The sequence below is a fragment of the Rattus norvegicus genome, chromosome 2 (assembly GCF_036323735.1).
Source record: "Rattus norvegicus strain BN/NHsdMcwi chromosome 2, GRCr8, whole genome shotgun sequence".
Taxonomy (NCBI): Eukaryota; Metazoa; Chordata; class Mammalia; order Rodentia; family Muridae; genus Rattus; species Rattus norvegicus.
In genome coordinates this window covers 65,984,958-66,125,002 of record NC_086020.1, presented here as the reverse complement: position 1 = coordinate 66,125,002, position 140,045 = coordinate 65,984,958, and the positions used below count along the sequence as shown (strand labels likewise).

Below are 140,045 nucleotides of genomic sequence, written 5' to 3'. Positions count from 1 at the left end.
TTTTTTGTGGTGTGTTTGGTGGTGGTGTGGTTACTGTTAGTTTCTTGTTGTGTGTTTGTTTGTTGTTTAATTTTTTCATTTTAAGGGGGTTTGTTTTCAATTTTGTTTTGTTTGTTTTGTTTGTTTGTTTGTCTGTGTAACCTTGCGCTTTCTGGAACTTGGACTATAAACCAGGCCTGCTGAGAACTGAGGACTCAGATTTAGCCTTTCTGTGCCCCCCAAGTACTAAGATTAACTACAACCTGGTTTAATATTGACTCTCTATTTATGATATTGTGAACATTTACAATATCGAAGGTTTCTTATTTTTTTAAATATTTTATTTCATTCAGAAAATAAGAGATATAAAATGAAATATAAGATGTGTCAAAGTCAAGAAGGTTGTGATTTTTTTAAATACTTTCAGTTTTGGTATAACTTAAGAATTCATTTGCTCTATAAACAATTATTTGAGTATTTACCACTCTATAACACAAACATACTGCATGTTCATCCAAGAACATAGGTCTAATTTTCCATTTTTCAATGTCAGTATATACTGTCTGAAAATAGAAATCTCCTATTTACATTCTGTGCAGTATGGTGATTGTCGGACATATGACTACTCTTGAAATACATCTTAGGAGAATAAAGCAATGAACTACAACATTGTAAATAAACATTACATGTGACAGGTTATGTGCAGTTTATGACTACATATCATTCAAGGCCTCAAATCAAAAATGTAATTAACAACAGCAGTCTCAACTAACCTGGAGCCCAGAGATTGGTCAGACACTGAGCCACCAACAAGGCAGCATTCACCATCTGATATGAGGCCCCAACTCATAGACAGTGAGGACTACAGGATCTTGACTCTGTGAGAGAAGATGCACCTAACCCTCAAGAGACCTGAGGCCCCAGGTAGTGGGAGGTCTAGTGGAGTGGGCGTGAGGGTCTGGGGGTTCGGGACATCCTCTTGGAGACATATGAGAAGGTATGGGATGGGGAGTAGTCTGGACTGTAAAAATAGATTAAAGAATAAAAAACCCCAGTAAACTATGAACCAAATTACTATTGAAAATGTGTTCAATGTTTTGATATGGAAAATTTTTGAACTATAAAACAAAAGTTCATTTAACAGTCATAAGTTCTGCTTTTATTAATTTACTATTTGATTATATTAGCAAACATTTCATGCCAAAGAATTACTTAATGCAGAACTATGTACTGAATTATAGTGGGTTTTATTTTTATGTATTGTGCTTAGAAGTTCTAGTGGGGTTTGAAATTATAGTAAAACAGTATACCTTTGTCAATGAACACAACTGTGCTACCTAATTGAAGATATTAAAATATCGAACTACATTACTGAGATAATTAAAAGGCTAATATTAAGTTATGCAACATGTCATGGTATTCTTAGGAAAAGTAGATGAATAATCTAATTTTATATTGAATACTTTAGAATATGAACACACATATAATGGTTATTGCTACGGATTAAAGTGAGTAAGCAAATTTCATGTCAATTTATGTTTAGAAAATACTTCTTTTTTTTATTAACTTGAGTATTTCTTATATACATTCCGAGTGTTATTCCCTTTCCCGGTTTCCGGGCAAACATCCCCCTCCCCCCTCACCTTTTGTGTGGGTGTTCCCCTCCCCATCCTCCCCCCTTGTTGCCCTCCCCCCAACAATCTAGTTAACTGGGGGTTCAGTCTTAGCAGGACCCAGGGCTTCCCCTTCCACTGGTGCTCTTACTAGGATATTCATTGCTACCTATGAGGTCAGAGTCCAGGGTCAGTCCATGTATAGACTTTAGGTAGTGGCTTAGTCCCTGGAAACTCTGGTTGCTTGGCATTGTTGTACATATGGGGTCTCGAGCCCCTTCAAGCTCTAACAGTTCTTTCTCTGATTCCTTCAACGGGGGTCCTATTCTCAACTCAGTGGTTTGCTGCTGGCATACGCCTCTGTGTTTGCTGTATTCTGGCTGTGTCTCTCAGGAGAGATCTACATCCGGCTCCTGTCAGTCTGCACTTCTTTGCTTCATCCATCTGGTCTAATTGGGCGGCTGAATATGCATGGGCCACATGTGGGGCAGGGTCTGAATGGGTGTTCCTTCTGTGTCTGTTTTAATCTTTGGCTCTCTATTCCTTGCCAAGGGAATTCTTGTTCCCCTTTTAAAGAAGGAGTGAAGCATTCACATTTTGATCATCCGTCTTGAGTTTCATTTGTTCTAGGCATCTAGGGTAATTCAAGCATTTGGGCTAATAGCCACTTATCAATGAGTGCATACCATGTGTGTTTTTCTGTGATTGGGTTACCTCACTCAGTATGATATTTTCCAGTTCCGACCATTTGCCTATGAATTTCATGAAGTCATTGTTTTTGATAGCTGAGTAATATTCCATTGTGTAGATGTACCACATTTTCTGTATCCATTCCTCTGTTGAAGGGTATCTGGATTCTTTCTGGATTATGGCTATTATAAATAAGGCTGTGATGAACGTAGTGGAGCACGTGACGTTTTTATATGTTGGAGCATCTTTTGGGTATATGCCCAAGAGTGGTATAGCTGGATCCTCAGGCAGTTCAATGTCCAATTTTCTGATGAACCTCCAGACTGATTTCCAGAATGGTTGTACCAGTCTGCAATCCCACCAACAATGGAGGAGTGTTCCTCTTTCTCCGCATCCTCGCCATCATCTGCTGTCACCTGAGTTTTTGATCTTAGCCATTCTCACTGGTGTGAGGTGAAATCTCAGGGTTGTTTTGATTTGCATTTCCCTTATGACTAAAGATGTTGAACATTTCTTTAGGTGTCTCTCAGCCATTTGGCATTCCACAGCTGTGAATTCTATGTTTAGCTCTGAACCCCATTTTTTAATAGGGTTATTTGTCTCCCTGCGGTCTAACTTATTGAGTTCTTTGTATATTTTGGATATAAGGCCTCTATCTGTTGTAGGATTGGTAAAGATCTTTTCCCAATCAGTGGTTGCCGTTTTGTCCTAACCACAGTGTCCATTGCGTTACAGAAGCTTTGCAGTTTCATGTGATCCCATTTGTCGATTCTTGATCTTAGAGCATAAGCCATTGGTGTTTTGTTCAGGAAATTTTTTCCAGTGCCCATGTGTTCCAGATGCTTCCCTAGTTTTTCTTCTATTAGTTTGAGTGTATCTGGTTTGATGTGGAGGTCCTTGATCCACTTGGACTTAAGCTTTGTACAGGGTGATAAGCATGGATCGATCTGCATTCTTCTACATGTTGACCTCCAGTTGAACCAGCACCATTTGCTGAAAATGCTATCTTTTTTCCATTTGATGGTTTTGGCTCCTTTGTCAAAAATCTAGGGCCCATAGGTGTGTGGGTTCATTTCTGGGTCTTCAATTCTGTTCCATTGGTCTATCTGTCTGTCTCTGTACCAATACCATGCAGTTTTTATCACTATTGCTCTGTAATACTGCTTGAGTTCAGGGATAGTGATTCCCCCTGAAGTCCTTTTATTGTTGAGGATAATTTTAGCTATCCTGGGTTTTTTGTTATTCCAGATGAATTTGCAAATTGTTCTGTCTCACTCTTTGAAGAATTGGATTGGTATTTTGATGGGGATTGCATTGAATCTGTAGATCGCTTTTGGTAAAATGGCCATTTTTACTATATTAATCCTGCCAATCCATGAGCATGGGAGATCTTTCCATCTTCTGAGGACTTCTTCAATTTCTTTCTTCAGAGTCTTGAAGTTCTTATTGTACAAATCTTTTACTTGCTTGGTTAAAGTCACACCGAGGTACTTTATATTATTTGGGTCTATTATGAAGGGTGTCGTTTCCCTAATTTCTTTCTTGGCTTGTTTCTCTTTTGTGTAGAGGAAGGCTACTGATTTATTTGAGTTAATTTTATACCCAGCCACTTTGCTGAAGTTGTTTATCAGCTTTAGTAGTTCTCTGGTGGAACTTTTGGGATCACTTAAATAAACTATCATATCATCTGCAAATAGTGATATTTTGACTTCTTCTTTTCCAATCTGTATCCCCTTGACCTCCTTTTGTTGTCTGATTGCTCTGGCTAGAACTTCAAGAACTATATTGAATATGTATGGAGAGTGTGGGCAGCCTTGTCTACTCCATGATTTTAGTGGGATTGCTTCAAGTTTCTCTCCATTTAGTTTAATGTTAGCAACTGGTTTGCTGTATAGGGCTTTTACTATATTTAGGTATGGGCCTTGAATTCCTATTCTTTCCAGGACTTTTATCATGAAGGGGTGTTGAATTTTGTCAAATGCTTTCTCAGCATCTAATGAAAAGATCATGTGGTTTTGTTTTTTCAGTTTGTTTATATAATGGATCACGTTCATGGTTTTCCATATATTAAACCATCCCTGCATGCCTGGAATGAAGCCTACTTGATCATGGTGGATGATTGTTTTGATTTGCTCTTGGATTCTGTTTGCCAGAATTTTATTGAGTATTTTTGCCTCGATATTTATAAGGGAAATTGGTCTGAAGTTCTCTTTCTTTGTTGGGTCTTTGTGTGGTTTAGGTATAAGAGTAATTGTGGCTTCATAGAAGGAATTCGGTAGTGCTCCATCTGTTTCAATTTTGTGGAATACTTTGGATAATATTGGTATGAGGTCTTCTATGAAGGTTTGATAGAATTCTTCACTAAACCTGTCTGGACCTGGGCTCTTTTTTGTTGGGAGACCTTTAATGACTGCTTCTATTTCCTTAGGAGTTATGGGGTTGTTTAACTAGTTTATCCATTCCTGATTTCACTTCGGTACCTGGTATCTGTCTAGGAAATTATCCATTTCCTGCAGATTTTCAAGTTTTGTTGAATATAGGCTTTTATAGGAAGATCTGGTGGTTTTTTTGAATTTCCTCTGAATCTGTAGTCATGTCTCCCTTTCCATTTCTGATTTTGTTAATTTGGACGCATTCTCTGTGTCCTCTCGTTAGTCTGGCTAAGGGTTTATCTATCTTGTTGATTTTCTCAAAGAACCAACTTTTGGTTCTGTTGATTCTTTCTTTGGTCCTTTTTGTTTCTACTTGGTTGATTTCAGCTCTGAGTTTGATTATTTCCTGCCTTCTACTCCTCCTGGGTTTATTTGCTTCTTTTTGTTCTAGAGCTTTTAGGTGTGCTGTCAAGCTGCTGACATATGCTCTTTCCTGTTTCTTTCTGCAGGCGCTCAGCGCTATGAGATTTCCTCTTAGCACAGCTTTCATTGTGTCCCATAAGTTTGGGTATGTTGTACCTTCATTTTCATTAAATTCTAAAAGTCTTTAATTTCTTTCTTTATTTCCTCTTTGACCAGGTTATCATTGAGTAGAGCATTGTTCCATTTCCACGTATATGTGAGCATTATTCCCTTATTGTTATTGAAGACCAGTTTTAGCCCGTGGTGGTCCTATAGCACGCATGGGATTATTTCTATCTTTCTGTACCTGTTGAGGCCCGTTTTTTGACCAATTATATGGTCAATTTTGGAGAAAGTACCATGAGGAGCTGAGAAGAATGTATATCCTTTTGCTTTAGGATAGAATGTTCTATAAATATCTGTTAAGTCCATTTGGCTCATGACTTCTCTTAGTCTGTGTACGTCTTTGTTTAATATCTGTTTCCATGATCTGTCCATTGAGGAGAGTGGGGTGTTGAAGTCTCCTACTATTATTGTGTGAAGTGCAATGTGTGTTTTGAGCTTTAGTAAGGTTTCTTTTACGTATGTAGGTGCCCTTGTATTTGGGCCATAGATATTTAGGATTGAGAGTTCATCTTGGTGGATTTTTCCTTTGATGAATATGAAGTGTCCTTCCTTATCTTTTTTGATGACTTTTAGTTGAAAATTGATTTTATTTGATATTAGAATGGCTACTCCAGGTTGCTTCTTCCGACCATTCCCTGGAAAGTTGTTTTCCAGCCTTTCACTCTGAGGTAGTGTCTGTACACTCTGAGGTGTATTTCCTGTAGGCAGCAGAATGCAGGGTCCTCGTTGCGTATCCAGTTTGTTAATCTATGTCTTTTTATTGGGGAGTTGAGGCCATTGATGTTGAGAGATATTAAGGAATAGTGATTATTGCTTCCTGTTATATTCATATTTGGATGTGAGGTTATGTTTGTGTGCTTTTCTTCTCTTTGTTTTGTTGCCAAGACGATTAGTTTCTTGTTTCTTCTAGGATATAGCTTGCCTCCTTATGTTGGGCTTTACCATTTATTATCCTTTGTACTGCTGGATTTGTAGAAAGATATTTTGTAAATTTTGTTTTGTCATGGAATATCTTGGTTTCTCCATCTATGTTAATTGAGAGTTTTGCAGGATACAGTAACCTGGGCTGGCATTTGTGTTCTCTTAGGGTCTGTATTACATCTGTCCAGGATCCTCTGGCTTTCATCGTTTCTGGCGAAAAATCTGGTATAATTCTGATAGGTCTTCCTTTATATGTTACTTGACCTTTTTCCCTTACTGCTTTTAATATTCTTTCTTTATTTTGTGCGTTTGGTGTTTTGACTATTATGTGACGGGAGGTGTTTCTTTTCTGGTCCAATCTATTTGGAGTTCTGTAGGCTTCTTGTATGCCTATGGGTATCTCTTTTTTTAGGTTAGGGAAGTTTTCTTCTATGATTTTGTTGAAGATATTTACTGGTCCTTTGAGCTGGGAGTCTTCACTCTCTTCTATACCTATTATCCTTAGGTTTGATCTTCTCATTGAGTCCTGGATTTCCTGTATGTTTTGGACCAGTAGCTTTTTCCACTTTACATTATCTTTGACAGTTGAGTCAATGATTTCTATGGAATCTTCTGCTCCTGAGATTCTCTCTTCCCTCTCTTGTATTCTGTTGGTGAAGCTCATATCTACAGCTCCTTGTCTCTTCTTTTGGTTTTCTATATCCAGGGTTGTTTCCATGTGTTCTTTCTTGATTGCTTCTACTTCCATTTTTAATTCCTTCAACTATTTGATTGTGTTTTCCTGGAATTCTTTCAGGGATTTTTGCGATTCCTCTCTGTAGGCTTCTACTTGTTTATTAATGTTTTCCTGTTTTTCTCTAAGGGAGTTCTTCATGTCTTTCGTGAAGTCCTCCAGCATCATGATCAAATATGATTTTGAAACTAGATCTTGCTTTTCTGGTGTGTTTGGATATTCCGTGTTTGCTTTGGTGGGAGATTTGGGCTCAAATGATGCCATGTAGTCTTGGTTTCTGTTGCTTGGGTTCCTGCACTTGCCTCTCGCCATCAGATTATCTCTAGTGTTATTTCTGACAGTGGCTAGACTGTCCTATAAGCCTGTGTGTCAGGAGTACTGTAGACCTGTTTTCCTGTTTTCTTTCAGCCAGTTATGGGGACAGAGTGTTCTGCTTTCGCGCGTGTAGTTTTTCCTCTCTACAGGTCTTCAGCTGTTCCTGTGGGCCTATTTCTGGAGTTCACCAGGCAGCTCACTTGCAGCAGAAAAATTGGTCTTACCTGTGGTCCCGAGACTCAAGTTTGCTCTTGGGGTGTTTTCCTCTGGCATCAGAGATGTGTGCAGAGTGAACTCTTTCTGGTTTCCCAGGCGTGTCTGCCTCTCTGTAGGTTCAGCTCTCCCTCCCAGGGGATTTGGGTGCAGAGAACTGTTTATCTGGTCTGTCCTTTCAGGTTCCTGCCGTGTCTCAGGCACAGGGGTCCTGCCACTCCTGGGCCCTCCCCCATGGGAACCCAGAGGCCGTATACAGTTTCCTCTTGGGCCAGGGATGTGGGCAGGGGTGGGCAGTGTTGGTGGTCTCTCCCTGCAAAATACTTCTTAATATTTCAATTTGAACAGTGTTTATAAAATAGTTACAATATGGAGAAATACAAAGTATTTACATGTATTATACCATGAAAACTTTATAACTTCATATCTATATATTTCATAATATATAGAGTCCATATTTCATACTAAATATGTTTAAATATAATTATACATTATGTGTCTTTTTATACGTTATGAAGGAAAAATAAATTGAATTTATGGGTACAGTATTATTCTAAAGCATACAATTAAAAGAATAATATACTTGAAAATTTTTACTAAGTTTCTACTATTTCATAATTTGTAGATAAAATTTTAGGAAATTGACAGAAATAAAAGAAACTACATTTCTTACAAATAAGGCATTTAGGATTTTATCATTAGTATTAAAATTTCTGTGTATTATTATATATGGTTTACACTTATTATAGTAGATACAACATTAAGTAAAATATGTGTTGTGTTTGGCTGAAGAGATCATTCAGCCATTAAAGGCTAGGCTCACAACCAAAATGTCAAAAACATGGGTAATTGAAAAACCCTAAGGAATGTGATGGAATGATTTTGTTTTGACACTTATGTAATGTTTGAGTAAATTGATGATATTTATTAAACAATACATTCCTTTGAAAATCCAGTAAAAGCAAAATCAATAGTAATGGGCATTTCATAGAATTTTAGTTTTGTGTGTTTTACAGGTGCTCTTTGTAAATAGCATGAAAATATTTTTGATGTCTGACCGTTAATATTTAATCTCTTTCCTGTGTTCCTATCCTGATCCATGTGTGGAAAATCTGAACCATCTGGCTCTGCCATCCTGTAGCTCTAATGGACAATTTTCAGGAAAATAAACATAGTCTCATGGAGTCCCAAGGAATCCCATCACCCTAGTGATACATTTCAAACCAATATTCTTTGACCATATCTACAGTTATTTTTGTCTGCTTGTGAACCACCTTGCTCTCTCCAGACAGCTAGTTATACAGAGTTTTCATATCCATGTGATATTGGTTTGCTATTGTGCAATGCCATATCTATAAATTTGAGTGGTTTGTTTTGTCTTATCTGTCAGCTGCTACAAAATGACCACAATAACTCAGGTGTGCAGATGATGACCACCATCTCTTCACTCCATTTTAACTATGTGTTTTGATTAGTTTGTGGTTTCTATCTTGCTTTGTTAACTTTACAGCCTTATAAAGCTGATTTGCCTAGCTTTTATTATAGAATTAAACTCCTCATAGATTTAACAGATCATAAGATTATTAACAGGATTTGAGGAGAAGAGAGTACTGAGCCCTTCCTTACTGGCATTTTGATAGTCAGGCCTCTTCATTTGGTCTTAACTCATAGTTTAGAAATAATATTTTGTCTTGGTGACATTGTGATCCTGAGTGATGATAGTTGTGTGACAATTGATCCTGTGTTTGAGTTGAAATAGCAATATTCTTTACAGACCCATGTTGAAAATGCAATACTGTATATAACCTGCTTACTAGAAGGAAAATACTGTAGAATAAAGTGTTTTGTTATCAGTTTCTACTAGCAATGTTTTTTTTTTGTAATTTTAGGTCAGTTTCGATAAGGGTTCTTATAAGTTATGCTGTTTTTTCACATGCAAAAATGAATTTCTTATATTTCTACTATGAAAGCAAGATGTCCCCTATCATCATGTATTCTTCTATATCATAACATAAACAGCTTGTGACACCTTTAAAAATAAGACAGTATTCTAATGAATACTAATGAATACTAATCTTCTGATGAATTTGGCTGTATTATCAGTCAAATAGTGTGGATAAATTTGTTCTAAATTAGAATAGAAAGCACAAACATATAAACAAACAAAAATCGTATTTCCAGTTTTCTTATAACTTATAAGTCTGAAATGACATGTATCTTTAGATTTTAGTGTTGTCACCAGTAACATGATGCTGACAAAGAACCCAGAAATCAAGAGTAGGCTCATCCAAGAGGCATAGCCATATGGTATGCATTTATCATTTCTCCCTTCTATACTGTCTGACTATATGGAATTGTGTTTCTCCCAGAAAATTGAATATTTCTCTAGGGAATTCTTTTATCTAATAATTTGTTATACATAATACAAATTGAGTCCTAAGAAAAAATAGGACACTATACACATAATCCATTAATTTTCAGTTGTTTTCTTCCTAGAGGTCATTTTTGTCTATTCATTTTGTGCTTCTATGGCAGGTCCCCTGCCATCACATTCATTGTGTTTGCTGGGTGGCTTACAGTTTAGATCTATAATTAAGAACACTTACATGGAGGCTAATGTGTTGGAAGGGAAGCAGCAAAACTTGCTTGTTTATGTTTATGTTGCTTGATCATATCAGCAAAAAGAATTGCACATAGAGTTGGCCTCAGTAAATCACTTATTTATCTTTCTGATCCACTATAAACAGTTGGAATGAACTCACACAGACAGCATCCCCATTTGGCAGGCATTCATACCCTATGGTTTGCATTCTAGTGAAGAGTAGAACTTAACCAATTACAAGAGAAAAATGCAATAAGAAAGAGACATTAGAACTGAAGAGCCAGAAATGAACTCACACACCTATAGGCACTTGCCCTCTGACAAAGAAACTAAAACCATTCAGTGGAAAAAAGACATTTTCAGCTTATGGTCCACATGTAAAAGAATGTGAATCAATCCATTCTTATCTCCATGTACAGAGGTCAAGTCCAAGTGGATCAAGGACCTCCACACAAAGCCAGATACACTGAAACTAATAGAAGAGAAATTGGGGAAGAACCTTGAATATATTGGTACAGGGGAAATTTTTCCTGAACAGAATAGCAAAGGCTTATGTTGGACTCATGGACTTGCTAAGCTTCTGTAAGGCAAAGGACAATGTCAATAGGATAAAACGGCAACCAACATATTGAGAAAAGATTTTTACCAATCTTACATACAATAGCGAGCTACTATCCAATATATACAAGGAGTCAAGGAGTTAGAATCCAGAGAATCAAATAACCCTATTAAAATGGGATACAGAGCTAAACAAAGAGTTTTCAACTTGGAATGGCCAAGAAGCACCTAAAGAAATGTTAAACATCCTTAGTCATCAGAGAAATGAAAATCAAAACAACCCTGAGATTCCATGTCACACCAGTCAGAATGGCTAAGATCAAAAACCTTAGGTTACAGCAGATACTGGTGAGGATGTGGAGAATGAGGAACACTACTCCATTTTTTGTGGGATTGAAAACTTGTACAACCACTCTGGAAATCAGTCTGGAGATTCCTCAGAAAATTGGGCTTAACACCATTCCTGGGCATATACCCAAAAGATGCCCCAACATGTAACAAGGACAAATGGTCCACTGTACTCATAGCAGCCTTATTTCTAATAGCCAGTAGCTGGAAAGAACTCAGATGCCCTTCAACAGAGCAATGGATACAGAAAATGTGGTACCTTCACACAATAGAGTACTATTCAGCTATTAAAAACAATAACTTCATGAAATTATTAGGCAAATGAACTAGAAAATATCATCCGGAGTGAGGTAACCCAGTCAAAAAAAGGGCACACTTGGTATGTACTCACCAATATGTGGATATTAGCCCAAAAGTTCGGAATGCCCAAGATACAATTCAAAGACAACATGAAGTTAAAGAACAGTAAGACTAGCCTGCGGAAACGTCAGTCCTTCTTAGAAAGAGGAACAAAATCCCCATGGGAGGAAATGCAGAGAAAAAGTGTGGAGCAGAAACTGAAGGAAAGGCCATCTAGAGCCTGCCCCACCTGGGTATCCATTCCATATACAGACACCAATCCCAGACACTACTGCTGATGCCAAGAAGTGCTTGCTTACAGGAGCCAGATATGAATGTCTCCTGCGAAGCTCTGCCAGCACTTTACCCATACAGATGTGGATGCTTATAGCCAACAATCTGACTGAGAGCAGACAAATCAATGGAGGAGTTAGGAGAAGGACTGAAGGAGGTGAAGGGGTTTGTAACCCCATAGGAAGAACAACAATATCAGCCAACCAGACCCACCCAGAGATCTCAGGGACTAAACCACCAATCAAAGAGTACACATGGAAGAACCCATGGCTACTACATATGTAATAGAGGATGGTCTTGTCAGACACTAATGGGAGGAGAGGCCCTTGGTCCTGTGAAGTCTTGATGCTGCAGTGTATGGAAAAGTCAAGCAAGGGATGAGGGATTGGTTAGGGGTGGCAGAGAAACATAATAGAAGCAGGGAGTGGGAGGGATGGGATAAAGGCTATTCCCAGGGGAACCTAAGAAGGGGCATAACATTTGAAATGTAAACAAATAAAACATCCTATTTAACAAGAAAACAAAAGAGAGAGAGAGAAAGAAAAAAGCCATCTGGAATCACATGGTGTCAGGGAATATGAATGTGCTCCTGTATTGATTGACTTTAGTGTAACCAATCTTTACTCATGTAGATGTTCTATACTTAGTTCATTCTGTTATGAACACTGTAAGATACAGGGCCACTGCAATATGTAAAAACAATGTTACATTAAATGTCAAGAAGAATGACTGTGCAACATAAAATACTCTTGAGGATATAGCTAATATTTGACTCCATTCTCAGCACTTTCTTACACTTTAAGATAGTTTTGCCATATGGTTTGCTTGTGCCATAGTAAGTACAGATTTCTGACAATTTTGATAAGTTAGCCAACTAAGTTTGTCAGGCTCTGGCCAGTGTAGTTGTGTCTTGGTTATGGTGAATTTATAAATGAGTAGAACGTCAAAAGAAATTCAAAAGAATCAGCACATTACTGAACCAGCATAACCCCAACTACATTCTAAAAATTATGCTTGTACTAAAAATAAGTGCAGTTATCACTTTATTCAAGGAAGTCTCGCTTTTCATCTGATAAAGATGATGCAGAAAACCACAGTCTATTAAAATACAGAGGTGCTGATCCATGGATACAACACCTGCATGGAAGGCCCAGCTGTTATTGCAGAAGAGTGGAGAAAGATATGTGAGCCAGAGGACCAATGATTGTTCTGTGAGATTGTGTCCCCTAGATATTCTAGAAGGTACTCATGAGGTCTTAACAACATGGGTATCTAAATATGACCTAAAAATAATGACACCTGTAGACATGATAAGAAGAAGGATCTCACAAGTCCATAACCATAGACAAAGACATAGAGGCAATGAAAAGAGATGTAACCTTCCTTGACAAAGTCGAACACATGAATCTCTTTTTCTAATACGAAATTGTAAGTCCTGAAAATGCGTTCTTTGAAGTAACATTTTACAGATTGAGTAGGGAGTAAATGCTCTCATTTGAGTTTGAAAGGAAGAAAGGGAGGGTGAGACGGTGTGGATAATTTACAATATGTATTAAACAAAGAAGACTCTATATACTCAATTTTGAATTTTGTGAAATCTCTGAGCCTATTTTTCTATTTTTGTATGCTATTGTTTTTCTATCTATATATACTTCTAGGACATCCTGCAGTGCTAGAACATTAACTCATCAATAGGTTGTTCTCCAATTTCCCAATTGTTCTATGATCATTAGTAGCCATGAAATATTTTATGACCTACTTATATACAGGTCCTAGAAATGATATACTTTTATAGTCCTATATAATATACATTGATGATTGCATATATGTTATTGTTGATATTGTACACATATATGATATATATTCTATAATTATTAATATCATATATAATCTCTGATACTAATGTGGCCTTCTTTTTTAATTCTTTTTTTATTCTACAGTCTTATATATGTTAAATGATTTTAGGTGAATCTATATTTAAAAAAACAGGTGAAGTCTTTTATTTATTTTATTCATCACTGACTAATTTGAAAGTGTGAGGCAAAGAATGCTTTTAATCTCAATACGTGTAGTATCCTGGAGGTACAGAATTGGTAGAAAAAATTGTGAAGAATAAAATAACATCGTAAGCCGTTTATGTTGCTGTTACTGTATGTTAACTTTTAGTTTAATTAAGTTCAAGAGTTTTCCTGAGACATGAGAACACAGCGGCTTAACAAATATTGTCATTAGAAGACATGCCAAAACAGAGCAGAAATAGGGATATATAAAATCTATGTGATATACACTACAGTTTAAAAGGAGATGAAATAACAACTACCACTGTCATCATTAGAATAAATTATGTACATTTATATTTTGTCAAGCATTGTTCCCAGTTTCTAGATTGTCATTTTATGGCAAAACCAAAAATACCACAGATTTTGATGACTAAGAGACTTTCTAACAGATTAAAATCTCTCCATCCCTTAAATCTATAACATTCATATTAAGGAAAAACAAACTTCGGATAGTCATTTAAATATTTTACCTATTGATATTACCTATTAATATTGTGTTAGTATAACATATAGTTTAAACCTCATTTGTATTAACACCATATATATATGGTGTGTGTGTATGTGTGCACATATGTATGTAATTGTGCATGTGCACTTTAAGTTACACGGTATTCAGTTCATGTAGCAGTTTAGAAAATGAAATTTGTCTTAGAAACCTTAAAACATATTTGGTTAAGTCTTAAGTGCTAGGCTTTTATTTGTGATATTTAGTTTTGTAAACATATATAAGTACTCTCCATTAGTATTTTTTAATTCGTAAAGGTGAAAGCAAGAGTTTCCCAGAACCCCAAAGGGATTAGATTAGCTGAAATGTCCAACAAAGGGGATGGAGAACCTTTAGAAACCATATCCAGATGTTAGGCAAGGGCCACAGTTGAGGGATGGGGCACTCACTCATTTCCAAATTTTTAACCCAGAATTGCGACTGTCTAAAAGAATATACAGAGACAAAGTGTGGAGGAAAGAAGATCCATTGCATTTATAGACAGCATTCCCAGACACTATTGCTGATGCCAAGAAGTGCTTATTGACAGGAGCCTAATATAACTGTCTCCTAAGATGCTCTGCGAGAGTCTGACAAATACAAAGGTGAATGCTTGCAGCCAACCATTGGAAGAGCACAGGGTCCCCAATGGAGGAGTTAGAGAAAGGACTAAAGGAGCTAAATGGGTTTGCAACCCCATAGGAAGAACAACAATAGCAAACAATCAGACATCCTAGACATCCCAGGGACTAAACCACCAACCAAAGAGCACACATGGAGGGACCCATGGTTCCAGTATCATATGTAGCAGAGGAAGGCCCTTGTCAAACATTAATGGGAGGAGACGCCCTTGGTCTTGTGAAGGCTGGATGCCCCAGTGTAGGGGAATGCCAGGGCAGGGAGTCAGGAGAGGATGTGTGTGTGGTGGATTACTCTAGTAGAAGCAGGGGGAGATGGATTGGGATAGGGGGTTTCCAGAAAGGGGATAACATTTGAAACGTAAATGAATAAAATATCCAATTAAGAAAAGAAAAGAATTTTCAATTATATCAAAACAGTGAGAAATGGATACAGGTTTCCTTAAAAGAATTGATCACCTCTGTATGTACTTCTCTTGGTGAAACTATTACACTTTGAGCTATTACTCTAAAAATTCCATGGTACTATTTATTTATTTTTTGAAAAACTTTATAGTAGGTAGGCAAATGAGAATTCTCAACACAAGAGATATAGAAGACACAATATACATTATTTGTGGCAGGAAAAATAATTGTGAAACCAAAACTACCTGAAATATCTATTGTAATTAAAATATCCTGTGATTGACATTTGATGCAGATATCAATGTGAAAAGCTAAAAATAAATTTGAAGCAAAATGCTCATCTAAGAAATTATCCTATCAATGGTATGTATTTATAAAATGGCTTTCCAAATTATGTCAAATACAAAGTGTAAAAAACATCATTCCAAATATTATATGGTCTTTTAACTATGAAAATGTATAGCCTTCTCAGGATATGTATGTATGCATGCATGGATCTATCTATCAAACTTCTACCTGTCTATAAATATTACTATATGTTTCTTCCATATTCTATGGAAATTATGAATTCATTTTAAAATATTAAAATTTCCATAAGAAATAAATTTCGAGTATTTTCTAGGATATATTCACAAGTTAATTAATTATATATTTTAATTATTTTATTTATTTACATTTCAAATATTATCCAACTTCCCAGCCCCTCTCCACAAATCCTCCAACCTATTCCCTTCCCCTTTGCTCTAAGAGGTACTCCCAGACACAGGCATCTACCCCCATCTCACTGCTCAACCATCATCCTTCTCTGGGGGATCAAGCCTCCAAAGGATCAAGTACAGTAGTCTTCTGCTTGATATGTAGCAGGGGCCACTGAGCAGCCCATGTATGGTGCTTGGTTCATGGTTTAATCCCTTGATGCTCTGAGTTGATAGTGTTCATTCTATACGGTTACAGTCACCTTCAGCATCTTCAGTCCTTTCCTTAACTCTTCCAAAGAAGACTTGGGCTCAGTCCAATGGTTGGCTGTTTACTGAAGGGAATAATTCTGACTCAAAAAAATTGAGATATATGGGTAGCCCCATCCATCAACTGGAGCCATTTTAGCTAATGTTATCACCAATGCAATGGGTCCTGAGAGCTTATCACATCCAGTTGTCTGGGACTTTCTAGAGGTTTCTTCTCACTTCTCACTCCAACACTGCTGCATATTTCTATTCATTCTTCCAGAGCACTAGGCTACTCTCCTGTATCCTCCCATACCTAAAATTGACACATTTTCCTTCCCCCACCCCTCTCTCACTGAGTTCCCTTACTGCTTCTACCTCAAATGATTATTTTGCTCCCTATACTAAATGTGATTGGTCATTGTGAAATGTGAAGCGACAAAGCTTGGGACTTCCTTCCTGTTAATCATCATTTGATCTATTAGTCATATCATGAGTAATTCTGAACATTTGTCTAATATCCACTTACAGTGAGTAGATACCATTTATATCGTTTTCCCTCTGGATTTCCTAGCTCAGGATGATATTTTCTAGTTCCATCCATTTGTCTGTAAAATTTGTGATGTCTTCCTTTTTAAAAGCTGTGTAGTATTCCATTAGGTAATTCCATCTTCTGGTACATCTTCTGTATCCATTTCTCTGTTGATGGAATCTGGGTTGTTTCCAGCTTCTGATTATTTTAAATAAGGTTGTTATCAACGTAGTGGAGCATATGCTTTTGTTGTATGTTGGAATATCTTTTGGGTATATGCCCAGGAATGGTATAGCTGGGTCCGCAGGTAGTACTATGTCCAATTTTTTTGAGGAACCTCCAGTCTGATTTCAAGAGTGGTTGTACCAGCTTGCAATCCCACCAGCAATGGAGGAGTGTTCCTCTTTCTCCACATCCTTACCAGCATCTGCTGTCACTTGAGTTTTTGATCTTAGCCATTCTGATTTGCAAAAGGTAGAATCTTAGAGTCATTTTGATTTCCATTTCCCTGATGACTAAGGATGTTGAACATTTGTTTTGGTGCTTCACATCCTTTAGAGATTCCTCTGTTGAGAATTCTCTGTTTAGCTCTGCAGCTCATTTGTTAACTGGGTTATTTAGTGTTCTGGAGTGTAATTTCTTAAATTCTTTGTATATTTTGAATATAACCCGTCTATTGTATGTAGAGTTAGTAAAGACTTTTCCCCAATCAGTAGGTTGACATTTTATCATATTAAATCCATTTAAGAAGGAAGACCAAAATGTGGATGCTTCATTCCTTCTTAGAAGGGTATCTTAGTCAGGGTTTCTCTTTCTGCACAACACATCATGAACAAGAAGTAAGTTGGGGAGGAAAGGATTTATTCAGCTTACACATTCACACTGCTGTTTATCCCCAAAGGAACTCAGGACTGTAACTCACAAAGGCTAGGAAGCAGGAGCTAACTCAGAGGCCATGGAGAAATATTACTTACTGGCTTGCTTCCCCTGGCTTGCTCAGCTTGCTCTCTTATAGAATCGAAGACTATCAGCCAAGGGATTGCACCATCCACAAGGGGCTGGGTCCTCCCTCCTTGATCCCAAGTTGAGAAAGGGCTTTACAGCTGGGTCACATGAACGCATTTCCTCAACTGAGGCTCCTTTTTCTGTTGATAACTCCAGCTTGTTTCAAGTTGACACACAAAAACCTGCCAGTACAAAGGGAGAACAAATTGCTAACTGAAGGAAATAGAGGCACAAAGAGTGGAGCAGGGACTGAAGATAAGGTCATCTAGAGACAGCCCCACTTGGTGATTCATCCCATATGCAGCCACCCAAACCCAGTCACTATTGCTGATGCCAAGAAGTGCTTGCTGACAGGCTCGGCCAGAGACCGACTGACACAGATGAGGATGGTTGCAGCTAACCATTAGACTGAACAAGGGCATCTCAATGGAGGAGTTAGAGAAAAGACTGAAGGAGAGGAAGCAGTTTTTAACACCTTTGAAGAACAGCAATATCAGCCATCCATACCCGACCTTAGCTTCCAGGGACTGAACCAGTAACAAATAAATACACTTGGAGGGACCCATGACTCCAGTCATATGTGTAGCAGCCATATATGTCCAGCAGCAATGGGAAGAATTGGTCCTGTGAATGCTTATTTCCCCAATGTAGAGTAATGCCAGTGGGTTGAGGTTGGAATGGTTGGGTGGGAATGGAAGCATGCTCATAGAAGCAGGGGGAGGGGCAATGGGGTACGGGAGAGGTCGGAAATGGGATAACATTTGAAATGTAAAAACATAAAATATCCAAGAAAAAGAAAATTATTTAAAAAAAATAGAAGACCAGCAGTCTCAACTAACCTGGACCATGGAGATATCTCAGACACTGGCCCACCAGTAGGCAGCAAATATCAGCTGATATGAGGCCCCCAAACATATACAGCAGTGGACTACTGAAATTGAACTCAGTCAGAGAAGATGTATCTATCCCTCAAGAGACTAGATGCCTCAGGGAGTGGGGTGGTCTGGGTGCGAGTGGGCACATCCTCATGGAGACAAGTGTGCAGGGAAGAGGTATGGGATGGTGGACCCCTGGAGGGGGATAAATCTGGAGTTAAAAAATTAAATGATTTTTTTAAAAGACAAGGAAAATTAATGTTACTGATTGCATGAATTGTCAGATAGTAGATTATATGCAGATTGAACACAGATTTTTTTTGATTAATCTCTACAAAAGCAAGTATCCTCCCTCTGAAACATAATAGGCAGATTTAAAGTTTGCTTCAGATGGAAGTGAGATTAATGTTTTTGCAGCCATTGTATACGTGCCTCGGATTTACATCTCTCTCAGAAATGATGATTTCAATTTAACAAATATACTTAAAAAATAAATTTAAAAATTAATACCAGCTACTTGAGGGCATATTTAATTTTTTAGGTACACTCTAAATTGGTGATCAATGTGAACTTACTTGAACTCTAGTACCTAATTTTTCTTCAAATAAGTATAGTTCACATAAAAAGAAAGGGTGTGAAAGTGCTTATTAAGCTTTTAATGAGTTATATATTTAGAGTAAAGTAGAAAAACAAAAAAGTCTCTAAAGTTCTATTTTGTATCTTATCATCTTTTAAAAAGCTATAATTATCTCAACTCTAATGAGAGCATATAATTAAGTTTAGTGGAAATGTTGATACTTTTAAATGGAAGAAATACATTCAGAGTATTAATGTCAATGATCACTTTCCTCTTATCCCCTACAATGATAAATCAGTTTAATTACTGCATAAACACATATAGCTGTTCCTCACCAAAAGTCACTTTTATTTCGCAATGTGGGATCATAAGTACAGGCATAATAGAGAAACAGTTCTTTCATTTCTTTGATTCAAATATTTGTGAATAAAATTACTAAATACATTGAAAAGAATATCAATATATGTGAAACTGTACTTATCTAATTTTTATATTCATGAGAGATACTAAAATGTACAGACTCTCTAAGCTTGTACAAACTATTATTTTTGCTTTTTAAGATATTTCTCATGGTTTTACATTTTACATTGAGTACATATTTCATTGTTTCCTATTAGCATATGGTTTATAGGCCTCTCATTCATGCAGAAAGGCTGGGAAACAAGTGCCTTGACCCTTTATATTAGGCCATGTTCTAAAGCTGTGAAGAGACACCAGGACAAAAAAAAAAATCCAACACCCCTAAACAATAAGAACAAGAACAAAAACAACAACAACAACAAAATCTTTTATAAAAGACAGCATATAGTTGTCTTGATTTTAGTTTCAGAGAGTTGGAACATTATTGTTATTGCAGGGAGCATGAATGACATTTCAGGGAGGGTGTCAAAAAGGCAGCTGAGGGTTAAATCTTGACCTGGATCCAGGAAGGGAAGAGAGTGGACAGAAGAGGAAGATAAAAACACTGGGCTTGGGCTTTTGAAACTTCATCCCATTCCTGTTGACACATCTCCTCCAATGAACCCACAGCTACTCCAACAACGTCGTATGTCCTAATTTTTTCCTAAAAAAATCTTCCAATTGGACACCATACATTGAAATGTATGAGCCTGTGAGGATCATATGTTTCAAATTACCACATCAACTGGACCTTCCCCATGGTGCTTTATTATAGTTTTTGGGAAGTCAATAGCATATGGTCTTAATATCAGCAGTTGTTCATTTTTGAAACTCAATTTTTTCTGAGACACACTATCAAGATAGAAGAAAAACATCCCACCTCACCATACCCACAAAAATATCCACACACAAATGTCTTTGTTCAACATTTTTTGGAAAACAAAACTGACTAAAATTATTATGAATTTTCAGAACAGTTTACAGCACTCACCATGGAAAGTAGTATGTTTTCAAACAAATTACTCTTTTTAATGCAAAAAAGGATAGAGTATAATAGAGTTTACATTGCCTAAGCAGCTTGTCTTGACATTCATCCTCATAATGTGGTAATTCACAGGTGGTGAGAGTGATGGTCTACTCTTCATCCTTTGTAAAACTTTATAATTTTTTTTCTGTTATTGTGCTTTCTAGTCACTTCTAAACACATTTATTTGATTTTAAATTGTGTATATGTGTTAGATTTTGCATGTCATAGTGGATGCCCTAGAAAACAAGCATTAAATATCTTGAAGATGAAGTTACATAAAATTGTGAGGTGCTCTATTGAGTTCAGGGTATCAATCTTGTGTGTTTAGCAAGAACAAGTGATTCTTTGCCCACAAAGAAACCAACTCTATTCCCCAGTGAAATACTTTTCTACATATGGTCTCATGCTATGGCATTTGCTAACCTGGAAATTGCTATATAGACCAGGCTAACATTGAACTCAGATGTTTTCCAAACATATACCCTGCTGCTAGGATTAAAGACATGTCACCACATCTATATTTCCTATTTTATACAAATATTTGGAGTTATAGTATTCATTGATTATTAAAACATATAATGATTCAATTAACATATTCTTAGAAAAAGACTGAAGAATAAAATCTAATAATTAAAATGTAAAATAGGGCTGTGATTTGAGCTCACTAGAATTATTTTCCATCTTGTATTAGGTTTTATATTTAATTACTTCCTGCACGCAGAGAAAAATAAAAATCAACTATGACACAGCCCTTGATCTTACAAAGATAGAAAATCTGAAAGAAACATTATTTATACTTCAGGTAACAAGGTGATAATATGTGTAGTTTTCATAATGGAATATGAAGTAGATGTAGTTGATACTTTCATAAGTCCGTTGCAGAATATTCTAGAAAAGAAATTCCAGTTACGTTTCCAATCTATGCAAATCTTTTCTTCTAGACTTTGTAAAGAGAAAACTAAGTCAAGCAAGAGTGTGGTATTTCCGAATGCCCTGTAATCATCTGTACTTCCCTCACACATGGTAGATATAAACTCAGTGCCCCTTGTGAGAGGATTCTACAATGTTGTCATACTCTGCTCACAGTCACAAGTTCAGAATAGGAAATAAGCTATCAAACCCCATTTTGTTTACCCCATAACAAACATGTTTCTGACAATGAAGGTATACAATCCTCACTCTGGTTTTTCCACAGTAGCAGAGTGGTAATGTTAGTTAATATGGCTAATACTCTGTATACACTTTTAAGTTATAAACATCACTTTAAGTTACACACAATGGTAAGTGTTGAGATGTCTACTGTTGGCCAGATATAATGCTTATATGAATCAGAATTTTCATAGTCCACTGTTTCTGTACAGGAATAAGTGTGCTAGAGTGACCACTGACAAAATACCACTGTGATATTTTGTGATATTTGTTTGCCCTATCAAACATCAAATTATGTTCCCCTTGCTCTGGATGGCTTGTTTATAGTTACTTCTTGCTTTGTGAAAAACATATATGTAACATAAACTTTCCTGATTTATCTGCACCTAGTATTTACTGCTTTCTGTAGAAGACTAGCATTTCTGTTTGAGCAGAGATCCACTGTTAAATTATATTTATTATAAATCAGACTTAAAATGCCTTTTCAGAGTAAATTAGTATTGTCAATTATATTTTTAGATATGTAAATTGGTGAAAACTTGTATTTCAATCTATAGTGGCATATTAATATGGTGTGTACCTGGATATATTATATATTTTTAAATAACTTATTATCTAAAAAGATCACCCATGGTCAGAGAACAGCAGAATTGACATAATAAAAATGGCCATTTTACCAAAAGAGAACTACAGATTCAATGCAATTCCCATCAAAATTTCAACTCAATTCTTCAAAGAGATAGAAAGAGCAATGCTCAAATTCATCTGAAATAACAAAAACCCAGTATAGTGAAAATAATTCTCAACAATAAGAGAACTTCTGGGAGAATCACCGTCCCTAACCTCAAGCTGTACTATAGAGCAATAGTGATAAAACAAAAAGAAAAATAATTATATTGGTAGATAAATGGAATATAATTGAAGACCCAGAAATAAACTCACATATCTATTGTCACCTGATATTTGACAAAGCAGCCAAAACTATCCAGTGATAAAAAAAGGCCATCATATGCAACAAATGGTGCTGGTTCAAGTGGCAGTTGTCATGTAGATAATGTTAGTTGATCCATTATTATCTCCTCGTACAAAGTTCAAGTCCAAGTGCATCAAGGAAGTCTACATAAAACAAGATACACTAAATATAATAGAAGAGAAAGTGGGATAGAACCTCAAACACATGGGAACAGGGAAATTTTTCCTGAAGAGAACACCAATGACTCATGCTTTAAGATCAATAATTGAAAAATGGTACCTCATAAAATTGAAAACCTCCTGTAAGGCAAAGGACACTGAGGATACTATCAATAGGACAAAATGGCAACCAACAGATTGGGAAAATACCTTTACTAATCCTACATCCAATAGAGGACTAATATTCAATATATACAAATAACTCATGGAGTTAGTTTCCAGAGAACCAAATAACCCTATTTAAAAAAGGGGTACAGAGCTAAACAAAGAATTCTCAATTCAGGAATATCAAATGGCCAAGAAGCACCTCAAGAAATGTTTAACCTCCTTAGTCATCAGGGAAATGCAAATCAAAACAACCCTGAGATTCCACCTCATACCAGTCAGAATCACTAAGATAAAACACTCACATGACAACTGATGCTGGTGAGGATGTGGAAAAAGAGGAACACTCTTCCATTGTTGGTGGGATTGCAAGATACTACAACCACTCTAGAAAAGAATATGGTGCTTCCTCAGAAATTTGGAAATAGTTCTACCTGAGAGCCCAGCTATACCACTCTTGAGTATATACTTAAAAGATGCTCCAATATACAACAAGAACACATGCTTCATTATGTTCATAGCAGCCTTATTTATAATAGCCAGAGCTGGAAACAACCCAGATGTTCCTCAGTGGAGGAATGGATACAGAAAATGTGGTATATTTGCACAATGGGGTACTATTCAGCTATTAAAAACAATGACTTTATGAAATTTGCAGGCAAATGGATGGAACTAGAAAATATCATCTTGAATGAGGCAAGCCAGGCACAAAAGTATACACATGGTATGCATTCACTAATAAGTGAATATTTGTCCAAATACCCATGATACAACTCACAGACCATATAAAGCTCAAGAAGATGGAAAACCAAAGCATGGATGTTTCAGTCCTACTTAGATGAAGTATCAAAATAATCACAGGAGGTAGAGGCATTGACCTGGGAGGGATAAAGGAGAGGGAGAGAAAAAGGGGGGAGGATCAGTTATTGTAAAGGACAGAAGATACTTAGAGCCTACCATTGGACTGAAGTCAATGACCCCTATGAAAAGTTAGGGAACGACTAAAAGAGCAGAAGGTGATTGCGATACCATATGAAGAACAACAATACCAAGCAACCAGGACCCCTCAGAACTCCTAAAGACTTAGCCAACAACGATAGAACATACATGGGGTTGGGGATTTAGCTCAGTGGTAGAGCACTTGCCTAGCAAGCGCAAGGCCCTGAGTTCGGTCTCCAGCTCCGAAAAAAAAAAAAAAAAAAAAAAAAAAAAGGAAAGAACATACATGGACTGGCCTGTGACAACTATACATATGTGTCAAGAACTGCCCTGTCTGGTCTCAGTGGGAGAGGATGTGCCTAATACTATAGAGACTTGATGTCCCAGGGAAGGGGATGTAGGGAGCTGAAATGTGGGTGGGGTGACGGAGTACCCTTTCAGAGGCAAAGCAGAGGGGGCAATGTGGTATATAACTGCAATGAGGACAGGAAGGGAACAACATTTGGAAAGTAAATAAAAAATAATTTAATTAAGAAGAATTTTTCTGCTCCTTCTATTGCTAATATATTGCTAAAGTTCTTTTTCTGCATATTAAACAGACATCATCACCATAGCAGAATAAAACTTCCTGATTGGGATGAATTTTTTTCTTATTATTGTTTTTAAATTTAATTTTTGCTTTTGAGAGGAAAAAAGAGAAGGAAGAGGAAGAAGAGAAGGAGGAAGGGGAGAGAGAGAGGGGAGAGAGAGAGAGAGAATAATTTTACTTTTATTTTTTGTGTTAAAAAATGTGTAAGTTTGTAGGAATGTCTGAAAACCAAGGGAAAACCTTGGGTGTCATTTTCAGAAACATTGTAAATCTCATGACAGGTTCCTCATTGTTTTGGAGTTCACAATTCACAATTAAGCTCAAGTTTCTGTTCATTGAACCAGAAGGAAAGTTTTGTGGTCTCCTCTCCAGCTCTGAGTGTGCAGGCTCAGTCTCTTAGCCAGCATCTGTATTGTGTTTTGGGTGTCAAACTCAGATCCTCTTCTTGTACATCCTCTTTCCTGACTGAGAATGCTCTCATGCCTCTTCCTGATTTTTAACAACTCTTATTTTTCTCTTAGTTACATGTTTTATATTATCTATATATTTATTATGAACTTACATTGATAATTGAAAGAATCCTTTAAAAAGGCTACCTTTAAGTGTGAAAGTTTGTTCATTTAAATGTTATGTCATTTTGCATTTGAATTTTGTACATGACTTATGCTTGTAGTTCTTAGCTGATGATCACAATTTTATATACTTTCACAAAATACAGGTAATTTTATTGTTTTCTCATTATTTTTACAACTTTCAAAATGGTGAGATACAAAATTACCTGAAAAGAAGTAGGCTTAAGTAATCTACTTCTATGTTATTATGATGTTGATAACTCAGGATGATAAATACAAGATAATATCTCCATTATACTGTCGAGCAATATTAGTATTTGAAAAATTATTGAATGCAGCAAAACAGAATTTTCTTATATAAATTTTAATTAAGAAATCACATGCTGGAGAAAAGATTCTGCTATTTGAATAAAAGCTGAAAGGAGAGCCAAGTTTTCAATACTTTCAAATACTTTTTAGTTTTTGAGGAAATGAATTTGGTATTGATAATGTAGTGACCTACAGAGAGCTTTTTGGAAACTGACTTGTGGAATAGGAGTCTATGACTGCTGGCCTGCAATTACTTTATAGTTTACTCACATCTGTAGAGCCTGAAGGAGACTGTGTAAAGAAGATAAAATAAAAGCTTGGATGCCACACAGATTAGTGTGGCGGTTCAGATAAGAGCATTTAATCAATGGTGAGCTAGCTTCATGCAGCAGATCAGATCACAGAGACTGGAGGGGATGGTACAAAGCTCCCAAATAATTGCTGTTTACCCTTTGAGAACAATGACTGGCATATTTTGCATTTTGATAGCTACTTTGATCAAAAGTTCCCAGACTCTTAGCATATTTTAAGATATTAAACCTTCTAAGATAGACATGACTTCAATCAGAATTTTATAAAGAAAAGGATGTTTGAGTTTCTGTTGGAAAGAATGCAGGATGAATGGAGATTAGAGATACTTTTGAAAACATCTGAGAGCTCAGCCCTTGTGGAGTACTGGCTAATATCTTATGTAAGAGGGAATAAAGTTTCAAGACAATTAGGATCATTACTACATATAATTCCTTTCACACAAACAAAAATAGTAAAGTGTATTGTAAGTGGAAAGTATTAATCACAAAAAATAAATCTATCACAAGGCTTAGGAAGCAGATAAACAGTAGTTAAATGAAACACAAGTCATCATAACAACGAAAATGCACCATCCTCTGTACAAAGAGCCATTTATGAATATGTCATGAAGACTGGGTCTTTTGTGGAAATACAGTACTGAGAGAAAAACTCTGTTTTAGGAGTTGTTATCATAGCAACACATGCTAGTATAATAGTAAATACACATTAATGTTTTAAAATATTTATTTATACATTAAAATCTCTCTTTTTAAGCACATTATATACACTGACACACAAAGAATTTATGAGATAAAAATTATTATTGGTGAGACTGTTTAAGAAAGCAAGAGGAATAGTGACTAAATGGAAGAAATTTTTCTTTACTTAATAATTTGCTAACAAAGAATATTGATTGTTAATAAACGATAGCCTACTATATTATTGTAGTCCAAGAAAAGTAAAAAAGCAGTTACAAATGAGAAGTTATGCATTTTTCATACAATATTTTCAAAGGATCTCTATAAATCTTCAGAGAAATGCTGCAGTAAAAGTTTATAGGCTAGCATTCTACACACTGAAGATATTTTACACACTCTTTCCCATCCTTCCTTTTCCTTTAATATCTGACCTTTAAGTTCTGTTTTGTGGTGACATATAATAGAAGGATGTCCAGAATGTGAATAATTACTCTTGATCTATGAAAACTAACAAAACTGGAAAAAAGTCAAGTTCATATGCATGAAAAATGAATGCTAACAAAATATATTATGTTAATGATTAGCTTATTTATTGCTCAGTATACTTAGTTTCACTGTAGTATTTTCAGGCCTCCATATTACAAGTTGTAATTGTATTTCATACTGTATTTTCCTCTCCTGAGGCAGTACTCCCTTACAGTTTTCCATATGACTGAGAGGCCCAGTTTCACATTTAGTGTTGATGCTTACTCATCCTCAAAATACTTTCATCAGAAAGAAGATTAGAAGAGTTGCCTGACACTGGCTTATTTTAATGAATATGATTATCCTCCCTTTTTTCTACTTTCCAGCAAATAGCACAGTTGATTTCTAGCTTTTATTTTAAACTTGTACAGATATTAAAAGGACTATGTTTTTTAAGTATGTCTGTGAAAGCGTACAAATAGCGTAAAACTTCAGGGATTTTGGACTTCCCAACAAGCCTTCTCCAGAAAGACAGACTATATACTACAGAATGAACCCAAACAACCCTTCTATTGATGTTGCACTACCAGTCAATTCACCGCAGATAGAAAAATAAAACAAACAAACAAACAATAACAAAATAAATCATGTACAGAATAAGGGCTGATGCTGAGAATCTTAAGAGTTTTTCTCAAAAGAAATTTACGACCCCCAAACTTGTGTGAGAGGAAAAAACAATGCAGTGTTCATTGAGCATTTCAGTGGCATTTTAGAAGACTAAAATGTCAATAGCAATTAACACAGTAAAGAATGTGGTACTGTGGTTTCACAAAACCAGTTGAAAATGAAACTCAAGGTCACTCAAGGGACCTTTGTCCAAACATCCTTGTATTATGGTTTATGATACATAAGATCTATGTCCTGATAGTCCAATTGACAGTTAATGCAACTATAATCTGTAGAAATTTTTCAAAATACCATGATATTTAGAATATTTTACTGATATCCATCATTGTATTTGTTGAGGTATACAAAAATTGAGGACAGGAAGTTTTTAAAAATATACACTTTTGCCAGAGAAGCATTATGAGGGTTAAAGTTGTTGGTAGTTCGGAGTATTTTCAGAGAAGAGAGCTATATGTGTTTTTTATTGGTTATTTTATTTATTTCCATCTCAAATGTTATCCCTTTTCCCATTTTTCCCTCCACAAACTCCCTATCCCCTCCTCTCACTCCCTGCCTCAATGAGGGTGCTCTCCTGCCAGCCCACCCACTCCCACCTCAGGGCCCAAGCATTTCCCTATGCTGGGCCATTGAGCCTCAATAGGACCAAGGATCTCCTCTCCTCTTGGGAATTGATGCTATATTCCTTAAGATTGGTGATATTAATTGGAAACATATTGTTGCAATGAGACCAAAATAAAGATATCCTGAAGTAAAGGTACCATACATTGTGAGTTCCATGCAGTGTTTGAATTAGAATGGCCCCAACATGTTCATCTATTTTAATGCTTAGACCACAGTTGGTGGAACTGTTTGGAAAGAATTGGAAGGTGTGTCTTTATTGAAGGTGGTGCTACTGGAATGGGCTCAAAAATCCATGCTCTTTCCCATTAGCTCTCTCTGCCTAATATTGTGGATCAGATGTAAGTTTTCAGCTCCCAACAAGCATCATGCCTGCCTTCTTATTGGTTTACTCCCTACCATGATGGTCACACACTAAGTTTCTGTAACCAGAAGTCCAAATTAAATACTTTATTTTATAAATCGACTTTGTTATGTTTTAGTTTAATAGTGCTGTGGTTGAATGAACATTTGTCAAAAGTTTGACCAGTGATTGTTACTATTATATATTCTGGTTGAGTAGATTACAAGCTCAAGTGAATAGTGAGATGTATCTCTGAGTACATTTAAGGGAGTATTTTCAGAGAGGATTAAAGGATAGAGTAAGATATGCTGTGGACTAATGGCTTAGGATAACAAGGTTTGAACAGGAAAAAAAAGGAAGAAGACATGTGTTGATTGCCAGAATTATTGTCCATTCCTTCTTAATACAAATAGTAATATATGTATATATATATGATTGTGAAAAGTACAGTAATAAACATTTATGCATGAATAAACATGGATGAATTTTCATACACACATACACAAACAAATATATATATATATGTATATATATATACACACACACTGCTATATGCTATAGTGGCTTAACTAATTTGTACTCTCACTCTATTATTTCTTTTCTTATTGATATAAAAATGACTAATTTAAATATCTTAATTAATTTTTTCCTTTGTTTCTGATGGTACTTGCAAGGTTGTGTTAGCTCAAAACTCAGAGGTACGTAGTTTTTAGTAAGAAATGCCTTGTAGGTAGGGTAAATACTGTAGATTGCAGCAGGACTATTTTGTAGAGTTCCTGAGAAGACCACAATAACTGCAGTGGTAGTGGAAGTATATGGTAAAGTTTTCTTTTTTTTTTTTTTTTTTTTTTTTTTGGAGCTGGGGACCGAACCCAGGGCCTTGCGCTTCCTAGGTAAGCGCTCTACCACTGAGCTAAATCCCCAGCCCCAAGTTTTCTTTTTTTGAGTCTTGTCCGAGAAGAAGGCATAGGAACATAAGGAGATGAAAGTCTTTAGGTTTGTTTCCAAGCAACTATCTTCTCCTAGCTAGGCCAGGAGTTTATAGAATGTCCCAAAGTAATACTGACAGCTTAGAAGCATGTATTCAAAATGTCAATTTGTAGGCTACATTTGGATTCTCACAAGAGAGCAAACTACCTTAACATCTGTGGGCTGATGTTTATATTAAGATTCAGAAGGCATTTGTCATAACTTCAAGAGTCCCTGAATCCTTAACAGTTCTAAAATTATAAGGTTTCATTGATTTCTGAAACATTACAACAGAATATATTCTCTCTCTCTCTCTCTCTCTCTCTCTCTCTCTCTCTCTCTCTCTCTATCTCTGTGTGTGTGTGTGTGTGGGGGTGTATGTTGGAGTAAAGTATTACCCTAACACATTGCCTATCTTGTTATTCTATGCTAGTTATTGAAGTGAGTTTGAATGATGCCACAAATATCAATATATATGGCCAGTTTACCTGGGTATTTATGATTATTTGTAAAAGAGAATATGGACATTTTTACTATTCTTATCATAATAATCAAGCATAAAGTGTTATGTTCAACATAGATCATAAACTCTCCTTATCAAAATGAGGACACAGCTAAGTTGAAAAAGCACCAGTTGAATTCCTGAAAGAATCAGTCGATTTCTGGGATTTACTTGGCAAAGTGTACTGCCAATTATACTATGATCCCTTCCCACAATAAATAAATTTTTAATCATTGATAAAAATCACAATATAGATAAGATTTATTTAACATGCTAATAATAATAAAAATACAATTTGTAAGCACTTGTAAATTTATGGTTTTAAATTTTAAGTGATCAAATTCATTACATATCCCTATATATATATATATATATATATATGTATCTTTGTGTATGTGTTTCAATTAAATATTTGTTTAACAATATGCTACATTATTAAGAATAGGAATAGAGCAACTATATTACTGATTCTATGTTTTTGGTTCATTTCTTTTCTAATTTCTTCGGTAAAATTTCACACTACTGTTTTGGAAAAAGAAAAGAATTCCAACAGAATCACCGTGGAGTTGCCATTACATTTCAAGCTTCAAAGTCTAAATTGGTAGAGTTAAGTAACACAGCGACAAAGTATTGGACTCTTCTACTTACACATTTTGGTTCCGGACACCAATAGAATTACATGAGTGAATAAGAAGTAAGCCAAAGATATGAAAATACTATTCAATCTATACCAAAGGTCTTCTTCATTTACACGTATAAAATATTAAATTTTATTCAGACATGTATGTAACTTCAGAGCATATAAGAAATCATTGAGGTTGGCAGTGAAAAGATATTCTGGAAAAATCACATTATCTTACTTTTAAAAGTATCACATCAAACTGTAGTGGCTAAAAGCAACACGACCCTCAAAGAAAACAGGAACTCTGCTCAACATAGTAGAATGGAAACCCCAAGGGAAAAAAATGCTCTCAGAGGCACTGGTATTCATGATGATAAGAAAAGTGTCAGTGGCCTGAACTCTGATCCCAGCCTACAGCTCCCTGTACCCAATTCCCATGGGAGAGAGAGCTGAACACCCAGAAGTGCAGGCAATCCTGAGACTGCTAGGCAGGACACTTCTACCCACCTTTCCCCACATCCCTGGCCGAAGAGGAAACTGCAGAGTGCCTCTGGACACACGAATATAGGAGCTGCAGGAGCTCCACAGTCAAGATCTGCACTCAGATGTGAACTGAACCAGTCGAAAAGCTCCCTGCACCCAAATTCCATGGGGGTCGGGTGGAAGAGCTAGAACCTCAGAGGTGCGGACAGTCCTGTGAAACCAGAGGAGACCACTCTCTGCCCAAACTTACGACTCAAGAGGAAAAGGTCTCCTGCCATCTGTGTGTGCTGCACACAGGGGCCTAGGGGCAGTAGTGGAATGACTCTTCCAGTTGTTGCCCTCAAGCAAAACTGAAAGCTAGCCACCAGGAGTGACTACAAGCCTGAGATCAGAACGCTGTTCTCATAACAAGCTGAAAGAATACAGGAAACTGGTCTATAGGAATGCTGACACACACGTCCAGAGGAAGTAAAGACACAATCAGAAACAGCAAGGCAAGCTAACACCAGAGACAACTTGTTGATGAGAGGCAAGAACAGGAACCAAACAACAGAAACCAAGACTATGTGGCATCATCAGAGCCGGGTTCTCCCACCAAAGTAAACACTGGATATCCAAACACACCAGAGAACCAAGATCTAGATTTAAAATCACATTTTATTATGATGATAGAGGACTTTAAGAAAGACACAAAGAACTCCTTTAAAGAAATGCAGGAAAACACAAGTAAACAGAAGCCCTTAAAGAAGAAACACAAAAATCCCTTAAAGAACTACTAGAAGAAGCAAACAAATCAGAGAAGGAAATGAATAAAACCATCCAATAGTTAAAAGTGGAAAGAGAAACAATAAAGAAAGTACAAAGGGAGACAAACCTAGAGATAGAAAACCTAGGGAAGGGATCAGAGGTGATAGATTTGAGTATCACCAACCGAATACAAGAGATAGAAGAGAGAATCTCAGGAGCAGAAGATACCATAGAAAACATCAAAACAATTGTCAATGATAATGGAAAACAGAAAAAGCTCCTAGCCCAAAACATACATGAAATTCAGGACACAAACATTAGGATATTGGGTATGGAAGAGAGTGAAGAATCCCTACTTAAAGGACCAATAAATATCTTCAACGAAATTATAGAATAAAACTTGCATAGCCTAAAGAGATGCCCATAAACATATAAGAAGCCTACAGAACTCCAAATAGATTGGACCAGAAGAGTAATTCCTTCCATCACATAATAGTTAAAACACTAAAAGCAAAAAACAAAAAAAATATTAAAAGCAGTAAGGGAAAAGGGTCAAGTAACATATAAAGGCAGACCGATTAGAATTATATGAGACTTCTCACTAGAGACTATTAAAACCAGAAGATCCTGGACAGATGTCAAATAGACCCTAAGAGAACACAAAGATCAGCCCAGGATACAATATCCAGCAAATCTCTCAATTAACATTGAGTGAGAAACCAAGATATTCAGTGACAAAACCAAATTTACACAATATCTTTCTATAAATCCAGCCCTAGAAAGCATAATAACCAGTAAAGCCCAACAGAAGGAGGTAACATACACCCTAGAAAAGTAAGAAAGTAATCTTTTGGCAACAAAACCGATAAAAGAGTAACACACAAGCAAAATACCACCTCCAAATACGAAAATGACATGAAGCAAAAATTACTATTTCTTAATATCTCTCAAAATCAATGAATTCAATTCCCCAATAAAAAGACACAGATTAACAGACTTGATGCATAAAGAGGACCCAGAAGGTTGCTGCCTAGAGGAAGCACACATCAGACACAAAGACAGACACTACCTCAGAGTAAAAGGCTGGAAAACAATTTTCCAAACAAATGGTCTGAAGAAACAAGCTGGAGTAGCCATTTTAATATAGAATAAAATTTAATTTCAACCAAAAGTCATCAAAAAAGATAAGGAAAAACCCCAAAATTCAACAAGGAAAAAAATCCTCCAAGATGAACTCTCAATCCTAAATATCTATGCTCCAAAGACAAGGGCACCTACATACATAAAAGAAACCTTACTATAGCTCAAAACACATATTGTATCTCACACAATAATAGTAGGAGATTTCAACACCCCACTTTCATCAATGGACAGATCATGGAAACAGAAATAAAACAGATACATAGAAAGAGTAACAGAAGTTATGAACCAAATGGACTTAACAGATATTTATAGAACATTCCATCCGAAAACAAAAAGATATACCTTCTTCTGACCACCTCATAGTACCTTCTTCAAAACTGACCATATAATCGGTCACAAAACAGGCCTCTACAGATGCAGAAAGATAGAAATAGTCCCACGCATCCAATCAGACCACCACAGACTAAGGCTGGTCTCCAATAACAACAATGAAGAAAGAACGCCCACATATACATGGAAGTTGAACAATGCTCTACTCAATGATAACCTGGTCAAGGAAGAAATAAAGAAAGAAATGAAAGACTTCTTAGAATTTAATGAAAATGAAGTTACAACACACCCATAATTATGGGACACAATGAAAACTGTGATAAAAGGAAAACTCACAGCTCTGAGTGCCTGCAGAAAGAAACAGGAAAGAGCATATATCAGCAGCTTGACACCATACCTAAAAGCTCTAGAACAAAACAAGGCAAATATACACAATAGGAGTATAAGGCAAGAAATAATCAAACTCAGGGCTGAAATCAAAAAAGTAGAAACAAAAAGAACTATACAAAGAATCAACAGAACCAAAAGTTGGTTCTTTAAGAAAATCATCAAAATAGATAAACCCTTGGCCAGACTAACCAGAGGGCAAAGAGAGTGTGTCCAAATTAACAAAATCAGAAATGAAAAGGGAGATATAACAATGAAATCAGAGGAAATTTAAAAAATCATCAGATCCTACTACAAAAGCCTATATTCAATAAAACTTGAAAATCTGGAGAAAATGGACAATTTTCTAGACAGATACCAGGTACCAAAGTTAAATCATGGACAGATAAAACATTTAAACAGCCCCATAACTCCTAAAGAAATAGAAGCAGTCATTAAATGTCTCCCAACAAAAAGAGACCAGGACGAGATGGGTTTAGTGCAGAATTCTATCAGACCTTCATAGAAGACCTCATACCAATATTATCCAAATTATTCCACAAAATAGAAACAGAGGGAGCACTACCAAATTCCTTCTATGAAGCCACTCTTATACCCAAACCACACAAAGACCCATCAAAGAAGGAGAACTTCATAATTATTTTCCCTAATGATTATCGACACAAAAATACTCAATAAAATTCTTGCAAACCGAATCCAGGAACACATCACAATGATCTTCCATCATGATCAAGTAGGCTTCATCCCAGGCATGCAGGGATGGTTTAATATACGGAAAACCATCAACGTAATACACTATATAAACAAACTCAAGGGTAAAAACACATGATCATTTCACTAGATGCTGAGAAAGCATTTGACAAAATTCAACAACCCTTCATGATTAAAGTCCTGGAAATAAGAGGAATTCAAGGCCCATACTGAAACAGAGTAAAAGCCATATACAGCAAACCAGTAGCTAACCTTAAACTAAATGGTGAGAAACTTGAAGCAATCCCATTAAAATCAGGGACTAGAGAGGGCCCCCCACTCTCTCCCTACTTATTCAGTATAGTTCTGCAAATCCTAGCCAGAGCAATCAGACAACAAAAGGATGTCAAAGGGATACAAATTGTAAAAGAAGGAATCAAAATATCAGTATTTGCAGATGATATGATAGTATACTTAAGTAACCCCAAAATTCCACCAGAGAACTTCTAAGCCTGATAAAAAACTTCAGCAAAGTGGCTGGGTATAAACTTGGCTCAATCAAATCAGTAGCCTTCCTCTACCCTAAAGATAAAAAGGCTGAGAAAGAAATTAAGGAATCAGGGTTGGGGATTTAGCTCACTGGTAGAGCACTTGCCTAGAAAGCTCAAGGCCCTGGGTTCGGCCCTCAGCTCCGAAAAAAAGAGAAAAAAAGAAATTAAGGAATCAACACCATTCATAATAGTCTCAAGTAATATAAAATACCTTAGTGTGACTTTAACGAAGTATCTGAAGAAAGAAATTGAAGAATATCTCAGAAGATGGAGAGATCTCCCATTCTCATGGATTGGCAAGATTAATATATTAAAAATGGCCATTTTATCAAAAGCAATCTAAAGATTTACTGCAATCCTCATCAAAATTCCAATCCAACTCTTCATAGAGTTAGAAAGAACAATTTTCAAATTCATCTGGAACAACAACAAAAAAAAAAAAAAAACCCAGGATAGCTAAAACTATCCTCAACAATAAAAGGACTTCAGGGGGAATCACTACCCCTGAACTCAAGCAGTATTACAGAGCAATAGTGATAAAAAAAACTGCATGGTATTGGTACAGAGACAGACAGATAGGCCAGTGGAATAGAATTGAAGACCCAGAAATGAACCTACACATCTATGGTTACTTGATTTTTGACAAAGGTGCCATAAGCATCCAATGGAAAAAGATAGCATTTTCAACAAAGGATGTTGGTTCAACTGGAAAGCAGCATATAGGAGTATGCAATTCAATCCATTCTTACTGCCCAATACAAAGCTCAAGTCCAACTAGATCAAGGACTACCACATCAAATCAGATACACTCAAACTAAAAGAAGAAAAGTGGGGAAGAGTCTTGAGCACATGGGCACTATTGAAAATTTCCTGAACTGAATACCAATTGCTTATGCTCTAAGATCAAGAATCGACAAATGGGATCTCAAAACACTGCAAAGCTACTGTAAGGCAAAGTCATTAGGACAAAATGGCAACCAACAGATTGGGAAAAGATTTTTACTAATCCTACAACTGATATAGTTCTTATATCCAAAATATACAAAGTTAGACTCCAGAGAGCCATATATTCCTATTAAAAATGGGTTACAGAGCTAAACAAAGAATTCACAGCTGAGTAATATCAAATGGCTAAGAAGCACCTAAACAAATGTTCAACATCCTTAGTCATCAGGGAAATGCAAATCAAAACAACCTGAAATTACAACTCACACCAAGCAGAATGGATAAAATAAAAAAAAAAAAAAAAAAAAAAAAAAAACCTCAGGTGACAGCAGATGCTGGGGCGAGGATGTAGAGAAAGAGGAACACTCCTCCTTCATTGTTGGTGGGATTGAAAACTGGTACAACCTCTGGGAAATCAGTCTGGAGGTTCCTCAAATATTGGACATAGTATTAACTGAGGACCCAGCTACACCACTCCTGGGCATATACCCAAAAAGTGCTCCAACTTACAACAAAAACACATGCTCCACTATGTTCATAGCAGCCTTACTTATAATAGCCAGAGGGTGGAAAGAACCCAGTTGCCCTTTAACAAAGGAATTTATACAGAAAATGTGGTACATCTACACAATGGAATATTACTCAGCTATCAAAAACAATGATTTCATGAAATACATAGGCAAATGGATGGAACTAGAATATATCATCCTGAATGAGGTAACTCAATCTCAGAAAAACACATATGGTATGCATTCATTAATATGTGGATATTAGTCCAAACGCTCGATTTACCCAAGATACAAACACGGACCACATAAAACTCAAGAAGGATGACCAAAATGTGGGTGTTTTACTCCTTTTTAAAAGAGGAACAAAAATATCCCTAGAAGGGTATAGGAAGGCAACACTTAGAGCAGAGACTGAAGCAACAGCCATTCAGAGCCTGCCCCACACGTGGCCCATATATACACAGCCACCAAAACTAGATAAGATGGTTTAGGCTAAGAAGTGCATGTTGACAGGAACCGGATATAGATCTCTTCTGAGAGACAGAGACAGAATGTGTCAAATACAGAGGCGAATACTACCAGCAGACCACTGAACTGAGAAGGGGACCCCTGTTGGAGGAATTAGAGAAAGGACTGAAAGAGCTGAAGGGGCTTGGGATCCCATAAGAACAACAATGCCAACCAACCAGAGCTTCCAGGGACTAAGCCACTACGCAAAGACTATACATGGACTGACCCTGGGCTCCAACTGCACAGGTAGCAATGAATAGCCTAGTAAGAGCACTAGTGGAAGGAGAAGCCCTTGGTCCTGCCAAGGTTGGACCCCCAGTGTAGCAGATTGCTGGGTTCAGTAATGGGGGCTGATGAGGAGGCAAACACCCATGTAGAAGAAGAAGGGGATGGGTTAGGGGGCTAATGGACATTTGAAATGTAAATAAGAAATACCCAATTTAATAAAAATGGGATAAAAACGAAAAGTGTCATTTTAATAAACAGTTCTATGCAAACTAGAGGCCCATTTTCATAAGAGTAAAAATTAATCTTGCTCACTCTCAAAAGTTCAACTCAGAAAAGACTAAATATCATGTGTGGTTTTTGACTGTGGAAATATAATATTGCACGGTTTATGACATTATGCCAGGTGACAATTTTGAGGTTACACCTAAAAGCACAGACAACAAAAACAAAATATATACAAAGGATAATACTGTTGTACAATAAGAGTTAAATATGGTCAGCAGGGAACATATGGAATTGGGTGAAATAGCTCTATGGATATTTATTAAAAATATAAATACAAAAAATAACTATTAAATGATTATCATATAGGAACAAGTGATGTTCAACTTACCTGCATCATTTGTTATATTAATAATTATCTTTCAGGTTTTGTATGTCTTTTTATAATTTGTATTCAAGCTGCTAGGTGGACCAGAGGTATGTATGTATGCATTTACTTATTAATGCAGATGAGTAAACATAATATCAGAGCAAATCAACTCTGGAAAAACCACTCCTGACATATGATTACTGAAAACCTAAAACTGATTGATTACAGTATGGGTTTCTTTATAAGCTTAAAATTTATTGTACTAATAATATAAAAATGATGCCATGTATATTAAAATATGATTATTTCACATTTCTAGAGTGTTATGATATTAAGATGAACATTAAGTGAATTAATTACCTTGTATCCTACACAGACAATCTAGTCAGGGCATACTTTATGTAGACTTAATGTTTAACATTTATTATAATCTGAATTTGAATTCTAGAGATAAAGGAATACAGTATAAGTCAGCTATGTTTCCCAAGCTACTTTCAAATCTAAGGCAAGAATATCCAAGGCTACATAGGACAAGGATGGATGACTGTGTTTCAAAAATTTATTTTTTATAAAATGCTAATCTGGATGGGTGTGTAGGTTGGTAGTAAAGAGCTCCAAGTCCTTGGTTTCCATTAATCATCCATGTGTATAACAGCATTAGTAGGTATAAATATAATTTACAAAATGAAAGAAATAGCCAAATAACAAAATAAGATTTTAAAGAATATGTGTTTAGTATTGAATTCTAATCCATTTCCCTGAAACTTTCTCCTGCATATTAGGATTGGGTCTAAAACAGCTCTCCCAGTGTCATTCTTCATTTGTTCTATCAATAGATTTAGAACACTGAGACAGTATTTCTAGTCTGTCTTTGAAAAGTTCTGTTCATGCATATTCAATATTCTAAGGTTGATTTAATTGCTCTTTTATCCCTGTTGTCTGTCAGAAGAGATTATCTGTGCCTAGTGTGTAATTGATTAAAATTACCAATAGCAACAAGCCCAGGACATGTCAGGAAATAGCCTGTTGATCTAATCAGAAAAGAATTTTTGAAGACATTCATTAGGGAATGCAATGCATTTGTGTCAACTTTCTTCTAATCAAATGTAAGAAATTGAAGATGCAATTTATTTCTTATTTTTGAAGATACAATTTAGATAAATTTATCCAGATGCTAGATATTAGTGACAAAGGAAGAATGTATGACCATTTTTAAAATCTTTTAAAAAATGACTGTAAGTGCCATAGAAAAGAGATCGTAAGTATAAAAGTCTTTTAAAAATGATACTTTTGACTGCTAGTGATTCTTTTAGGATTCTGTTTCTCTGTCAAGCAAATAATTACCCCACAAAAAGTCACAGTGGACAGCACCAAACCAAAATTGCCTGAAAGAAAGAAGCAGATAGTCATTGGTTCCCTAAATGGTGGCTTCCTACTGGGAAGGAGTGTTTACACCTGGAACACCCATTCTCATTCCCACCATTCTCATTCCTGAGTCAGAGATCAAAGATGTTTGAGCATGTATACCTCATGGTAGCATATAGAACTTTACAAAGGTCTTTTCTCTTTCTTTAGTTGAACCAGGTAGGGGGCACTTTGTAGATTTGGTCCCTTTAAGTCACATCAGCAAGTTAATTGAATGGCAAAAGAATGAAGATCTTTGAAATCTCCATGTAAGAAAAACAAATGAACAAACAAAGACAAAACAAAAATCCAATATCAGGAGTAGGTCTGTGGAAATGAATTCTTTTGGACAAGAATAAGCAATCTCTGATCAAAGTGAATTTAATCAAATTCATCCAGACACAGTCTAGGGTCTTCATCCCTATCTATTTAATTATTTAAGACCGAACTATTTTCCGTCAGTCACAATAGTAATTAATTGTACTATATTTTATGACAGAAAAAGGAATTGCTTCAATATGAAACAGTTTCAATAACAGATTTATAATCATATATTTTAATACATCTCAAAATGTTAATTTAGAAGCAAATTCTAGAAAAAGGATGTATGAGAGATCACATTAATTGTGTTCTGTGATTTTTTTTAAATCTCAGTTTGCTTCGGTGATCAAGGTAGAGGCCTTCCTGGATGGATATGCTCACCAAAGTATTATTTTCCTGAAAGTATCCTAGCCGCAATGTAGACATCTTGGACAAACATCTTTATTCTGCCTCTTCTTTGGGGTAGAATTCTAGAAAACATTGTCTTGAGAACTACTACACTACTTTTTAGAACAGTACATTATTTCTTTGAGCAACACAACACCAATTTATATTCCTATTATTGTGGAGCTATATATAATACTGTAAGCTTTGAATTCCCATGATTTCTTGTAATACATGTTCTTGTGTACACAAGCATATTATGGTTTAATGTTTCAAACTCCGTTTAGCCATAGCTTGCTTATAATGTTAACAAACGTCTTCAAAATGTCTATCTATTAGGAATCATAGAACTAAATAACGTAAGTACACTTACACATTTTTGCATTTTGAGTATTTCAGAACTATTATCATCTCTTGAATTTTCCTTTTTAAGTTTAAGCATCCAGCTGTTATCTTAATTAAGTTTGCCACAGGCAAGGATCTGGTTTTCAACACCTGTAGAGAAGATTGTCTTGGCATTTTAATGACTTATTCCAGCTTGAGGAAATGGATTCTTGTGTGAATGTTAGCAATGATTAGTTCAAATTAATGCCAACACTGTCAATTACCTAGGAGGAGAAGTGTTGGTTCCTCAACAATGAACTTTCACAAATTGGGTATTTTGCAGTGTTAAATCATTTGCTTCCACTGGACAGAAGTAGCTCAAATGGTTCCTGTTAATATGTTCTAAGATCACATGTTAGTAGGTTTAGAAACAGCTGGATATTATAGCTAAGAAAATTAATTATTTCCAGCATTGAGAATGAGTAGAGATATAATTATTTTTGCAGTGTGGCCAATTTATGATTTAAGTGAGTATTGCAGATTTCAGAGCATGTATTTTGTAGTTGTAAGCATCAACTGTTCTATTTGATAGAGGATTATGTGGTGGTTTATGTCACTAGATAAAACAATGAACACTGGGAACAGCATTGTTAAATGGTAATAGATCTTAAGCACTGGAAACACAAGATAAAAAAATTCATCTCTGAATAAAGCCTCAAATAATATATTATTTTCCATCCAAATATTAAATAATGCAAAAAATAATTGACGAGGAAAACAATCAGATTACTCTATTAAAATAAAATGTTTAAATTAATAATATTAACTATTAAGGCACAAGAATACTCTGATATATTTAATATTATTCAATGTACTTTTCAAAGTACATAGTTCAAAAAGTTTTGAAGAAATAAAATGAAGAAAATCTATATCTAGGTATAAATCTGTATAAGTAACAAATATCTAATTATTGTAATTACATAGTAAAATTAACAATTCCTATTATTTTTACAAAGTAAGCTTCAGTGAGTTAACAAATGGTAAATATATATTATGTTTGCCTTTGTCACCTTAATTTCTTGTTTTATAAATGAATGTCTAAGAAAATCTTAAAAATTGAAATGAGATAATAGTCATGAGTCATGTTTATTTAGGCACTGTTAGAAAAACAATGTGTTCTTTTGCTCTATATATACAGGGTTTCACTGGAAAATGTCATATTCTTGCCCTACTGGTCATAACATTTGGAATTCATTGTACTCAGTGGATCCTTAATAAGATTAATGTTAATGACGATATTCAATCTATTTAGCTTCAAATATATAACTTGACTTCAGCCAAAGAAGTCATTTTAACTGTGATGTTCTCAGACATAGGAAGAAAGAATCCATAACATGGACAGAAAAAAAAGATGAAGAACATGATGGCAAACAATATATCAAGGACAAAAAGACATACATAATTTATTTGTTGTAAATACTAAGGAAATAAGAAGAAACAAAAAAGTTATAGTGATATGAAAGTGGAATTATTCCTTGTTCTTTGATGTACTCTGATTTCATGTAACATATTCTTTACTTATATCTTGACATATGACTCAGAGGATGCATCTATGCCAGAAAAGGTGATATCATAAACATGTATGTGAGGTTTTTTTTTTTTTTTTTTTTTTTAGCATGATGTCTTTTGGTTACCAAGTTGGTATTAGAAAGTTGACATGGAACATGGCATTGTGATCTCTGAAGGCGATATTTTACTTTTTTTTTTTAATTTACTTGCTTTCTATTGGGTATTCTTTTATTTACATTTCAAATGTTATCCCCTTTCCCAGTTTCCCATCCATAAACCTCCATCCCATTCCCCCCTTCTTCTATGAGGGTGTTTCCCCTCCCCAACCACTCACACTTTGCTCCCTCCCCACTCTGATGTTCGCCTAAAATGGGGATTAGAGCCTTGGCAGGACCAAGAGATTCTCCTCCCATCGGTGCCCAACAAGGCCGTCCTCTGCTAAATATGCAGCTGGAGTCATTGGTCTGTCTATGTGTACTCTTTGGGTAGTGGTCTAGTCCCTGGGACTCTGGTTGGTGGGTGTTGTTGTTTTTATGGGGTTACAGGCCCTTCAGCTCCTTCAATTCTTTCTCTATTTCCTCCCATGGGGACCCCATTTTCAGTTCAATGGTTGGCTGCCAACATTCACCTCTGTATTTGTCATTCTCTGACTGAGCCTCTCAGGAGACAGCTATATCAGGCTCCTATCAGCATGCACTTCTTGGCACAGGCAATATTGTCTGGGGTTAGTGGCTCTAAGTATATGGGCTGTATCCCCATGTGGGCAGGCTCTGAATGTCCATTCCTTCAGTCTCTGCTCCAAACTTTGTTTCCATATATCCTTCTATGAATATTTTTTGTTCCCCTTTTTAAAAGAACTGAAGCATCCACTCTTTTTCTTCTTCTTTAGCTTCATGTGGTCTGTGGATTGTACCTTGGGTAATTCGAGCTTTTGGGCTAATATCCATTTATCAGTGAGTGCATACTATTTGTGTTTTTTTCTTTTTCTTTTTCTTATTTTTTTTGTCATTTGGTTACCTCACTCAGGATGATATTTTCTAGCTCTATCCATTTGCCTATGAATTTCATGAAGTCATTGTTTTGGATAGCTGAGTAGTACTTACTTATGTCGATGTACTATATTTTCTGTATCCATTCCTCTGTTTAAGAACATCTTGGTTCTTTCCAGCCTCTGGTTATTATAAAGAAGGCAGCTATGAACATAAGGTAGCATGAGTCTTTGTTGTATGTTGGAGCATCATTGTCAATTCACATTCCTTGTGAAATGGGGCTGTATTTCAGGAAAGATCTTTACAATGTGCAGACCCTTTATATCAGTGATGCTCAGCCTGTGGTTATAACCACTTTAGGGTCTTATATTTGATATCCTGCATTTCAGATATTTAAATAACAATTATAAAAAGTATCAGGATTGCAGTTATGAAGTAGCTATAAATGAATTTTATGTTAGTGGTCACCACAACCTAAAGAACTATATTAAATGGTTGTTACATTAGGAAGGTGGAAAACCATTGCTCTAGAGTGAGTTACCACTGATCTTCCCTACTCGATTTACGGGTAAAAACAGTACCATTTTCAAGTTGTGACAAACTTGCCTGACATAAGAAATGGTACCTGTGAGATATTAGGAACAGTGAATGACAGGAACAGATCGTGATGTTTACAAAGGGTGAGAAAAAGAGCTACTATTCATCATTTGTAAATGGAAAATGATGATCACAGTGCTCCAATTCACTGTGATTCAATGATACAATTTTAATTGTTGTTAAAGTATACACTAGTATGCATGAAGAAGTGCATGCTGACAGGAGTCTGATATAGCTGTCTCCTGAGAGACTCTGCGAGAGCCTGTCAAATACAGAGGCAGATGCTCACAACCAACCATTGGATTGAGCATAGGGTCCCCAATGGAGGAGATAGAGAAAGCACAGAGGTAGCTGAGGGGGTTTTCAACACATGGGAATAACAAAATATCGACCAACCAGATCCCCCAGAGCTCCCAGGGACTAAACCCCAAACCAAAGATTACACATGCAGCAACCCATGGCTCCAGCCGCATATGTAGCAGAGGATGGCCTTGTCAGGCTTCAGTGAGAGGAGAGGCCCTTGGTACTGTGAAGGCTAGATGCTCCAGCCTAGGGGAATGCCAGGGCAGGGAGGCAGGAGGAAGTGGGTGAGTGTGTGGAGGAACACCCTCATAGAAGCAGGGGGAGGGTGATGGGATAGGGTGTTTTCAGAGAGTAAATCAGGAAAGGGGATAACATTTGAAATGCAAACAAAGAAAATATTCAATAAAAAAGACTGAAATCTGAAATTTAGTTTCAGCACTCATATCTGACATTTCACACCTTCTTGTAACTAGCTCTCAGAGTTCTTAGACCTCTTACCATCAAATGCACTGCACTTGCTTGCATTTCCATACATACTGAAGTGTGCATACATGTAGTTAAAATTAATAAAATTACATATTTCAAACAATAAAGGAAAATAGACCTCATGAGGTAGAAAGTATTAATAAAGTTATATATATATATATATAACGTAAAACTAAGTGAAAATAAAAACATTGATGTAGCTTCTTTATTGTTTTGAAAATTGGATGAAACAGAAATCAATAGTCTATGCTTTAAGAATATGGACAGTTGGCAAAACTCTGTAACTGCATTGTGGACAGACTTTTAGAGGTAACAAAAAGAACGTCAAAGCCAAATTTCTAATTCCTCAGAATATAAATCCAACCTACAGCATGCTATTTACATCCTTGCTCAAAAACATTGATAATAAATTATGACAAAATAGCAAGAAGTTAAAAACCTCAGGTCTCTCAGAAGTGCAGACAATCCTGAGAGCTCAAAGCAGAAAATTACTTCTGCCCAGGTTCCTGACTCTAGACAAACCCACCTTGTGCCCTCTGTGCCCTCTGGGCACAGGAACCTAAGAGCAGTGAGGGGCAGGACCCTTCCGGTTTCTGCCTGCATGCCAAGAGCTGAAAGCCATTCACCAGGAGCACCAACACACCTGAGAGCAAAGGTAAGAAAAATCTTCTGCTCCAAGTGACCCAACTGGTGTCCTCAGGACACACAAAGTTAGAAGTTCTCTGGGACAGGATACTTCTGGTTTCTGGCTATGCCCAGAGCTGAACTGTACCTGTCCCACAGTTCTCTGTACCCAAATCCCTTGGGAAGAGAGCTGGTCTCAGAGAAGTGCAGACAACCCTGAGAGGTCAGAGGAGACAACTACTCCTGCCCACATTCCCGAACCAAGAGGAAACTTTCTAGTGCTCTCATTACCTTCTGTGCATGGAAACCTAAGAACAGAGAGGGTCAGGACCCTTCTGGTTTCTGCCTGAGCACAGAGCTAAAAGCCAAGCTCCTGGAGCTCTGACACACCTGAGAGCAGAGGTAAGAGTAAATCTTCTGCTGGAAGTGACCCCCTGGAGGATTCAGGAAACACAAACTCAGGAGCAGCTCACTGTTCCCAGATCCAGCTGCAAGAAAACAGGTCTACAGGAGGGAGTTCTGATACAAAGTCTTACAAGAGGGTCAAGCCACTGTCAGAGATAGCCAAGCAAGCTAACACCAGAAACAACCTGATGGCAAGAGTCAAGCACAGTAACATAAGCAACAGAAATGGAACTGGAAAATATCATCCTGAGTGAGGTAACCCAATCACAGAAAGACATACATGGTATGCACTCATTGATAAGTAGCTATTAGCCCAAATGCTTGAATTACCCTAGATGCCTAGAACAAATGAAACTCAAGACGGATGATCAAATGTGAATGCTTTACTCCTTCTTTAAAAGGGGAACAAGAATACCCTTGGCAGGGAATAGAGAGGCAAAGATTAAAGCAGAAAGTGAAGGAACACCCATTCAGAGCCTGCCCCACATGTGGCCCATACATATACAGCCACCCAATTAGACAAGATGGATGAAGCAAAGAAGTGCAGACCGACAAGAGCTGGATGTAGATCGCTCCTGAGAGACACAGCCAGAATACAGCAAATACAGAGGCGAATGCCAGCAGCAAACCACTGAACTGAGAATAGGACCCCCGTTGAAGGAATCAGAGAAAGAACTGGAAGAGCTTGAAGGGGCTCGAGACCCCATATGTACAACAATGCCAAGCAACCAGAGCTTCCAGGGACTAAGCCACTACCTAAAGACTATACATGGACTGAACCTAACTCTGACCTCATAGGTAGCAATGAATATCCTAGTAAGAGCACCAGTGGAAGGGGAAGCCCTGGGTCCTGCTAAGACTGAACCCCCAGTGAACTAGACTGTTGGGGGGAGGGCAGCAATGGGGAGAGGGTTGGGAGGGGAACACCCATAAGGAAGGGGAGGGGGGAGGGGGATGTTTTCCCGGAAACCGGGAAAGGGAATAACACTCGAAATGTATATAAGAAATACTCAAGTTAATAAAAAAAGATTAAAAAAAAACAAAAAAACAAACAAACAAAAAAAAAAAACTACTTGGGATCATCAGAGCCCAGTACTACCACCAAAGCAAATATTGGGTAGTCCAAGACACCTGAAAAGCAATTTGGACTTAAAATCACATCTCATGATGATAATACAGAACTTTAAGAATGACATAAATAACTCCCTTAAAGAAATAAAAGAAAAACACAGGTAAACAGGTAGAAGCCATTAAAGAGGAAACACAAAAATCCCTCAAAAAATTGCAGGAAAACACAACCAAATAAGTGAAGGAATTGAACAAAACCATCCAGCATTTAAAAATGAAAATACAAACAATAAAATTTTCACAAGCGGAGACAACACTTGAGATAGAAAACCTAGGAAAAAGATCAGGAGTCATAGATGCAAGCATCATCAATACAATACAAAAGATACAAGACAGAAGATACAATGGAAAACATTAACATAACCTCCAAAGAAAGCGAAAAAGCAGAAAACATTCAGGATATTTAGGAGACAATGAGAAGATAGAATCTAAGGATAATAGGTATAGAAGAGAGCCAGGTTAAAGGGCTAAGAAATATATTCAACAATATTATATAAGAAAAATTCCCTAGCCTAAAGAAAGGAATGTCAATAAACATGTAAGAAGCCTAGAGAACTCCAAATAGATTCGACCAGAAAAGAAACTCCTCCTGTCACATAATAGTCAAAACACCAAATGCACAAAGCAAAGAAAGAATATTAAAAGCACTGAGGGAAAAAGGTCAAGTAACATACAAAGGCAGACCTATCAGAATTACAGCAGAGTTCTCCCAGAGACAATGAAAGCCAGAAGATCCTGGGAAGATGTCATACAGACCCTAAGAGAACACAAATGTCAAACCAGGCTACTATATCTAGCAAAGTTCTCAATTAACATAGGTGGAGAAACCAGGATGTTCCATGACAAAACAGAATTTACACAAAATTCTTCTACAAATCCAGCCCTACAAAGTGTAATACATGGAGAACTCTAACACAAGCAAGAAAACTACACCCTAGAAAAAAAAAAAGAAGGAAGAAATATCCTTGCAAAAAAAACCAAAAGGAGAGAGACACACAAACATAATTCCACCTCTAATAACAAAAATAGCAGGAAATAACAATCACTATTCCTTAGAATCTCTTAATATCAAAGGACTGAATTCCCCAATAAAAAGACGCATTATTGGACTGGATACATAAAGTGGACCCAGCATTTTGCTGCATACAGGAAACATACTTCAGAGACAAAGACAGACAATACCTCAGAGAAAAAGGCTGTAAAGCAACTTTCCAAGCAAATGGTCTGATCAGAAGGAACAAGCTGGAGTAGCCATTCTAATATCAAATAAAACCAACTTTCAGCCAAAAGTTATCGAAAGAGATAAGGAAGGATACTACATATTCTTCAAAGAAAAAATCCACCAGGATGAGTTCTCAATCTAAATATCTATGGTCTAAATGCAAGGGCACCTGTATTCATAAAATTACCCTTACTAAAACTCAATGTGCATATTGCACCTCACACAGTAATAGTAGGTGATTACAATATGCCACTCTTATCTGTGGACACGTCATGGAAACAGAAACTAAACAGAGACATAGAGAAACTAACAAAAGTTATGAACAAAATGGATTTAACAGATATTTATAGAACATTTCATACTAAAATAAAAGAATATCCCTTTTTTCTCAGCACCCCGTTAGAACAACAATACCAACCAAACAGAGCTTCCAGGGAGTAAAACACCATTCAAAGACTACTTATGAGCAGACCCATGGCTCCTGCTCTATATGTAGCAGAGAATGACCTTGTCAGGCACCAATGGGAGGAAAAGCCTTTGGTCCTGCCAAGGCTGGAACCCCCAGTATAGGGGAATATCAGGCTGGAAGTTTTGTGATTGGGGAAGGGGAACACCCTTATAGAAGAAGGGGAGGGGAATGGGATCTGGGGATTATGACCAGAAAAGTAGGAAAGGCAATAACATTTGAAATGTAAATAAAAAATATCCAATAAAAAATTAAAAACAACAACAAAAAACTTACAACCTCCTTAAACTGTGCTATTATGTTAAATATTTTGCATCTGTTTATGAATTCTGACAATAACATGTATTTAAAGTCTATTTTTATTGAACACTATGTGTAGAGGAACATCTATAAGCCCCCTATGACATCTCCCCTTTCCCTTCTTCTATAAGGGTGTTCCCCCTCACCAACCACCACTCTTTCCTGTCTCCCTGCCCTGACATTCCCATCACTGGGGGTCCAGTCCAGTCTCCTCCCATTGGTGCCCAACAAGACCACCCTCTACTACCTATGCAGCTGGAGTCAGTCTGTCCATGTGTACTCTTTGGGTAGTGGTTTAGTCCCTGGGAGCACTGTTTGGTTGGTTTTGTTGTTCTTATGGGGTTGAAAGCCCCTTCAGCTCCTTCAGTTCTTTCCCTAACTCCTCCAATGGGGACCCCATTCTCAGTTCAATGTTTTGCTGCTAGCATTTGCCTCTGTTTTTATCATGCTCGACTGAGCCTCTTAGGAGTCAGCTACATCAGGCTCCTGTCAGCATGCACTTCTTGGCTTCAGCATTATTGCCTAGGTTTAGTGGCTGAATGTATGTGGGCTGGATCCCCAGGTGGGGCAGGCTCTGAATGGCCATTCCTTAAGTCTCTGCTCCAAAACTAAAATATGATAGGATAGTATGCACACAACGCTCACAAGTACAGCACAGGAAAGAGAAGGAGGGTATTTGTGTCAGTTAGGTCTATTTAGTCAGTTAAGTCCAGTCATATGAAGCATTTGAGCTTAGTTAGATGAGTTTGTGCTGGGAAGGTGAGTTCATGCAGTTCAGTGCCTGTCAGCAGAAGTAGTTGGAGTCAAAGCATAAGGAGGAGCCAGAAGATAAGAACAAATTGCCAGAGTTAGCTTGAAGCCACCTAGAGTAACTCAGGAGAAGAGAGAAGCCAATGTGAATCAGTCCGCATGGAAAGGAGTTTGAGCCAGAACAGCTGAGTGGAGACAGTTAGGAAGAGATCAGAAAGAACAAGAAGCAGTGAGCTTACTCATCAGTAAGCCTCCAAGATAACAATTAGATCAGGCAAGAAAAGTTACTTTTACAACTGTTTGTCATGATTCTTGTATTATAAATCATACGTGTATTCCGAGGTGGAAGAGGTGGCTGTTGGTTAAGAAGACATTCTGAGCTTTCACCACACAGCAGTGAGAACAGCTAAGATCAAAAGCTCAAGTGACAGCAGATGCTGCCGAGGATCTGGAGAAAGAAGATCACTCCTCCATTGTTGGTGGGATTGCAGACTGGTACAACCACTATGGAAATCAGTCTGGAGGTTCCACAGAAAATTGGACATTGAACAACCTGAGGATCCAGCTATACCTCTCTTGGGCATATACCCAAAAGATGCCCCAACATATAACAAAGACACGTGCTCCACTATGTTCATAGCAGCCTTATTTATAATAGCCAGAAGCTGGAAAGAACCCAGATACCCTTCAACAGAGGAATGGATACAGAAAATGTAGTACATCTACACAATGGAATATTAATCCGCTATTAAAAACAATGTATTTATGAAATTCATTAGGCAAATGGATGGAACTGGAAAATATCATCCTGAGTGGGGTAACCCAATCACAGAAAAACACACATGCTATGCACTTATTGATAAGTGGATATTAGCCCAAATGCTCGAATTACTCTAGATGCACAGAACACATGAAACTCAAGAAGGATGACCAAAATGCGAATGCTTCACTCCTTCTTTAAAAGGGGAACAAGAATACCCTTGGCAGGGAATAGGGAGGCAAAGTTTAGAACAGAGGCAGAAGGAACACCCATTCAGAGCCTGCCCCATATATGGCCCATACATATACAGCCACCCAATTTAGATAAGCTGGATGAAGCAAAGAAGTGCAGGCTGACAAGAATCGGATGTAGATCTGTCCTGAGAGACACAGCCAGAATACAGCAAATACATAGGCGAATGCCATCATTAAACCACTGAACTGAGAACAGGACTCCTGTTGAGGGAATCAGAGAAGGACTGAAAGAGCTTGAAGGGGCTCGAGACCCCATATGAACACCAATGCCAACCAACCAGAGCTTCCAGGGACTAAGCCACTACCCAAAGACTATACATGGACTGACCCTGGGCTCCAACCTCATATGTAGCAATGAATAGCCTAGTAACAGCACCAGAGGAAGGGGAAGCCCTTGGTCCTGCCAAGACTGAACCCCCAGCGAACGTGATTGTTGGGGGTAGGGTGGGAATGGGGAGGGGAACACCCATAGAGAAGGGGAAGAGGAAGGGTTAGGAGGATGTTGACCCGGAAATCAGGAAAGGGAATAACAATCGAAATGTAACTAAGAAATACCCAAGTTAATAAAAATGAAAAAAAAAAAAAAAAAAAAGAACAAGTTCTCTGCAATCACTTGGTACAATAGTTTAGATCAAGCATCTAAATATCAAATAATCATCAAACAAACCTTTGAATGGCTTAGATTCAGGAAGATTTTCCGGGCTCACTATGTTGGGGTTTACTATGGTGAAAGAGGAGAGTTGTAAAAATGAAAGAGGAGAAGAAAAGCAATACGATGATGTAAACCTATTTTAATTTAAATGTAAAAAGTTAAAAACACAAATGAGAAAAATTATTTTCGTGATATTAATCCAAAAATAGCATCAATAAAAGTATTATGATTTTATCCTTATGCTATTTTTGTCTTCTTTTTTGAACACAATTTTTAGCGTTGTGTGATGCTAAATTAGGTGTAACATTTTTATTCTATTGAACTTTCAGTAGTTTTCATATATTTGTATGTTTGGCCCTATGAGTACAGCGTGTTACAATTCAGAAAATAATGTAAGATCTCCTTAAGCTACAGTTACTAGAATCCACGAACATCTTGATTTGTAGAACACGTGCTATCTACAGGTAATTACACACTCAACCGCTGAACAATTTTTCAAGGTCCCTAAGTTTAATTTTTAAACCACCGTTGGTTTTCTTCTAACCAAAGTTGGTTGTGAATGAATCAGGAGGATAATGAACATCATTACCATGTACTTTGCTACAGGAAAGCACATATTCCAAGCTCCTATTTCATATAATAGCAAAAATTTTGTAATGGCAATATGAAAGACTTATTCTGGTAACCATAGAAATATGTAAACTTTTGTAGGTTTGGAAGTGGTCATTGAAACTTTTCTGGGGTGACAACTGGGGTGACTCATCACTTATCCAGCCTCATTCTTGTAGTGGTTTTGGACATGAGGACATAGTCTCTGATAGTTCCATTTAGGAAGGGTGAACCTTACATTTTTAAATTATGCTTGGCAAACAACATTTTTCCATGTTAAGGATGTTCTCCAAATTCTGATGTTCCAGCTACCATCTGCTATTCATTTTCACTTTCAATTACTTCAAATTCAGGTGCACAAGTGGGACTCTATTAATTGGAATATACCTCACAGACTTCAATAACATAACTAATGACATTAAAATCAAATTAAAGTATTGTTAAGCTGAATTTATTATCTTAAGAATTTAATGAGATATATTTATGCATCAAGTTGTCATTATGCATATTAAATGTATTTTAATGAACAGTTTGAAAATCTCTGCAATGCAATTAATAGGTATAGTGAGATTACTGATCAAGAATTTAAATGCCTTTTCCCCGGATTTTGCTACCTACATGTATATTTTTTTTCTTGTACAGTTTCTGATGATTTATTTATGATGAAGACAATAATCCCCCAAAGTGCATTCCTCTGAAGGATTGACTAATTTTACATCGAAGCAAGCTTTTTAACAGCTTTAATAACAAGTTCCTAATTAAGTTTTTGACTTCCACAGTACTTTGGAACACACTAGAATTGTTTAAAAATAAAATAAAATTCTATTACATTAAGAAGGTAAGAGAAACAGGGTTTTTCAAAATAAACTTTCAGTATATAAACATTTTTAAGTATTGAGACAATGATCTGGCATTTATTTTACAACCGTAGAGTAAAAAATTGCCGGAATGAAGAGATTAAATGTAAATTACTTGGAACCTAAGAGCAAACTCCAGACCATATCTCTCCACTGGTCTCATTAGCACTACTTCCAGCCAAATGCAAAATCCATGTATCATCAAGAACTCACATGCACGTTCAATTTTCTCTGATTTATCAACTGAATTTTTCACTGAATAATCATTTTTTTCATTACACATGAATAAATTGGGGGATGATGTTTATTTTATTAGTCTTTTATTATAAATAGTATCCCCATAATTGTTACTTTGATGGCTCAAGGCAAATCTCTTCTGAGAAGTGATATACAGCCTGGAGCTTTAAGGATAAGTTAAATTGATCCTTCAGGCATTGTCTATTGACTTCTTCCACAAAACCTGAGGATTTATCTCATCATTTCTCCCCCCCCCAAACAGCCTCAGCTCTTATAAGTTCATTAATATTATAATTCTTCAGAAAATCTTGTTATGCATTAAAGGTCAATATCAAAAGTTAATATAGTATACTTATTTGGAAATATGTTTCCCAAGGAGTATTGACTTGTTTTCAGTAAGCCTCACTGTTCTTTTTTCACATAGAGTTCCTTTGTATGTTGGTGAGATTTTTTTTCATCTTATGAACTTGGAATAGTTTGTTTACCTGGTGGATTGGATTCCTTCCCATCCGATTCATCACTTTAACTCATGTTTTAGGATGAGGAAACACAGAAATAGGCAAAAGATTCAGTACTGACATGGTTCTATAGTAGCAGAATTTGATTTGCTCCATAACCCACTATTTTCAAATGGAGACATCAAGAAGCCAATAATTAATGAATTTCAAGACAAGGCCTGGATACCAAAAACTACTGATGTAAATCTCAGTCCAAGGGTAGCAATGATGGGATTGGATGAGCTGTTCACTCACTGACATAGGAAAGTATGAATCTATCTAGTCTTGCTATTTGTTCTATTCAGAGTCTCCATGTACTTTGTTGTTTCTATCAAGCTTAACATATTTGCATCATCTTAACCCAGGAGTTGCCATTCTCTCTTATCTGAGAGAATAGCCTATATTCCTACATTTGAAATTGGTTGATTGGTCTTTACTTTGCCTCCTATTCTCTGTATGTCTGGTATTCAGAATTATTTCAGTTTTGTGTTGCAGCCACTCAAGCATATCTCCCTTTCCTTTCACTGTGTCATATTTATTACTGATTTTGATTTTTGCATCTTATAATAGATTTAATATGTTGTACACTGTGCATATTTTCTAATATTTTCTAAAGCACTGCTCATACCAAGAGTTTCTTTGTGTACTGTTCTGACTTGTAAAAAGCAAGTACTTAGTAAATATTTTGTTCTCATCATTTTAGGATTAACACTTTTATTGGTAATACTGTTTGATTTATGTTGCTGGGATTAAAGATTCTGACAAAACAATAGTTAGGTTGAAGGAACTGGAAGTCTGTTTTGAGTCAAGAACCAAGGATTTATAGTTTTACTGTGGTAAAGTCACTGTGCTGGTCACATAACATATGCTATCAGGAGCAGAGAGAATGAATACATGATAACTTGCTTGTTTGAACTCAACTCAATTTCTCTATTCTCACACATTTCAGAAAACCATCCAATGGGAAAGGCACAGCTCAGTGTCATGCCCAGGTAATGGAATCACACATTGTAATTTTCTTCTCAGCTAATTCTAAATTTTGTCAGGTTGACAGAGAAGACCATAAGACTAAGAACTGTGCCTGGGAAGTCTTATGATATTACGTACCAGACTGAGATAGATCATTAACTTTGACTTGTATATGTAAAAACGTTTGTTCCAGTCTCTTACCAGCTATCATAGTGACCCAAATCTCTGATTTAATATTCTCTTTACTATCTTCATAAAAGAGTAACCTCCTATAAGTTGTTCCAGAAAATGTGATTGATTTTGCTAGATGGACAACAGGAAGAAATTCAGGAATGTACACATTCTTTCATCATTTCAAATGATTATTTTAATTTGCTTTCTAAGTTATGGTAACAGTTGTAGAAGTATTGGTTACTACAGATTCACACACAGTAAAGTGGTGTCATTGTAAATAAATACATTTCATGGTTTCTTCCTGAACTGCTATACTGAAATTTTATTCATTTTACCTCTAAAGTGAATTTGTCTACATTACTGTACTATGTTGAACATTTTGTTGTAACATTTTTTTTCTTCATGTTTAATGTTGAGGGATTTGGCTTAGCAAAATAACTTTAACTTAGTCTAAAATATAAATACAATAACTATGATGGGGGCAGCATTTGGGTTGAAAATAAAATGTAAAACAGTTGACAAGAAAATATTTATGAAAACTACATAAAATGCAAAAGCGACAAAATTAGACATAGGATATATGATTTACATATCTTAAGGCAGAATTGAGTTATCTCTACTTGGTTTGTTTCCAATCCTAATATCAGAGATGTTAAAAAGGTAGATAAATCAGATTCTAAAGGAACATCTGAAATGGGGATGCTTACCTTTCTAGCTAATAACCAATTCAATCTTTTAAAACATGTGCACAAAATATAAGCATGCCCATCCTTAATTTCTCTTTTAAACTATATTTGTTATATTTAATTTAAAATTGAATTATATAAAAGTTCATGACATTAAAATTCATGTCAATTTATGAAATGTTTTTCATCCTTTTTTGTGGTATTTATTTTTAAAGCTAAAAGGATTTTAAGGATTTCCTAAGTATGCTTTAAGACCCGCCTCTGTCATATGCCACTTGCTGGATCTAGACCAGTCACTTCTCAGTAACTTTCCCATGTGGGAAACTGGACTGGCATCCCGTGCAGCACTCTCCATAGTTCAGATTGGACGAACTGAGGAGCTAATTGGTAACTGGGAAGGGTTGAAAAATGGAATGGGTTACTATCACCACCCTCAGCCTAGGTAGCTCCAAAGTTTGAGCTTCTGTTTCTCCCCAGCATCCTAATAAAACCCATAATTCAGGACCAATGGCAGGCTTGGTTTGAAGAAGTGGGTAGAGACCACACAGATCTGCCCAGATCTAGTTTAATTGGGCCTTCTTGACCTGGTTGTTCCAGATTCAAGCATCTGCTGTGGCTGACTGGGTATGGATCTCCTCCAACTCAGGCCCATCCTTGAGAAAATACCCACAGAGCGACCATAAGACCAGAGGGTAAGGCCTCATACTCTACAAGCTGTACCTCTGGGCCTTCGATATGAACATTGTGCTGAACAATAAACTTCCAGGATCCCTTGCACTGTATCATTGTGTCCCCAAGGGTGAGAAAGCATTCGAAGGATGCATCAGTGACCATTGCATACATCTTGTAAAGGACCCACCCTGCAACCATATTTTCTGTGGACAGAATTCATCACATGGAATTTTTTTTTAATTTATTAACTTGAGTATTTCTTATATACATTTCGAGTGTTATTCCCTTTCCCGGTATCCGGGCAAACATCCCCCTCACCCCTCCCCTTCCTTATGGGTGTTCCCCTCCCAACCCTCCCCCCATTGCCGCCCTCCCCCAACAGTCTAGTTCACTGGGGGTTCAGTCTTAGCAGGACCCAGGGCTTCTCTTTCCACTGGTGCTCTTACTAGGATATTCATTGCTACCTATGAGGTCAGAGTCCAGGGTCAGTCCATGTATAGCCTTAGGTAGTGGCTTAGTCCCTGGAAGCTCTGGTTGTTTAGCATTGTTGTACATATGGGGTCTCGAGCCCCTTCAAGCTCTTCCAGTTCTTTCTCTGATTCCTTCAACGGGGGTCCTATTCTCAGTTCAGTGGTTTGCTGCTGGCATTCGCCTCTGTATTTGCTATGTTCTGGCTGTGTCTCTCAGGAGCGATCTACATCCGGCTCCTGTCGGTCTGTACTTCTTTGCTTCATCCATCTTGTCTAATTGGGTGGCTGTATATGTATGGGCCACATGTGGGGCAGGCTCTGAATGGGTGTTCCTTCAGTCTCTGTTTTAATCTTTGCCTCTCTCTTCCCTGCCAAGGGTATTCTTGTTCCCCTTTTAAAGAAGGAGTGAAGCATTCACATTTTGATCATCCGTCTTGAGTTTCATTTGTTCTAGGCATCTAGGGTAATTCAAACATTTGGGCTAATAGCCACTTATCAATGAGTGCATACCATGTATGTCTTTCTGTGATTGGGTTAGCTCACTCAGGATGATGTTTTCCAGTTCCAACCATTTGCCTACGAATTTCATAAAGTCGTTGTTTTTGATAGCTGAGTAATATTCCATTGTGTAGATGTACCACATTTTCTGTATCCATTCCTCTGTTGAAGGGCATCTGGGTTCTTTCCAGCTTCTGGCTATTATAAATAATGCTGCAATGAACATAGTGGAGCACGTGTCTTTGTTATATGTTGGGGCATCTTTTGGGTATATGCCCAAGAGATGTATAGCTGGATCCTCAGGCAGTTCAATGTCCAATTTTCTGAGGATCCTCCAGACTGATTTCCAGAATGGTTGTACCAGTTTGCAATCCCACCAACAATGGAGGAGTGTTCCTCTTTCTCCACATCCTCGCCAGCATCTGTTGTCCCCTGAGTTTTTGATCATAGCCATTCTCACTGGTGTGAGGTAAAATCTCAGGGTTGTTTTGATTTGCATTTCCCTTATGACTAAAGATGTTGAACATTTCTTTAGGTGTTTCTCAGCCATTTGGCATTCCTCAGCTGTGAATTCTTTGTTTAGCTCTGAACCCCATTTTTTAATAGGGTTATTTGTTTCCCTGCGGTCTAACTTCTTGAGTTCTTTGTATATTTTGGATATAAGGCCTCTATCTGTTGTAGGATTGGTAAAGATCTTTTCCCAATCTGTTGGTTGCCGTTTTGTCCTAACCACAGGGTCCTTTGCCTTACAGAAGCTTTGCAGTTTTATGAGATCCCATTTGTCGATTCTTGATCTTAGAGCGTAAGCCATTGGTGTTTTGTTCAGGAAATTTTTTCCAGTGCCCATGTGTTCCAGATGCTTCCCTAGTTTTTCTTCTATTAGTTTGAGTGTGTCTGGTTTGATGTGGAGGTCCTTGATCCACTTGGACTTAAGCTTTGTACAGGGTGATAAGCATGGATCGATCTGCATTCTTCTACATGTTGACCTCCAGTTGAACCAGCACCATTTACTGAAAATGCTATCTTTTTTCCATTTGATGGTTTTGGCTCCTTTGTCAAAAATCAAGTGACCATCGGTGTGTGGGTTCATTTCTGGGTCTTCAATTCTATTCCATTGGTCTATCTGTCTGTCTCTGTACCAATACCATGCAGTTTTTATCACTATTGCTCTGTAATACTGCTTGAGTTCAGGGATAATGATTCCCCCTGAAGTCCTTTTATTGTTGAGGATAGCTTTAGCTATCCTGGGTTGTTTTTATTCCAGATGAATTTGCAAATTGTTCTGTCTAACTCTTTGAAGAATTGGATTGGTATTTTGATGGGGATTGCATTGAATCTGTAGATTGCTTTTGGTAAAATGGCCATTTTTACTATATTAATCCTGCCAATCCATGAGCATGGGAGATCTTTCCATCTTCTGAGGTCTTCTTCAATTTCCTTCTTCAGTGTCTTGAAGTTCTTATTGTACAGATCTTTTACTTGCTTTGTTAAAGTCACACCGAGGTATTTTATATTATTTGGGTCTATTATGGTGTCGTTTCCCTAATTTCTTTCTCGGCTTGTTTCTCTTTTGTATAAAGGAAGGCAACTGATTTATTTGAGTTAATTTTATACCCAGCCACTTTGCTGAAGTTGTCTATCAGCTTTAGTAGTTCTCTGGTGGAACTTTTGGGATCACTTAAATATACTTCATATCATCTGCAAATAGTGATATTTTGACTTCTTCTTTTCCGATCTGTATCCCCTTGACCTCCTTTTTTTGTCTGATTGCTCTGGCTAGAACTTCAAGAACTATATTGAATAAGTAGGGAGAGAGTGGGCAGCCTTGTCTAGTCCCTGATTTTAGTGGGATTGCTTCAAGTTTCTCTCCATTTAGTTTAATGTTAGCAACTGGTTTGCTGTATATGGTTTTTACTATGTTCAGGTATGGGCCTTGAATTCCTATTCTTTCCAGGACTTTTATCATGAAGGGGTGTTGAATTTTGTCAAATGCTTTCTCAGCGTCTAATGAAATGATCATGTGGTTCTGTTCTTTCAGTTTGTTTATATAATGGATCACGTTGATGGTTTTCCGTATATTAAACCATCCCTGCATGCGTGGGATGAAGCCTACTTGGTCATGGTAGATGATTGTTTTGATGTGCTCTTGGATTCGGTTTGCCAGAATTTTGTTGAGTATTTTTGCGTCGATATTCATAAGGGAAATTGGTCTGAAGTTCTCTTTCTTTGTTGTGTCTTTGTGTGGTTTAGGTATAAGAGTAATTGTGGCTTCGTAGAAGGTATTCGGTAGTGATCCATCTGTTTCAATTTTGTGGAATAGTTTGGATAATATTGGTATGAGGTCTTCTATGAAGGTTTGATAGAATTCTGCACTAAACCCGATTGGACCTGGGCTCTTTTTGGTTGGGAAACCTTTAATGACTGCTTCTATTTCCTTAGGAGTTATGGGGTTTTTTAACTGGTTTATCTGTTCCTGATTTAACTTCGATACCTGGTATCTGTCTAGGAAATTGTCCATTTCCTGAAGATTTTCAAGTTTTGTTGAATATAGGTTTTTATAGTAAGATCTGATGATTTTTTGAATTTCCTCTGAATCTGTTGTTATGTCTCCCTTTTCATTTCTGATTTGTTAATTTGGACGCACTCTCTGTGTCCTCTCGTTAGTCTGGCTAAGGGTTTATCTATCTTGTTGATTTTCTCAAAGAACCAACTTTTGTTCTGTTGATTCTTTCTATGGTCCTTTTTGTTTCTACTTGGTTGATTTCCACTCTGAATTTGATTATTTCCTGCCTTCTACTCCTCCTGGGTGTATTTGCTTCTTTTTGTTCTAGAGCTCTTAGGTGTGCTGTCAAGCTGCTGACATATGCTCTTTCCTGTTTCTTTCTGCAGGCACTCAGCGCTATGAGTTTTCCTCTTAGCACAGCTTTCATTGTGTCCCATAAGTTTGGGTATGTTGTACCTTTATTTTCATTAAATTCTAAAAAGTTTTTAATTTCTTTCTTTATTTCTTCCTTGACCAGGTTATCATTGAGTAGAGCATTGTTCAATTTCCAAGTATATGTGGGCATTCTTCCTTGATTGTTATTGAAGACCAGTTTTAGGCCGTGGTGGTCCGATAGCACGCATGGGATTTTCTGTACCTGTTGAGGCCTTTTTTTTGACCAATTATATGGTCAATTTTGGAGAAAGTACCATGAGGAGCTGAGAAGAAGGTATATCCTTTTGCTTTAGGATAGAATGTTCTATAAATATCCGTTAAGTCCATTTGGCTCATGACTTCTCTTAGTCTGTCTACATCTCTGTTTAATTTCTGTTTCTATGATCTGTACATTGATGAGAGTGGTGTGTTGAAATCTCCCACTATTATTGTGTGAGGTGCAATGTGTGTTTTGAGCTTTAGTAAGGTTTCTTTTACATATGTAGTTGCCCTTGTATTTGGGGCATAGATATTTAGGATTGAGAGTTCATCTTGATGGATTTTTCCTTTGATGAATATGAAGTGTCCTTCCTTATCTTTTTTGATGATTTTTAGTTGAAAATTGATTTTATTTGATATTAGAATGGCTACTCCAGCTTGCTTCTTCTGACCATTTGCTTGGAAAATTGTTTTCCAGCCTTTCACTCTGAGGTAATGTCTGTCTTTATCTCTGAGGTGTGTTTCCTGTAGGCAGCAGAATGCAGGGTCCTCCTTGCGTATCCAGTTTGTTAATCTATGTCTTTTTATTGGGGAGTTTAGGCCATTGATGTTGAGAGATATTAAGGAATAGTGATTATTGCTTCCCGGTATATTCATATTTGGATGTGAGGTTATGTTTGTGTGCTTTCATTCTCTTTGTTTTGTTGCCAAGACGATTAGTTTCTTGCTTATTCTAGGGTATAGCTTGCCTCCTTATGTTGGGCTTTACCCTTTATTATCCTTTGTAGTGCTGGATTTGTGGAAAGATATTGTGTAAATTTGGTTTTGTCATGGAATATCTTGGTTTCTCCATTTATGTTAATTGAGAGTTTTGCAGGATACAGTAACCTGGGCTGGCATTTGTATTCTCTTAGGGTCTGTATGACATCAGTCCAGGATCTTCTGGCCTTCATAGTTTCTGGCGAGAAGTCTAGTGTGATTCTGATAGGTCTGCCTTTATATGTTACTTGACCTTTTTCCCTTACTGCTTTTAATATTCTTTCTTTATTTTGTGCATTTGGTGTTTTGACTATTATGTGACGGGATGTGTTTCTTTTCTGGTCCAAACTATTTGGAGTTCTGTAGGCTTCTTGTATGCCTATGGATATCTCTTTTTTTTAGGTTAGGGAAGTTTTCTTCTATGATTTTGTTGAAGATATTTACTGGTCCTTTGAGCTGGGAGTCTTCACTCTCTTCTCTACCTATTATCCTTATGTTTGATCTTCACATTGAGTCCTGGATTTCCTGTACGTTTTGGACCAGTAGCTTTTTCCGCTTTACAATCTTTGACAGTTGAGTCAATGATTTCTATGGAATCTTCTGCTCCTGAGATTCTCTCTTCCATCTCTTGTATTCTGTTGGTGAAGCTCGTATCTACAGCTCCTTGTCTCTTCTTTTGGTTTTCTGTATCCAGAGTTGTTTCCATGTGTTCTTTCTTGATTGCTTCTATTTCCATTTTTAATTCCTTCAACAGTTTGATTGTGTTTTCCTGGAATTCTTTCAGGGATTTTTCGATTCTTCTCTGTAGGCTTCTACTTGTTCTCTAACGGAGTTCTTCACGTCTTTCTTGAAGTCCTCCAGCATCATGATCATATATGATTTTGAAACTAGATCTTGCTTTTCTGGTGTGTTTGGATATTCCATGTTTGTTTTGGTGGGAGAATTGGGCTCCGATGATGCCATGTAGTCTTTTTTTTTTTTTCTTTTCTTTTTTTTCGGAGCTGGGGACCGAACCCAGGGCCTTGTGCTCGCTAGGCAAGCGCTCTACCACTGAGCTAAATCCCCAACCCAATGCCATGTAGTCTTGGTTTCTGTTGCTTGGGTTCCTGCGCTTGCCTCTCGCCATCAGCTTATCTCTAGTGTTACTTTGTTCTGCTATTTCTGACAGTGGCTACACTGTCCTATAAGCCTGTGTGTCAGGAGTGCTGTAGACCTGTTTTCCTCTCTTTTAGTCAGTTATGGGGACAGAGTGTTCTGCTTTTGGGCGTGTAGTTTTTCCTCTCTACAAGTCTTCAGCTGTTCCTGTGGGCCTGTGTCTTGAGTTCACCAGGCAGCTTTCTTGCAGCAGAAAAATTGGTTTTACCTGTGGTCCCGAGGCTCAGGTTTGCTCTCGGGGTGCTGCCCACGGGCTCTCTGTGGAGGCAGCAACCAGGAATACCTGTGCCGCCCCTTCCGGGAGCTTCATTGCACCAGGGTTCCAGATGGCCTTTGGTGTTTTCCTCTGGCGTCTGCGATCTATGTACAGAGAGCAGTCTCTTCTGGTTTCCCAGGCTTGTCTGCCTCTCTGAAGGTTCAGCTCTCCCTCCCAGGGGATTTGGGTGCAGAGAACTGTTTATCCGGTCTATTTCCCTCAGGTTCCGGCGGTGTCTCAGGCAGGGGTCCTGCTGCTCCTGGGCCCTCCCCCATGGGAGCCCAGATGCCTTATACAGTTTCCTCTTGGGTCAGGGATGTGGGCAGGGGTGGGCAGTGTTGGTGGTCTCTTCCGCTCTGCAGCCTCAGGAGTGCCCACCTGACTAGGTGGTGAGGCCTCTTTCCCAAGGGGTCTGGGAGCAGAGAGCTGCTGCGGACCGGTATCCGCGGGCGTGGGACCTCTGGCAAACACAGGACGTGCCCGGTCCTAGATGAACTCTTCCTCTGTGTGTCCCGATCTCACCAGGCAGCTCTCTTGCAGCAGACAAGTTGGTCTTACCTGTGGTCCTGAGGCTCCAGTTTGCTAGCGGGTTGCTGCCCACGGGCTCTCTGTGGCGGCAGCAACCAGGAAGACCTGTGCCGCCCCTTCCGGGAGCTTCAATGCACCAGGGTTCCAGATGGCCTTTGGTCTTTTCCTCTGGCGTCCGAGAGGTATGTACAGAGAGCAGTCTCTTCTGGTTTCCCAGGCTTGTCTGCCTCTCTGAAGGTTCAGCTCTCCCTCCCACGGGATTTGGGTGCAGAGAACTCTGGAATTTTCAAATAAGAACAGCTCCAAGGTAGGTCTGGCCACTGACTGAATCTTGCTGTGGTTCAGGCTGACCCAGACATCTGGATGTCCGTCAGAGCCTCTGGTAGGAATTGCAGTAACAAGTTCTTAACCAGCCTCTAACAAAACCCTGGGGATCACAAAACCTGCCTATATGTAGGACTGTTGTCAGTTGACTACCTCTGGGGTATAAAACTCTAATGCCAATAATTCAGCTAGAACCATGTGGAGGCAATTCATATAGATTATGTACTATAGATTAGCTCTAAGTCAAAGATCTCCAACACTTGGATTTCAGAGAGAAGTAGGAGCACAGGCTCTTGGCCTGGTACTCTTCACTTTCTAGCTAGAGGCAATGATGCTGAATGTGCTCTGCCATATTTATCCACTCAAGTAACCGCTCCCCAGTCTATGAGTTAATCACTATTTCCTGGTCAAAGTTGAATGCACCTTTCTCAACCTGTACATAGAGCTTCCTGCTGCCATTGCCCAGAAGATTGTGTAACACCAGTTGTACAGCAAAGGACCACCACCTCCTGCAGATATACAGGTCTTTGTTCTCTTCCTCCAATAATGTGAGTTTCTCTGACTTTGAGACATAGGTCATAGACAGCATATTCCCCAGAGACACATTATTAAAGCCTTCCGTCTGTCTCAGGTCACTATAGTGGGAAATGTTGATGTCCCAGGGAAGCCAGAGCCAGCAAATGTGAGAACATCAAGGGAAATGATGTCAGAGGTGAAGAATTTGTCCTACTGAGAGGTGGGACAACAAGGCAGCTCCTTTCAGCAGCTGCTCAGTACTTGCCATCAACCCTTGGAATTTCACACTAATGGTTTTGTTCAACATGGCCACTAAGACTTCAAACTCCCATGTTGGAGTAGAACCCTGAAGCACAGACTAAGAATGTATGATCCTTTTCTTCAGTAAGGCCACCAGCCAAAGCATATTGGCATAATTTTTCAGGGTCCTGGTCACAGAAAATGCAGGTAAGCAGGATATAGACGTAGGGGGATTTGGGGGATATATGGAGCAGTACACCCAGCCCTCTGTACCAAGTGGTCTTAGAAAATTATGGGCATAGAGGCTCTGCTTAGATGACAGCAGGTCTAATGGCAGTCAAGGATAGACATACTAATGGCACTGGGCAGGATCTGCCATGAGCCCTACTGCAGTTTCTTTCTTGGAAATCCCTCCCTTTTTTGTATTTTTAATAATTTAATGCCAACCACCTTTGTCCTATCTATAAGTTGTGATCATATAACATACCCTCAAAAGTAAATTGAGTGGTAACCAAAACATAGTATGTTGGATTATTATAGAGAAATATATGAATAATGAGAAAAGAGGAGGCAGATGATGATTTCGATGGGGCAAAATATTCTCTGGTATAATAATTCAAAATCAAACTATCTTGCTAGATAAAATCTGGGGAGAAATAATACCCAGTGCCAAGGTTCTGACACAATTACTACATACCATATTTTAGATGTAATAAAAAAGTAACCATATGTAAAACAAGGAGCAGAATAGTGACATCAATACGTAAAGCTAATGAGCAGTTGACTTTTTTGCCAACTTGAAAAAAACCTAGACACATGGGAAGAGAGAACCTTAGTTGAGGGACTAAAATGATCTGTTGTCATGGCTGTGAGACATTTTCATAATTTCTAACTGAGGTCCAGCCCACTGTGTATGGCATCATACTTAAGCAGTCAGGTCTGGGCTTTATAAGAAAGGCAGCAGAGAGCACCAAAGACTGTGGAGGATTGCTACAAAATGCTATCTTCTGTACATAGTGTGGCTGCTCATTCTATCTCACAGAAGCTTTGATTACAAGATACACAAAATCAATCTAGATGATCCCAGCATAGATACAGAAGGTGGCATCTTGACAAAAGCAGCACATACCCTCTTTACAAGGCTCAAGGTTTGTGTCTCACGAGGGCCAAAGGATAACTGTATGAAACAGTGTTTTCTTCACATAGCAGGATGACTTCATATGAGCTCATGAGACATCTTGCTCAATACCTGTTCAAGTACAAAAAGAGCAAACAACAACATGACCAGGTGAGACAATATTGGGTCACACCACTATTGGCAAATAATGGGTACTACTGAAGGAGAGTCAACTTGATCTATGATTATGGCATCTGATAATAAAACACAAGCTCACTAGATGACCATACGTTCAACAATATGTAGGCAACGAATATTAGATTTGAGGAATTAAACCAAAGTCAGAAGGTTTAGTGTGTGGTGATGAAGGGTAGATCTGGAAGGATTTTGAAGTTGTGGGTGTATATAGTCAAAATTCATTGTACAAAATTCTAAAAGAACTAAATAATATATCTCAAGACTTAATTTTAAAGAATTTAAAAATTAAAGTGCTAAAACTAGTTTTTAGGTATGAATTTATTCATTTATTCTTTGTTTTTGTTATTTTTCCCCATTTCTCCTCATTTACACACACACACACACACACACAAATGCTATATGTAAATGCATAGATAAATCAAATGGACTTGACTTACATCAAAAGGCATGAGTTGTATAGACTAATGGGATTCAATGCTTCTACAAACACACATACACTATGAAACTAATGACACTCCACACTTATACCATCCCTCTTCTTTCTATGTCCTAGCAATTAATAGTGACATAGCCACTATACTAGTTTTCCTTTTTGATTGCACATATGAAAAAAATTACTGTTCTTCTCACTTCATTTTTGCTTAACCCAGCCCAATGTTATCAATTTTAGTACAGTAGAATGGTTTTATTATTCATTATGACTGAAAAACAATTCATGACTATATAGGGAATGTTCTCTTTAATCGCTTATCAGTTAATATACATGAGCTTTATATCTTGATGATTTTGACTCACAATGCAATGATCAAAGAAATGAAGAACTCTTTTCACCATACTCATTACATTTCTTGGAGACATATTTTCAAGTATATATATGCTGACCACATGCAAGCTCTGTTTTTATATTTTTGAATAATTTCTATACTGTTCTCCATACTGTATGTAAGAATCAGATTGTAGGAATACAGCAGCAGAATTTATGATTCTATTTTTTTCAATATCACCATGTTATCTTGACAGCTGTTGAAAATACATGTAGGACAAGTGGAATGCTGTCATTAAACAGATAATTAGATTAAGGAACTTTAGCAATTCTCAAAACTGAGATCTGAGAACAATAGGCACTTGAATATGCTCCTGGCCATATTCCTATCCTGGAGCATATGACCACGACAGTCCATTAAGAGGACCATAACAACTTGTCACTTAGCATAAAACCCAGTGTTCTCCGTCATGAGTTATCTAGAAGGGCCAGGGAGTGTAGCCAATAAGTGTCTCCTTCCAGACATTTCTTCCTGCAAAAGGTACTTAATCTCTGGTTTGCCCTGATTAAGACTTCTGTACTTTTTCCATTATGAATAAACCCTTTGAACAAGTAAGGACTGATTCTCTTCTCAAGGACCTCCTCCTTTGTGTGAGGGGAGAAGTCTTCAACAGACAAAACTGCACTTAAGACTCCCACTGAAGGCCCCTCTGCCCTGCTGACATCCACCTTCAGCTAAGGTGAATTCTCTCTACCCTGGGTCATTGCAGACCAGACCCATGTTCACCCTGCCTCTTTGTCAGACCCCTCCCCTCTATATCTTAACTCTGCATAGTTCAGAGCCTTGTCTTGCTGGGAGGAATTTGAGAGCCAGCCTCTACCCCAGCCCATGCCCCTATCTTAGGCTAAGATTTGTCTCTGCTGAGCATCAGGTCAGCATATCCCACTAGCTTGGTACCTCAATGGAGGAAATGAAGGAACTTAGCCTAGTGCCTCAATGTTTTGCCCCCACAAGAGACATCCTGACACCCCAGTAGTGAGGTGAAACACAGATCAAAAACATAATGAGTTTTAAAAGTTCTATATGTCACGATTCCCTTGTTGTAAAGATATGACAATAATTCAAATGTCTTCAATGTAATTAACAGTTCCATGAAACAAAAACAAAAATAAATATTATTTACTTAGCAATTATTAATATAACATCCTCTCATCATATCAACTGTCTATATGATTTGTAGAAAAGAGAACTGGAAAGGTAACTTTATAAGACATTTAAAGATTGGAGATTTTAGATATTTTCATTTTGTTTTAAGCATACAATAGTTTTGCTGCATTCATATGCATACTTAGTGCTGTGGAGGTCAGAGGAGGCCAATAGTACCACAGACCTAGATGGAGAGAAGCTGCTATGATGTTACCGGGTCCAAGCCCAACACTCTTCAAGAACAAACAGTACTAATAACCAATAATCTATAAAACTCCTCCCCGACATGGCTTTTAATTTTTAACAGGATTCAACATTCAAGGGGTGGGGCTGAAAGGTTTTCATAACTTTAACTGGCTTAATGAACTTTTGACATGTTTGAATGAACAAATACAACAGCATGTAATAAGAATTGCTAAGGGAATTACTGTCTACCAGAGATGAGCCCACTAATTTCTTTCTAGGTGCCTAGTGCTTAGCCCTAAAACTATGCAACTATACATATACATAAAGGAAAACATACTAAGCTTTTTGTATTTACATATTTATGCATGCATGGTGTGTGTGTGTGTTTGTGTGTGTGTGTGTGTGTGTGTGTGTGTGTGTGTGTGTGTAATAAAAACAGAAAAAGCAGTTTTCAATTTGAGAGGCATTCAGAGGCATAGAAAAGGATGGGAGAAAGGTGAGATAATTACATATGAATTAAAACTATAGTTTTACAAGCTCAGTTGAGGCAAAATAATATGGACCAATGTAGTCCATCACAGCATAAACATTTTAAGTTATAGAAAAATTATTGTCAAATATCATAAAATCCAGATATAGCTGACTATTATGAAAGATGAATAAACCAAGAAAGTAAGTCATCCAAACTTAGAGTAAAATAAAGAATTCCTGTAATTTGTTATAAAACCATTAACTGGATACATGAACTGAATGCTATAAGGGATCATATTCAGAAGGAAGAGAAAGGAACTCAAACTGGTTTCAGAATTCCTAGAAAGGGGAAAGAAATACCAAGAGTAATTTGGAAGAACCATGGGTGCATACTGGTACTCAGGGTCAGGATTGGAAAGAATCATTTCTAATTGCATTTAGTCTTATAAACATGTCAGCCAGAAAACAGTGAGTTGTGGCAAGGAATAGGTGTTGTTCTGCTTATTGTATTTAATGAAAGAATTTCAATAAGCTAATCAGAATGAGAAAAATAATCCAAAAACCTGGCATTTAGTTAAATCTGACAAGATAGGGGACAGATTTGTAAACAGTAACAAGCTCTTTCAATAATTATAATTTTAGAAAAATGTGACCTTTTTTATCTTGTTTATGTGCATGTGTTTGTCTATGGGTCAAAGGACAACTTGTAGAATTTTGTATTCTTTTTCTACTATGTATGAATTGTGGAATGAACTCAGATTATAAGGCTGGAAGGTACTTTACATGACTGAGTCTTAACTTGGGAGCTATCTTGATACTCTTAAAAATTGTCTTCAATGTGTTGATAAATTAATAACTGTCAGTATGTGTTACTTATTTAAGTTAATATTTGTACTGGAAAAGGCAATTTGTTATAATGCTATTTGATATTCCTCAGAATTACAATGGGTACAATAGTACAATTTAATCTAAAAATTTAACATTCTAAAAATTAAACAGAATGTGACTTAAGAAATTAAAATTCCATACATATGAAGTTTCTTTGACCATCTTTGGATGCTAAAGAGAGTTTCCATGTTCATCAGGATATACGTCTGCTCAGAGTCCCTGTGATAGTGCATCTTAACCTAACAAAGCCTGTCTTCCCTGCCATGATAAACTTTTTTCTATGGTACAGTATTTATTAAATAAGCAGTAATCAACTTTTGCCACATTGGTTTCTACTAAGGTATTTCTGAAATGTAGTGATCCCTAAAATCAAAGCTTACCCTACTGGATGTAACCTAGTCGTATCTATATGCACACAAAATTATTATCTTCTGTCTATAGCAAATGCTCCTTATGCCTACCGGTTCATGTCATGACAATCATCTGTATATGTGTAGGTCATAAGGCACCTGGATCATCAGGCCGGTGTCTATAGGTGGCCAAGAACTCACACTGCTACCATAAGAGAAGCTTGGAATAGTATAATAAGGGTGGCCCCCACATGAATTTGAAGTATCTATCAGGATATTTCTGGCCAAGTAACAAAATTAAACCCACAAACATCTTTAAAGTGAATTTATTCCCATTAAGAGTATTATTGGCAATGAATGACAATTTAAATTAATTAGTTAAAGTAGCCATGTCATGGAAAGACAGCGTTAGTGTCACTCCAAGCAGATTGTCACAGTTTTCCCCTTTGCCGTTTTCCTCAGCATGTTTCTGTGCAAATGTACCCTCTCATGTGTATAAAAAGGTGAAAGGCATCTCAATAGTTTATTATATATACCAGAAAATAGAAAATCATGACAGAAAAGAATATGTTCCAGCAACATATCTTTTATTCAGAAAAAAGGGGAAGTGTTTTTGAAGCCTCTTAAAACCAACAGGTTATTTTTACTATTAACAATGCCTGTCAAAAATCCAAAGATATGTGAAATGCCTGTGGGTTATCAATAAAATGAGAGCACAAAAGGTGTATGTTTAATATGCTTTTAAATTAGGATAATAGTAATTTTTTCAGCCATTGAGATATTTTTAAATATGAAAAGATTGAATGTACTCAAAACAATACTTTAGGTCTTTTGTTACATTGACAAGAGCAAAGAAATTTATTCTTTGCAGCTGACATTTCTAGCTCTGTTGTGAATTCTTGTTTCATAATGGGGTTTTTAAAGGATGACAGTTTTTAGTTATTCTTTGTTGGTTTAATTCAAAATGCATGGCACTTCTCTTTTTGTATTTGTTTTTGTCTTCTTTTTGACACTTTATGAGGCTGTGGATAATGCATTTTGTGAACCCAAGACAGAAAAAAGGTACAAAATTGATTCATCCCTTATTCTTAAAAGCACTCCATGCTGGAATTTTGGCTATGCATACTAAACCAGCTTAAATGAACTTACAAAATTTTGTCATTGTTTATTTATAAATTACAAATAATAGGACAATGCTAATATTTAAGTATCATGTACATTTTTTCCAGTGTGAAAACTGAGCAGACAAGGCAAGTCATATATATATATATATATATATATATATATATATATATATATGTATATATATATATATAACCTTTAATAAATTCACATCTTTTAAAGTATAGAATAGAGTTTGTTCAGGGCATGGGGAGGGAATTAAGAGGGTAGTAGGGCAGAGAAACAGAGAAAGGCAGAGAAAGAGAGCGAGAGAGAGAGATAGAGAGAAAGAGAGAGATAGTGAGAGACAGAGAGACAGAGACAGAGAGACAGACAGAGAGACAGACAGAGAGACAGAGAAAGAGAAAGAAAGAGAGGTAGAAAAATAGAGTGGAGGAGTAGAGGAGAGGCTGGCTATGAGCATGTGTAGAGAAGGGGGTAGGGGAATGGAAAGAGAAAGGTCAAAGGGGGAAGAGGGTAAGAGCAAGAGTACAAGAGAGCAAGAGAGCAAGAGAGTAAGAGAACAAGAGGGTATGAGGGAAGAAGAGCAAAATCACATTTCTTTATATCAGAAATAATCTAAATTACATAACTTTTTCAAGGACCCCAAAGTATTTGCCCTATCCTCAAACCAGTATATCTGACTCAACTTTATTACAGATAGAAAGACTATTCTGAAGGAACTGGTCAGTACTCTTGGTTTATCACTTTTGACTACACAGACATGTTCCATACACATATAGTACAACTTAAAAGAAGCATAAATCATAATAGATAACAGTGGCAACCTTACACTACATGGCTAAAAAGTAACAAGCATTATTTTAAGTATTTGATGTGCATATTTGCATATCTAGTTACTTCCCAGATTGTCCATATGGTAACATCTTATTTGTGTAAATATAGCTGAGAGATGTTACAGGAGATAGGAACCATATACAATTTATAATCTAGTCTGTTCACTAGCAGCATTTCCTTTAAGGAGGATTCCCCAAAGATGCTGTAAAACTACAACTATTGTTCAGAAGGCTTTCCTGAATCATCATACATTTTATATTTTCATACCAGGCTTATGTTTTCTCTTCTATGTCAGCTGGTTATAGGGAGTATATAACTGGAACACAAATTTTGTCCATTTGAGGAAAGATAATTTAGCAGCAACATGTGTTTTGGTTCATTTAGCAAAGTTCTTACACCTTCAAGACTAAACTGAATGAATTCACATAACATCACATTCATTTAGTAATAGTGCAGAGTTTTGATGCTTACATATAATTTAAATTTTAGAATTTGTTCATGATATTGCTGCTCAACATTTTCTGTAAACTCTAGTGAAGGTATCAAGTCAAGGACTCTTTTATTTTATAAAGTAGTTCTTGAATGAATAGTATAATTTTCGTCAAAAGTTCTATGTGCCTATAGTATGATTGAGCTATTAGACTTACACATAGAAAATACAGATTTTAACTCGGTCTTATATTTTTCCAAACATTAGATCTTAATAAAAATATAAAGTATTTGGTAGAATATTGATTCTATAGCAATACCCTTGTATGTTTTTTAAGTTTAGACATGCTTCAAACAGTATTTTGTTTATTACCTTAATATGAGCAACCTAATATATCCACAGCTGTAGACTACAGGAAGTTCAGGGTCCTGGCAGGATTTTCCTTTATGTGTAGTTTCATTTTCATTCTACATACTCCAGCAACAAAAATACCTATAAGTATTTCTATAAATTGTTTCCACCCTGCTCACTGAGCCACATCTATAGTGTCTCATCAGAGTTTTGAGGCACTGTGCATCACAGAAAAGCCATGTGATCTCAGTCCATGCAGACTAAACTGTACTTAGAAGTATAGAGCTGACACATAACTCAGAATGAATGATGAGTAGAATCACACTGCTGTCCTTGACACTTGAAGAAAAGAGCTTGGGATATTATTAAGGAAAGGGAAATAGGAATGCAAAAACAAGAAAGACAGTCTTAGGGTTTGTCTCAGTTAGGGCTTTACTGCTGTGAATAGACACCATGAGCAAGGCGAGTCTTATAAAGGACAACATTTAATTGGGGCTGGTTTACAGGGTCAGAGGTTCAGTCCATTATTGTCAAGGCAGGAGTATGGCAGCATTTGGCAAGTATAGTGCAGTTCGAGCTTAGAGTTCTACATCTTCATCTAAAGGCTGCTAATGGAAGACTGGCTTCCAGAGAAGACAGACAAGGATATTAAAGCCCACAGTGTCTCACCTAGTTCAACAATGCTATAGATCCTAACAGTACTACTCCATGGCCTAGCATATTCAAACCACCACAATAACCAATAACTGTAGAAACAGGACCCACATAAATAGATATATCTGAGTACCTCAGAATGTGTTAATTTGCATGAGGAACCGAGGTACAGATGAAATAGAAACTACATGTACAGTCATCTTTGTAAACAATTCACCAACATTTTCTTCTGCATAAGCCAGAAAAGAAAGTTAATTAAGAATATTAAGAGATAATCATTATTACATTCTTCAGGTTTTTGTCCTGAATTCTGTAAACTGTACTTGTCTCAGGAAGAGACTAATAGAACATATTCCAAGTGCATTCCTGTTATAAAATATCCATGTAGGATTCTTGTAGTCAATGGAGACCTTGTGAGTTACCAAACATGGTGAATGAGTATAACTGTGTCAATTGTAAATTCTGGAATTATAGAAATAACTTAAATTGAGATCCTATACGATCATAGATTTCATATGTGTTCTCCAGGCTCTGGATTATGCATCAGATCATGTTGAAGAAGAGTGTAAAAACATTGTGTCATAAAAACCAAGATATAAACTCATGTTATTGTCATACTTCTGGGTTTATTTTGAGTAATGCCAAGAGTCACGGTTCAGGAAATACTTGAAATTAAGGAATGAGAGAACAAAATGATAAAAAGAAGTAAATGTATACTACAAATGGGGTAATGTTCCTCATTCAATATTTTTTTTAATTTTTAGATTATATTTAGAATCCAAGTTCCTGGGAGTTTAACATGTACACAGATATCTGTAATTAATACTATAATCTTGGTTAAAATCATGATATTGCTCAATCTTTCACCATGCTGATTTGGAAAAAATGAAACAAGAAAGAAAGAAAAATAATCTCAAAACAGTGATTGGGGAAGTAATGGAGATGGGCAGAATGCTATGGGTAGCAAAAGATGGGTTATGGAGACAGAAAACTGATCCTAATTTAAGATGAGAAAATTGAGTAGAAGAAGAGGTCCTTGGACTGAAACATTTATCTGATAGAATAGACAAAGTCAAATAAATTACAGTGTAATACTAAGTTGAATCACCAAAGGATAAAAAATAAGATAGTAGAGAATAATGTCACAGAAGGTAAGCAAGGCCACTCTGAAGAAAAAAATTAATGGATCACAGATTAAATAATGCAGGAAGGTCAAGTGATAGTTGAACTGAAAAGTTATTTATTACATTTTGAAAATAGAAGTCACTTTATGAACTGTGAAAAACATCAGTTTGTTAAAGATGTAGTGGGTGGAATTGGTATGCCATCAGGTTGAGGAGCTAATAGGAGGTCAGAAAAATGACAATATCTTCCGACTATAGAAAATTTGATTTAAAATAAATGGCATTATATTGTTAGAAACATAGGCAAGGGTTGTTTATATTTAGGTGCAGATGATTATAGCACAACTTAAAAAGAATATTATGGAAGAAAATTATCATCTAAAGCATAAACTGTATAAGGACAGAATTCCCATGTGTTCGCTTTACTGTTGTATAACACGCATACTATTTAACCGAAAATATAGGCAGGGAAAAAAAGCATTAAACAAACAAAACTACAAATGTAAGAAGAAGTAAGATATTATTTCTATGTCCACACAGTAAACAGTGGGAGACCATCTCCATGGTCATTGTGAAGAAGAAACCTGACCACCAGGTTTAAAAAAAGGCTTACACTTTAATGTACACAATTGCTGTTGGAATTACGATGGATACTAGCATCAGATTTGTTCTCCAGTAGATCCTTATTAAAGGATTAAAGTGGATTTATTCCAATTACAGGGCCTTGAACGAGTCCTGGATTGATATTTTTCATCACCAATCCTGGATAATTTGTGTGGCTGCTTGCCTTCTTTGGAAAGCGAAATATTGAGTCTGGCAAGAATCTTCTAAGATCTTCTAAGATCTCATACTTATTTGCATCTAAACCCTCTACCAAGAAATGTATGAGAGAAACATTTGAATGCTATTTTGTATTGTTTCCCTGAAAGAACTTCTTACCAGGATATCATCCTCAAGGAATTTAAAGCATTACTTCCTTGTCTATTTTAAATTTTGCAAAATCAGAGTTTACATACTCATGTATTTACTTACATAAATTTTCAACCAATTTTAATGCAGATGTTAGAATCATGAGGATTTATACAATAATCAGCACAGTGTATACTCAAGGAGCTGAGTGAAAGATAAAAGACGAAAGGTGGAAATACACAGAGAGAAGAGAGAGACAGATAGACAAAAATACACATGCACAGAAAGAGACAGACAGATAGATAGACACAGAAAAAGAGACAAACACACATAGACAAAAACAAACACACATATAAATACTGACAAAGACACACACACTGAAATACACAGTGAAAGAGAATATATATATATATAAATATATTGTATATAATATGTGGCACATTGACACCAAGAAACACACACACACAAACATATACACACTACACACACACACATACACACATACACACACATACACACATACACACAGATACACACACACATACACACATATACACACACAGATACACACACATACACACACATACACACACAGATACACACACATACATGCACACACACATACACACACACACGCACACACACACACACACACCTACACAAGGAAAATGTCTCACTTGTGTAATCAATAGCTCTGCTTTGTTCATCTCTGAGTACAGTTAATATGAGAAAAATTAATTGATTTGGATTTTACTTGCTACAAAGGCAGGCAAGCATTTGGTTCTAAAAATAAAAGCAGAAAGATCATGTGTACTTCCATAAATGTGTGTGTGTGTGTGTGTGTGTGTGTGTGTGTGTGTGTGTTTGTATATATATATATATATATATATATTCTTTATTTATTTATTTATTTATTTTATTAACTTGAGTATTTCTTATATACATTTCGAGTGTTATTCCCTTTCCCGGTTTCCGGGCAAACATGCCCCTCCCCCCTCCTCTTTCTTATCGGTGTTCCCCTCCCCACCCTCCCCCCATTGTCCCCCTCCCCCCAATAGTCTAGTTCACTGGGGGTTCAGTCTTAGCAGGACCCAGGGCTTCCCCTTCCACTGGTGCTCTTACTAGGATATTCATTGCTACCTATGAGGTCAGAGTCCAGGGTCAGTCCATGTATAGTCTTTAGGTAGTGGCTTAGTCCCTGGAAGCTCTGGTTGCTTGGCATTGTTGTACATATGGGGTCTCGAGCCCCTTCAAGCTCTTCCAGTTCTTTCTCTGATTCCTTCAACGGGGGTCCTATTCTCAGTTCAGTGGTTTGCTGCTGGCATTCGCCTCTGTATTTGCTGTATTCTGGCCGTATATATATTCTTATAAATTGTTTTATGCTTGACTATTAAAAAGGAAATATATACATTTCCTTTGCTTTGATAAGACAATGTGACCATGACCAAGACAAGTTCAAGACAATAAAAAGTGTTTGTAGCTCAATTTCAGAGAGTGAGTCCAAACAATGGAGGTGTGGGCGTGGCAGCAGGCAAGAAGTCAGAAAGACACTGTAGCTATAGTATAAACTCTCATGTGACCCACATCCCTGAAACAGAGAAAGCTAACTGGGAATGGCCTGAGCTTTGGAAATCTTGAAGCCTTCCACAATACCAAATATCCTATTTCTTCCCAAATACTTCTATCAGTTAGGAACCAATATTTAAATGTTGACTCTATGGGGTCGGTGCATTCCCTTTCAAATTACTACAAGGAGAAACAACAAGATTCATTTAAATTTTTTTATTGTACAACAAAATTTTCCTAATAAAACTTCATATGCTTAATTTATTTATTTACTATAAATAAAAGAATCTACCTAGTTTTATGATGTTCAGATGCTCATGCACTGGTTTCTAGAGAGAAAACCTTCACAAGGAAAGCTTAACAACAATAAATACTGAACTATTATTAAATATGCATTGAACATCAAGTGTGTAACTTGAGAGTGAGTCACAGAGGCCAAAGAATAATTTAACTATCATGCAGATAAAATAACCGGTGATTGAAAAAATAATGGTCTCAAGATGTTTTTAAATCTTTCTCGAATGAACATTGTATATTTTTTATTTTAATGGCTCCTATAGTAACCAACAGTTAAAAATTTTAACTGTTTTGTTTTAAGCTTTATACATTGAGTTACTTATAGAAACTGGCTGTCAGTCCCTCATCCTTGTCTTATGTGGTATACTCTGCAAATTCTGATATGAGGAAAGGCTTGTGGAGAGTAGAGACATGACAGCTGTCATATTCTTTGTCCAAATTTAATCAGGAATCAAACATAGAGAAATGTCCTAATCCATCAACACCTGCTTGGGATAAGCAGTCAACCCACCAGAGACAGAGCCAAATATAGTGATTTAATTAATTGAAAGGTTTTGGCAGATCATCAGTGTGTAGTGTGTCAGTGCCAGCTCTGGCTGTAACCAACATAGAACAGAATCTTCACTATAGCATATTCATACTCTATTCTATTAGACATTATTTAATTTTTTTTACTTCATTCATGTAAGACAATAAGAAAATAGTGGAGAGAATGAAATAATATATAAAGCATCACCTCTCTTTTTCAACTAAAGAGGCATTTATAATTTCTTAAAAATTTAGATACTGAAAATTAATCAATATCCACTAATCCTTATCATGCTATGACTGCAATCCACTCACAAACTAACTTTGTTAACTTGCTTTTATATTCATGATACTTATTATAGTATTGATATTCATGTGCTACAATTTAAGATGAAAGTAATGCAATAAAGGTATGTTTAAAATTAATATCAATCCACTGATAAATATCAGTATTTTTAAAAAGCAATCAAAAGTAACACCTATGATATAAACAAAGGATATAAACTATTTTTAGAAGCATTTGTAAAGTATCAACATGCACTGAACCAATTCAGTTGAGCAAAAGCACTGGCCGCCATTTGAAACGTCACATAATAACAGAATTTCAGGTTTCTTTATAGCTGTGTCCCTGTTAGAACACCTGGTATTGTTCAGTTTTAGAAGCAGATGGAGTGAATATTATTGTGCAGTTCACCTGGGAATTGATTCCTCTCTTCCTGTGTTTACTCCTTGATCTTTGATCTTTAATACTTTGCTAGAGAATATATATTATTCTACAGAATATTTGAAAAGTACTAGGTTGAGTGCTAGGAAAGTATATACAAAAATCTTGGAATAGTTATGTGAGGAGATTTTACTTTCTGAGAAAAGATAAAATTTTCCACTCCTAAGTTATATCAAATATTAAAATTAACCACATTGTATTTTATTCAGATTTTTGAAATATTCTTAATAACTATTCATAGGTAGCACTAATTCTTCTGATTTTATACTTATAATAATACATAATGAATAAGTCTTAACATTGCATGGAGAAATATAACATATTTTCACTATATATAAGAAATATAGTTTATTATATAAAATTGAATCAAGATTAACAATAATTATTTACTAAGAGAAAAGATTGAATAAATAATTTAAATATAAGCTCTTGAATCTTGATTATATTTTATAACTTTTAAAATTGAAACTGATTTAATGTAACACATTTAATCATTAATACATCAAAAACAGTTTCTCTTCACCTCATCTTCTCTCTTCTCCAGATATGATCTGCCTTAATTCATTTTCAGAAAACTACAGCCATTCATCACACCCAAACAGAACAAAACAGGATAAAATAAGACAAGGCAAAAAGGCATTCAATCCAAACTGAACAAGAAAACCAAGTAGGAAGAAAAGTACCTCAAGAACAGGCAAAATTTGCATATGGTATGATAGTATACTGATGTGACCCTATAATTCCACCAAAGAACTCCTAAACCTGATAAACTACTTCAGCCAATTGGCTAAAAATAAAATTAATTCATACAAATCAGTAACCTTCCTCTACTTAAAGGATAAACAGGATGAGAAAGAAATTAGGGAAATGACACCCTTCACAATACTCATAGATAATATAAATACCTTGGTGTGACTCTAACCAAGCAAGTGAAAGAGCTGTATGACAAGAATTTCAAGTCTATTGCAAAAGAAATTGAAGATCTCAGAAGTTGGAAAGATCTCCCATGCTAATGAATTGACAGGATTAATACATTAAAAACGGCCATCTTGCAGAATGCAATCTACAGATTCAATGTAATCCCCATCAAATTTCCCACTCAATTCTTCACAGAATTAGAAAGAGCAATTTGGAACTTCATTTGGAATAACAAAAAACACAGGATAGCAAAAATTGTTTTCAACAGTAAGAGAACTTCTAGGCAAATTACCAGCCCTAAACTCAAGTTGTATTACAGAGAAATATTAATAAAAACTATATAGTTTTTGTACAGAGACAGGCAGGTAGATCAATGAAATAAAATTGAAGACCCAGAAATGAACCAACATACCAATGGTCACTTGATCTTTGACAAAGGAGCTAAAACCACACAGTGGAAAAAGGGCAGCATTTTCAACAAATGGTGCTGGTTCAAGTGGCAGTCAGCATGTAGAAGAATGCAAGTTGACCCATTCTTATTGCCCTGTACAAAGCTTAAGTCTAAGTGGACCAAGGACCTCCACATAAAACCAGATACACTCAAACTAATAGAAGAAGTGGGAAAGTGCCTCAAACACGTGGGCATTCAGAAAAATTTCCTGAACAGAACACTAATGGTTTATGCTCTAAGATCAAGATTCAACAAATGGGACCTCATAAAATTGCAAATCTTCTGTAAGGCAAAGGATACTGTCATTAGGACAAAACGACACCCAACGGATTGGGAAAAGGTCTTTACCAATCCTACATCTGATAGAAGGCTAATATCTAATATATAAAAAGAACTCAAAAAGTTGGTCTCCAGAGAAGAAATATCCCTATTGAAAACTGGGGCACAGAGCTAAACACAGAATTCTCAGCTGAGGAATATTGAATGGCTGTGAAGCACCTAAAGAAATGTTCAAAATCCTTAGGTATAATGGAAATGCAAATCAAAAACACCCTGAGATTCCACCTGACACAGTGACAGTAGATGCTAGCAAGGATATGGAGAAAGAGGACACTCCTTCATTGTTGAGCTTGCAAACCGGAACAACCTCTCTGGAATTCAGTCTGGCAGTTTCTTAGAAAATTGGACATAGTATTACCTGAAAACCCAACTATACCTCTCCTGGGCACATACCCAAGCGATACTCTAAAATATTACAAGGACACGTGGTTTACTATGTTTATAGCAGCCTTATTTATAATAGTCAGAAGCTGGAAAGAACCCAAATGTCCTTCAACAGTGGAATGGATACAGAAAATATGGTACATTTTCACAATGGAGTACTACTCAACTATTATAAACAATGTTTCATGAAATACTTAGGCAGAAGAGTGGAACTAGAAAATATGATCCTGAGTGAGGTAACCCAATCACATATGGACTGCACTCACTGATAAGTGGATATTAGCCCAAAAGCTTGGACTATCCAATATACAATTTCATGGACCATGTGAAACTCAAGAAAAAGGAAGACCAAATTGTTGATGCTTCTTAGAATGTGTAACAAAAATACTCACAGGAGGAAATATGCAGACAAAATGTGGGACAGAGACTGAAGAAAAGGCCATCCAGAGACTGTCCCACCTGGGAATACAGTCCATATACACGCACCAAACCTGGAAAATATTGAGGATGCCAAGAAGTGCATGCTAACATTAATCTGATACAGCTGTCTTCTGGGAAGTGGAAGCTTTGCTAGATCCTGACAAAGATAGAGGCGGATGCTTGCAGCCAACCACTGAACTGAGAACGAGGTCCCCAATGGAGGAGTTAGAGAAAGGACTAAAGGAGATAATGGTATTTGTGACCCCGTAAGAAGAGCAACAATATCAACCAACCAGACCCCCCCACTGCTCCCACAAACTAAATCACCATCCCAAGAGTACATAATAATGGACCAGCTTTGTATGTAGCAGAGGATGGCCTTGTCTGGCATCACCGGGAGGAGAGACCCTTGTTCCTGTCAAGGCTCGTTGCCCCAGTATAGGGAAATATCAGGGCAGGAAGGGTGGAGGGAGTGAGTGTTTGGGTTGGGGAACATCTTTAGAGAAGCAGGAGGAGACAGTGGGTTTTTGGAGGGGAAATCAGGAAGTGGATAAATTAAAAATGCAAATAAAAAAACATTCAATAAAAATATGTTACACAAACAAACAGTGAGAGACCCATTGCACTCATTGTTAGGAGTCCCACAAAAACAGGAAGCTAATGGTTATAACATGTTCATGGAAAACCTTGTGAAGACCCATGCAGGTCTTGAATTCCTTTTTAGTTTCTGTTAGCTCAGGTGAGCCTGATTCGTTATTTCAATGGACAATGTTCTTTTGGTATCCTTCAGACCTTTGATTCCTATAATTTTTCATTGTTTCTTCCAGAAATTTTCCTGAGCTCCAAAATCTCTCTGCAAAATATCTGGCTGTTGTCCCTGCACGTGGTCCTACCAGGTGCCAGATGAAGTCTCACTGATGAGTACTGGACGTTTCAGAAATCTTTGAGAGTAGTAGAATATAATTAGAAATTATTCATTGATTTTTCTAAATGACTCCAATCTACCAAGCTGTAGAGCAACTTTTTTTCCTAAGAACTCCATCAGTTTTGTCTTTTACAAAATAGGGAAACATCATCTTGTCCAATTTACAAGTTTCGTGATGCAATCCTCATGAAGATGAAAAAGTAAAAACAAAATGAAAACTTCACTTTGTTGTGATTTAATGACTAATAATCAGTAGCTGTTGGCTATCAACTAATATTTTCCTGGTAATGTTTTCTAAAGAGAAGGTAAAGGAAACTGTGGAGTTGTATTCATGGGACAGTAGAGAGGATCTGGCAGGTAATGAATGAGAGAAAATCATAACTAGAACATATCCTATCATATTAAATATTGTCAATAAAAAGAAATATTAATGATGAGTATATTTTTAAGTTTCCAACATTATTATTATCCATGACAGAAGTGAAATTCAAACTTCTTAGAACTTCTTGTTTCCCTGGTCAGGATGGCTCTATTAAATCAAATATCATGATGGAGAGGCGGTTGGAAAATTACAATCCTTGTACACTAATAAAGAGAATAATCAAAATGAAATTAAGTCTAGATTACTTAAAATCTAAATATGACACTTCCATATAATTCAGATCTACTACTTCTAAACATATACACAGACTTATTATACATATATTTTGTCATTCATGTTCACTATAGCTCTGTTGCAAAAGCCAGCAAATTTATTCTAGAATATTAATGCATAAATTAATATTCAAAATAAACCATTTATAGATGAAATATTATAAACCTATAAATATTTTAAACTATACATTTTTTCTGATTAATTGTGCAACTATGTGCAAGTGACTCCCAGGACCCAAATGGGGATGTCATTATCCAAAATACCCAACAGTGGTGAGATAGAACCTGAAGAGATGACCCTCAGTAGACAGATATGGTCCCTAGTTGCATATGGGGCCACACACCCATCTCAAAATCCCAGAATTGTCCCTGTCTAAAGAAAACACAGGGACAAAAACATGGAGCAGTGACTGAAAGAAAGGCAATCTAGAGACTGCCAAACCTGGGATCCATCCCATCTGCACACACCAAACCCTGACACTATCGCACATACTAAGAAGTGTTTGCAGACAGGAGCCTGATATAGCTGTCACCTGAAAAGCTCTGCCAGAGCCTGACCAATACAGATGCGGATGCTTATATCCAACCATCAGACTGAGCACGTGGACCCTGATGGGGGAAATAGGAAAGGACAGAAGGAACTGAAGTGGTTTGCAATCCCATAGGAAGAATAACAATATCAAGTATCCAGACACCTCAGAGCACCCAGGGACTAAACCACCAATGAAAGAGTATATATGAGTGGGTCCTGGGCTCCTGCTACATACGTAGCAGATGGACTGCTTTATCTGGCATCAGTAGAAGGGGACTTGCTTGGTACTGTGGAGGCTTGTTTCCCCAGAGAAGGGGGGATGATAGAGGGGTGAGGAGTGGGTGAGTGGGTAGAGGAGTACCCTCTTAGAGGAAAAGGGGAGGTGGTGGGGTGGGACTTTGCAGAGGGAAGGGTGGGAAGGGGACAACATTTGAAATATAAATAAAATGATTAATAAAGAAAAATGTGCAACTGGAATATAATACTGGCATCATTAGTGGTATTACATCTCAAAAATGTTCTCACTGGTACAGTAGTGGCACCACTGTTATGGGTTAAATATCAGCTCATATTGGATCTCTGTGACCTTCTCGATGGGCAATAAGCCTTTCCTGGTTTAGTAAATCTTGTCAAAATATATTAGCTTGAGGGAGATCATCAGTCCTAGAGGTGAGTTGATGACTCTTATTTGACTGAATTGGCATGAGGCTAAACCACTTTCTAAATATTTATGTTTACACCCATAGAGAAAGATTACCCTCAATCATAGATGCATATCTTTTCATTGCATGAGGATGGTGAATTGAGAGATTCACAACTACTTACCATGCTCTGAATAAGTGACAGTTTAGTAGTGATGTATTAAAAAGAAATTCATCACATCCCATGTAAAGTTCACAAAACATGATGAAGAAAAAGGGAACAAATGCAATGAGAGAGAAGGGCATGGGTAAGAAAATTTCATCATGCAAAGTAGTTGTTGAATACATGGTCTAACTCATAGCAGCTTTGCTTGCCTTCATTGGGCCAATAAAAGACGAAGCCCTTGGGGGAATTAATTTGCTTAAGCAGAGAAGTCAACCATGAATCACTCAGTGGTTCATGGTATCCTACTTTATTTAGTTGCACTAACTGTTCACAGGTTATGAAGGGCAAGAATAATTTTCAATAGTTTTATATCCACTCATGGCCAATACGTGCAATGAATGATTCCAAATTCATGGCCACACAGATTGTCATGGTCAAACCCAGTTGTTCAGAAACCAAAGAAGAAAGAGGTGATTGTAGGAAAACACACATGCAGGGGAGAGAAAGGACAGCAAATGTGGGAAGAACAAAGACTGGTAGAAAGCTGTGATGTTTTCTATATGATTGGCCTAGGGAGTGGCACTATTTGGAAGCATGGCCTTAGAGTAGTTGTGGCCTTATTGGAGTAGCTGTGTCACTGTGGGCAGGAGCTTTAAGATCCTACTTCTAGCTGCCTGGAAGCCAGTATTCTGTTAGATACCTTGAGATGAATATGTAGAACTCTCAGTTCCTCCTGCACCTTTCCTGCCTTGATGCCACTGTATTTCTGCCTTGATAATGGACTGAACCTCTGAACCTGTAAGCCAAACCCAATTAAATGTCCTTATAAGAGTTGCCTTGGTCATGGTGTCTGTTCACAGCAGTAAAACCCCTAACTAAGACAAAGGGTTATGTAAAGAAAATAAAGTATACACATGTGAAATAGTCAAAGAGGGATAAATCTACAAGAAAGCAATTAATCAGAATAAGTCGTCAGAATAACAAATTCAGATTAAGCAATCAAATAGTGATAATGGGAATTCAACTTGAACTTGTTTGTCCCTTTCATTTTGTCTTCTATATAAAATACTCATTCATAGTGATGTGAAACAATTTTTTAATATACATATGAATCATTTCATCTAATTCCTCAAGAAATAATAGTTTATTCTAGTGTGTTTTACATCTTTTATTTATTTATTTTTTTTTTGCCTTCAAGGAAAATATTTTGCTAGTGTGTGGATAGTCACACTTCTATCACAATTGATCATGATGCCTGCAAAAAGTACTTAGCCTTTTGGACTTGCCACTGACACATTCTACTAGAATCATCCTCTTTCATGTACCAGTTCATTAAAAGTGAACCTGCCACAGAGTGTCCTTTGAGTTGGATTTATGGGCCATCAGCATGCTTTAAGTCAGGAGAGTAGAGCAGCCTTTAAGGTGATATATGATTATGTCAGGAAGTTTGAACCTCTCCAAAGTTCATGAAACTACAAAGTGTCTTAAAATAATTAATTTTTATAAGCTCATTCTCTCCATTATTACTTTAAACGGATTTTTATGGGAATTCACCTGCCGATCCTTCTCACATGCCTTTTTGCAATTGTCCCTACTCAAATTTTTCCACACACTTAGGTTTTGTCATGAATTAAAATCCTGTGACAAAAAGCAAACCAAGAAACCAAACCAAAACAATAACAACAAAATTCCATCCTAATACAGATCTTAATGAAGCATTTCAATGAGTATTTTTAAATAAATAGGATTTAGGCAAAACATAGAAATTTCTATTGTAGAATAAGACTTTCCAACATTAGTTGAATAATGGTCTTTGAAAACACCTTAAATAACATCATTTTGGGAGATTTTTGTAAGTAATTTATGATGATATTGCAATGAACTTTTGACATTTGAGCTAGTTAATGTACCACAGAATTGAATAACACACTGTGTAGTGGTTTGAGTATGTTGGCTCAGGGAGTGGCATGATTTGGGGGTGTACCCTTGGGGTAAATATGTCTCTATGGGCATGGATTTTAAGACCCTCATCCCAGCAGCCTGGAAACCAGTCTTTCTGTTTGAACTTTCAATTCCTACTGCATCATACTTGCCTGGACCCTGCCATGCTCCTGCCTTAACGATATGGACTGAATCTCTGAATCTGCAAGGTAGCTCCAATTAAATGTTGTTTTTCTAAGAGTTGCCTTGGTCATGGTGTTTGTTCACTTCAGTAAAACCCATACTAAGGTACCATATTAAAATAAAATATTATCAATATTAAGTACTTTTTATCTACAAGTTTTGTCACTGTCTATAAAGAACAAGTAAGTCTGGTTAGTGCTTTAATTCCTTAAATGAATTTGATTCTGCTATTTAATTTTATTCATGAATTATCAAGAATATTTCAAAGACTAGAGATTAAGCTACAGTAAAATACAGGGCAAGACTGAGTGAATGGCTGGGAGTGAATAGGAGGGTATCATGTCTCCTCTCCAAATGCACTGCTCTCCAGAAGCATCCACATGTTAAATACCATAGAGCTCTTTAAGCCCAGAGTATAGGAATATATGTTTATCATAAACATATATTCAACTTCCAAATTAGTGATTGTTCTTAAATCATTTTATATACACACATTTTTTAATGTTGCTCATATACACCTGTGACTTCACTATCCTTTCACCTTTTCTACTATCAGTGCTCACTTACTCTTCTCCAATATTTTCTCTATACAGTTGTGGATCATGAGCATGAAATTATTCAGAATGTATTTATAAAAATATATCACATTTGTGATTTTGAGATTGCCTTATTTTTCTTAAGTAATATGAATTTCCTTTTCATCTTCCTGAAAATAAGCATAACTTCAATTATCTCATGGTTGAAAAATGTATGGTTTCTTTATGCTAACTTTTGTTTATTTGTCACTTAATGAGTTCTTATTCTCATTGAAAACCTTCACCATCATGAATAGTGCCACAAGTCATATTTCCATGAAGAGATGCTACCTATATGAAGATTCATATTATTTTGAAGATATTATAAAAATAATAATAATTACATCATTTGGTGGGTCTAATTTGAGTTTATAAAAAAATAAAAGCTACATAATGGTGGTTATTACTTTGTTTTCATCAACAGAATATAATTATACCCCCTTCCATACCAGTATATTCTATGATTTATCTTATCGGCAATAAACATTATTATTATTATATTATTATTATTATTATATTATTATTAATCATTCCATTCATTTAAATCTTAAATGATATCCCACTTCCCAGTTACCCCCTCAAGCAACCTCCCATCCCACATCTGCCATTCCCCTACCCTTTGTCTGTATGATTGTGCTCCCCGACCCAATTACACCCTCCCTCCCCACTGCTCTAGTATCCCCCAACACTGGGGAATTAAGTCTTCCTGGGACCAAGGACCCCCCCTTTTGTTGCTGTCAGGCAAGGCCATCTTCTGCTACATATGTATCTGGAGCCATGGTACACTCCTTGGTTGGTGGTGTAGACTAGGATAACTGAGTGGTCAGGTCAGGCCAGCCTATGGTGCTTTTTTGGTTTTTTTTTTTTTTTGTTGCTGCTGTTGTTGGTTTTTTTTTTGTTGTTGTTTTTTGTTTTTTGTTTTTTTGTTTGTTTTTTTTTTTTTGGTCTTTGATATTCTTTATTTCAAAGTAATTGAAGTATTATGTTCACTTAATTATATAATGTGGTTGCAATTCCCCTCCTCTCCTCTAGACCTTCCACCAGCTCCTGCTCCAGGTTCCCTGAGCTCAATATGATGGTTGACTCCAAGCATTCATATCTGCATTGGTCAGTTGCTGGCCAGAACTCCTCAGGACCAGCCACACTAGGTTCCTGTAAGAAAGCACCTTTTGACCATGACAACAGGGTTGGTGTCTGCAGACATGATGGATCCCCAGGTAGGGCAGTCCCTGGTTCCCCCTTCCTTCAGTCTCTGTTCCATTTTTCTGTCCCTGTTCTTTCTTTTGACAGGAATATTTCTGGGTTAAAAACTCTGAGATGGGGGAGTCCCTGTCCCTTGTCCAGGGACCGTGACTATCTGCTGGAGGAGGCCTAGGAACTCTCTCACCCTTTGTGCATTTTGGCTAAAGTCATTCCTGTTGGGTTGTGGCAATAAATATTCTTTCTGAGTAAGGTACAAGTTTAGTGTAGTTTTGATTTTAGTTTACTTCATAATGATGTATCTTGAACCCGTTTTTTATATAATGATTGGCTGCAGGACTTCTTGTGAGAATGGTGTTGACAATACCTTTTTCAATTCATTTTTAAAAATTTTATGGGGAGATCAGTTTCTCATTTTTTATTTGTCTGCCTATGAATTTTAATACATATCTATCATATGAATATATATCTAAATTAATGTCATTATTTACTCTTTTACTCATTTCATGAATATATTCTCTTTATAGAAGTTTTTATTTTTTCTCTTATTAATATTCATTTCTGAATTATTAGAGAGCTACACAGAAATGTTTCAATGTTTTTATATTGAGGCAATTACCAGGTAATCCTGAATACTTCCACATTCTGGAGTACTATACCTAGGTCTTGATCAATTTTACAAGTTTTGGACACTGGATAAGAAGTTCGTATCCAGTTTCATTCATCTAGTACGCCAATATCCACTTTTTTGATCACCATTAGTTAAAAAAGGAGGTATTTACTCTGTTGTATATTTCTGATTAATTTTTAAAGCAACCAAACATTGCAAATTTTTGGTAGTACCACTAACTAGTCAGAGAATCTTGGATAGTAAAAGAGAGAAAAAAAGGAGCTATAAGCAAGCAAGATTGAATTTCTTTTCTATCTGCCTCTGAATGTAGATGTCCTCTGTCAGGCTGCTAGCATTTTTTCCCTGACTTCCCCAAAATAATGGACTGTAACTTAAATTCTAAATTAAATTAATTCTAAACTAAACTAATTCAAAACTGTTGCAGTAAAAATTTAAAAAGCTATGGAAGTAGCCCTATTTTTAAAAAATGGAGTACAGGGCTAAACAAAGAATTCTCAAGGGAGAAATATCAAGTGGCTGGGAAGTATCTAACGAAATGTTCAACATCCTTCATCATCAGGGAAATGCAAATCAAAACAACCCTGAGATTCCACCTCACACCAATCAGAATGGCTAGATCAATAACTCAAGTGACAACACATGCTGGTAAGAATGTGGACAAAGAGAAACACTCCTCCACTATTGGTGATATTACAGGCTAGTACAACCACTCTGGAAATTAGTCTGGAGATTCTTCAGAAAATTGGATATAGTACTACCTGAGGACCCAGCTCTATACTCCTAGGCATATACCCAAACGATACTCCAACACATAACAAGGACCACATGCTCCTCTATATTCATAGCTGCCTTATTTATAATAGCCAGAAGCTGGAAAGAACTCAGATGTGCTTCAACAGAGAAATAAATACAGAAAATGTGGTATATCTACACAATAGAATTCTACTCTCATTTATAAAAAAAAAACGACTTCATGAAATTCATAGATAAATGAATTGAACTAGAAAAGGTCATCCAGAGTTAATTAATCCAATCACAAAAAACACACATGGTATCACACTCATTGATAAATGATTGTGCCCAAAAGCTCGAATTACCCAAGATACAACCCACAGACCACGTGAAGCTTAAGAAGAAGGATAACCAAAGTACAAATGCTTCAGTCCTTCTTAAAAGAGGGAACAAAAATATTTATAGGAGGAAATATGAAGAAAAACTTGAAGCAGAGACTGAAGGAATGACCAGTCAGAGCCTGCCCCATCTGGGGATCCAGCCCATATACATACAGCCACCAAAGCTCGACAATATTGATGAAGCCAAGAAGTACATGCTCACAGGAGCCTGATATAGCTGTCCCCTGAAAGGCTCAGCCAGAGCATGACAAATACAGAGGCGAATGCCAGTAGTAAAACATTGAACTAAGAGTTGGGTCCCTATTGGAGGAGTTAGAGAAAGGACTGAAGGAGCTGAAGGGTCTTGCAACCCCATAAGAACAACAATGCCAACCAAACAGGGCTTCCAGGCACTAAGCCACTAAAAAAAGAGTACATACACATGGACAGACCCATGGCTCCAGCTGCAAATGTAGCATAGGATGGCCTTGTTGGGCACCAATGAGAGGAGAAGCCCTTGGTCTTGCCAAGGCTGGACCCCGCAGTGTAGGGGAATGTCAGGGTGGGAAGGGGAGTTGGTTGTTGTAGGGCTACACCCTCATAGAAGAAGCAGGTGGGGGAAGAGATAGGAGGCGTATGGAAGGGAAAATGTGAAAGCGTTTTAAACTTGAAATGTAAATAAAAAAGAGTGGAAACTGGTTCCCACTCTGTGATCAGTGGAATCTGTGTGCTCAGGCTATGTCACTGGGAACTTTGCTCACATCCCCTGTAGCCCAGTAAGATCAAAGCTCTGGAAACCTGTAGTTTAACAATTAGATTTATATGTTAACTTCTCAATTCACAATACATCCACACAATAAATTCACTGCCAATTTAAAAAGACATAAACCGTCCATGTATACAAGTAAAATTGACCTAGTCCACCTGGATCTGGATTATTCTGCTCTGTCATCTCTTGGCTCCTCCTCCTCTCCCTTCCTAGACTTTTCCCTGGCTACTTTTCCTTCTTATCCAATGGTAGGCTTCCTCTTATCCTGGACACAACTTGCTACATAATGATGTCATCCTACAAACAAATCATCTCCTTTCCTTCTCTTGCTGTTGGACAGGGTACTTACCATAAGAGGAAAAATGAAACAAAAAAAGGCAAGGAATTTTGTGTTATGTAGATTATTTTTTCTTTAACCTGAGTAGTATATGATTATGTGCATATATAAAGTATGTCTAGAGTTCTTTGCACAAAAGAGATGATTCATATATTTGTATTCATATGTATATATAATATCATTTCTACTTTCAATTTTTGTGTTAAAGCAATCTTAGGACAAGCTACATACAATACGAAAGTTAAAAACTAATTAGCTAATATCGTTTTACTCAGAATATATGAGTGTGTTGCAAAGCAGTTAATACCTTTCATTTTAAAGTCTATAGTTTTAAAAATTCAATTATCTTTTGGTATGGAAGAATCAAGTTATTGTTTTTTTTTCTTCCTGTAACAAAGTTACAATTATTCTAGTGAACAGGATCTTGAAAATACATGCTAGGTATGGCACATTTATTAAAGTAATTATCCGTTGAGTACTTAGCTACAAATTTCCTACCTCCTGGCCGAGGAGGAAAATTGAAATAGCAAACATGGCATGATGCAATTTATAGCATAATTAGTTGTTGGTAATATTATGTATTTTATGTTATACCATTATTAAAACAATTTACATAATCAGGCAAGTAATTTAATAAGATTGAGATAAAAGAGCTTAGGTTTTCCTATAAATAATAAAATTCTACCCTGAAATAGGCATAATGGCCATTGTTGAGAGTAGGAAAATGTCTAATTGACTTTGCCCAGAAAGGAAAATTTAAAGAAAAGGTAGAAAAATAAACGTTTGCATTAAACTATGATTATTTTTATTATGATGAAGAATTGGCTAAATGAGAATAAAATAAAATGTGTTGTTTTATCACTGAAACTCCATAAATTTTACACTTATATTTAATTCACAAATATTTTACTTTATAATTTGGTATATATTACAAAAATTCCTTTTTATATTTATGAGTTGGCACATATGTTGAATATTTTTCCAAATAAATATTTAAATTTTTTCCAAAATATATTGCAGATACATCAACTAAATCTGAGCTATTACAGTTTTTAAGAGTTTTGTATGAGAAAATGATACATAGATTTCACTACTCAAAACTAAAGGAGTCCAAGTCCATTATACTTGTGTATTGCTTTTTATTTTTTACATGATAATCTTAATCTCTAAAAGCTAGATTTAGGAAAAAACTTCAATTTTGGATAAGATGAATCCACACTATGCTGAGACATATTTCACTAGGAATTCCCAAACCAAATATTCCTAAATTTTGGGGATTGTTTCTAGTTGAGACAAACAACCATTATACTAACATAAAACATATTGTATTAAAACCTCTTAACCTATTTTGTAGGGGAAAATTATCTACTTGAATGTATCCTTAGGGAAAAAAATATCACTGAACTGGTGGTATTAGCAATGCCACTTGTCTTTATTCACAGCAGTACAAAAATAGAGGCATGTGGTTCTCTGAGTTTAAAACCAGTCTAGTCTATAGAGAAAGTTCCAGTACAGCCATGGATACAGAAAGAAACCCTGTCTTAAAACAATGAAATAAACCAAGACAAAGGATTTATTGTCCATTTTTTAAACATTCATCTATTTAAAATTTATTTATAAAAATGATTTATTGTATTGGAGAGTTTTACCTTACTGCATGCATGTACACAATATACAGACACCGTGTGGGTGTCAAGCACTGAAACTATGTCATATGAATGGATAGTTATGTACTTGTAAGCACTGAGCCCTCTCTCCAGTGCCTCAGTCTGTGTGTGTGTGTGTGTGTGTGTGTGTGTGTGTGTGTGTGTGTCCAAATCTTTGTTTAATAGAAGGAAACAGAATATCTATTTAGACAAAAGCATTTTATACCTTTTCTTTAAATGGAAAATTAAATTCCAACTCTGGATAGTTGGCATCTTATAGGTGTGTACAGCCCTTGTAAGGAGATGTCTTCAACAGAGTGGACTCTAAGGTTTTCAGCTATCTTGGTGCCTTGTTATTTGATACTTCCAGTTAGTCATGTTTATTTATGGTCAATCAAGAGTGATTGTTCTCTGTTGATATCTTGATAATGCTCTGTATGAAATTGAGGCTGCCCCAAAGTCAGGTAGGACTCCGGCTACCGTTTTTATCACCTTAGGTATTTCTCAGAATCATTTTATTTAATAAAATCCACATAAATAATAAATTAGGAAAAATAAAAATAATGTATCATTATCTTGAATCATCATCCCATAGTTTACATGTGTTTTCTTATGAGTATTGTTACCCAAAAACATTTGCATTTACTAAATTACCACAAAGCATTAACACATATAAAATACCACATTTAAAATAAGTCTCGCTCATGTCTAGTCTGCGGTCTATGGTCCTGTCTCTGTTTATAGCTTTACATGTTTTTTTTTTTTCTTTTTCTTTTTTTCGGAGCTGGGGACTGAAACCAGGGCCTTGCGTTTGCTAGGCAAGTGCTCTACCACTGAGCTAAATCCCCAACCCTGCTTTACATGTTTTATAAGATTTGGTAAAAGGAAAAAAACTGAGAACTAAGGGCAGGGAAAAGAACAGAAGTCCCAAAGATCATCAAGTGAACACCATGCCCAGAATATTTACTTACAGATTCTTTATAAAAAGGAAAAGATATTCTCCCTCTGCCTCTCCCCACACCTTCATCAGATCTGAGCCTACAGAAACATACAGGTTAGCTTCCCTCGCTGCACCCATATTCCCTGCTGGCTCAACACTCTGGGACAAGCCAAGTTGCCCTGAGTAGCTTGCAATCCCATGGTGACCTCCATTCTCCTGCCACCGCCCCGCCACCTTCATCAGACTCCTGAAATGACAAAGACTAGCCTCAGCAAGGAGATGGATTCTGAGAGAAGGGGCATCTGGAGCAGTGAAAAGGACAAGAAATCAAATTGTTGGTCCAAGCTGACAGCCTGTGTTCTGCTTGATACAGCTTTTCCAGTCTGCTTCTATGTTCTTTCTGGAAATTTCTCTGTCTATTATAAGAGATCTCTGTATTCATGTCCTGTATTCATGTATTGCTTGTGTCAGTTCTTCAAGCAGTTCTCTGTTTTTATCAAAAAGAGTAAAAAAGAAAGAAAGAAAGAGAAAAGAAAAGAAAGGAAAAAGAAAAGAAAAATCCCTCTGGATAGCTCATCTTCTGCAGAACACAGGTCTATTCTTTTATCTAACGCAACAATCCAGTCATTTACTCCCAGGTTCCTTTTCCTTATCTTATGAATCAGTATCTAGTAAACCCCACTGTACCTGAGCCTAACCTTGATCTGTCTTAGGCTGATCCAGAACTCAAGAATCTACTTGTCTTTTTAAGCATAAACAAAGTGCTGTGTCTTATAGAAAGAAAGAAAGAAAGAAAGAAAGAAAGAAAGAAAGAAAGAAAGGAAGGAAGGAAGGAAGAGAAAGAGAGAAAGAAAGGAAGAGAAAGAGAGAAAGAAAAGAGAACAAGGATATATGTGGTAGAGGTGCAATTACATAGTGAGGTGGAAAGGGTAGAAGGAGAGAGAGAGAGAGAGAGAGAGAGAGAGAGAGAGAGAGAGAGAGAGAGAGAGGTTGGAGAGAGCAGAGTGGAGAGAAGAGGAGAGAAGACAGGGAGAGAAGACAGGAGAGATGCTGGCCAGGAAGACATGGTGAGAGATGGGGAAGAGAGGAATCGGGAGAGAAGGACAAAAAGAGTATGAGAATAAGAGGATAAGAGGATAAGAGAGTGAAGACGGGTAAACAGCCCTTTTTATAGTATGTCAGGCACATCTCACTGTTGCCAGGTAACTTTGGGGTACAACACAGAAAACATAGCTGGGTGTGATCTCTTAAGATTACCCCTGCCTAAATCTCTTTATCCTCTTCTTTAGTAATTTTCTAAGGAATTGGTTCGTGTGCAGGTACTTTTGTCCCGTTAGATTCATGAAGCCCCTCATATAGTTCATATTGCATGCTTACTTTTTACATAGTACAAAAATTATATATTTTCCCATGGCTTTAAGTGCTGTTCTAAAGGTCTTAGTGTTTACAACTTTGCTGAGAGATAGACACATCCTGGACTTGTGCTGTTTCTAATTACCATGGTGTCATGGACCTTAACAGGGACTGCATTCCTCAGAAAGAAAGTGTCCTCCACTGCTAGTACTGGTTCCAGCAAATAAATACACAAACAAGCCTTACGCACACAGCAGCCATTGGCACTTGTGGAGGCACACACTGGGTTCCTGACCCAGGGGTAGGAACCATGTTACTCTGACCCCACCAAGGCCAAGCCAGGCTAGGCACTAAACGATATAAGTAAGGCTTACTTACCCCACACATCTTCCCTGCTCTTTACATCCTCGGTCAAGCCAAGCTGTCCTGAACAGACTGACATTGTAGGGGGACTTCCATTCTCCTAGTACTTCTTTGCTCTCTGTCATCAGACTTGAGGCTCCCGAACCACACAGGAAGAACTGCAGGTCCAGAACCCTATAGCCCAAGGATACACATCAGAGGCCTGCCATTACCAGGGCCATCAAGGTTCACCTGCTCCCAAAACCTCATACAAAAAGAACATCTAAGTACCAAAACCATCCAGATGGCTAAAGGACCCTCGAAAAAACACAATCAACCAAACCCAGGGCAATAAGACACCACCAAAGCACAGCTACTCCACCACAGCGAGCACTGGATATGCTAACACAGGGGAAGCACAAGAAAATTACCTTAAATTATAATATGATATACTGGTGATACATTATATGATACATATAATGATGATACTGGCCTGTGAAGAGGAAATGAATGAATCTCTTAAAGAAATACTGGAATATACAATCTGCTTAAAGAACAGATAGAGATCTTTAAGCAATAACTGACCCAACTTGAAACTCATCCCATGAGCAAGCACCAATCCATAACACTATTATGAATATTCTATTATGCTTGCAGACAGCAGAATGCTGTCCACTGAAAGGCTTCACCTAGGACCCAACTCAAACAGATACAGACACCCACAGACAAAGGTTGAATGGAGCTTGGGGCCTCTTAGGGAAAAATAGGATGATTGATTGCAGGCACCAAAGGGGATAGGAACTCCAGAGGAAGATCACCAGAGTAAACCAACCTGGACCCTTGGGACTCCCAGAATCTGAATCACCAACCAAAACGCATACGCATATGTCCCCCCTGTACATATGTAGCAGATATGCAACTCGGTCTTCATGTGGGTCTTCACTAACAACTGGAGCAGGGCTCTCCCAGAATCTGCTGCCTGTCTGTGAGATATGTTCAACTAGCTGGGCTGACCTATATGCCTCAGTGGGAGAGAAAGCAACTAATCTGGCAGAGATATGAAGTGCCAGTTTGGGGGACACTCAGAGGTTACCATCTTTTCAGAGGAGAAGGAATTGGAAAGATGGGGAAATGAGTATGGGAGGGGGTGATGGAGAGGTGTGTAATAATTGACATGTAAAGAGAATGAGTAAAAGAAATTAAATAAAAAATAATGGAAATGAAAATTATTAGATCTAAAGGAGTGGTTTACAAAAATCTTTATCAGATGAAATTTCTTGGATCCATGATATTGCTAATAATATTTTTTCTCACATGAATAATAATTAAATAATAACCTTGAGATGCCATGAAATAAGCACTACAGATTATTTTCTGTTACAAGGAATTGGACCCCAAATCTGGCATTATAAGGAAGGCTTTGAGTAGTTTTATTAGGAATAGTAGAAGTTATTTTCTTTAAAGTATTGTATTAAGATTTTTCTTAATTCTTACAAGCCACCTGTTTATGACATACCCCTGTGTCGGCCTTTCCTGGGCCTTTTAAGAGATTCTTAAATCCTTAGAAACTTGATATTATTTAACACTAATATTTTGAGATGATCAGGCTGATAGACATGGCTAAATATTATCTAAAATCTGAAACAACACCAAGCACCACAGAATGATGTCATGCTTTGAATAATCATCCTCATGCAAATTTAAATATGAGAGATTTGCAAACAGGGCAATAATTAAACATCTTGTCATTTCCTTCTTAAAACTTAGAAGCAATTTAGAAATCTTAAAAAATTGAAGAAGAAGAAGAAGAAAATATTCTAGGTTTTAGTAATGTTTGCAACACTACATAAATTTTAAACTTTATGATAAAGAATTTTATAAAATTTACTTGCCAGCTGTGTGTGCAGATTTTTCTAAATTACAGAGAATGAGTTGTAAAAGCTCAATTCCAGATGGAGAAATCTGCACATATCCCAAAGTGCTAATGAAGTTTAGATAGGGTAAGCTAGACACAGAGAAAAAATATTGGTATAAGACTGATAATGACTTTGTCAAACAAGCATCTGCCACAGTAAGTTACTCATCTTCCTGGATTAGAGCATGTGTTTCTTGATTGGTACAGTACTTATTACATAATGAAATACTGGATAATGTCCACGTCACATACAAATCAAACTTGAGGAATAGTATTTATTTTATACATCATTCCAATATTTTACCATATGCATGACTGCCATAATTTTAAGCACGCTGGGATGATTTCTTGATTATGCTTCCTTGGGCAAAAAAAAATTAGTACACAAAATCATCAACTCATATTTAAAATGTAACATGAAAAAATATAAACCAACAACTTGTTTTACTTTATTATACTATATAATTTGAAGTTGTTCATCATAGTATGTAAATATTTAAAAATGAATTATTTATATGAAATAACGTGAGGCTTTTTGGTGTCACTGCTATTCATTCAATAGCTGTGCAAATCGGCTAACATTAAGAAAATTAAGTAAAATGGATAAAAAAATCTTCTCTCAAGCTTGAAAAAAACTATATATTAACAGGACTACTTGCATCACTTAGACCATTGACATCTCTACTCTTCTGTTCAGTTATCACTCCCTCCCGATATGTAATTGAGTTTATATAGACAAAGAGCATTTCAGATCATGTTATATAGCTAAATATTTCAATAAAACTATTTCTATCACTATTTAAACATACTTCAGAAAAAATGTGCTTATTTTCGATATTTATCTACTTCTTCATTTGGATTTAATGACAGCAGGGAATGTATCTCTGCACAAATAAGTGTGTTCTGTATCTAGCATCATAGGTATATGATGCTTACTTCCTTCTTTATTTTAGTGAAATTCTGACAGGCACCTGTGAGAATTTACTCATGCATTTGCATAATTTGTGAAGGAATTTTAATTTTGAAAGTCATGTTAGTTGATGCTATTGCTGTTCTTTTTGCAACTTTTGCTATGTTACTGCCTGAGATCAATGGCAAATAACAAACACAAGTTTAAATGTAGTTTATAGAATCATAGACATCTGTAGGAAAGTGGTGCCCTGCCTTCTCTCTGTAGTAGGATCTCACTGAACTCCTCCTCACTTACTGCTTATTCCCATCACACAGCTCCCATCTGCATCACCAGATTGTCTGTTTCCCCTTAGGTTTACAGATAGTTTTAATAATAGGCTCCCAGATCCCCACAGCAACACACAGAAAAACATTAAAAACAGAAGTCGGATGTAAGCATCCCTGGAGAAACAAAACTTTGTTTCCCTTTTTACCTTTTCAAGTCACAGTGTGCTGATAGACAGGATGAGGCAAGGCGCCTGAGAGGAGAGTCTGCTTTTAGAAAGCATTTTGGATAGTCACATTTACCATTTAATTCTGTTCTTTCCTTTAAGTATGCACAGTTGATACTCCTACATAAAATTGGAATTAATTTAATCTGTCTTTATTAGGAGATAAATTTGTAAGTGTACTCGATAAGCATCCAAATGATCCCTGGGATTCTGAACATTTTTAAATGTATTCTGGTGAGTACTACATTTATGAATTTTCCTTGTAGTTAGGACAACATTGCTTAATGTAAAACAAATAAATTGATATTAAAATCCCTAATCTTTTGGTGGCTGATCCCAACAAAATAAAAATGTACTTCTCTCTCACACAGCTGGTTAACAGGAGCACATACATATAATAGTTGTGACACAACGTTGCTTCCCAGTTGAAGCTTTACAAAACTGTAGTAATTTAAAAGAACTCCATCCCCAAGAGGGAAATAATGAGATAGGATTGAAAAACCAAATCTCTTGGGTTCAGACTCTATTTTAGAAATTCTGACCTTTTTTAAACTCAAGTAAACTAACAGGAAGAAAGCTAATTTGCTCCAGTTTTCAGGTTACCCCCAACTAAACAAACCTCTCCCTAGCCCAGCCAACCCCTAACAAGACCTGCATCTTCAGGTTATTCTCCCCAGACAAATCCAGCCCAGTGTCTAGCACCTGTTTCCGGGTTAATCCCTAGCAAATCTCACCTCCAGGTCACAGGCCCGCCTCTGCCTAACAACCCCCCAATTACGAGGAAAGCAGAAGGTAAGTGTATGGTTTGGCTCCCAGCACCAGCCAATTATGCTAAAGGCCACAGTAGCTATCCAATTAGATGCTTGCCAGCTTAGAATCACTCACCTCTACCTTGTCATTTCCTAAAAAACCTTGTCCTGGTGAGTGGGTGAGTGTCTGGAGATTTTTCTCAACAAGAGCCATCCTGTGGGTAGTGAATAAATTAAACTACAAGCTCAACCTTGTGAATGACAACCCTGCTGTGATTGCATGCAGATTTGGCTTCTTGGTGGTCCTTTGGAGGTCACTCAGGTTTCCCCACATCAGGACTGTAACTTACTGTCAGTGGTGTCCTTTATGTCTCTGCTACTTTTTGTTTAAGAAAATGTGTTATCACCTTCCACAGAATATCAAGGAAATACCATCTGTAGCTAAGAATCCATGCTTGAGTGATAATTATTCCTTAAGCAAAAGAAAGACATTTTTTGTTGGGAATGTATATAGCTGTGCAATATCTCCCACAAAATGCTCAGGAAAATTATTCAGGAAAACTTTAAAACACACTTACTAGTAGAATTTCAGAACAAAATGTAATACATGCAATTTGTGTGATCATAATTAGAGAGCTATTCAATGGAGATATGTAGGCTAAGCAGCGGTAAGATAACAGAAGGCAATGACTATTCTTGTAGGATCTCTTGGTGGCTTATTTTTCAGCAGGAAAGAGTAGGGACCCATGAGCCCTTCACCCCTCCGTTACTGATCATTCCAAGGGCCAGGATCCTGCTGCCCTAGATCACACAATCCAACAATTATGAGTTCATTATTATAATAACTGTTTGTGCCCTGAAGAACTGTGTTTGGAGAGTTAATGACTCAGAGAGTTATTTCTCTTATTTTCCTGATAATCACCAGTTCAAGAGAAACATAGTATTTGATTCTACTATATCTCCATACTTATTACTCCCTTTTTCTTGTAAGTTTTAATGTATCGAGTCTTTTTATCAATAATGTATTTATTTGATACAAATAACTACTATGTTGACTACATCTCATCTTAGATTGCTTTCTGTTTAACTTCATTGAAAATAAAATAAAAATACATTATTTACATGCTTTTCTGTTCTAATATGCTTCATCTTGTAGAGATTTTCTTTATTTTAATAAACAATTAAAGCCATAAGTTTGCACATCAGATATATTAATGTCAACTCATATTCACATATTTCAACTGCAATTCTAATAATATATTACAGGTATTTTAAAACATGGTCACAGATTTCAGATTTTGTGCCCTCTTTTATTCTTTAATATTTTAACCTAAAATAATTCTTAGCCATTTACATTTCTTATTCAGGGAACTTTCTGTTCATATCCTTTATTTTTAAATAGTTTGATTGCACTACTTGGATTTGGATATTTTTAATTCTTTGTATATTCTAAATACAACCTTCTGTCAAATATATAGCAAGCTATTATTTTCCCACTCTGTAGACCATGGTTTCTGCAGTGAAGAGGAATCCATAATCTACTAAGAACTTTTTAGTACAATTTATTTCATGATTATACTTGTTGATCATTGGTCCTTTTCTATAAAAGACCATAGTCTATGAAGAATATTCTATACTGAGTTGTCCTTTATAAGCTTTCTATTAAAAGTATTTATATCTTAATTCTACCTAAATTGATTGGTATACAGGGTAAGAGTAATCTTTCCACATGTAGATGGCAGTTTTCTCCACATGATTTTATTAGCTCTATTTCTTTTTCAGATTGCTTTTATTATTCAATATTCCTTTGTATTATCTGTGTGCTGCCTGATATTCACACGCTTATCTTTCTCTGTCTCTCCCTTTTGTTTCTGTTATAGTTTTCATAGATTTAAACTTAAAATGACACAATGTTAGGCAGGGTTTCTTTGTTTCTTATCTGTGGATGGAGACATCTTTGTTCTCCTTAAGCTTTAGGAGCCAATATTCTTGGCTGTGTAGAGCTCTATTACACCTTAGATGTCAGTACAACTAAATCACCTTTTCCATTGCCCATAGTGTTTTCAGTTGATTCTTGTTTTATTACTGATAGTTTGTGTATATTCATTTCTATACAAATTTATGCCTGGCTTATTAAAATAATCATTTTTTTAAAAAAATAATCAATTTCAAAGAAGCTGAAGAATATTTATAATATATTTTGTTACCAATAGTGACACACTTACATGTCAAAATTTATTATGCCTATGTCAAGTCTATTTTTCTGTGTTTGTGCACCACTGTGCTTATGCAGTTATACAATTCGAGAAACCATGCCCCTAGAAAAGGAAGGGAAAGATGAATAAATCAGTATTTATCCAGTTCTCACTTCCATCACTATGACAGTATGAGATATTATTTGGGAAAGTGATAGCTAATCATTTAACTTATACTAACCTTCTAATTCACTGTTTCTTTCCAAAGTCTGGGGTATAATTTAGAAAAGTTCTGCTTATTAATTATATTGAAATTGGATTTTTACTTTCTTAGTTTCCCATTAAGTGGAAGCTGTGGTATAAAAGTTCTCAAAAATGAATCATTAAATAGCAAAGTTCTGGTGGAAAAGACCGAAACAAAGGAAATTAAACCAAGAAGTAAATTTTAAAATAAATTATGAAAATATTGAGTTTCATTTCATAGGCCATGATCAAATATGGGCAAACCATTTATCATGCATCCCATGAGAAATTTGGTTTCTGACTTTTCTGTACCAGTATCACTTTGATAACTTAAAATTAGACCAAAAGAAAAGATTATGCTAAGAATTGAAGTTGGATTATTTAAGTAATTTTAGATTCCTTTTAGATTACATCAAAGATAACAATTCAAAAATGGTTGGTTTATGTTCCCATGTAAGTGGTCTTTTGGGCTTTGTATCAAATAACTGGCACTGATGCTGATAATAGGCTCAGGAAACGACTGCGGGAGCTGTTGCGGAAGTACCTCCGCTCGCATAGTCGGATTTGTTTGCCAGGGCATGTTCTGTATGGTACTGCTGAAATCAGTGTCACAGAAAGCCAGACAGCGCAAATCCAATTCAAGAAAATGTATTTCTACTCAAGACAAAAGCAAGGTGTTTAAGGAGTTTCCTTCTACAGTAAATTCCTTCTTCATGATCCAATGCTTTTCTGACAAAAGCGAAAGGACATATTGTGGTTGACTTACTATTAGAGAAATGATCACTTCACCGAAAGTAACTCAGTGCCATCAAGACTGCCACAGTGTCTTTCACAGAAATAGAAAATAGCATTCTTAAATTCTTTTTTTTTTTTTTATTAACTTGAGTATTTCTTATATACATTTCAAGTGTTATTCCCTTTCCCGGTTTCCGGGCAAACATCCCCCTCCCCCCTCCCCTTCCTTATGGGTGTTCCCCTCCCAACCCTCCCCCCATTGCCGCCCTCCCCCCATAGTCTAGTTCACTGGGGGTTCAGTCTTAGCAGGACCCAGGGCTTCCCCTTCCACTAGTGCTGTTACTAGGATATTCATTGCTACCTATGGGGTCAGAGTCCAGGGTCAGTCCATGTATAGTCTTTAGGTAGTGGCTTAGTCCCTGGAAGCTCTGGTTGCTTGGCATTGTTGTACTTTTGGGGTCTCGAGCCCCTTCAAGCTCTTCCAGTTCTTTCTCTGATTCCTTCAACGGGGGACCTATTCTCAGTTCAGTGGTTTGCTGCTGGCATTCGCCTCTGTATTTGCTGTATTCTGGCTGTGTCTCTCAGGAGCGATCTACATCCGGCTCCTGTCGGTCTGCACTTTTTGCTTCATCCATCTTCTCTAATTGGGTGGCTGTATATGTATGGGCCACATGTGGGGCAGGCTCTGATTTGGTGTTCCTTCAGTCTCTGTTTTAATTTTTGCCTCTCCCTTCCCTGCCAAGGGTATTCTTTTTCCTCATTTAAAGAAGGAGTGAAACATTCACATTTTGATCATCCGTCTTGAGTTTCGTTTGTTCTAGGGATCTAGGGTAATTCAAGCATTTGGGCTAATAGCCACTTATCAATGAGTGCATACCATGTATGTCTTTCTGTGATTGGGTTAGCTCACTCAGGATGATATTTTCCAGTTCCAACCATTTGCCTACGAATTTCATAAACTCGTTGTTTTTGATAGCTAAGTAATATTCCATTGTGTAGATGTACCACATTTTCTGTATCCATTCCTCTGTTGAAGGGCATCTCAGTTCTTTCCAGTTTCTGGCTATTATAAATAAGGCTGCGATGAACATAGTGGAGCACGTGTCTCTTTTATATGTTGAGGCATCTTTTGGGTATATGCCCAAGAGAGGTATAGCTGGATCCTCAGGCAGTTCAATGTCCAATTTTCTGAGGAACCTCCAGACTGATTTCCAGAATGGTTTTACCAGTCTGCAATCCCACCAACAATGGAGGAGTGTTCCTCTTTCTCCACATCCTCGCCAGCATCTGCTGTCACCTGAGTTTTTGATCTTAGCCATTCTCACTGGTGTGAGGTGAAATCTCAGGGTTGTTTTGATTTGCATTTCCCTTATGACTAAAGATGTTGAACATTTCTTTAGGTGTTTCTCAGCCATTCGGCATTCCTCAGCTGTGAATTCTTTGTTTAGCTCTGAACCCCATTTTTTAATAGGGTTATTTGTTTCCGTGCGGTCTAACTTCTTGAGTTCTTTGTATATTTTGGATATAAGGCCTCTATCTGTTGTAGGATTGGTAAAGATCTTTTCCCAATCTGTTGGTTGCCGTTTTGTCCTAACCACCGTGTCCTTTGCCTTACAGAAGCTTTGCAGTTTTATGAGATCCCATTTGTCGATTCTTGATCTTAGAGCACAAGCCATTGGTGTTTTGTTCAGGAAATTTTTTCCAGTGCCCATGTGTTCCAGATGCTTCCCTAGTTTTTCTTCTATTAGTTTGAGTGTGTCTGGTTTGATGTGGAGGTCCTTGATCCACTTGGACTTAAGCTTTGTACAGTGTGATAAGCATGGATCGATCTGCATTCTTCTACATGTTGACCTCCAGTTGAACCAGCACCATTTGCTGAAAATGCTATCTTTTTTCCATTGGATGGTTTTGGCTCCTTTGTCAAAAATCAAGTGACCATAGGTGTGTGGGTTCATTTCTGGGTCTTCAATTCTATTCCATTGGTCTATCTGTCTGTCTCTGTACCAATACCATGCAGTTTTTATCACTATTGCTCTGTAATACTGCTTGAGTTCAGGGATAGTGATTCCCCCTGAAGTCCTTTTATTGTTGAGGATAGCTTTAGCTATCCTGGGTTTTTTGTTATTCCAGATGAATTTGCAAATTGTTCTGTCTAACTCTTTGAAGAATTGGATTGGTATTTTGATGGGGATTGCATTGAATCTGTAGATTGCTTTTGGTAAAATGGCCATTTTTACTATATTAATCCTGCCAATCCATGAGCATGGGAGATCTTTCCATCTTCTGAGGTCTTCTTCAATTTCTTTCCTCAGTGTCTTGAAGTTCTTATTGTACAGATCTTTTACTTGCTTGGTTAAAGTCACACCGAGGTACTTTATATTATTTGGGTCTATTATGAAGGGTGTCGTTTCCCTAATTTCTTTCTAGGCTTGTTTCTCTTTTGTATAGAGGAAGGCAACTGATTTATTTGAGTTAATTTTATACCCAGCCACTTTGCTGAAGTTGTTTATCAGCTTTAGTAGTTCTCTGGTGGAACTTTTGGGATCACTTAAATATACTATCATGTCATCTGCAAATAGTGATATTTTGATTTCTTCTTTTCCGATCTGTATCCCCTTGATCTCCTTTTGTTGTCTGATTGCTCTGGCTAGAACTTCAAGAACTATATTGAATAAGTAGGGAGAGAGTGGGCAGCCTTGTCTACTCCCTGATTTTAGTGGGATTGCTTCAAGTTTCTCTCCATTTAGTTTAATGTTAGCAACTGGTTTGCTGTATATGGCTTTTACTATGTTTAGGTATGGGCCTTGAATTCCTATTCTTTCCAGGACTTTTATCATGAAGGGGTGTTGAATTTTGTCAAATGCTTTCTCAGCATCTAATGAAATGATCATGTGGTTTTGTTCTTTCAGTTTGTTTATATGATGGATCACGTTGATGGTTTTCCGTATATTAAACCATCCCTGCATGCCTGGGATGAAGCCTACATGATCATGGTGGATGATTGTTTTAATGTGCTCTTGAATTCGGTTTGCCAGAATTTTATTGAGTATTTTTGCGTCGATATTCATAAGGGAAATTGGTCTGAAGTTCTCTTTCTTTGTTGTGTCTTTGTGTGGTTTAGGTATAAGAGTAATTGTGGCTTCGTAGAAGGAATTCGGTAGGGCTCCATCTGTTTCAATTTTGTGGAATAGTTTGGATAATATTCGTATGAGGTCTTCTATGAAGGTTTGATAGAATTCTGCACTAAACCCGTCTGGACCTGGGCTCTTTTTGGTTGGGAGACCTTTAATGACTGCTTCTATTTCCTTAGGAGTTATGGTGTTGTTTAACTGGTTTATCTGTTCCTGATTTAACTTCGATACCTGGTATCTGTCTAGGAAATTGTCCATTTCCTGAAGATTTTCAAATTTTGTTGAATATAGGTTTTTATAGTAAGATCTGATGATTTTTTGAATTTCCTCTGAATCTGTAGTTATGTCTCCCTTTTCATTTCTAATTTTGTTAATTTGGACGCACTCTCTGTGTCCTCTCGTTAGTCTGGCTAAGGGTTTATCTATCTTGTTGATTTTCTCAAAGAACCAACTTTTGGTTCTGTTGATTCTTTCTATGGTCCTTTTTGTTTCTACTTGGTTGATTTCAGCTCTGAGTTTGATTATTTCCTGCCTTCTACTCCTCCTGGGTGTATTTGCTTCTTTTTGTTCTAGAGCTTTTAGGTGTGCTGTCAAGCTGCTGACATATGCTCTTTCCTGTTTCTTTCTGCAGGCACCCAGCGCTATTAGTTTTCCTCTTAGCACAGCTTTCATTGTGTCCCATAAGTTTGGGTATGTTGTATCTTCATTTTCATTAAATTCTAAAAAAGTTTTTAATTTCTTTCTTTATTTCTTCCTTGACCAGGTTATCATTGAGTAGAGCATTGTTCAATTTCCACGTATATGTGGGCATTCTTCCCTTATTGTTATTGAAGACCAGTTTTAGGCCGTTGTGGTCTGATAGCACGCATGGGATTATCTCTATCTTTCTGTACCTGTTGAGGCCCGTTTTTTGACCAATTATATGGTCAATTTTGGAGAAAGTACCATGAGGAGCTGAGAAGAAGGTATATCCTTTTGCTTTAGGATAGAATGTTCTATAAATATCCGTTAAGTCCATTTGGCTCATGACTTCTCTTAGTCTGTCGACATCACTGTTTAATTTCTGTTTCCATGATCTGTCCATTGATGAGAGTGGGGTGTTGAAGTCTCCCACTATTATTGTGTGAGGTGCAATGTGTGTTTTGAGCTTTAGTAAGGTTTCTTTTACGTATGTAGGTGCCCTTGTATTTGGGGCATAGTTATTTAGGATTGAGAGTTCATCTTGGTGGATTTTTCCTTTGATGAATATGAAGTGTCCTTCCTTATCTTTTTTTTTTTGATGACTTTTAGTTGGAAATTGATTTTATTTGATATTAGAATGGCTACTCCAGCTTGCTTCTTCTGACCATTTGCTTGGAAAGTTGTTTTCCAGCCTTTCACTCTGAGGTAGTGTCTGTCTTTGTCTCTGAGGTGTGTTTCCTGTAGGCAGCAGAATGCAGGGTCCTCATTGCGTTCCAGTTTGTTAATCTATGTCTTTTTATTGGGGAGTTGAGGCCATTGATATTGAGAGATATTAAGGAATAGTGATTATTGCTTCCCTTTATATTCATTTTTGGATGTGAGGTTATGTTTGTGTGCTTTCATTCTCTTTGTTTTGTTGCCAAGACGATTAGTTTCTTGCTTCTTCTAGGGTATAGCTTGCCTCCTTATGTTGGGCTTTACCATTTATTATCCTTTGTAGTGCTGGATTTGTAGAAAGATATTGTGTAAATTTGGTTTTGTCATGGAATATCTTGGTTTCTCCATCAATGTTAATTGAGAGTTTTGCTGGATACAGTAACCTGGGCTGGCATTTGTGTTCTCTTAGGGTCTGTATGACATCAGTCCAGGATCTTCTGGCCTTCATAGTTTCTGGCGAGAAGTCTGGTGTGATTCTGATAGGTCTGCCTTTATATGTTACTTGACCTTTTTCCCTTACTGCTTTTAATATTCTTTCTTTATTTTGTGCGTTTGGTGTTTTGACAATTATGTGACGGGAGGTGTTTCTTTTCTGGTCCAATCTATTTGGAGTTCTGTAGGCTTCTTGTATGTCTATGGGTATCTCTTTTTTTAGGTTAGGGAAGTTTTCTTCTATGATTTTGTTGAAGATATTTACTGGTCCTTTGAGCTGGGAGTCTTCACTCTCTTCTATACCTATTATCCTTAGGTTTGATCTTCTCATTGAGTCCTGGATTTCCTGTATGTTTTGGACCAGTAGCTTTTTCCGCTTTACATTATCTTTGACAGTTGAGTCAATGATTTCTATGGAATCTTCTGCTCCTGCGATTCTCTCTTCCATCTCTTGTATTCTGTTGGTGAAGCTTGTATCTACAGCTCCTTGTCTCTTCTTTTGGTTTTCTATATCCAGGGTTGTTTCCATGTGTTCTTTCTTGATTGCTTCTATTTCCATTTTTAATTCCTTCAACTGTTTGATTGTATTTTCCTGGAATTCTTTCAGGGATTTTTGCGATTCCTCTCTGTAGGCTTTTACTTGTTTATTAATGTTTTCCTGTGCTTCCCTAAGTGTGTTCATGTCTTTCTTGAAGTCCTCCAGCATCATGATCAAATATGATTTTGAAACTAGATCTTGCTTTTCTGGTGTGTTTGGATATTCCATGTTTGTTTTGGTGGGAGAATTGGGCTCCGATGATGGCATGTAGTCTTGGTTTCTGTTGCTTGGGTTCCTGTGCTTGCCTCTCGCCATCAGATTATCTCTAGTGTTACTTTGTTCTGCTATTTCTGACAGTGGCTAGACTGTCCTATAAGCCTGTGTGTCAGGAGTGCTGTAGACCTGTTTTCCTCTCTTTCGGTCAGTTATGGGGACAGAGTGTTCTGCTTTCGGGTGTGTAGTTTTTCCTCTCTACATGTCTTCAGCTGTTCCTGTGGGCCTGTGTCTTGAGTTCACCAGGCAGCTTTCTTGCAGCAGAAAATTTGGTCTTACCTGTGGTCCCGAGGCTCAAGTTCGCTCGTGGGGTGCTGCCCACGGGCTCTCTGCAGCGGCAGCAACCAGGAAGACCTGTGCCGCCCCTTCCGGGAACTTCAGTGCACCAGGGTTCCAGATGGTCTTTGGCTTTTTCCTCTGGCGTCCGAGATGTGTGTGCAGGGAGCAGTCACTTCTGATTTCCCAGGCTTGTCTGCCTCTCTGAAGGTTTAGCTCTCCCTCCCACGGGATTTGGGTGCAGAGACCTGTTTATCCAGTCTGTTTCCTTCTGGTTCTGGTGGTGTCTCAGGCACAGGGGTCCTGCCGCTCCTGGGCCCTCCCCCACGGGAGCCCAGAGGCCTTATACAGTTTCCTCTTGGGCCAGTGATGTGGGCAGGGGTGAGCAGAGGTGGTGGTCTCTTCCGCTCTGCAGCCTCAGGAGTGCCCACCTGACCAGGCGGTTGGGTCTCTCTTTCACCGGGTCTGGGAGCAGAGAGCTGCTGCCGCATTCTTAAATTCTTATGGGACCATAAAGACCTCAGATAGCCTAAGCTATCTTGAGCAAAAACAAACACACAAATAAATAAATAAATAAATAAATAAATAAATAAATAAATAAACAAACAAACTGAAGTTAGAGGGATGAAGATTCTAGATTTTACACTATATAACAGAACTCGTGATCCTCCTGCCTCTGCCTCCTTCAGCAAATCCTACCGGTGTGCGCCACCACAACCGGCGCTATATAACAGAAGTTAGCAACAGAAGGATGATGATATAGTAACAGGCATGAAGAGTAAGGAAACAAAATAAAAAATCCAAGCATGAGAGTACATATCTAAACTCCATTGGCTATTTGATAAATTTGAAAAAAGAAAAGGCCTTTCCTGGTCAGACACAGAATCTTCAAAAAATAATGAAGGACGAGCTGGCTGTAAAGAGGTAAAACAGTAAAGTCAACCCACATGTACGTTCTTCACAAAATTCAAGTCCAAATGTATCGAAGGCCATAATGGAAACCCTAAATGCTGTAATGGTTAGAAAAAAATGCATTGCTAGATTAGAAGATAAATATTTCTTGACTCGTGGTAGAGGTACAAATATGTCCAGACAACATCCTCGCAAGAACATAGTGAAACTGGCATAGAACATTTCATTCTCTAGCATCTCAGTATCTAGTATATAAAGTGAGAACACTTATACTAAGGCACAGCTTGAAAATTGTACATGAAGTATTTATATAAACATAAATGTCTCTCTCTATATAATAGCATATACCAAATGAAAGCTAGATACTTAATAATGGAAGAAGATACTCTGTCTGTGTTCTCTGTCCCTGTCTACTCTGTTTCCCTCCCTCTCACTCTCTCCCCCTTCCCGTGTGTTTGTGTGTGTGTGTGTGTGTGTGTGTGTGTGTGTGTGTGTGTGTGTGTGATGTCTGGCTATGGGTCTCTGCATCTGTTCCCATCTGCTGCAGAAGGAAGCCTCCCAGATGATGGATGATGGCTCAGTAAGGTACTGTTTATGAGTATAGCTGAATAACTTTAGGAGTCATTTATTACTACCTTTTTGACAAGTAATGTTTGGTTTTATCTAGTCTCTGGTTCTATTTTATTCTTAGAATTTTTTTGTATTTATATTGCAAATGTTATCCCCTTTCTCCTCTCCCACTCAAACTTCCCCCTCCCTCTCCCTGTGATTCTAAGATGTTCCTACTCCCACCTCAACACCCTGTCATTCCCCTACACTGGGGAAACAGCCTTCACAGGACTAAGGGCTTGTCTTCCTATTGATGCCAGACAATGCAATCCTCTTCTACATATGTAGCTGGAGCCATAGGTTCTTCCATGTGCTCTGTTTGTTTGGTTGTGTAGTCCTTGGGAGCTCTGGGTGATCTGGTGACAGAGACAGAGAGACCTTCAAACACACAGTTAAAAATGCAATGTTCGTAACAAATCCCTTCTCTCAGAGCTCACGGAAGTCCATGGAAGAGGAGGCAAAAGGGGAGTAAGAGTCAGAGACAACGGAAGCACCAGAACAAAACCCCGTGAACCAACTGAACAAGGTTCTTCATAAACTCAGAAAGAATGAAGCAGTAAAAACAGAAGCTACAGAATCAGTACAATGTCCTCTGCACACGCGCGCGTGTGCGCGCGCGCGCGCACGCACGCAGGCGCACACACACACACACACACACACACACACACACACACACACATATATGTCTCCATGAGCTTTCAGCTTAGTATTTCTATGGAACTCTTGTGTGTCTGACTGAGTAAGTGAGTCTTTGATTTTTGTCCTTACTTTCGGGGATATTTTCTTTATGCTGGATTAACTTGTCCAGTGTTGATGTGACAACTATACTGATTTTAAATTATATTATTATCTTCCTATGCATTCTGAAATGATTGGTTTTAGAGATTTTTTCCCATAAGAATTAGTATAGCAATGTTAAGACTAGAGAGCTTCAGCATAAACACCTTACTACAACAAAATGTGTAATTATTTCTTTACTTTTATTAATTTATTAATTTACATTCTAGTTGTTGGTATCCCTTGGTCCTCCCTTCCACATGTCCTCATTCCAATTCTCCTCTCCCTTGCCTCAGAGAAAGTGCCCCCCACCAGGCCTCCTCCTTCCCTGGAGCCTCATGTCTCTCAATGATTAAAAGCTCATCATCTCCCACTGAGGTTTGACCATTGTCTACTTCTGTCTCAAACAACTGCTGGTAGGGCCTCTCAGAGGACAACAATGGCAGACCCCAGTCTGTAAGCACATCAGTACAGTCAGTAATAGTGTCAGGCCTTGGTGCCCTCCCATGAAATGGATCCCAAGTTGGGCCAGTCATTGGATTGCCTTTCCTTCAGTCTCTTCTGCATTTTTCCCCCTGCAGTTCTTTTAGACAGGAACAGTTCTGGTTCAGAGATTTTGACTGTGGGTTAGTAACCCTGCTCCTCCACCTGAGGCCCTGTCTATCTACTAGATGTGGTCTCTTCAAGTTCCCTCTCCCCGGTGTTGCACAAGTTGGCTAAGGCTACACCCATTGCTCATAGAGTCTCTCATTTCCCAGGTCTCTTATCCTTTTCAGGAGGTTCCCCCACCTCCCATCCCTATGCTGCTTATTTCTTTGTATTCTCTTCACCCTCTGAGCTTCTCTACTGTCCCCTCTATTCTATACCTGATTCTCTTCCTCTTTTCTCCTCCTCTCTCTCACCCAGGTCCCTCCCTCCTTCTGCCTCCCTTCTTTAATTCCTTCCCCTGTCTTTATTTCTTAACATGCTTTCCAATCTGTGAATACTAAGTTCTACCAAACTGACCTTGTTTGGGGTAAGTAATAAATAGCAGTTTAGCTTAGTGGACAATAGAATGTTAAGAATTTTAATTTTTTTATTAGGGCTATATTACATGCTTTAAAAGGTTTAGGCTTAAAAGGCAGTAATGGCAGGCTATATCATTAACAGTCTCTCAAGATCATTTGTTGTACTTATGTTTGTTAGCTAGTTATATGAGAAAAGATGCCTTTTTGAGGGAATAAGAGAAGGCAGGAAGTTTTCTGTGCAATGCATAAGAGTAATCTCTTTGTACATGCTTAGTCCCTGCTTACTAAAACGAGAAAGCAGAAAGCAATGTGCGTGTGAATGCTCCTAATTCTGTACCATGCATTTATAATAACCTCTGAAATCCAAGAGCACTGCCTAATGCATATGCTTCTTAAATGATACTCATCAGCTCTTTAGTTGAAAAGTGAAACTCAGTAGTTCAAACTGAGCAGCTTTGATCTGTGAAGTGATATAATTCCCTGTCAGATCTAGTGCCTCTGATGAGTTCCCAACATGTTCAAACTGAGAATTTTTCAAAGATAATTTTACTGTTTCTTGTCATCTTGTTAAAATTATATCATGTTAGTAAAAGAAAAACAAAGTATACATATTTTATAATAAAGTTTTTCTCTCTCTGTCTCTCTCTCTGTCTCTGTCTGTCTCTGTCTCTCTGTCTCTCTCTCTTTCTCTCTCTCTCTCTCTGTATGAAAAATTAGTAACAAAGAAAGTCATAATTTTGAAAAAGAGCATGAGTTTGGAGGCAGGAAAAGTTTAGAGTAAAGAATGAAATTGTACTATAATTGCAGAATTGAAGAAATATGTTTTATTCAAACTAATATACATGCATTACTACAATACAGTAGTTATTACTGAATTCATAACAGTCTATGTGGGTGATTAGAATATCCCCCAGTAACTGCAAATGTTCTTTTTAAGATGGTGTTTAAAGTCAATTACTGTATTAAAAGCCAAGTTGTATAATGTTAATTCTCTCCTTACAGGACGACATTTAAAGAGGCTAGATCCAGTCTCTGTGTGACCATTTCTTAACTTCTGATCCATAATTTTTAATGCCTTTCATAGGATTTTCAGTGAAGTAAGTAATCCATCAGTGTGTAGCCTACTGTCAAAGTGGGAAAATCAAAGGAACCTTCAGATATGAGGGCAGCGCATGCAAATGTGTTTTGGAGTTACACAAGGGCAGCCAGAAGAAACTAACTGTGTCATGATGGAGATTAATGACAGCAGAAAAGACACAAAACACTGTAAATTGCATTTCCATATTTAATTGTTCAAAGATGGTCCAGAAAATGATGATCTTAAGATTTTGTGACCTAAGGTCTTTAGCTCCTTTTTAAATGTCCATGTGTTGTGAATCAGGAACAACACTGTCAATACCCCAGCCTTCCTCTTCTTGCCAGCTTGTAAGGGAATGTGTAAGAACATGACAACCTTAGACTCACTGTCCTGTTCTGAGAGTTAATACATTATTTTATTAGATTGATCAGATTCTTATCACATACTTACAATATCCCTTTACAGGAAAATCCAACTAAAGTAAACCATAGCTTTGTGAGTGTTTATATTTCTTCCGTATGGAAAATAAGTTTACTGATTTTAGCAATTTCAGGGTTGTCTTCCTAGGTTGGCCTAAAGATACTTAGAGTTCTTCAGTTTCGGCCTCTCTTTCTTTCCCATATATTATCAGTAGTTTTGCTATGTTTCCAGTTCAGTAGCCTTGTACTCTTCCAAATCAAGGGTATTGTAAATCAATTGCTTCATTACTTATCTTGATTTTAAAATTATCTATTGATTATTTTCCTTAAATTCCAGATAGAATTTTCCAAGTAGAAATTTTCATTTGTTCTTTATATACTGAAAGTAGATTATATGAAAGAATAGTGACAAAAACAACTTCTCAGAAATGTTACAGCACTTATCAGGCAAATTTTGAATATTTCACTTCTCCCCCTTTGTCTCCCACGTTTCTGTACTCCGAGTCTTGACCTGTCTGTATTGGCTATCTGTTCTGTGTCTGTGCCCGTGTTTTGTCTGTGTCTATTCTTTGTAGGTATCTTTCCTTGACAAACTGTTTTGCCCTCTATTTATTGAAAAATACAAAAAGAACATGGTAGGAGAAAGGAAACATGGGTCTTTTTGATTATAGATGTGTTTAATACAGGTTAACAACGAAAAGTCACTTTGAAGATCTCAGGTGACCCAGGATAACCCTAAAATTTTCGAACTTACTGTATCTATACCATATCAACACTTTCTTCATTTATACAATTTTGCTTTGTTTATGTTTGCTTTCAATCTGTTTGCTCATTTCAGGATATGTTTACTAAAACACATACAAACATATATGCATTATTTTCTGTCAGATGCATTGAATAGCACATAATCATGTTTTAAAGGTCTGTGTTTAGCTTAGAATATATAACTTGATTATAGGGGAAATTGAAGGCATATTTAAGTTGATTACATTGTTCTCTTAAAGGCAGATTAAGCTTAAACGTGCTGAGTGCACAGTAGGATAGTGGGTTAATGCATTGTCTTAAATCATCTCAATGCATATTATTAAATTGGCTGCAAGGGCTGGAAAAATTCAGTCTCTTTGAAATAAAGATATATTTTCATAAATAGGTTTCACGTGAGCATCTAAATTATTGCAATATAGCTTAAAGGTTTTGGTTTCTCATATCAGAATGGTAAGCTGCATTTCAGCCATTAGTTTGTATTTTACCATACACGGTGTGTGTTTATTTATTCCCTTCACTTTCATTTGAGAACAGGATGCACTCATTACTCAACAATGTGAAATTCATTGTAGCAGTATTAGTTTTGTTTTTCTCTCCAAGCAAAGCTTACAAATATTTTCTTTAGAATTTTTTTTCTTATAAACTGAAATTCTTGTCACATATGTGTGGTATGCAAGAGTGTGTGGGTTTTTGAAAGCATGTAGATGTGGGTGTTGACTAGGCAAACATGTATATGTATATGAGCATTTGGTTTCTTCATCTACCACTCTTTACCTTATATATTGTGGCAGAATAGCCTGCTGAACTCAAGACTACTCACTTTACCTTGTTGGAGTAGTTGGCTTGCTCTGTGATTTCTGATTTATTCTTCCTATGTTATAGGATTACAGGAATACCACTAAACTTACATGATATTGCTTGGGGTATGGGGATGTAAATTCTGGTCTTCATTGGAGTAGACCAAGTGTTTTACTCACAGTCATCTCCTTGTAAATTCAAACATTCATCAAAACAGAAGGCAAGAAATTTTGATCTATAATTCGGTTTCAATGAGCAATATTAGAGCCATTTGACTAATTTCCATATCACAATCCCAAATGATCAGTTTCAGCAGTTTCACGATAGACAATATTGTATGACAGCCTTCTTCAGACTAAAAGCAATATTGTTTTTTATAATGTTTAGCCTTTCCACATTTGAAACTTAGGAACTGAGAAATGTTGTAAGACATTAAGCACTGTTACTGAATTTTCATATTAAATTAAATTTCTTTTTTACTAAGAGTTTAGCTTATTAAATTTGACTAACTTGGTGTTTAACAGGCATGCAAATTTCTATTTTTTTTAAAAATTATTTTCTAGTATTCTAGTTTGTTCTAATTAACTATGTTTGTTTATAATAAATTGATTTAAAAGTGGTTTGTTTTTTATACCTGCATTAGCTGGTCCTACTGATTCAAATATAGAATGATACATTTCAATAATATCACAAAACATTTTATTATTTTACATTATACCAGCAAAGGAAATAAAACTAGCAAACACATACATGTACAATTAAATACACATATAGAAATGAAAAAATAGGTTTAAAATTTTCTTTAGTTTACTACAATTTTACACCTAGTTTAGAATATAGCAAACTTGATATTCACAGATTACTCACCAAGACATAAATGAGCAGTAGTTAGATAGTAATGTTGATTTGTACTTTGATTACATGAAAATGCTTGAGACAGATAAGAAATGAGGAACTAAATTCTCAAATATAAATAGACTGCCATTATGTCCATACACAGAAAAATAACTTAGAAAAATCTTTGAGAGTACATTCACCTGACCTTTTGAGATCTTGCAAGACTACTAGTCATTGACACTAAAAAAAAGTAAAATGTCTAGACATAATCATAATCAGTATTTATTTCTATAGTTCTTTTTTTTTCTTTTTTCTTTTTTTCGGAGCTGGGGACCGAACCCAGGGCCTTGCACTTGCTAGGCAAGTGCTCTACCACTGAGCTAAATCCCCAACCCCCATAATCAGTATTTATATAAGGCGAGAAACAAAGAGGATGAATGTATGGATTTAGTAAAAGTGAAGTATTATTGTTGAAGTGCTCCATTACCAGAAATAGCTGTTACAGAAGAACATACTTACATTAATACTCTCTCTCTCTTTCTTTCTTTCTTTCTTTCTTTCTTTCTTTCTTTCTTTCTTTCTTTCTCTTTCTTTCTTTGTGTCTTTCTTTCTTTGTTATTTATTTATTTATGTTTATTCTTGGTATGACACTAAGGATCATTTAGAACAAAGTTATATCAGAAGTAGTGTGAGCCAAATTAAAATCCTTAAAAATCTTTTTTAACTAGAAAATGTGTACTATGTATTTCCTCTAAGTGTTTAATAATTATTGTTTTTAATGAGTATGTAAAAAAGACATATATCTCCACAATCTTTCTCCCTTCTAGATTCCGCAGTTTCTTCTACTCTTATTTTGTAACCCTCTACCCAGTTCTATATCTGCACTTGTATTTGGATCCCTCTCTTTTCAAAATTTAATAAGCACTTAGTTAACAAGTACAGAAGTTAATTACTACAATGATAAGATGTATTAGTAGAATTTGTAGATTTTAAAGCTGTAACTTTTTAAAATTAAAAGAATAGCCTTTCAGTTGCTTGATTGAATACTTACTGAACTTGAAAATCATCCTGTATATAATAAACTTTGGCAAAACACTATAATAAAATTGAACCAACTAAGTCAATTTTTGTTCTATTACAGCTCTATAGAAAACCAAGTATAAAGCAGATAAAATGGTCCATTGATTGACAACAAAGTTTGCCAAGTCTGAGATGTTATATGATCCTAATAGACATGATGGGGAAGTCAAGCTGGTTCCTATATTGAGCCTCCAATAACAAGATCCCCTATGCTCATGGAATAATAAAATTGACAATAAATGGTCAACCTACCAAAAGCTATCTATAGTTTCAATGGGATACTCATACAACTTCCAACAGAGTTGTTTAAAAATTTTAAAATGAAAAATTTCAGCTTCATTTGGAAACACACACACACACACACACACACACACACACAAACACCAAACAAACAAACAAAAAACAAAGAATACTTAAAACCATCCTAAACAATTAAAGAATTGCTGAAGGTATTATCATTCCAGATATCAAGTTGTACAATAAAGATACAGTAATAAAACATCATGGTATTTGTATTAAAGAGACATGTCAATCAATGAAGTAAAATCTAAGACACGAACATCAACTTCCCACCTATGAATTCATGAGTTTTGATTAAGAAGTCAGAAATAGACATTGAAGGAAAAACAGCATCTTTAGCAAACAGTACTGACTAAACTGATTGACTGCATGTAAAAGGAACCAAACCTATTGACCTGAACAAGATTCAACTCCAAATGGATGAGTGATCTCTATATATTCCTGTAGATAAACTGAAACCAAAGAATGAGAAAGTGAGGAAAGGCTTTGAACTCATTGGCATGGGAAAGGATCTTGTGAACAAAACACTGATAAGACAGACATTAATATCAACAAATAATAAATGGGAATTAATGCAACTGAGAAGCTTCCTAAAGGTAATGGACACATTATTCAGACAAAGAGACAGCCTATAGAATGACAAAATATTTTCATCAAATATATTAGCTATTTCAATGAATAGTATATATATATATATATATATATATATATATATATATATATATATATATATGTATGTATATTCCAAATAAATAGTGGGGAACAAATCTAAACAGAGAACTCTCAATAAAGGAAATTCGGGAACTCAAGTGGCTGAGAAATCATGTTGACTAATCAGCAAAATGAAAATCAAAAGTACTTTGAGATTATATCTGTGAAAGTGCTTAAGATTGAGGACCCCTATTGAAGAGTTAGCGGAAGTAATGAAGAAGCTAAAAGGTACTGCAATCCCATTGGAGGAAAAATAATATCAACTGACCCAGACCCTTCAGAGCTCCCAGAGACTAAGCTACCAACCAAAGAGCATACATGGACTGGCCTGTGGCCCTGGCACATATAGAGCAGATGGCACCATGTCTGGCCTCAAGGGGAAATATTGTGCTTAATCCTATAGAAACTTGATGCCTCTGGGAAGAAGGATACAGTAGGGAATGAGGTGGGGGTGGGGGCGAGTGGGCGGGTAGATAGGAGAAGGAGCATCATCTCAGAAGCAAAGTGGAGGGGGGATAGAGTAAAGAACTCGGGGAGTGGGGACCAGGAATGTGGAGCAACATTTTGAATGTAAATAATTAAAACAAACAAACAAAAACAAATGACAGTTAATGCTGGCAAGGATACAGAGTAAAAAAGGATAACACTTATCCATTGCTGGTAGAAATGCATAATTGTCCAACCACTATGGAAATAAATATGGTGCTTCTTCATAAAGATGGAAATTGATCTGTATCTTTATCCAGCTAAACCACTCTTGACATATACCCAAATGATGCTTAGTACTATTACAGAGATGCTTTCTCAAATGTGCTAATTTCTGATATCTTTATAACGGTAAGAAATTAGGAACAACCTCAATTTTCTTCAACATTAGAATAGATGAAAAATATTACAGAGATAATACACTCCCACTCTCTGGGGCCTCCAGTCTCTTGAGGGTTAGATGTATCTTCTCTGACTGAACCCAGACCCTGGAGTCCTCTGTTGTATATGTGTTGGAGGCCGCCTCTCAGCTGGTGTATGCTGCCTGGTTAGTGATTCAGTGTCTGAGAGATTTTGGTGTTCCAGTTAATTGAGACTGCTGTCCTCCTATAGGGTTGCTCTCCTCCTTAGCTTCTTCTAACTTTTCCCTAACTCAACCACAGGGGTTACCAGCTTCTATGCATTGGTTGGATGAAAATATCTGCATCTGAGCTTTTCAGCTGCTTGTTGGGCCTTTCAGGGGGCAGTCATGATAGGTCCCTTTTTGTAAGCATACCATAACATCAGTGATAGTGTCAGACCTTGGAGCCTCCCCTTGAGTTGGATCTCAATTTGGACCAGTCATTGGACCTCCTTTCCCTCAGGCTTTTCTTCATTTTTGTCCCTGCAGTTCCTTTAGACAGGAACAATTCTGAGTCAGAGGCTTCAGATTTGGGTGGCAACGCCATCTCTCCACTTGATGCCCTGTTTTTTACTGGAGGTGGATTCTACAAGTTCCCTCTCCCCACTGTAAGGCATTTCATCTACAGTCCCTCCTTTTGAGTCGTGAGAGTTTCTCACATCCCCGGTCTCTGCATGATTTTTCTGTGGTGATCTTACATTCAGTTCACAGATATTTTTTGAGATTTTTTTTGTATCAATGTTCAGAATTGGAAATGGCCTCTAATTCTCTTTGTTGGATATTTACATGGATTGAATATCAGTATAATGTGGCCTCATAAAATAAATTGAGCAATGTTCCTTCTGTTTCAATTTGGCACATTGTTTGAGGACTACTGACATTAGCACAACTTGAAAAACTGTTAGATATGTGCACGAAAACATTCATGCCCTGGATATATTTTGGTTAGAACATTTCTAATTAATGTTCCAATTTCACTAGAGGTTACAGGTCTGTTTTAATTGTTTTTCTCATCTTGATTTAATTTGTTAAATGATATGAATTGAGAAATTTCTCCATGTTCTATTTTCCAAATTAGCGAAGTGTAGCTTCTTAAAAACGTTATGAGTCTCTGAATTATATTGCTTTTAATGCATCTTTACATCTTGAACTTCATTAATTTATATATTCTCTTCCTGCCTTTTTGTTAATTTCAATAAAATGTTACAATCTTATTCATTTTCTCAAAGACCCAGCTGTATATTTTCATTGATTCTTTGTAATTAGTTTTTTTCCCTGCTTTTTTCTTCACACCTGATTTTATTATGTCTTTCCATCTACTCCTTTTGAGTATAATAAATTCTTTCATTCTAGAATGTTAAGGTACATTGTTAACTTACTAGTTTGAGATAGCTTCATTTATTTTCTTATTGTTTTATGTAGGCACTAGTACTATGAAGTTGCCTCTTACAAGAGCATTCATTGCATCCTATGAGTTTGGGTATGCCTTGCATTGATTTTAACTCAGTTGTAAAAATATTATATTACTTTCTTAATTTCTGCCTTGATCCATTTTTCAGTACTGATTTGTTCAGTTACCATGAGATTGTAAAATTTTTGATATTGTTCAAGTCCAGCTCTGATCTCTGGTGGTCATATAGGATTCAGGCTGTTATTTCTACTTAACTAATATTTGTTGAAGCTTAGTTTATATCCATGTGCATGGAGTATATCCCTCGATTTGCTAAGAAATGGTGTGTGTGTGTGTGTGTGTGTGTGTATGTGTGTGTGTGTGTGTGTGTGTGTGTGTGTGTTGGGGAAATTTTCAAAAATTTAGTACGTCTATTTGGTATAAAATGTTAGTAGGCTCCAAAATTCCTCTATTTAGTTTTTTTTCTGGCTGAAGAGTTTGTTGCTGTCAATGGGGTATTGAAGTGCCACACTATCAGAATATGAGAAATAATATGTAATTGTAGTTGTAGTGGCATTTCTTTTATGAAGCTGGGTTCCCTAGTTTGCTGCATTGACATTAAAATTTACAAAATCTTCTCGGTGAATTTTTCCTTTGATGAGTATGTAGTGTCTTTCCATACTCTAATTAATTTTGCATGCACATCATCTGCTTGTGAAATATCTTTTTCTATTCTTTTAGCTTAAGGTAGTGAGTAACCTTTATTTTTATGTGTGTTTCTTAATCATATAAGAAGGATACCAATTCTTTTTAAGTCATTCTGTCCATCTTTGCCTTTTCATTAGTAAATTGAAACCATTGATTTCAAGAGATATCAATGAGCTTTGTTTGTTGAATCTTTATCTTGTTTCTCCCTTCTTTTACAGATTCATTAGTTTGTATGTCCCTCAATTAGATGTCACTTTCAAACATGGCTGTTTCCTTCCTCAAACTAACCTTACATTCAATGTTTGCTATAAAACACGTATGCTAAAGACATGTCTGTACTTCAGTCAGAACAGCTACATTGCTGTGCATTAAATTTTATCTATATCTTTCTTCAGTTCATGATATTTACATTTTTGATTTTGTTGAAAGTATTTTATGGAGCCAACAGACGTAATTGCGGGGTGTCCCTGATGAGCTCCATTTTCTTCCTTCCTGAGGAAATATTTCTGTCCACAGGAACATTTTGGCTTGTGGGCCCAGGAACACCCAGGTTAGAGCCCCACTTCACATATCACCTGCCTCCTCAGTTCAACAGGAGCATCCAGCAGAGGTAAGCACTACTCCCTGGTTGCAATTCCAGACCCAATGCTCTGTGTCTGCCTCTGCTGGGAATCCGGTCCCCATCAGGATCATCCAGCCAACACCAGGAAAAACCAGATGGCTAAAACCCAGATTAAGAAAAAAAAAAAAAACAAAGGCCCTGGGTTCGGTCCCCAGCTCCAAAAAAAAAAAAAACATTCGTAAGATAAATTTGTCTGAGGTAATCTTTCTTTGTTGAGTCTTTGTGTGGTTTATACATCAGAGTGACTAGCATCATAGAATGAATTAAGTACTGTTCCTTCTGTTTTTACTTAGTGATATAGTTAGAAGAGTACTGGCATTAGCTCTGCTTAGAAATTCTGGTAGAATTCTGCACTAAAGCCATCTGGCCTTGGGCTATTTTTTTTGGTTGGGAAAATTTTAATGACTGCTTCTATTTCTTTAGGGATTTTAGTTTACCTGATCTTGATTTTCCTTGGTAAGTTGTATTTGCCTAGAAAATCATCCATTTCGTTAAGATTTTCTAATTTAGTGGAGTACAGACTTTTGAAATAAGACCTAATGATTCTTCTAATTTCCTCAGTGACAGTTGTTATGCCTCTGTTTTCATTATTCATTTTGCGTATTTAGATACTCCCTTTCTTTCTTTCTCTTGGTTAATTTGGCTAAAGGTTTGAGTATTGTGCTGATTTTCTCAAACAACCAGCTTTTGGTTTCCTTGATTCTCTGTATTCTTATCTTTATTCCTAACTGGTTGATTTCAGCCCTTCCCCCTTTTTTATATATCTTACTGATCCAAGAGCATGCACAATTCCTCCATCTTCTCATATTTACTTCCAATTCTTTCTTCATTTCAAATGTTCTTCCCTTTCCCTGTTTCCTGTCCATAAGTCCCCTATCCCTTCCCTTCCCCCTCCCCTTCTTCTATAATGGTCTTCAACCTCCCAACCACTCACCCCTTCCCTTCTCCCCGCTTTTACATTCCCCTACACTGGGGTTCCAGCCTTGGCAGGACCCAGGACTTCTCATCCTATTGGTGCCCAATACAGCTATCCTCTGCTACATGTGCAGCTGGAGGCATGGGTCTGTCCAGGTATAGTCTTTGAGTAGTGGTTTAGCTTCTGGGAGCTCTGGTTGGTTGGTATTGTTGTTCTTATGGGGTTGCAAGTCCCTTCAGTTCCTTCAATCCTTTCTATAACTCCTCCAATGGATACCCAGTTTTCAGTTCAATGGTTTGCTACTAGCATTTACATCTGTATTTGTCATGTGACAGCTATATCAGGCTCCTATCAGTATGCATTCCTTGGCATCGGCAATATTGTCTGGGTTTGGTGGTTTTAAGTATATGGGCTGGATTCCCATGTGTGGCAGGCTCTGAATGGCCATTCCTTCTGCTCCAAACTTTGTCTCCATATCTCCTTCTATGAATATTTTTGTGTGGGGCAGTGAACTAAGAAAGGTACCTTCATTTCTGGTCAAGATAGGTAGAATCCCCAGAAACCCTTACTGGGAAACCAGGTGCATTTCCAGTATCCTAGATCAAGGCCTCAGTAGCTACACCCTCTACCCCCAGACCAGCTCAGGATGTCAGTCCAACGTACTTCACACTGTGCTTCCCCATCACGAGAACCATGTTCCAGAGGCTTCCCACAATCTGACATCCTCCTGGCAGCTGCTTGGGTTAAGAGTAGTCAAACTTTCCATGTCCTGCCTCCCCAGCTGCCACGCCCTGCAACAGAGCAGGCACTGGACCCCCAACAATTGTTTCTCACTCTCTCTGGCCCAGACTGTGCTATCAAGACTCTATTCTTCCTTTGAGCTTTACTTCAAAGTTGGCCTTTTCATTTACTTCCAATCTACATTTAGGATTTACCAGCCAAGAAAAAGCAAACAGGGAAAACAAAGATTAGTCTGCTTAGAGCACACAGTAGTAGCAGCCACAGAGGCAGAGCAAACCCTACACACACACACACACACACACACACACACACACACACATTTAGGCCGGCCAAAGACAATGGAAAGACACCTGAAACCCAAAAGTTTTCAGGCTTTGTTTAAATGCTTGTTCTCTCTAACAGGAATAGCTAAGACAATGTTCATGCTAATCAACCCAAAAATTTCATGTGTCTTTATTTAAAAGTTTTTTCTCTCTAGCATTTGTGATTTATGCCCAAATTTTCTTCCAAATTTTCTCTAAGGTTTAAAAGTCATCTATTCTACTCCCACAGGTCAAAGAAACTATACTGATAACCATTATTTAATCCTTAATTAACAAACCAGTTTTCTTTCACAGACAAACTGTGGCTGCCTATTCCAGATACATAATTAAAATATTTGCTCCTTTAGCCATACAAAGCAGACTGAAAGGATGCCTTCCATGACTAAACTTCTCAAACACCCTTGCATTTCTAGGATCATAGCAAACCGTGATGTGTTCCCACGCACACCATCACAGGCTTAACACATGCCACTCACCCTATGCAGAAATCATCCTGTTCTGCTCCTCTGTTGTGATTGCCCTACAGGTAACAACGCTGCCTTTCTCCAGATACCTTATCTGACTAAAGACTCCCGAGACACACACTGAGACCCACAGACTTGGGACCCTGCCGCTACAGATGAACTCTCTTGCCAAAGCCAAATGGCTACTGGACTTGATGAAAGTTACATGATAGTAAGGAAAACATGATGTCTAGCTAGATTAACCTAGGCTGGTTTAAAACCAATATTAATACCCTCAAACTTTACAATTACTTGATTCAATAATCCTTCGTCCTCCCAACACCCAACCTCATCCCTCATTACCTCTCCAGCTCAATTGCACTACCCCTCCGGCCTATTTAGTGTTTTCTTTTGATACTTCAGTCTCACCCAAATTTTTCACTACAAATGACACCTCTTGTTTAAAAAATGTAAAAGGGGGATTGTCGGGCAATGGGCTGTTAAAGGGACTCTGTTTCCTGGTCAAATCCCTGGGCACCCTAAAAGCGACAGCAGGCACACTCCCAGTCTCCCAGATGAAGACTTCACTAGTTGCAGTTCCACACAGAACAATGTCAAGATTTTTGAGACAGACCAGCCACTTAGGGCAATGCCTCAAGCTCCTGCTCCTCAGGAGGCCACCAAAGATTACATAGGCTAAAGACAGATCAGTCACAGAGGACAATGTCCCGAGCCCCTCCTCCACAGGTGAGGACTTGATTATAATAGGTCACCCAGGCTCAAAAGAGATCAGGAATGAAAGAAGGACCATGCCCCCAATATGTAGATAAGGTTTTACCAAGCTCTCAGGCCAAACCAATAGGAAATACCTGCTCTCAGACACTGACCAATCCAAAACTTGTGTATAAGTATCATGTTCAGAATTAAAGGTGTGCAGGAATTATTCCATCCTCTGAAAGCTTCTAGCACAAGAACTGTAAGACCTCAGAAGATGGAAAGATCTCCCATGCTCACGGATTGGCAGGATTAATATAGTAAAAATGGCCATTTTACCAAAAGTGATCTACAGATTCAATGCAATCCCCATCAAAATACCAATCCATTTCTTCAAAGAGTTAGACAGAACAATTTGCAAATTCATCTGGAATAACAAAAAACCCAGGATAGCTAAAACTATACTCAACAGTAAAATGACTTCAGGGGGAATCACTATCCCTGAACTCAAGCAGTATTACAGAGCAATAGTGATAAAAACTGCATAGTATTGGTACAGAGACAGACAGGTAGACCAATGGAACAAAATTGAAGACCCAGAAATGAACCCACACACCTATGGGCACTTGATTTTTGACAAAGGAGCCAAAACCATTCAATAGAAAAAAGATAGCATTTTCAGCAAATGGTGCTGGTTCAACTGGAGGTCAACATGTAGAAGAATGCAAATTGATCCATGCTTATCACCCTGTACAAAGCCTAAGTCCAAGTGGATCAAGGACCTCCACATCAAACCAGATACATTCAAACTAATAGAAGAAAAACTAGGGCAGCATCTCGAACACATGGGCACTGGAAAAAATTTCCTGAACAAAACACCAATGGCTTATGCTTTAAGATCAAGAAATACAAATGGGATCTCATAAAACTGCAAAGCTTCTGTAAGGCAAAGGACACTGTGGTTAGGAAAAAACGGCCACCAACAGACAGGGAAAAGATCTTTACCAATCGTACAGCAGATAGAGGCCTTATATTCAAAATATACAAAGATCTCAAGAAGTTAGACCACAGGGAGAGAAATAACCCTATTAAAAAATGGGGTTCAGAGCTAAACAAAGAATTCACAGCTGAGGAATGTGGAATGGCTGAGAAACACCTAAAGAAATGTTCAACATCTTTAGTCATAACGGAAATGCAAGTCAAAACAACCCTGAGATTTGACCTCACACCAGTGAGAATGGCTAAGATCAAAAACTCAGGTGAGAGCAAATGCTGACAAGGATGTGGAGAAAGAGGAACACTCCTCCATTGTTGGTGGGATTGCAGACTGGTACAACCATTCTGGAAATCAGTCTGGAGGTTCCTCAGAAAATTGGACATTGAACTGCCTGAAGATCCAGCTATACTTCTCTTGGGCATATACCCAAAAGATGCCCCAACATATAAAAAAGACACGTGCTCCACTATGTTCATAGCAGCCTTATTTATAATAGCCACAAGCTGGAAATAACCCAGATGCCCTTCAGCAGAGGAATGGATACAGAAAATGTGGTATATCTACACAATGGAATATTACTCAGCTATCAAAAACAATGACTTTATGAAATTCGTAGGCAAATGGTTGGAACTGGAAAATATCATTCTGAGTGAGGTAACCCAATCACAGAAAAACACACATGGTATGCACTCGTTGATAAGTGACTATTAGCCCAAATGCTTGAATTACCCTAGATGCCTACAGTACATGCAACTCAAGACGGATGATCAAAATGTGAATGCTTCACTCCTTCTTTAAAAGGGGAACAAGAATACCCTTGGCAGGGAATAGAGAGGCAAAGATTAAAACAGAGACTGAAGGAACACCCATTCAGAGCCTGCCCCACATGTGGCCCATACATATACAGCCACCCAATTAGACAAGATGGATGAAGCAAAGAAGTGCAGGCAGACAGGAGCCAGATGTAGATCTCTCCTGAGAGACACAGCCAGAATACAGCAAATACAGAGGCGAATGCCAGCAGCTAACCACTGAACTGAGAACAGGACCCCCGTTGAAGGAATCATAGAAAGAACTGGAAAGCTTGAAGGGGCTCGAGACCCCATATGAACAACAATGCCAAGCAACCAGAGCTTCCAGGGACTAAGCCATTACCTAAAGACTATACATGGACTGACCCTGGACTCTGACCTCATAGGTAGCATTGAATATCCTAGTAAGAGCACCAGTGGAAGGGGAAGCCCTGGATCCTGCTAAGACTGAACCCCCAGTGAACTAGACTATGGTGGGAGGGCGGCAATGTGGGGAGGGTTGGGAGGGGAACACCCATAAAGAAGGGGAGGGGGAGAGGTTAGGGAGATGTTGGCCCGTAAACCGGGAGAGGGAATAACAGTCGAAATGTAAATAAGAAATACTCAAGTTAATAAAAACAATTTACAACAACAACAACAACAAAAAAAAAGAACTGTAACACCACTGCTTGGGGAAGAGATCTGCTCTCCTGAAATCACTACCAGAAGCTCCCCTGCTAGTCAGTCTCCTGCAGGCTCAACCGTGCCCAAGCAACCAAAGCTGGAGCAGCTGAAAGGAGTAGAACAAGCAGCTGAGGCAAAAGAAGAAGTTCCACCTTCCTGCCTGAGTTCTCTTCCACTTGTCCAAATTCACAAGAAAGCAGGGCAAGAAATCGCCATCAGAGAGAGCCAGGGGCTAGAACTCGACATTTTTGTTCCCACTTTAAAGAGGGACTAAAGCATCTCCACTTTGGTCATCCTTCTTCTAGAACTTCATGTGGTCTCTGGATTGTATCTTAGGTAATTCAAGCTTTTGGGCTAATATCCACATACAATGTATGCTTTTTTATGAGTGGGTTACCTCACTCAGGATGAAATTTTCTAGTTCCATCCATTTGACTATGAATTTCATAAAGTTGTTGTTTTGAAAGCTGAGTGGTACTTCATTGTGTATATGTACCACATTTTCAGTATCCATTCCTCTGTTGTAGGACATCTGGGTCCTTTCCAGCTTCTGGTGTTATAAATAAGGAATTTATGAACATAGTGGAACAAGTGGCTTTGTTGTATGTTGGAGCATCTTTTGGGTATATGCCTAGAAGTGGTATAACTGGGTCCTCAGATAGTGCAATGTCCATTTTTATGAGGAAGCTTCTGACTGATTTCCAGAGTGGTTGTACCAGTGTGCCATCCCACCACCAGTGGAGGAGTGTTCCTCTTTCTCCACATCCTCACCAGCATCTGCTGTTACCTGAGTTTTTGATTTTAGCCATTCTGACTGGCATGAGGTGAAATTTTATGGTTGTTTTAATTTGCATTTCCCTGATGACTAAGTATGTTGAACATTTCTTTGGGTACTTCTCAGAAGTTCAATATTCCTCAGCTGAGAATTCTCTGTACCCCATTTTTAATAGGGTTATTAGGCACGCTGGGGTCTCACTTCTTGGGTTATTTTTATATATTGATATTATCCCTATGTTGGATGTAGGATTGGTAAAGATCTTTTCCTAATATGTGGGATACTGTTTTGTCCTAATGACAGTTTCCTTTGCCTTATAGAAGGTTTTCAATTTTATGAGGTCATGTTTGTCAATTCTTGATCTTAGAGCATAAACCATTGGTATTCTGTTTATGAAATTTTCTCTAGTGCCCATGTGTTCAGTGCTCTTTCCCCCTTATTTTTTTTCTATTAGTTTGAGTGTATCTAGTTTTATATGGAGGTCCTTGATCTACTTGGACTTGAGCTTTGTACAGGGTGATAACAATGGGTCAATTTGCATTCTTCTACATGCTGGCCTCCAGTTGACCCAGCATCATTTGTTGAAAATGTTATCTTTTTTTCCACTAATGGCTTTAATTCCTTTTTCTAAGATCATGCGACCATAGGTGTGTGCATTTATATCTGGGTCTTCAATGGTATTCCACTGATCTACCTGGCTGTCTCTTTACCAATATCATACAATTTTATCACTATTGCTTTGTAATACATCTTGAGGTCAGGGATGGTGATTCTTTTAATGTTGAGGATAGTTTTTGCTATCCTAGTTTTTTGTTATTCCAAATGAATTTGCAAACTGCTCTTCCTAACTCTATGAAGAATTGAGTTGGAATTTTGATGGGGATTGCATTGAATCTGTAGATTGCTTTTGGCAAAATGGCTATTTTTACTATATTAATCCTGCCATTCCATGAGCACAGGAGGTCTTTCCATCTTCTTAGATCTTCTTCAATTTCTTTCTTCAGAGACTTGATGTTCTTGTCATACAGACCTTTCACTTGGTTGGTGAGAGTCACGCTGATGTATTTTATATTATTTAGGACTATTTTGAAGGGTGTCATTTCCCTAATTTCTTTCTCAGCCTGTTTATCCTTTGAATAGTGCAATGCTAATGATTTGTTTGAGTTAATTTTCTACCCAGCCACTTTGCTGAAATTGTTCTCAGGCTTAGTAGTTCTCTGGTGGAACTTTTGGGGTCACTTAAATGTACTACAATATCATCTGGAAATTGTGATATTTTGACTTCTTCCTTTCCAATCTCTATACCTTTCACCTCCTTTTGCTGTCTGATTGCTGTAGCTAGGACTTCAAGTACCATATTAGATAAGTAGAGAGAGAGTAGGCAACCTTGCCTAGTCCCTGATTTTAGTGGGATGGCTTCAAGATTCTCTCCATTTAGTTTGGTGTTGGCTACTGGATTGCTTTTGCTAGGTTTAGGTATGGGCTTTGAATTCCTGATCTTTCCAAGACTTTTAACATGAAGGGTATTGAATTTTGTCAAATGCTTTCTCAGCATCTAATTAAATGAACATGTGTTTTTTTTTCCTTTGAGTTTGTTTACATAGTAGATTATGTCGATGGGTTCTTTCTACAATGAACCATCCCTGCATTCCTGGGATGAAGCCTACTTAATTATGATGGATGATTGTTTTGATGAGTTCTTGGATTTATTTGAAGAGAATTTTATTGAATATTTTTGAATCAATATTCATAAGGAAAATTGGTCTGAAATTCTGTTACTTGTTTGGATCTTTATTTGGTTTAGGTATAATCTTTATGTGGTTTCATAGAAGGAATTGGGTAGTGTTCCTTCTGTATATATTTTGTGTAATAGTTTGGACAGTACTGGTATTAGGTTTTTTGATTTACATTTCAAATGTTATTCCCTTTCCCAGTTTCCTGGAATAAGCTCCCTATCCTGTCTCCCTCCCCCTTCTTCTATTAGGGTGTTCCCCTTTCCTTCCTGTCCCCTGACACTCCCCTACATTGGGAGTCCAACCTTGGCAGGACCAAGGACTTCTCTTTCCTTTGGTACCCAACAAGGCCTTCCTCTGTACATATGCAGTTGGAGTCACAGGTCAGTCCATGTATAATCTTTGGGTAGTGATTTAGTTCCTGGGAGCTCTGGATGGTGGCCTTGTTGTTCTTATGGGGTTGTAAGCCCATTCAGCTCTTTTGACTTTTTCTCTAATTCCTTCAACAGGGGTCCCATTCTCAGTTCAATGGTTTGCTGCTAGCATTTGCCTCTGTATTTGACATGCTCTGGCTGTTTGTCTCTGGAGACATCTATATCCGGTTCTTGTCAGCATGCCCTTCTCAGCTAAATCAATCTTCTCTAGTCTTGGCAGATATATATATATATATATATATATATATATATATATATATATATATATATATATATATATGACATATATAGGGCAGGCTTCCATTTCTTTAGGATTTATGACCAATCCAAGCTTTTTAAATTCAGTATTTTCTTTCACCATTTATTCTATCATGTGCTTAATGTCTTACAAATCTTCTCTATCTCTTGCATTCTGCTTTTGAGGCTTGCTACTCTGATTCCTATTCAAGTTTCTAGCTTTTTCATTACCAGACTTTCCTCACCTTGTTTAATTGAGTCTATATTTATCTTTAATATCCTTCCACTCTTAGGCATTGTAGATTTCTTTAAGAGTTTTATTCATTTACTTTTTAAATACTTATACTCACAAAGGCTATTTTGTAGACTTTTTCTTATGCTGTAGTTGTGTTACTATACTTATATCTGTTATCTTATGGTTAATAGATTCTAATCATTATATCTTTTGGCTTTTGTGGATTATGCTAAGCTTGCATCTGGATATTTTTGTTAGGATCATTATAATTCTAGGTGCAAATATCTGGTTGTGTCTTTGTGGGGTTTGAGCACTGTTCCTTGTTTTTTTTCCCCTCTTTGGTTTTTTTGTTTGTTTGTTTGTTTGTTTTGTTTTGTTTTTTGTTTTCCATTTCTTGTTTTAAAGAAAGTGTGGTAACTTTGTGTTTTACTTCTAAGATGTTATTCTGGGGTTCAGATATGTGTGATAAATATGTGTGGCTACTGGGCATTCTAGGTAAAATGTGTGTTTGTGTGTATTAGGGAGTGCTACTTTGGAATAGTGCATAGTCTAAGAGTTGTATGTTGAATGGGGCCACAGAGGAGAGGAAAGTGCTTAGTCTACCTGAAATGGGGACAGAGAATGACAAGAAGCCATAGGGGCTTGTCTGCTGTAGAGCTGGTGATGAGATTGGGCCCAGGAATTGGAGATCTAGAGAGAGAACTAAAGATCTCTAGTTAGTGCATGTGCTCTTCTGAACAGAGTGTCTTATGGGTTACTAAAAAGATTCTGCTTTCATTGACGGCTGTGATAAAGCAATGAGTTGAAGGGTAGCAGTTAGGGGAGGAAACACTGTGCGATTTACTGACTTGGATGCAGAAAACGAAGAGAGACAGCAAAAGGTGGTTTGTTACAGAACTGGGTAAGCTACAGACAGGAGGGTATTTGGAAAACTGGAAATGGGAGGTGAAATCTGCTCTTATCCCTCCTGCTTCCCTGGAGAAGAGTTATGTATAAATAAATGTATTTAACACACAATTTAGTACAAGCTATTACAGTAATAGCATTTTGGGTAAGCAGCATGTTTTGAAATTCTGATATAAAATCCTCTGTCATTATTGTTGTGGTTGTTGCATTCTGTTAGCTAGGATTTGTGTTGTTGTGAAGAGGCATAATGACCAAGACAACTTTTCTAAAGGACACTATTTCATTAGAGTAGGCTTAGAGTTCAGACCTTTACTCCATTATTATCATGAGAAGGATACCACTGTGCAGGCAAACAGGGTCTGAAGAAATAGCTGAGAGTTCTGCAACCTTTCATCCTTATTAGCAGGCAGAAGAAGAGAGAGTAACATTGGTCCTGATTTGAGCCTCTGAAACCACAAAGTATCCACCTCCACCCTAGTCACACCCTTCCTAAACAAGTACACATCTTCAATAGTGTCAATAACAATGAGTACATGGGCCATTTTGTTTTTCAAACAATCATAGGCACTAAGAAGAAAAAGCAGACTTTTATAGTTTGTTGAAAGAGCATATTCTAAAATTAGACTAGTACTTGTGGATATTTTAACTAAATGTGCTTGCATGTCTTAATATAAAAATTATTGGTTGCAGGTTTTGTTGTGGCGTAAAAATGTTTTCATTACTATTGATTTTAGTTTTATAGTGTTTAATTTTAATATTTAAGCACTATTTAGATGTCAAAGTGATGTTTTGCTTCATATTGAGTAATTATTAATTTGATAGTTAACAAACATGATCCATTACATTTACCATTTCTTCATTGCAAGTATGTTCTGAACGTATGTGACTAAATATGAAGCTTCTGATTCTGACTTTGTACTCCAGCTGAAGAATCAGCCTTTACATTTTCATGCTGGAAGTTTTATAGAGAGTAAAGATGATAAGAAATATTCAAGTTGTTTTCTTTTTATTGTGTTTCTAACTTGTTTGCTGTAGTTTTACATTTCCAGGGCTCCATTCACAAGTATAATATATACAAAATTGCCCTGACCTTATACCACTCATCCTCAGAAAGAAGCACAAGCAAGAGTCATATTATCATTATACTTTTACACTAATGTTAAGGTAATTTTCCTGTTTTCTGTTATTTGCATAATGGTTTCCTTGAAAGTTATTTAATCTTATGAATGTAAGAAAGAAAAAATATTTGTGGACTGGCTTATAAACAAAATAAGTACTTACTTTATGTATTTCTGAAAATGCTCTCAATTGGTAATGGTTGTAGCTCATCGATTTTTATATTCCCCCAAACTGTAAGTTATGTAGATGAAACACAATTTCGTCTGATTTGCTTTATGAATGTTTGAATCTCATGATCTCTCATAACTATTCTGCCTTACTTTTATTTATAATAATTGTCTGAATCTTCTGTGACAGGGTTCTATTGCTTATGACTTAGGTAAGCCAATTCTACTTTGTATGTACAATGTTAGTGATTATTCAGAAAATAAATATTATACTTTTAAGCCAGGCTAAGGTGCATTCTCTTTCTGATATTTTGATTCCATATTTTTGTGGAAATACCAGCTAATAAGCTCATTTTTTATGAAATACTGAAAATACAGATATGCTGTACCTCTGGCTATGTTTTGGTCTGAGAAGATAAATTCTAAAGGACAAGGAAATAAAAAGGAGATCTGAATAGGAATCAGAGAATAGAAGAGGGAGTTTGTGTTCAACTCTTTATTTCCTAATAATTTCTTAAACCAGATGAGACTCAGACATCTAAATAGATTTTCTCACAAGCAAGTTATCTTAATAGTGGCTCTATGGCTTTAATAAAATACCGTGACCAAAAGCAGACAAATGAGGAAAGGGTACATTTCAATGTGTAGTTTACAATCATGGTGGAAATTCAAGGCAAACATTTTAAACAGAAATCTGGAGGAAGGAATAGAACCTGGAGGTCTGTGAAGCAGAGTAGTTTAAGTCATTGTTCTACCTGGCTTGCTCAATTTGCTTTTTTACAAAACTCACTGGACCCTTAATCATTATCTTAGTTAGGTTTTTACTGCTGTGAACAGATAGTATGATGAAGGCAAGTCTTATAAAAACAACATTTAACTGTGGCTGGCTTACAGGAAAAGGTTCATTCTATTATCATCAAGGCAGGGATATGACAACATCCAGGAAGGCATGGTGCTGGAAAAGCTGAGAATTCTACATCTTCATCTGAAGACTGTTATCACAATACTGATTTTCAGGCAGCTAGAATGAGAGTCATATAATCCACACCCACAGTGACAAACCTATTCCAACGGGGTCAGACCTTCTATCCTGCCACTCTCTGGGCCAGGCATATACCAACCATCACAAACATCAATCAAGAAAATATCCCATGGGCTTATTTACCTTTCATGTCATTGCATTTTCTCAGTTGAAGTCTCTGTCCTCAGAAGCATCAAGCTTGTGTCATCCTAAACAGTAGACTAGTAAATATATTTGAAGAGTAAATGAGAAATTACAAAATACTTTATGCTAAATTAAATACATGGAGATGGTTTTCTGAGTTAAATATTTGGAGTTTTTTTCCCAAATAAGCACATTTTTATGCAAATTTTGAACAAAAGAAGAAATGACAAAACATAGTAGTATTCATAAGGCAGATATGTGTGATAATGGAAAATCTAGCATTCCTGCTTCCTAATGGGACCAGAAAACCTAGCCATGAATAGTTGAATTAAGGTCAGGCCCCTTCCATACCTCTGTCTTTCCTTGAAAAGTCCTTCTCTGCTAACATTCCTTTGTCTATCAACATCATTACTGCACAGTGCAATAAAAAAGTGCACATCAAACTGCCAGTCTAATTTCAAATAAACACACATGAAGAAGAGATTTTCCCACTCTCTTACTAAAATATAGCAGAAAGGCAGTTCAATTCTATCTCTAGGGAGACAAAATGCTACAGAAGTAAGATGAGACCAGAAGCATTGGAGTGATAGATGCCATTCCAGATTCTGGGATACATAAGGATGGATAAGTATGGATAGTAAAGGTTTCCACTTAAGACACCTTAAAACAATGGAATATTTTTCAACAAAACATGAAGTAATTAGTCTAATCATCTTTTAGAAAGGGGAAAACCCTACGATTTCAGAACATTTCTTTAATAGAACATTTGGTTTTGAGGAAATATTGTATTTTTCTTTGTGGTAAAGTTCTACGTTTATAGCCCACATTTTCAGTGTAATTCAACCAGTTTCATAATCATGACTTCCAATACTAAGTATGTAATAATTTCAGATATGAACTTTAGAATGAGAAGGAAAATTCTAATAGAAAATCAACATGATTTTCTGTTCTCTGACTGGTTTATGGTATGCAGGTACTACTTCAGGACTATTGGGACTGTACTTTTAACTTCACTTTCAAACTATAATTAACCATTTGCTCTCTGCTTCCCTCTAAGAGGAATAAGGTCTCTATGACATTTTTATATTTTACTGTGTTCAAATATTTTCATATATATATGCATATATAGTAGACTACAATATTTGTACAATATCCTGCAGTTCAGAATTTTTATAACCAATTGTTAGATATGACAGCTCTGCCCAAGATGTAATAGCATGATCCTAATTTTGGCAAGGTCTAAACAAAACCCTTATTGTCTTTTGTTCTCCATGATGTTTTTTTAGTTATTAATAATGATTATCTTAGTGATTCAACATAAGTAATTGCAAATGCAAAAACATATCAAACAGATTTAGTGATTCCTAAATATATCTCCTCTTTGCAGCAACTGTTAGACAACATCTATCAAACATATGACCTCAGTATACTTTAAAAATATTTCTTTATTCTTTGACAATTTCATATATATTTGGTCACTTTCACTTGGAAGTTTATTTACTTGAATATAGGTAATTATCAATGACTCAATTCTTGAATAAAGTAGCTTCTGCTCTCTCAGTAACTACTAATTGTCCAGAGACACACTAAAATATAAAAGCTCATGAGCCTGTCTTCTATCCATGATGGCATGTGCATGCATCCTATCAGCAAACACCCATTGTGATGGTGAGTTATAAGACAACAGCCATCCACATGTTCAACATTTACTCTTCTACTCTACTCTTCTCCAATCCTGGCTCCTACATATTGATGGCCCCTCTTCTACAATTTTCTTTGATCCTTAGAAGAGAGGATGAAGATGATCATTAAAAGCTATCACTCAACAATCACTTATTTCCTTCTGATTCTATCTTGTTCTGTTTAACCCAATGATCTTCTCCCCTCTATTGAAGTAGATGAAGTAGAAAAATCTTTCATCTATGTCATGCTTATTTTATTAATGCATTCATTTCTGAATATCTAGGTTGATTGCAAATCTTGGATTTTGTGGGTAACACTGTAGGGGTGAGGATGGTGCTACTGCATGCTGACTTTGACTTGTTGTAAGTTTACTGTGTAGTTGAATAGATAAGTAATATGGATATTATAGTTTGACAATTTCAAAACTACATATTGTTTTCAGTAGTGATGGAATAATGTTGTCTTGATTGTAACATGTTGTCAATGATCATAAATTTTATTAACTTATGTGCTACCATATGGCAAGGAATATGTGGTACAAATTCATTATGAGTATTTACAATTTAACTGAATACAAATAAAATCAAGGAATCAACCACTAAATTCACCAAACATAAAACAACAGTTCGGGTGCCATTTTGATTTAATAGCTCCAAATATTTTATCATGTATTTTTCAAATGACAATGAATTTACTCTATGGTATAAAATTGGTACATCCGATTGAGAGTCTCTGGAACTTACTATATTACAGAACAAGCCAATGTTAAAGGCATGTCTGTGAGAAATCAAGTAGTTGTTAATAGGTAGAAATGGTCATCTTCAGATGTTGTTCTATATAAGAAATCTATTCCAAAAAACATCCGTGAATCAAAGTTGCACATAAGCACCAACCTATTGTTTTCTGTTACTCACCAAAGTCTTTCACTCATTACTTCACCTAAAAGGAACCCCCTCATTAAATGTCTCACATATCCTGTCATTCTTGTTTATTACACTTCATTTTACCAGGTATAATTGGAAGTAGCAAAATGATTCCCTATAAAAGAACAATTGGAATAATAATATTATTAAATACATATAATATTTGCAATGCCATAACATCCACTTTGCCCATTACTGACTCTCTGTCTTTTTGTCTCTATCTCTTTCTCTCTCTATATATATATCTGTCTCTCCTCCCTCCTCCAGAAAAGTATAATGAATAAAGTCCTAAGTGTTGGGCATGCCATGAGAGTCTAGGCGAATGTTATATCCCTAAGGTACACCCGCCATAATTAAATACTTTCTTTAAGAAGCAATAATCCTGGATTTCAGCCATTGTTCTTTACTGAAAGTCAAATTTCATATCATCTCAATTTTCTCTTCTTTACATTATGGATTTATTATTAAAATAAGTTCAAAAATGATATTTTCCATTAAGTTTTAAAATATTAGTTTCCATTTTCCTGAGAATATGTTTTATTCATTGGCACAATCCCCAGTTCAATAAAATAAAGGGAATAAATTATGTACATTTGAAAAGCACTTTAGTGGGTTCTTAATTAAGAAATGGTAACCATCATCTAAGGGGACACATTTTATTTAGAAACTATAAGAACAGATCCATTAACCCTCATAACTCCTGAGATTTATCATTAGGGATGAATTTTAAATTACTATAATATTTTTTCCATTGTGTAAAAAAGGGTCCTGAGGATATAAAGATAGGAATTCTCTTAGCTATTTCAGTATACCAACAGTGAGAGTAAGTATTTAAATCTAAGGCAAGAAAATGTAAACATGATGTTTAATGGGGTGTTTTTTTTCCATTAAAGAGAAATAGCTACTTGTTACCATTTGATCAAGATACCTTTTAAACATTCAATAGTTTGTGATTTTGAAACTATTTTAGAGTCATCATTTATGTGCATATGTGTGTTTGTGTGTGTGTATGTCTCAACATGCCATGCTTACTAACAAACAGATCACCTGAGTTAGATTCCCTCCAAAGTATTTTTTCCCTTCTGGAGATAGAATTCAGGTAATCATATTTAGCCTTAAATTGTTTTTATGTATGAGTAATTTACCAGCCCAAACAAACAAACAATTTCAAACGTATCTTGGTAATCATAAATGAGCTGTTTAATTACACATGTTCTGGATATGAGCAGATGCATTGCATCTTGTAAAGGAATACAAAAATGCCTTCACTCCATTGATATATTCTTTTTCTACTACATTGATAGCTTTTGAAGCATGAGATTTCTTAATGACCTTCAGCCAACTTATTATAGGAATATTCCAATATGTAAGCGCTTTTATCATATGTTTCAATAATGGGAAAGAATATAATGACCATGTTGGTGTTCCTTATTTCCACTGAGCACTGAAGATGTGGAGGGATGTGTAGTCACATCAGGGATAATTTATAATGGTAAACAGGATAATGAGATTAATAGAAATTCATACTTGACCCAAAAAGTGATTACAGGAAGAAGTTTAAGAGGAAGTTTTACTACATTTTACTCAAGTCTGTGTAATAATGTAGAATACTTTTACAACCACACGCAGAGTAATCTGATCAAATTTCTCTACTCACCTTAGTGAATTATTTTAAAAGCTATTATTCAGCAATTATTGATAAACAAAGAAATGAAGTCATAGCAATTCATCGAGTTAGTTTATCATGTAATTTAACTTAATTCTGAAATGTATTTCTCACATGTTGTATCACCTCAATGTTTTATTTCTTGAGAATTATTTACTAATATCTTAGAATACTCCTTTCATCTTTGTATTTTTCAAGAGCATATAAAATGTATAAAATGGCTTTTTCTTCAGAAAATATTCTGGTGTATGTAGAAAATATATTTGAATGTATTAAGACAAGAGTATTCAAATACCATAAATGAAAATGACATTCTTCTCCTAGTGATATGTACACGTAGGTTATATTTTCCAAATACTACACTATGATTAATAAAAAAAAGAATGTTCTGGGTTTTTTTTTTTTTTTGCTTGTTGTCTTTGACTAAATCAGCTAACAGGTTTCTTTGGTTAAATATTAATATTAGATTTAGTTTCCATTGGTGATAGAGAATACAATAACCTCAACTTACTGGAAGATGAGAAACCACAGAAAGCTGTACTCTATGACCATATTCCACATACAGTGTCTAACATCAAGAACTGCTCAAGGAACATCTGTGGTTTCTCCTCTGTGCAGCCACTGGAAATGTCTGCATAAATCTTTTAAGGAAATTATTCCTATCATCGAAGGCCGCACTTGTTGGGACAGTATACTTGAATGGTGCTTATGACTTTATCTTTAGTCACTGTTCTGGGCACAATGTGTAAGAAATGATAACTTCATATTGCTAACATGATTGGCAGGACTCATCTAGTTTTAGCTGCTACCTAACATCTAACTCTTTAATATTTTTCCACCTGTGTTTCATCCATTCACCTACATGTACAGTGCAACTATGAAGAAATATGTCTCCATTTGTATGAACAAAGGTGTGTGTTCATAAATTTGTACTCTAAAATGTACACAGAGTCATAAATAAGATAGATACATGAGGCATGTGAAAGGACCAAATAGGAGAACTGGTTTGGTCCACTGTGGAGACAGAGAGGTAACAATAGGTATGATGAAGATTTATGTTAGCAAATTAATCTGGATCAACGTAAGTATGAAGGACCTTAGAACCAAATAATGCCAGTTTACCTCCCAACTCAAAGCTGCAAACAAGATATATAATTTTTGTTTTTTTTTAATTAACATGTTTCACACTGAAGAATAGAAAAAGAAAAAAATACAGAGAAATCAGCATAGATGTTGCTCTCATGGTCTCACTTCCATCTGCGTCCTCAGTCCTCACAGGACTGAAGCCTGTAGTTCCACATTGTGTAGGCTGTCCTCATTCACTGATATTATTTATGCTGCTCTTCCTCGGAGATTACTTTACAGATACCTAATGCTTGCCAAAGTGCCAAACTGTCACAAGAGGAAAATTAGTGCAATCTCTATAAAAACATAGAAAACAAGTATTCCATTGGATGAAAATAATGCTATACCAAGTACTGGCTACCATAACAATTACACTGATCCTAAAATAAGTCATCATAATGAGGACAATTTTGGCTCATGTGAAAATAATGTTATGCTGCATAGCATAGTTTTAAGTAATTACTATTTATTCTAATTGGGCACATCATATGAGGAAAAAAGAAAAAAATTAACAGAGAAGATATGAAAAAAAAGCAAATCATTCAACTAATATGATAGAAGCTTCAAAGAGACATGATCACTCAAATATGGCATCTAGGTTACCAGAAGGTTACTCTATTAATAATTTTGTATTGTTCAATAAGACGCATCTTTAGTTTCTCCAATTTGTTCTAAAGTGCTATCTATCATTACATCATAATGGTTGTTTTAATTGTTCCTTCTAAACTTTCACTACTTTTTTTAGTTATCTTTTTAAGTTCCACAAAGTATATTAATAATCTTGTATAGTTGGAATTATTTGGAAATAAACTAAATAAAACTTACAGAGTTGTGCTCCCTGGAATCTGGCTTTCAATGGCAATGTAATATAATATGGGCCTTGTCACACATCAATGGGAGGAGAGGCCTTTCGTTCTGTGAAGGCTCATCCAAGTGTAGGGAGATGCCAGGTTGTTGAGGTGAGAGCGGGTGTGTGGGAGTGGGAGCATCCTCATAAAAATAATTTTTCAGTTAGGATAGAAACATTTTAGTTATGAATAATTATATTTTAAAAAGCATTAATATGAGGTTATACATAGATATTTAGATTGGTGCAACTTGGTTTACTTGTCTTTGTTTTTTTTTTTTTTTTTCTTTTTGTCTTTGAAAAAAATACTCAGTGGCAAGAATCAACTAACAGCTGGGAAAACAGCTTTCAATAAAAAAGAGACTGTGACATCAGTCTCATAAATGCAATAAGCCCAATGGGAAGAGAAAAATAACAGAGAATTTTATATATGTGGGTGAACATGATTCATGAAATAATCTAGGATCTATTTTCTGTTTAGACAGAAACATCTTCAGTTGGTTTTAGTTTGACACAGTATTTTGTATTCTTTAGTTTTTGATAATCACACATCAGTAAATTTACTCCTTCCAGTTTTATTTTTGTAAATCATTTGAAAAAAAGAAAAATATTAATAATATATCTGAATTATTATTTGATAAAATAGTTAAAGAATCATGCAAGTCACAGTGTTTATTAAGATAATTTTGGTATTTCTACACATTTCTTGATTTTTCTTCACACACATTTAAAAATTCTTCCAATATTTTGGACAACTCTAATTATGAAGAAACGATGCTTCATTACGTATATAATTATATGACCTTTGTACTTGGCATGATTAAGTGTGAGAGATACATGTAATTAAAAATAAATGTTTATTCTGCTAGAAATTGAAATATACAAATCATCACAATAACTTCCCCCAATTACTACAAATTATTTTATATGACATGCATGTTCTTACGTTGTTTCATTGCAATTGAAAGTAATTTTATGTCTTCACCAAACTCTATGGAAATTCCCATTTGTTTGACTTTCTGATCAATTTACAACACACCAATTTAATTGCACATTTTCAATCTTTCGTTTTAGCAGATAGTAAAGAAAAGTATAATTTCTAATATAAATTCTGCTCCCAGCTCTACAATCTTTGACAGTTTGATTGAGTATGCCTTTTTCCCCTCACTCCATACCTTGAAACCTAGCTTTTTATCATCTTCAATTTTGAGATAACAAGATAGTTTTGCAAAAACATACAGTTAGGAAATAATGACATAGGCTTATTTGCCTCATACACTCTGTTTTATCAGATGTTGTCTATTTTGCCTGTACTGACTCTAGATTCAACACTGAGAATTTACTTTTCTTTTTAATGTAATATAAATTGTGAATGTAATTATTGGTAACTTTCTGATATTTGTTGTTAACCCACACCTTTTGCTTTTCCAATTTTCACAGAATTATGTAGCTTATATTGAACACGTCTCCTATATTTCAAATTTTCTACCTTTCCTACGGTAATTTGCTTCTACTATTAGGTTCCACACACATTTTTTATATACCTATGAAAATCCAGAATTGAAAAAGTAGGGAAAATTTATTTCCCTTTAATTAGCTTAATTTACTGAATATAATATGTGCATTTGCACCAATTTTCATCCAGATAATATAACCTTGTTTTGCTTTATAGTTAAAAATATGCATTTTATAATAGATACTTGTGCTTTGTTATCTGACACCTAATAGTTTTCATAACTTAACTATTGTGAATAGTGTATTAATAAGTGAATAAAAATGATGAATTTAAGAAAAAATACCCAGGATGGGAAGTAAAACTATTATGAACACTGAGAGCCATGGAGAAGTTCACTGATG

The 140,045-nt window shown here is 36.7% G+C and overlaps 1 pseudogene; it reads right to left on the bottom strand.

The window, feature by feature from the left end:
• Window positions 1-44,303: 44,303 nt before the first annotated feature.
• Window positions 44,304-100,438, bottom strand: Dpp3-ps3 (dipeptidyl peptidase 3, pseudogene 2; annotated as a pseudogene).
• Between the last annotated feature and the right edge of the window lie 39,607 nt (window positions 100,439-140,045).